The sequence below is a fragment of the Diceros bicornis genome, chromosome 32, assembly GCF_020826845.1.
Source record: "Diceros bicornis minor isolate mBicDic1 chromosome 32, mDicBic1.mat.cur, whole genome shotgun sequence".
Taxonomy (NCBI): Eukaryota; Metazoa; Chordata; class Mammalia; order Perissodactyla; family Rhinocerotidae; genus Diceros; species Diceros bicornis.
Window position 1 is genome coordinate 6,136,123 of NC_080771.1, and position 144,179 is coordinate 6,280,301.

The window sequence follows — 144,179 nt, forward strand, 5'->3', positions numbered from 1 at the left end:
GGATTATATCCCCCATGATAAGAGCTGTGGAAGTCGCATGTGCAAGATATCGTGAAAGCACAAAGAAAGAGGTGAACCTTGAGCAAAATTCTAAAGGAGGAAGGGTTAGCTTAGACTAGAAGAAGCAAACTAATGGGGCACCAGTTAAATCTCATCCTCAGATGTATTTTAAAAACTTAAACTGGTTGCTAATATTTAAAAATTCAGACTCCCCATTTCTCCAAAAAATATTGGAAGATTTGTCAGCACAGAGCCCACATTCCTGTGCGACAAAAACTGGCTGAGATTGAGCAGCAGCCTCGTGTTTAGATGCAGGGAGCTCTCTCCACTTCGTCCCAAACCCCACCAATCCAGTTCATTCATTTAGCTTACCTTCCTTAACCCCATGGACATTCAAGGAATAAGTGAAGAAAAGGTATCTTGGTTAAACAAAAAAAGAGTAACAGCATGTGCAAAGGTATGAAACAACATGGTACCTTGGGGAAACTGGAGTGAAAGGTGCATGTAGGAGCGACGAGGAGGAGGCTAGGGTGGCCAGCAAGAGCCAGGTCCTACTCAAGACAGCAGTTATTACAGGCAGAATAAAATTTGTCACTCCTGTTCTTTTGCTCACGTGGTCCATTGACTCCACTTACTGGGAGAAGCTCTTAGGGTCTAATTGTTGCTGTGGTTGTAGACCTTTAATGGAGAGGCTCGACTAGGCATTTAACACACTCCTCTGTGAGAGGTTCCCTAGGAACATTAGCATTCAAAGACTTACATCTTGATCTCTTTGCTGCAACAGGGTAAGTTCCTCACTTGAATGTAACAGTCATAAATAATCCTCAAGAATCAGTGTCCTCTGGACATTTCCTCTGCATCTGGAAATCCATACTATGGTGAATCTTCCCTACTCTTCTCTGTAGACCCAAGGCTCAGTGCAAAGATTGCCACCTACGTGAAGCCATCTGCTTTTCATCCACTTGAAATCCTTTGAATCCCTTGTGGCCCTTGTGGGGAAGAATACCAAAAATACTTCCAGAATGAGATCGTGTGTCTTCTGTTTGACATTCTTCTGCATCCTGTACCCTTGTATCTCAGCCCCCATTCAGTCTCCAAATCATGATTGACCAGGCACTGAAGAACCACATTCCAAAAGACAGAAAATAGTCCTGATCTCAAGGAATTTACATGCTAGAAGAGAAATATATTTGCAAACAAAATCATTTCAGATGGTGATAAGGACACAAAATGCAGTAAAATAAAAGACAATGGCTATGGTAGGGACGCCCACTTGGAGATGGGGTATTAGGAAAGGCCTCTGTGAAGACATTTAAGCTGAGACCCAAATAAATCATGAGAAGGAAACCAGCCACGGGAACATCTAGGGTCAAGGTGTTCCAGGCAGAAGGACAGCAAAGGCAAAGGCCTGGAAGCAGGAATAAACTTGGCAGGTCAAAGTGGCTGGAGGGTAGTGAATGAGGGAGAGAGAAACATGAAGTGAGGCCAGAGAGGTGAGCACTTTAGTGCCCTGTGGACTACCTAGACCAGAGGTCAGCAAGCTGTGGCCCATGGATCAAATCCAGCCCACCATCTGTTTTGGTACAACCATGACCTTTTTACCATTTTTAATTAGTTGGAAAAAATCAAAATAGAAATAATATTACATGGCATGTGAAAACTAAGTAAAATTCAACTTTCAGCATTCATAAACAAAGATTCATTGGAACACAGCCACGCCCATTCACTTATGTATGGTCTGTGGCTGCTCACACCCTACAACAGCAATTGAATAGTTGCAACAAAGACCATATGGCCCTCAAAGCCTAAGATATCTACTATCTGATCCTTTACAGAAAAAGTTTCCCAACCTTTGAACTAGGCTATAAGCGTCCTAAGGTCCATTCATTTATTCAACAAATATTCCTTGAGGGCCTTCTGTGCCAGGTATTATATTGGCTTTTGGGGAAACATGGAGGATTAAGTCATAAATGGAAGATGCTGAATTCCAATAAAGTTACATGAAATACTGGGTGAAAAGGAAGACAGTTTTCTTTGAGTTCAAGGATTTACAAAACTCCTGTGACCTGCATCTTCCTCCCACTGAACAAGGGCATCTGGCCCCACTTTTCTCAACCCAAAAAGAGGAGAGAAGCTGGATCCAGAAAAATGACCAGCTTGTTATAGAATTGTAGCCAATCAGCAAAATCTTAAGGGTCTGAAATATGTTGAGTCAAACTTCTTTTTCAGAGCAAATACAAAAAAAGAAGAAAGATGAAGTCCTCAGAAACTGAATATTATTTAGCAAGCCATGGAAAGTGTTCTCACTGCACTAATGAGTCATTAAGTGAGGCGTTTGGGAACTGGGGAGGCGCTATAATTAGGTTATCTGTATTTTTAACACAAGAAAAATAATCCAAAGCGGCATTAACCAATGCAGCTGTATTGGAAGGGGGACAGCTCTCTGCAAATCTCCAAACAGAGGGGAATCATTTTTAACAACTCAGAGCTCAACTGAGCAGTTAATTTAACAAAATGCTTAAGAACAAACCCTCAGCTGTTGGTAGCCGTCCTTAACCGTCTCCTAGCTTTACCCTAACTAGAAAGCAACACGCCATTCCAAAACACCAGGCCTGTACAGATATCAGTTTAGATGGAGTGGAAACAGCAAATCTGATCATAACAAAAAGGGAATAGAAATGAAGTGAGTGACAGGTTAGGGATTTCACATAATTAAATTGTCAAAGGCCACAAAAGGAATGTGAAAATCAGGGGATATCACCATCACGGGGGAAGAGAGATGGGATTTAGTTGTAAATACATTTCTGAGGAAGATGAAGAAAAAATAGATGTCCAGATTGCTCATTTTTGGCCTAATGAATAAATCATCTTGCCCCCCCAACCCTCAATGCACCTGCTGCTTTGAAAAGTCCTTGCACACCAACCCAACAGTAAATGCCTCACAATGGCTCCAATGAGGCTGGAGTCCCGCCAACGAAAATTACCACTCTTCAACCAAGATAAACATCATATTACTTCATTACCCTTTTAAAACATATGCAAATTAAATCCATTATTCTTTTTTCACCCAGAAATGAAGTTCGTTTGGCTGGAATTCAGCAATTCCTTTTGTTGCAGTTGACCATGAATGGATGAACTTCATGTAGATGGTGCCCACTCCCCATCTTTGAATCAAACATTAATACCATTTGACAGTAATAAATAACACTTATCACAATAGGGATGGAATAATGATTTTCCCACTCAGCTGGCTCATCAGAGCCTATCAGCTGACAACTGCATAAATGAGATTAGCATAACAGCTGCCTATGACAAATGTATCTAAATCCTTCTAATGCCAGCTAGTGCTTTGATCTCCCTATCAAGTCTATGCCAAAATCTAAATCCATTTCTGCTAAATACATCTTGTTTATTATAGATACATATGTATGTCTCAGCACAGTCTGCAATCCCAAGACAGCCTTAATTAAAAGAATTTGGAATATTGATTGAAAATTGTCACCTCTGGCTTTGAACTTCCTTCCATGACTTTGCTGAATCTTTTAAGAAATTTATTTTCAAAATGGAGTTGTTGCTTGGCCTTCCCATACTTCCTCTTGAGTCGCTCACTAGAATGTAATGAGGTCCCATTCTGATGTTTTCAAATGAAAATAATTACCGTGGTTTCATTTTGATTATTGCCTTTCAGAGGTATCAGGTTCATAAAAATTTAAATCAACTCCAAGTAACATAAGCCACAGTCCTTTACTTCCTTTTATACAATCACAGTGAAACACAGGCTTCTTCTTTGTTTGGGAATGCAAATGGGGTTTGAGATCAAACCTGAACTATAATGTCTTCATTTATCCTCCTCCACAATCCACGTTGCTGATGAGGGTAACACGAGGAGCAGTAAATATACATTTTTGGTGTCCAGGTGCCTGCAAGCCTCAATTTGTTTCTCCTACTGAACTTGAAGTTGAAGCAAGACAGAGATCAGTGTCCAGGGAATAACACATTGGATGCTGGAGAGATTAGAATGTAAAGAAGTAGAAATTCCCTTAAGAAAAAGGAGGCAGTTTGGAAAGCAAGGCTAACACGTGAATTGAATGTGGGTCTTGTTATTCCATCTTGGTACATACTAAAGGCGATGGGTAGTAGCAGCTGGTTTACTTCCCACTCCTCTGTATGGAGCATTTTAATCTTATCCACATCACAACACTCCTCCAAACTATTAAATTAGTCAGTCAACAGCCGTTCATTCATACAATAAATATTTATCAGGGGCCTGCCATGTACTGTTGTAGGTGCTGGGAATACCACAGAAGCCAGATAAACAAGCTCCTTGCCCTCATGGGACTTGCCTTCTAGGAGACAGAGATCAAGAGCTCTGGAAAAATAACTGCATAGCAGTGAAGGGAGACAGGACACTTTTCAGATCAGATATTAGAGAAGATGTGAATAGATTTCAACATTTGCACAAATGTGGGCAGTCATAAATAAGAACAGACATGGTGCTTGAGGCAAATACAATTGATTAAGACCACATTTTAGGTCTGACTTTTGAGCAATTTTTAGAATGAGGTTGAGATTCCTCTGCAATTAATTCATCAGCCCAATATATAGAGCTTAATGTGAAACAGCAGGGGACATTCATTAATTTATTCAGCATATGTGTATTGATCAGCCACTGTGTGCTAAGGATATAAAAATGTTTGAGACTAAGTCTCCGCTCCCTGTGGCATACCATCCTGATGTTGGACTTATGAGCACAAGAATGATGCTACAAAAACAGATGTCTACTTGGTTGGGAGGAAGCAGGCAAGGCCTCCACGAAGATGTGGCCTTTAAACTGAGACTAAAGGATGCGGGCTGGTATAATGCACAGAGGAGGATCAGTGGGCCAAAGAAGACCTCAGGAAATAACAACAAAAGGCAAGCATGTCAGAGCAAGTGTTTTAGCAAGATCCAGTTAAGGAGGTCTTGGTTATGAACACCAGATCCCACTGTAGTTGTCATAAAGTTATTTGTAGTTGGATGAACATGTGTTTCTTTATATTAACTCTTTGTAAGCCATCTATGTTTCATTGTACAAAGTGGGCCCAACCATGAGTGATTGAAGGATTCCCACAAGTATTATGAGGGGAAGACTTCATATCCTGCCCAGAGAAGGTAGATAAGAAAAGTAAATAAACTTAGCTGAAAGGCATTGGGATGGAATCTAGTCCTTGTTGGTTTTGTTGCACAGAAGCTAGATATTTGCTAGATATCTGTTAGTCGATTGATATTTCAATGGTTCCAACGGAAAGGGCTCTGAAAATCTATGTGTACTACATGCATTATCTGTTGTTGGAATAAATATTATGTATCACACAACCAAATCCTGCTGTTTTTCAAATATATGTCAATAATGCTATGATTAACACAATATGAAAGATTTTAAAGCTTCATTAAATTTGTCATAGCACTATTAAATTGTGTATTTTTTTTTTTGGTTTTTCTGGGGAGGAATATTGGTCATGAGCTAACATCCATGCCAATCTTCCTCTATTTTGTATGTGGGACACCACCACAGCATGGCTTGATAAGTGGTGGATAGGTCTGTGCCCAGGATCCAAACCCACGAACCCCAGGCTGCTGAAGCAGAATGCGTGAACTTAATTACTACGCCACCTGGCTGGCCCCTAAATTGTGTATTTTCTCAGTCCCCAGACACAAAAGTACTATTATCATAAAATTAGCATTAAAAATTGGGGTGTTCATATTGAAAAAAATTAGAAACTTCTGGTCTATATGTTGAAAATGCCATAAGGAAAAATGATCCATTCTATGTTGTAGTCTTACGTAGCTAATGATTCAGAATAACCAAGTAGTTGCTCCACCTGACTTCACAGAGTTCCATCCTTCATATAACCCCAGGGACTTCTATTTGGTTCATATCAACATGCCATATATCCACACTTGAAAATAAAACAATGGAATCAATGGATTTAACGTTATTAAGAAGTTCATATATTTCCATTTCAGACTTGATTGAAACCTCTGACCATGTTTTTGGTTGGTTTGTTTCTTTGCGTTCCAAGCACTGGCTATGTGCCTGGCTCTTTGATGGTGCTGTGGAAGATACAGTAACATTAAAATCATGTTTCCTGACTTCAAGGAACTTACAGTATAATTGGGGAGAAAAGATTCGTACCTAAGTTCCAATACAAGACAGGGAGAGCTAAATACTCTAAGAAATGTGAGCACTCTGAACAAGGAAATTGTCCCAAATACTGGTATCAAAAATTCTGCTGGAGGGGCCGGCCCGGCAGCATAGTTGTCAAGTTCACATGCTCGGCTTCGGTGGCCTGGTGTTTGAGGGTTCAGATCCCGGGTGCGGACCTAGACACCACCCATCAAGCTATGCTGTGGCTGCGACCCACATACAAAATGGAGGAGGATTGGCACGTATGTTAGCTCAGAGACAGTCTTCAAGCAAAAAGAGGAGGATTGGCAACAGATGTTAGTCCAGAGTCAATCTTCCTCACCAAAAAAAACAAAAAGTCTGCTGGAGGAGATAATATAGAAGGTGTGTCTGGGAGACTGGGATGCACCAGGCTTCTAGAACACTAAGTGGTCCAGATTGGCTAAAACTTCTGGGGACAAAAGGACAAATGGGGACCCAAATTTTAAGACCAATTGACAAAGCGTCTTGACGACCATCATGGGAGTCAGTAGGCTTTGGGGAGCCATTATCTACTTTTTTTTAAACTACTGAGTAAGGCTTTATTTTCTTCATATAACACAAAGTCTGGAGGTGGGCAGCCCAGCTGCTCTGTGATGCTGTCAGCTTCTTTCTGTCTTTCTATCCCATCATTCTTTCTTTTTTAAATTGTGGTAAGAAACACACAACACAAACAGTTTTTAAGTGTACAGTTCAGGAGCGTTAACTATATTCACATTGTTGTGCAATCAATCTCCAGAACTTTTTCATCTTGCAAAACTGAAACTTTAGATCCATTAGACCGCAACTCCTTCATTTCCTGGTAACCACAATTCTACTTTCCAGGAATTTGACTACTTTAGATACTTCTCATAAGTGGGATCATACAATATTTGTCTTTTTGTGACTGGCTTATTTCACTTAGCATAATGTCTTCAAGTTTCATCCATGTTGTAGCATGCAACAGGATTTCCTTCCTTTTTAAGGCTGAATAATATTCCATTGTATAAACCACATTTTCTTTATCAATGGACATTTGGGCTGCTTTCACCTCTTGGCTATTGTGAGTAATGCTGCTATTGACATGGGTGTGCTATCATCCACTTTTGAAGTAGAGAAAGTGATAACTACATAGACAAGCAGCCATGGAAGTTTAAGCATTTTTACCTGGCCCAGGCTCTCCTTGCCTGTTAAATAATAAGTGAACAGAACTTATTAAAACATACAACTGGCTTTTGTTCAGACACATTTGACTGGAAATACCATAGAGAATAGCCTGTCTGACCAACCTTCCCTTCACCCTCCCATACCCCGCTGGCAAATCTTCTTTGACAGTCTCCATGCCTACTGATGTCAAAGTCTAGGCTGGCTGGATTTGCATGACTTCACTGCTTCCTTTTTCAAGGGTGAAACTCAGAGCTCATTGGTTTGTTTGCTTTGTTTTCTCCAACCAGTACTGGCATTGTCCACCATTTAATTTTGAAATATAAGGAAACATGATTTGTAGCTAGGATCTCTAATTACAGACACTTGAGATGTCTGACAAATATAAATGTTGACTTAACAGGAAAGTCCCTACTTCCTGGAAAAAGAAACTTCTGAGATGAACTTCAAAGGAAAAAAGAACATTTTAAGCTGTCATCCTATGATTTGTTGGGGGTTAATAAATATAAACTCAGAATTAAGTACCCAGTATCCACGATTTCCTCAGTTGCTTTCTTCCTGATTTTGCTCAAATAGTACCTGCTTAGCGGTGCGTTCCTGCCCAAACCCTCGAAAATTATACATCGCCAACCTCCTGACACTCCCTTTTTCCCTTTCCTGATTTATTTTTTTCGTAGTCCTTATCACCTTCTATTATATTTACTTATTTATTTTCTTCTGTCTCCCCATTCTAGAATGTTCCATGAGGTCAGGGATTGTGTCTGCTTTGTTCTTTCAGTGAATCTTTATTCTTTTCTGTATCCCCAAGCGCCTGGCACATAGTCAGCACTCAGTAAATATTTGTCGAATAAATGAATAAATGAATGCATGGGTGATAATCTGAAGATCATTGTAGTAAACACCTTTTGGTATCTACAACAACCCCTTTTCTCAGAGAACTACCCCAGTCCATAGGCTGAAGTCCTGGCAGCCATGTTTGGAGAACATGAACATTCTCCCATGACAACCGCTATGTAGACCAGGAGAGAACACGACCTTAACTCGATTTATCAGATTGCCTCTCCCAGAATTCAGAAATGGAGCTGAGAGATGCTAATCTTAAGCTCCACATGTGGCTACAACTGAAGTGCTACGAAGCGGGGGCTATAGGGCAGACACATGAAGAGAGAAGCAAGGAGAGCCCAGCTTCAGCAAGAGAGTGAGAGATTTACAAAAGAAAGGCAGAGATGAGATCACACGACCCCAGAGGGAAACCAAAAGAATCAGCCTTGGTTCTGGATGGTTTTCTTGATTCTAATCCCAGCCTCTTGTGGATTCGGTCACATATCCCGTATACTTCCAATAAATTCCCTTTCTTGTTTAAGCGAGCTTGGTATGGGTTTCTATTACTTACAGTTAAAACAGCCTTCCCTGGGATAGTGACATAAAACATCTCCTAGTGCAGATGATAAATGTGTTTGCATTCATCAAAGTGATATTTCAATGGGTCCGTGGTCAAATAAGTGCTCTCGCCTTTTTTGCACTTTGTCACTTCATTTGGAATCACTTGGAGCAGGATTCACTCTGCAGTTTGAAGACAGGGCTCTTTATATGGCTTTTTCATATGATAATGGAGAGCATATTTTCAGCCCAGCCCTCAGTCAATGGGCATCGTCTTAGGGAGACATAATTATAGCAGCTATTTTGCTGGCTCTTAACTGAAGACAAAGCAAACAGTGTGCACTCAATGATGACACTTACAACAACGCGGGGACCAGGGTCAGTCAGCCTACAGGAGCTACACATTCCCATCTGTAGCGCTTTACCCTCAGAGGAACCCCCTATACTGAAGGGACACGAGGATTGTTGGGTATTTTTTCTTGGATGGACGGATTGTGGTTACTTTAATAGGTTGTAAAATGACTGATGCTTGAATAACCAACAAATCCAGATAAAAGAAGGAAAAATAGCCTTGATTACCCGTGAATCATATTCAGTAATAACCACTTAGATCCACTGAACACAACTTAGATAAAACAGTCAATCATTTTTTGCTTTGTTTTATTTTGTTTGGGATCTTTTTTTTTAATTTAATGTCAGCCATTCAAATTCACACCAGAAATTTTTATCTTCCAGTGAAGATTCAGTATTTCAGTAACCTTGACATTTTTTCGTAGTTTAAAATTGCACAAATGATAAAACACTGTAAAAATGATTAACAATGGTAATGTATTCTCTCTTAATGCCACAGACAATCAGCGAGTGAAACATAATTAGAGAACAGTTGGTTTGTAGTCTAATTATTTATCCGCCTCTGTTCGATAAGAGAGAAATTTGACTTGGTCAATCATAAAACTGACTAAATTGCATCACACATATCTTCTGCTGTAAAATAACTGCATTTCATACCTACAGTAAATGTGTTTGAAAAGTAGGGGGGTAAGAGAAAATAATTTCAAGAAATGTAAGAGATATGTGCCAGTGTAAAGCTTTCTAATTCTATTTTTTTTTTTTTTTCATTTCAAACACTACATAAGGTTCACTCAGACAATTGGGTTTGTGTGTAAACACAGCCAACTGGTTCTCATTGAAAAGATCCTTCTCTCGCTCTTCAGCTAATATTTCCCTTTTGTTCCACCTCATTACTTCGAACTTTCCTCTACTGTTATAAGCAAAGTAATTTCTCTCCCTCTTCACAGGCCACACCTCTAAAAATATTTGCAAACGGTTATCATGCTCTATCCTGGTACTTATCACAAAGCAAAAATCTTCAGTGTCTTTAATACTTAATAACTAGGCCAGTGTCTTAGCTGTTTTTCTCCCCTGCAATTTCAGCTGCCTAACGGGTTATGGTAATTATCTAATGCAGTCCTCTGCCACACAATGTTGAATTCAAAATTCATGTTGCTCTCCCTAGCGAATGTTGTCTTGGGTGAAACCGCTCTAAGAGGTTCTCAGAGCCAAAGAGCCACCACTGAGTCCTAGACAAGAGCCTTTGGTCATGAGATCTAACTCAGAGTAGTCTTATCTCTACCACTGCGTGACTTGGGCAAGTCTACGTCTACGGATTTCACTTTCTTTTCCTATAAAGTAAGGGTTCAAATAGATTTTCTCTAAGATGCCTTCTAAACCCACAATTCTAAGGCCAGCTTACATTTTACAGTATCTTTTTTAGAACCTAAATCTAATCAAGGCACTCCCTTCTTAAGAGCCTTCGGTTGCTTCCTAACGCACTTAGAATGAAATCAAACTTCTTTACAAAGCCTGCAAAGCACTGCATGGTCTAGCTTCTGCCTGCATCTCCAACCTCAGCTTGTGTCACCCTGTCCATTGATCTTCAGCCGGGTTCCTCCAAATGAGACCTGAAAATAAGGATAAGAGTCCAAGTAGCGTATTTGGAAGGATAATGATAAGGGAATGGAGAAGGGAGGCAGTGAAGGGAAGGAAGCCCATAAAAGGTATCTTATCAAGCCTCTTACCACAGTGGGCAACTGAGGTTCAATCCCCCTGAGGACTCTTAGAAGATGGGGAGGGCACAGAATTTACCTCCCAGTAATCCCTCCCAATGGATAGGGAGGCTGGGACATTTATCCACCAACTCCCATTCATCAGAGGTTATGAACAGCTCGTGGGGCATCAACTCCCTGGCACCCCCATCCAGCCCAGTGTCTTGATCCAGCATGCCAGGGAAAGCCACCACTGTATACAGGACCACTGAGGGCTGAGGGGAAGTGGGTAGGGTATTGACACATCTGCTGCTCCATTGTTTTCTAAAATCCAGCCTAGCAGGCCTTCTTCCAGTTCCTCAGACTTGTCATCCTGTCCTGAATTAGGGCCTCTGTGTACACAACTCACTCCAACTCAGTTCCCTCCTTCTCGACGTAAGCAGCACTTTCTCAGACAAGTCTTCCCTGATCACCCTAATTAGGTCCCTCTCCCTTTTTTATTTTAACACTCCATATTTGTTTCTTTCATTGCATTCTTCATACTTTGTAATTATATTATTATTTTAATTTATTTTATGTCTGTATTCTCCACTAGGATAGGGACCATGTCTCTTTTATTCACCCATGTATAGCCAGCCTCTAGCTTAGTACCTGATAAGTGACTGGTACTCACTAAACTGTTCTTATGCAAGTAAATTTTTGAAAGCCTATAGTTGCTTGTAAAAATCATCCATTTATACTCAACAACCAAAAATGTTTTGGTGAGATAGATAACGTTTTGATGCATCCTTCTCCTACACCTTGAAAAGTGCAGATTTCAATTGTCTCCTGGAGGAGATCATATCATAGGTACTTTTAGTAACTTATTTAAGTGCGTACAGTGATAGATGTAAGCAGGGATGCAGCATACTAAAGCAATCAGAAGACAGGATTCCAGTTTCAGCCTCCTAGGCGCCTGTGCTTCAGGCAATAATTGTGACTTTCTGAGCCTCTGGTGTATTTGCTCTCCTTTTTGGAGTTTTTAATTTTTTCGATTGAAAAATAATAATGAGGAAATTGGATTCTCTTAAGTCTCCCCTTAAGCCTCAATTCTCTTGGTCTGTTAAATGAGAAACGTAAATATGGCCTTTGCGTAGTATAGATGATCAACAAATATTTGTTTTTTAAGTGCTCAAAAGAAGGACAGCTGAGCCACAAGTACAATGACATGAAATTCTGCTAACTGAATCTGTTTCTTCATCTGCAAAAAGCAGCAGTCTTATAGAAGTCAGGAATGGCAAATACTTTGAGTACCACTTTAACCTAATCCTGTGCTCATGGCAGACATCACTAATCAATTGCCACACTCTTTTCCACTGATCCAAAATGTGGCCTCGGAAACCTGACAGACACCTTACCCAACAGATCAAAGGTAACATTGCTAGTGATAAGTTATGTTGAAAGTAGGATAACATGATATGATGTGATGAAAAAGGCATATCGCGTCTGACGTTCTTCCCCAAAACCCATAACCCCAGACTAATCATGAGAAAAACATTAAGACAAACCCAAATTGAGGAACATTCTACAAAATAGCTGACTAATACACTTCAAAATTGTCAAGGTCATGAAAAACAAGGAAAGACTGAAAAACTGTCACAGCTGAGAGGAAACTAAAGAGACATGACAACTGAAAGCAATGTGGGGTCTTGATGGGATCCAGGATCAGAAAAAGGGTATTAGGGAAAAAACAAATAAAATCTGGAGTTTAGTCAATAGTAATGTACCCATGTTAATTTCTTAGTTTTGACAAATATACCATATTTATGTAAGATGGTAACAGTAGGTCACATGGGGTAACAGGTATATAGGAACTCTCTGTATTATCTTGGTGACTTTTCTGTAAATCTAAAATTATTCCAAAATAAAAATGTTATTTAAAAAACGCCAGTGAGCCAGGCCCCCTCATTAACAGTGTGTCTAACCTCTTTGAGCTTCGTCTTTCTCATCAGTGTATCTTTAATCTTTTCAGAGATTTTAATGCAGATATAGAAGATTGAAATTAAATACTTACGATGAAATATTTATAGTTAGAACACCTTGCTTGGGGCACATAGTAGGAGATAAATAAGTGATTCTGCCAAACCCAGTGTTGCTTTTTTGCCACTTTCGAGTAATTTGAGTTGCTATGCAGCCACAGACTTTCCTAAATTAATGCATTTTTAAATTTTTTAATTAATTTTCCAAAGCATCTTTGACTTACACCCAAATTTAATTGCAAAGTCTGAGATCTAAGCACAGGGAGAATTTATTGAGTACTTTGATGCTAAGGAATCGCTGACCCTAACACCAACAATCAACTAAATTGCTACAAATCTTCTCTTAATACCCTCCAGATGACATCCAGGCTGTGGCTAGTCTTTCTTAGATTCATACAGCTTTTCCCTTGAAGACACACACCAAGTGCAGGAGTCAGGCTTTCTATGTACTTATGGATCCCATAATTCATTGTCTAGGTGAAATGGGCTGCTTTTGAAAACTTGGAGACTGCAGCCTTCACTTTTCAAATTGTGTAGCTAGCAGATTTCATTTACAGTATATTGCAACAAGTCCCTGGGAGTTTCCACCGAAAGCCATAAATCAGAATCAGTTAAGAAAAATGTTCAAGACAATTTCCCATTTCTACAGATAGACAAGGCTGAGAAATATCAGAGGTAGAGTTATATAGTGTGAAATGACACTTTCTAAAGGGCTCTTTTGAGCAATTTATTACGAATTTGTCAGAGATGTGCCAAGCACTCATCAGTGAATTAGGCATGTATTATAACGTTTATTGTAGCATTTAAAGATCACGATACTTATCACTTAGATTGTACTTAACAGGCTCAAAACATTTTCAGTTCTAATTAAATATTCTCCCACGTGTATCTGTGTAGAGAAATAACCATTTATAGGAGGAAGAAATAGCCAGACTCACAAATAAAAAAATCCATCAGAGAAGGCTTGGGAACTTGAGTACAGTATTAAATATGTAGGCAAATGTCTAACACCTTGAGTTTCAGCCAGAAGTCTAAGTTGGTTCCCCAAACAACCATTTGGAGTTCAGTCTTCTCATCAAAATGAGCCTTCACGCTTTTTTTTCCCTGAAGTTTTAGCTGCCCTAGACAGAGTCTTTTGAGGTTAAGGCTAATTATATGGAGCCAAACAGGGAAACCAAGCAATTCCATTTTCCCAAATGGGGGCTTTGTCTTTTCAGAAATCAAGCTCAGCGAATATGGGTTCAACATAACCCACCTTCACAGCTTCCTTTTCTTTATTTTTTTTTTTTCAAGTTTTAAAAAGGCATCATTATTTCCCAATGGAATTGACATTTCGGTAGAGGGAAGAGCCAAAAGGAGACTCCATCTCCACAGCTGGTAATTTTACTATTTGAAAATATGGGGCAAGGATTTTTGTTGAGATATGTTTGGGATTCAAAATTCAAATTCAGCCACTCAATGAGGACCTTTAATTTTAGTGTTCAAACCATAAGCCCCAATGGTAGCCAAGATGGCAGTATTTATCCAAATGGAACAATGCATAGCCTTTGTTCCAGGCATGGGACTTCTAGGAATCTACCCCAGAGTCACCTCATGTACGAAGAGTATGTACAAGTGTGTTTACTGAAGCACTATTCTTAGTAGGAAAAAATTGGAACTCTCCAAAATGCCCCTAGACAGTGAAATGTATAGTTCATCCATCTAATACAATACAACCCTGGAAAAGCACGAGTTAGAACTAGCATCACATCAAGTGGCTAGTTGATATAGAGAATCAGCCACTACAACTTTACCCAGAAGGGTAGAGAAACAAGAGTTAGAGTTTTTCAAAAGCTAAATGACTTGGGAGGCAATAGAATGTTGTAATTAAGCATATGAGCAATAGAGCAAGATGATCTGAGTTCAAATCCCAGCTCTGCCCTCCATGTGACCTTGGTCTAGTTGGCAAAATCCATGACCCTCAGCTTCATTATCTATAAAATATGGATGACATTAACAGTATCCCCTCTGTAGAGTTCTTATGAGAATTAAATGAGATGATGCATGTATTTAGCACAATGCCTAGCACACAGGAAGTACTCACTAAGTCTCACCTACTATAACAATGTACAACTAGAAGGGATCTGAGAAACAACTCAAAATGTAGTTTGTGGAGCAGCAGCAGTACCACCTGGAGCTCACTGGAATGCAGATCTCAGGCCCCACTCCAGATCCACTCAGAGTCTGCATTTTTAACACGATCCTCAGATGACTTGTATGTACATCGTAGTTTGAACTAGTAAGTCTGTAGGTAGGCACTGAGATTCTGCATTTCCAACAACCTTCTGGTCCGTGGCCCACGCTTTGAGTAGCACAGTAAGTTTGAGAGGTACTGCCTTAAAGATTGCCCAGTACTGCCCCCTCATTTTTATAGGTGAAGAAACTGAGTTCTGAAAAGGTTAACTGACTTGTTCAAGTCACACACCAGTCCCTAGGAAGTCTGCCACTCAGATCCAGCATTCCTTACTCTGATCTTTATATTTTGAACAAAGGTTTCAGATTGCAAATTGTCAGACCAATGCAGTTCTCTAAGAGCACGGTGGATGGTTTGAAAAGGACTCACTATCGAATTCTGAGAATCTGTACACATGTCAAGGTAAGTGAGACCCTAAATGGTTGTTTTAATGAATGCAACGTTATAATTCACGCAGAGTCACTGTTGTACCTAGCAAATTCATAATTAGAGGTAATTTTGCACCTGCTGTCATGAGAAGATGGCATTTCCTTTAATTTAGTTTGATGCCTTGATTATACTGCGGGAGCGGCAGGAGACAAGGCAATCTCTCACTCGACTCCTGGAGAAAACACACAGCCTTTGGTTTGTGGTTATGATTAATAAAGCCATTTAGCATCCTTGGAATCATCAGCTGCTGCTTCTCATCATACTGATGCAGTATCTTCCATGAGGCACGAGCACTTGTCACTATCCAACCTGTTGCAGAAACCACGAGAAGCTACTGGGTTTTTTTAGGGTGAACCATCCCACGAATTCCAATCAAACTAACTTGGAAACATAATCATTGAAGCGGTTATGAATCTTGGATCACTAAATCAGGGTCGTAAGAAACATGATGTTATTTTCCTATAACTGAATTTACTTTCTAGCTCAAGACCTTGCTCCCGGCATTTAGGATTCCTCCTTTTTTCGTGGCCTGTTTTAGATTTGAAGAACTTATCTAAAGCCACGCCATTAGGGGTGCGATGGCTAATTTTGTGTGTCAATTTGACTGGTCTAAGGGATGTCCAGATAGTTGGTAAACATTATTTCTGGGTGTGTCTTTGAGGATGTTTCTGGAAGAGATTAGCATTTGAATTGGAGAACTGAGTAAAGCAAATGGCCCTCCCCAGTGTGGGTGGGCATCATCCAATCTATTGAGGGCCCAAATAGAACAAAAAGGCAGAGGAAGGGCGAATTCGCTCTCTCTCTCTCTGCTTGAACCGAGACATCTATTTTCTCCCACCCTTGCACATCATCAGCGCTCCTGGGTGTCAGGCTTTCAGACTCAGATCAGGACCTACACAATCGACCTGCTGATCCTCAGGCCCTCAGACTCAGACTGAATTAGACCACCAACTTGCCTGCTTCTCCAGCTGGCAGATGGCAGATTGTGGGACCTCTCAGCCTTCATAACCACATGAGCCAATTCTTATTATCTATCTATCTATCTATCCTTTTGGTTCTGTTTCTCTGGACAACACTGGCTAATACAAGAGGAGCGAGGCATCTAGACATGCTGATACCCACAGAGGGGTCCCCGTCTGATGCTGATCATCAGTCAGTCCCCAGTGGTCACTGCTGTGTCCAGTCACAGGACTCACCTGATCTAGCACTGTCTTGATGGCTCTCAGGCTTTCAGGCTTCTTTCTGCTGCTCTGTGCCAGCCAGAGGAAGAGGAAGGGCTAGGTGAAGTCTACCTTCTAGATCCACCACAAAGCAACCGCATCTGCTCCAGGGTCATGCTGAGAGAGTGTAGAGAGCTATAACGTCTTGCCAGCTCAGGATTTAGATCCAAGTTTTGCTGAGGCCAAGTCACTCCTTAACCACTATGCTACTCAGCCTCTCATTTTCCCCCTCAATGTTAATCACACTAGGGGGATTTCTGGGGTTCTGGCTATCTCACTGCATGACACTTGAAACCTAGAGGGCATTCTAAGGAGGAAGTAGGAAGGTTGGGATAAGACATGGTATGATCTAAAACAAGTCCCTGAACCTGTCTGACTGTCCGTCTTCAGCCCTGACATTCTTCTCAGTTGTTGTGGGGTGTTCCACTGTGGGCAGGCACCATCCTTCATTGCTCTAATCCCTTGCTGATGAAAAATTCGGTCATTTGCACTTTTTTCTATTTTGTACAAAGCTGCAATAGACGTTATTTAGAAAGTATCTGCTCAGGCTGTTGTCTGATCACCAGGGTTTGGGACAGAGAGTGAGGTCACAGAACTAAAAAGCTGGAACCACCCCTGACTCCATTCCACAGCCATACAACCCATTCCCTCTCAGCTGTCTCAATACAGTAGTTAACACATCTCAGAGCTGGAAAATTAAGTTTACATCACAGTTCTGCCACTTGCTAGGTGTGTGACGTTGAGCACGTTTCTTGACCTCTCCTAGCCTCGGTTTCCTTACCTATAAAATAAAAATAATGCCTTCTTCTCAGAGTGTTGCAAAGCCTAAGTGAGATGTCGTAAATAAAATATGTATCAAGTGTTCGGCACTGTGTTTCACTCTTGGCAAAAACTCAAAAAACTGGCTTGTTATTATTATTATTATTTTGACTTGGGTAAGGAAAAAAGAAGAGGTTGAGCAGGAAAGGAAAAAAGGGTAGCAAACCGTTTATCCTTCATGGACACACTCACCAGGGGGTGGTCTGCACCTACTCAAAGTAGCCGCCAAGTAAAGGGAATGGTCCCTGATAAAGAACAGATGAATCTCGTGCTGGCCCAGTGGCTTAGTGGTTAAGTGCGCGCGCTCCGCTACTGGCCCCCCGGGTTGGATCCCGGGCGCACCGACGGACCGCTTCTCCGGCCATGCTGAGGCCGCGTCCCACATACAGCAACTAGAAGGATGTGCAGCTATGACATACAACTATTTACTGGGGCTTTGGGGAAAAAAAAAAAAAAGGAGGAGGATTGGCAATAGATGTTAGCTCAGAGCGCGTCTTCCTCAGCAAAAAGAGGAGGATTAGCATGGACGTTAGCTCAGGGCTAATCTCCCTCACAAAAAAAAAAAAAAGAACAGATGAATCTTCACCTCCCCAGCCTGATCCCCAATTCCTGCCTGCACTCTTCACTTCCAGGAAAAAGGGAGCCCATCTAGGGTGACTCAAGGAGACTCTGCGATGCTCTGAAAAGGCAAATTACTACTCAGGTGTGTTATATTCGTGATAACTTGCTGGTATAGACACATAAAGTCAAGATGAATTCCCGATGAAGTGCAATTAACTGTAAGCTATTTGAGTAAATGTGAGATTTTGTCCTACAGGAAAAAAAATCACTGTGACTTGAAGCCCAACTACCTTCTAAAAAGTTGTATGTCATTTTGGGTTTGGGGTTTGCTTTTTAAGTTCAAATGGTAATGGGGGATGCAAAATTATGGGAAATATAATTACAGGGCAGAACTTTTTTTAGGGTATGTTTTGTTTGTTTCTATTTGTTAAAAGATTTTCTTGTTTTATTCTATTTGCCTTTTATGAGATTCAAACTACAATATCGAGAGTGGTATTAAAAGACAGTCGTTACCCCAAGCCCAGAGGATGGAAGACTCAGCGTGTTGCATGTGAGCCACTCGATTTCAAATGGTGTTAAGAGTGTTTTTAATTACTCAGCTTTGGACTCAGGTATCACCTTCCCTGACAAAACAGCAAGAGAGGAACAGCTTTCTAAGTGGATTAGATAACTTCCCTCTCCACCAGCCCCATGACTGGGAGCCATTTTGCCACATAGGAGAAGCTATTTTAAACTAGCTCATTAGAGGGGGCAGGGAGAGGTGCTATTTAGAGTTCCCCGAGGCCTCTGGGGAGACAGGAGGGGAAAGTAGACAACTCTCATCAGTAGCCAACATCTCAACATTTTCCCCACCAAAGTCTGGCTCTTTCAACGACACCACTCAAACTGCATAGAACAAAGAGAACAATACATAAGAGCAGAGGTTTCGGAGGTGATCACAAAGATTTGAGCTCCAATCGCAGCTGGGACAGATGCCAGCCTAGGCAAGTTCTTCAGGGATTTCAGACTCACTTTCCTCACCTGTGAATAGGGCATGTTAATAGTATTTGCCCCTTAGGATTTTTGTGAGAGTTAAATTTTTTTTAAGTATATAAAGGTCTTGGCACAGTGCTCAGCCATCAGTAAATGTCCTTAGGTAGCAACTATAATTAGTGTTATGATGATGGCCCTTCTCTCCTCCATCTACCAAACCAGTGTCATACAACATCATTCTAGTCACGTCCTAAATCATCCTTCAACCGAGCGTGTCTCCCATCCTACTCAGCTTCAACATTGGCATCTGGGACTCCCATTCACACAAGCCCTGATCACTCTGCTTTTCAGCTCCACTGTCTCGTACCCCACCTCAAACCCACAGTGCAAACTTCCTTTCTAACTCTTGCTCATCCTTCAAGTCCCTGTCCTGGAACACAAAAGGAAGCAGCAGTTTACAAAAAGTGAAAGTCAAGCAGGTGATGCACCCCAGAAATCCTGAAAGAGGCAAGTTCAAGGTAGGCCAGAGGGCTTGGGCTCATTTTCATGGGGGGAGAAGGGGTAGTAGTGACAAAGAGACAGGAATGCCTTCATGGGCGTGCGACCTCCGCAGTGGCACAGGACCCCATGCTCAGAAGGATCCCACACTTAGTTTAACGCTCTGCTGTAGCCATCTTCAAATTCTTAATTTTTTAACAAAGGGACTCCAATTTTTTATTTTGCAATGAGCCCCACAAATTCTATAGCTGGTCCTGCAAGGAGGAAAGAAAGTGCAGAGACGAAGGCTGAGCTGGCTCCCTATACTGGCTCTACCACATTCTAGAAATGTGACCTTGCAAAAACTCACCATTTATTCTACACACATTTTATTGATAGCCTCCTGTATGCCAGCCTCAGCGTTCTCATTTATAAAATGGGCATGATGATGATTATCTCAGGGGTTGTTTTGAGGAACAAAAGTGTGCGTTAAGGCACTTGGCACTATGGCGGCACATAGTAAGTGTCTGATAAATACCAAATATTATTATTAATAAGAAAATAAGTCTAGGGGTTGGGGTAGGAAGGAAAAATCGAGCTGGCAGCAGACTCTGAGAATGAAGGATTCCTCTTCTTTTTAAATCAGTGTATATATTTTGAGGCACCTCATAGGTGCAAAACAAAATAAAGAGGGATGTGATGGGCACAAACACAAGGAATGAATGAATCCTTTCCTCCTGAGAGTTGCAGGTTTTTGCGGGGGGAGGAGAGGGAATCACTTACACATATCATGATGCTACAAGTTAGAAGGTGGTAAAACCGTGACCAAGGTACCAAAAGTCTAAGGATGAGAGGATAAGGAGGGAGAGACAGGTTCACCTTTGGAGTAGCTAAGGACTCTTGAGACGTGAGCAGGCTCTGGAAAGAATGGCTTGGACTTTGAAAGGAGAAAAGGCACAGAGGGCAGCTCTGTGGAGGGAACAGCATACACAAAACCCCAGAGATGGAGGAATGAAAACAGCACTCAGGAAATGGCAAATGGGCTACATATAATGGGTATTAATCTCCCACAGGATGTTGGCATGCTAGAGAAATGGCTTCTCCTTTGTTTTCCTTAAATCAACTTAAATTTGACTCTAAGACCCCAACCCACCAAAGTGGTAGGAAAGTCCATCTCAGTCATTATTGGGGCTCTCTGTTCAGCCACCCCCGAGTGTTCCAAAGCCCTGGAAGTTTCCACAGCACTTCTGGTCGTGGGTCCTTGTCTACACCGGTTTCTGCTGAGAACCCCCTGCCCCTTCAGGCCCTTGTTTTGGGGTGGGGTCTAAGCAATGCGTGACCCAGAAAGCATGGAGAAGCTAGTGGCTCCAGGAAAAGCCAAGTTCATCTAGTCATCCTTCAGTTGGCCACTGATGTTCAGTCAATCCTGACTTCAACTTAATGTGTATATTAAGCGGGGTCATAGTATTGCTGAAACTGATGAGCTGCCTAGGAGGCCACAAAACATAGTGGTTAAGAGGCTCGTTCTGGTCCCGGTTTTACTTCTCACCAGCTGTATTACTTTGGGTAAGTTACTTAATGTCTCTGAGCTTCCGCTTTCTTATCTGAAAAATGGGAATGTTAATTATATTACCTTCTTAGGGTTGCTGTTAAGATTACATGAGATAATACATGCAAAGGACAAATCTCCTGGCATATATAAATCCATCACAAACGGAAGCTGCTATCATCATCCTCACCATCTCCATCCTGCACCCAGGATCAATATACACTGAATAATAAAATTCCCTTAAAGAGAGCACATCTTCTCAACTATGATAAAAAGTTCTAGGGCTTAATTACCTAGGTTCAAATCTCAGTTCAGCCACTTCCTAGCTGTGTGACCTTGGGCAACTTACTCATGTATCCTCTCTGGCCCTCAGGGTCTTTATCTGTAAATTGAGGTTCATATCAGAACCTACCTAAAAGTTCTGGTCTCCAAGTCCAATGTGGGGGGAGGGGTGGGTTTTCCCCACCACCAAACAATTCTCAGACACTAGGCAGGGGTCCTACAATTTAGCTCAATTCTGACACTATCTACCCAGAGATAGCATCAGATTCCACAGGTTGAGGGCTCAGTCCCAGCAGGTCGCCCTCTACTTCAGACGCCAATTGCAAGCCCAGGTTGCTACCTGTGCTTCTGACGAGTTGGCTATAAATCAGAGGTGCCCACAACCCCCTCCTTGGGTTCAATTAATTTGCTAGAGTGGCTCACAGAACTCAGGAAACTAGTTTACTCACTAGATTACGGATTTATTACAAAGGACATTAAAGGATATGAATCAATAGCCGGATGAAGAGATACCTAAGGTGAGGTCTCAAACAAAGGAACTTCTGTCCTCAGGGAGTTTGGCACGTGGCACGGTGGCATGTGGAAGTGTTCTGGTTCCCTAACCTGGAAGATCTCTAAACCCCATCCTTTTGGGTTTTTATGGAGGCTTCCTTACGTAGGCAGGATTGATTAAATCATTGGCCATCGGTGATTGAACTCAATCTTCAGCTCCTCTCCCCTCCCCAGAGGTCGAGGGACGGGACTGAAAGTTCCAATCCTCCAATCACATGATTGGCTCAACTGGCTACCAGCCCCCATCCTTAGGTGAGGTCCAAAAGTCTCCTGATTAATATAACAAAAGACACCTTCATCCTCTCATCACGTAGGAAATTCCAAGGGTTTTAGGAGCTGTAAGCCAGAAACAAGGACAAAGACCAAATATATATATATATATATATATATCTTATTATAAATGAAATATCACACTATGTCATGGGGCTGTCAGGAGAACTGAATGAGTTATTTTATGTGAAGCACATAGACAGCATTCAGTCAGTGTTGGCTATTTGTGCTTTGTTTCATTGTCCCAAACACATGTGCATTCCTTCAATTCTCAGAACCATTCCTCCAAGGAGAGTAGAACATGGTTTACTGATGAGGTTTAGAAAGCTGTCCCTTCTATCAGAGTCCATCTTTCTTCTTCCAAACTTGCATCAAGTAGAAAGTCAAATTCCTCCTATATGGTCACCTACCCAGAGAAATGTACTGTTAACAGTGTGTGTCCTTCTAGAAGTTTAATAAATGTAAATACATATAAATGGAATCCTCCTATACAACCTGCCTTTTTTTTAATTTCACAATATATTGTAGACATCTTTCACATCAATACTGTTGGATCTACCTTGTCCTTTTCAGTGGCCCATTATATTCCCTGGCATCAACGTACTTATACACTGTTGAACCAATCCTATACCCGTGGAAATGTAGATAGATTCCAATTTTCTGTATCCTGCATTCATCATCATTTTAAATACATCCACACAAATTTATCTGTTTATTTAGGATAAACTTCTAAATGTGGAACATCTGGTCGAAGGATATGAATATTTACAATTTTGGTACAAACTGCCCAAACGCTTACCCCCAAAGTAGTTTTTATTGTATTTTATTGATTTTATTTGCCTTTCTTCTAGCTCTGATCACATTTTCCCTTGGGTTACATTTCATTTCTATCTGTATTAGTTTGCTAGGACTACAGTAACAAAGTACCACAGACTGGGGGCTTAAGCAACAGGAATTTATTTCTCACAGTTCTGGAGGCTAGAAGCCCAAGATCAAGGTATTGGCAAGTTAATCCCTCTGAAGCCTCTCCTCTTGGCTTAGAGATGACCATGTTCTTTCTGTGTCATCACATGGTCTTCACTCTGTACCTGTCTGTGTCCTAATTTCCTCTTTTTATAAGGACACCAGTCATATTAGATTAGGGCCCATCCTAATTTCCTCATTTTAACTTAATTACCTCTTTAGAGACCCTATCTCCAAATACAGTCACATTCCGAGGTACTCTGGTTAGGACTTCAACATATGAATTGGGCAGGGACCGGGGGGCACACAGTTCAGCCCATAACATTGTCTGTAATCTAATGATTTCTCTTTGTATTTCTGGAAAGCCTAGTATAAAAAAAAAAAGTGTTCAGTGATTTCCTATTAATCAAATGGGTGCATTTGCCTAGCACCATAGTTGTCACTCATGGTCCAGGGTTCTGCCCACAGAACAAGGCAGACACTAGTCCAAAATCCTAAGTTGCAATGCCAGCTCTGCCACTCAATTGCTCTGTAAACTCACGCCAGTTGCCTAACCTCTCTGAGCCTGTTTTATCATCTATAGTAGTAATAACAGCCATCATTCACTTCAAAGAATTATTAAAGAGCTCAAATGAAAAATCCACGTGAATGTCCTTAGTAGAGAGCAAGGTATGATTTAAAGACCAGTGGCAATTACTACCCTGCCTCTTTTGCTTCTGCTTCTCCCATCACTACATTCGTGCGCCCCCACCCCTCTTGGCCTCTTCAGAATTTACTTTCCGCAAGAAGAGGCCTGCGTCCTGTGCAAATAGTCTCCAAAGGCAATTAGGACTCACCCTCCCTCCCCAGGGTTTGTGAAACTCTATGCGTTCCACGCTTCTAGGAACATTAACCATGACTTGGTGACATCGTCCCAAAAGGGACCAATTGGCTTTAGGAGAGTAGACGATGACTTCATTGAGAAGGCCATTAATCATAATTATGAAATAATGAAATGGCTGTCAATTTGCCCATGCCTAATAACACCTAGTTAATAAGAGAGTCTTTTTTATTTCTCACAGTGGAAATGGATGGCAGAGGATACTGTTTCTGGGAGAACATTACACGTCTTGGATGGCTGAAACGCCTTGGCCAGTGGAAGTCACTCGACTCTTGGCTGGATGCCTCAGCGGCACTCTATGAGCCGTGCAATAACCTCTCCGAAATGCACTGCTGCTCCTGTCTTATTGCTTAATTAATCCACTTCTAATTGATATGGCCATGCAGTACCACGGCTGCTTCCCTGCCGTGAGAGCCCATAAAAACATATTTGGCTTTTTTAACAGGACTCTTGAAACAATGTCAAGAACATGAACTTCTAAATGACGTCATACTTTGTCAAGAAATGTAAGTCCTATGACTTTGGCCAAATATGATCCTAACATCTAATAAAAACATACAGGTCCACGGAAAGCCTTATTATATTTCAAAGGATTTATATTGTAGGGAAGTTTGGGCAAGGGGACACAGAGGAGGATAGGAACTAATTGGAGAGTGGGGGCTGTTATCACCTGTTGTACCTTCCCCTAGAAGGTGTCTTTCTTATTCTTTCCTCCTAACTGTATCATTATAATCACCAAAAAGCCTCTGTCAGGTTCCTAATTGAGTATAGACTGTGTGAAGCACTGTCCTGAAAGATAAGTCATTTCTAGATCAATCAATTCTAGATGTTTGTGAAAAGGTGTTCCAAAAATAGACTGCGTTCAAATCCCAGCCCCGTCACTCCCTCGCTGGGTGGCCTTGGTCAAGTTACCTTGTCTCCCTGGTTCCCAACTCTCCTCTCAGACATAACAGAAAAAAAAAATCACATATAACAGTATGTTAGGCTAGGGTTGGGAACAAAGTCTTTGCAAAATTACATATAATCAAAATCATCTTTGGAAAACCCTTTAAACCACTGTTATCCTTATAAATCTATCCACAGCAATCCTCAGCCATGTTCAACTTGGAGACCGCCAAAAGGAAAGTCTAGATCAAGGGTTGACAAACTATGGCCCCTGGGCCAAATCCAGCCCGTCACCTGTTCTCGTAAATAAAGCTTTATTGGATCACAGACATGCTCATTCATTTACATGTTGTCTATGGCTGCTTTCACGCTACTACAGCAGAACTGAGCAGTGCAACAGAGAACGTATGGCCCACAAAGCCTAAAAAACTTACCATCTGTCCTTCTACAGAAGTTTGCTGAGCCTGGTCTAGATGCAGATGTCTGTCCATCCCACCCCCTCTGCTTTCACACTATCAAATCCCTCACAATGTATGGGGAGAGGGAGAATTCTAAAGCACACTGCTTGCCTGTAGGGTAACCTCCATTCAGTTGTAATATTAAATCTCTACAACGTTACTTTGAGTTAATGGAATTGTTCCTTGACTTAAAAAGAAGTCTTGGTATTCATCCTGGGTAGGAGTTAGGTTCTAAAATCAGCTGTAACTGCACTTGAGACTTGATTTCTCCAAACACAGCACCCTCTTTCCCAAACGGGAAGTAAAAGTGAGGCATGAGGGACGTCAGCACAGAAGCAAGACGTTTGGGGAGAGTTCTAGGGCTCGGCTCCGCTCCCCTGGGAGCTGACAGGGTGAGCAACTGAAGAACTCTTGGTGAAGGAGTAAATCGGGCCGTCTAGTCTACTGGATTCACAGGAGCCTGTGACAAACTGGCTTTGCTATTCAGGTCAATATTTCACTGTCAGTTCCCAGTTTCATCTCACCACTTGGCCTGCCTTCTGTTGCAGAGCCTCCTTAAAGCCCAAGCGGATTCTAGCTCCTTCTTTCTTGCGCAGCTTCGAGACACTTCACAGGAGATATTAATCATGCTGATTAGGCATGACCTCCCCTTTTGTAAACTCATGTTGATGGCCTCAAACCAATCAGTACCTGTCGCAATGTTTATGGTCCCTAAATGAGGGTGGAAGACAGCGTGAGGAGAGAGTGCTTCATGTGAGAATGAAGAGTCCCTCCAGGCCCAGGCTGCTGGTGGCAGCTAATGCTGCTAGAAGGAAGTGGTTTTCAGAAATTTCCTCATTGCTGTGGCCTCTTTTTTTGTTTTGTTGTGTTTTTTCCAGCTTTATTGAGGTATAATTGACAAATAAAAACTATATATATTTAGGCTGTACAATGTAATTTTTTAAGGTGTACAACCTGATGATTTAATAAATATGTACATTATGAAATGATTACCACAATTAAGTTCATTAACACATCCATCACTTCACATAGTTAACTTTTTTGGATATGTGCGTGGTGAGAACACTCAAGATCTACTCTCTTAACAAATTTCAATTATATGGTGCAATATTATTAACTATAATCACCATGCTGTACATTAGATCCCCAGAACTTATTCATCCTATGACTCTTTTATGGCCTTCATTCAGTAGGCTGCCTCTGTTGGTGAAAAAAAAATAACGCTCTACATTTATGTAGCACTTTTTTCTGCATGCATTGTCTCCCTAGAAAGGTGTTAGAGACCAGTGGCAACAGACCTGGGCTCTTGATTCAAACTGCCAAGATATGAATCCCAAGTGCCTCTTAGTAGCCAGTGACCTTGTAGGAGTGTTTCTTTATACCTCAGTTAAATCATCTGCAAATGGGGGACAGTAGGCAGGGCCACCTACTGGAGGGGTGACATCTGCAGTTGCACAGGACCCCATGCTTAGTGGGCTTCGCACTGGGTTTAGTGCTCTGCTGTTACCCCCTTGAAATTTTTAGTAATTTTTCAATAAAGAGCCTTGCATTTTCATTTTGCACAGGGCCATGCAAATTTTATAGTTGTCCTGAAGTGGGTACTTCCCTCATAGGGATAATTGGGATAGATAAATGCATGGAAGTTCTTGGTACAGCACCTGGCAAATAGTAAGCACTCAAAAAATAAGCATTATTATCAATACTACTTATTTGCTCTCATAACAGCCTTATGAGGCAAACCGAATTGAGTGTGTGATTTAGCCAACAGCATGGTTCTACTTTACGAATGAGAATATTGGGGTTCAGAGAGGTGAAATACCTTCTCAAGATCATCTAACTCAGCTTAGTTCAACAAATGTTCACTCATCACTAACTCGGAAAATGCTAACTGGGCACCGACTATGCACCCATAGGCTTGGGGAGACTGGTGAGCAAGACAAGCCAGTGTCTGCCCTCACGCAGCTGACCATCCAGCACCTGCTCTTCAAAGCCACGAGCTCATCCCTGAGGGGATCAAGTTCTGAAAAACCCACGGTCGCTACCCTCTTAGATCAGCCAAGCCAGCTCATGTGCCCTCCTGACCATAGCTGAGGCCAAGACACCCTATAAACACCTTTGGTCACATCCCAAGGCCTTTGGAGAATTTGCCAGTCCTGGTCTTGGAGGCGTGTTCACTGCCCCACATCTGGCCCCAGTGTTAACCTCCAATGTCGTCTGCCATTCCCAAGCTCCTCTTCCAGAAGGACACCCTGGAGGATGGTCTGCTGATGCTTAATTCTAGGTTCCTTGCCCCTGGGGCAGAAGTCTATAACAAACACTGCTCTGCCCAGTCCTGTGCTCTGGACTCTCGCTTATCAGAGAGGGGGATGAAACAACGGGCACCTAGGACCTTGTCAGCTGCTTGCCAGTCATAATGGAGCCACAGTGACAACTGGGGTCTCACCCTCTAGTCCATCTGGTCCCCTTGATGAATCAGTCCCCTTCCTATGCCTTCCAGTTGTTCCCAGCAACCATCATTAGTCAGTAAGTCAATTAGCACCAAGAACTCACAACCTTGCTTCTGCCCCACCCACCCCCATTACACGGCCTTTCCATCTATTCGTGAAGTTAGATATGCTGTTAAACCAGTGTTTCCCAAACTTGGAGTCATTCAGGGTCATTTCCACGTCCATGTACACCTATCTTATAATGTCCTTAATATTTTTCTTCAAGTTGCCTTTTTAAAAATTAAATAGATTTATTTAAAAGAAATTTTATATCTTTAATATTAATCAACAGGCCCACTTGCCTTAAATAGAAAGTGACTGCACAAATAAAAATATAAAATAAAAAAGAATACTGGATTAGATGGTGTGGGTACCACCTACAGCCATATTCTGTACCACAAGGGGTGTGCAGAGCCTCCTTGGGGCAAGTCAGGGTTAAACTAATTCCCCACACTGCATTAATAGCTAACAACACCTGAGTGTACTACCTGTCTGTGGATATTTGCATTTTTGTAGGGGACTCTTGGAAACCTAATGCTTAACCCACAGAAATAACGTGGGGATTCTAGGCAACTGATAACAGAGAGAAGATATTTTTGCTGAGAGCAGGGCTTTCCAGTAAGGTTGAAAGCTTAATGCATGGGCAGCCACCTTCTCCATCTCTGAGTAACGCAGGTCCTGGACGTTTAAGGGTGGGGTCTGGACTCCCTACGGAGGAAGAAAGGTGACCTGCTTTTCCAGTGAGCTCCGTTTGCTTTGTGCTTCGTTCCTTTCCCAAGTGAAACCAGATAAGGAGCTGCTGCCAGGTTCTCCTGTCATTACGAATGACTGGTGGAGGAGTGAGTTATGAACAAATAATCTAACGGGTATCTACTGAACAGATGCTCAAGCGCTTATCTGCTGATTGCCAGGGCTGGCCTGCGGGGAAATGGAGAAGACGGTCCTGTTTGTCAGCCATGCCTTTCTTGTCTATCTTGCCTTCCCTCTAGGGGTCATGATTCGCCTCAACTTCTCAGGGTTCCACCCTCTCACGACGCACCAGCTGACTTTCTCCTCCTCTCGCTCCATCTAAATTTGCCTGCCTTGATCCGTTTCCCTTAGGACCTGCTCCAGGTAACACAGTCAGAACATTAACACCCATGATGAGCACTGTAACTTTACATCCTGCCTTACTAACTTGGCATACAATGCTTCCTCACTTTCTGCCCCTGATTAATCAATTCCCTAGATGGTTGACAGTGGCAACACTCATTTCCTTCCGAGAAAAACATTACTTCCACCCACTGGGTGTCAGCTTGTCACCAGGGTCTCAAAAGACAGCCACAAAAGAGTCAGCCATTGGTACATTTCACAATGTCTGGGCTGTCCAGTCTAATCCGTGACTAATTTGATAGCAGATACATTGACCCTTCCAGAGACTGTAGATTCCTACTGTTGAAATGAGATGAGCTCAAGGAGAGAAGATGTGTGAGTTCTGGAACTGCTAAAAGCCTCGGGAGAAGGGTAGAAGGACCTGATACTGGCCAAATTATATTTCTTTTAGTATTCAAATTACAGTGAGTCCAAGTCCCCTATGCTTAGATTATCTGAAGTCCAGCCTTTTCCTGGGAGTTTCTCCTCAAATATTATGAGGGATCGCCAAGTGTGCTTACCTGACCTGTGAATCAGCACCCACAATGTTACCCACTGCCACCTTGCAGCTGAGACAAACTCGGTTGTAACCCTGAAGATGTGACAGCCTCATCTTCTGCTCTTGGTTGCCCAAGAGCACTTCTCCCTCCATGGCTAAGCTAGCCCTACAGCTAGAACCCAAACAGCTCAAGAAATCCAAAGAAATGCCCTGGAGATTGCCTACCACCTCCAATGCCCTGCTTATGCCCCAACCATGGCTAGAGGGCTGGTCTCTGCTGATTGGCTCAGGCCTCAGTGGTTCATCAACTATGACAAAGGACAGTCATATTCAAGGAAGTCATGCAGCAAAACTGCCACAACACTTCAAAACAGCTTTGTGTGAAGTAAGAGATGAACTAGATGTTAGACACAGGCTGGGACATTTTTACATTATTCCCAGGCATTTTGTAAATGGAAGCTGTTGCTCCAACAAAGACAATATAAGTAAGCAGTGGCTTGTGCATCTTTCTGGGTCAGTATAGGCTCAGGTTTTAGATCTTTTCTTCTGCTAATGCAACAACACACCAGGGCATAAGGACCTGCCTGGATTAGGGAGTTTGATTTGCACCACCTGGTCTACCAAAGTGTGCATTTCCCACTACTACAGTTGCTATAGGGCCAATAAACTGAAATTTGCGAATCCATGTTGCCTCTGTCTTCCCTGAGGTGTTATTGCAAGGAAGGGGAAGCCACCCACAATAGACAGAACAGCCAGAAATTAAATGTGCCCCAGCCCCCAACATCTGTCTCAGACAAATGAAAACATGGATAAAGCAAGAGACTTTTAAAGAGTAATTTTCAATGCCTTGAATTCTTAACAAAACCTCCAAACAAGAGTCTCCTAGGAGAGGATAGAAAAATGCAACTGAAATGAAGCCTTTTGGAAAAGAAAAAGAAATGGCACATTTGACAAGGGTCAGCTGGCCAGGCTCCTGTGATGACAGCGTTCTGGACGTATTAAAACGTACCAAGAGCTGTAAATGGTTGCAAAAATGTACATGGATTCCTTGACATAATGTGCTAGCTCACACCATCTGCCACTTTCAGCAGTCATGGGCTGCATGCTTGAAATCCTTTTTAATCACATTCACTTAACAAGGAGTTGAGCTCCAAGCTAATTTTTGAAAATCTGCCACTAGAGTTGTTCCTTAGGGTTGTTGCTCTGGTGACCTTTAGGGATATCTGAGATGGACAGAAGTCCACTAAAAAAATGCTGAGAATTTCAAAACTTCATGTGCTAGTCTACACCGGTACTAAATTGAGCTTCTCTTTTGCTAATGTTGGCCGTACATAGCAGCAGGGCAGTGGAAGCCCCACATATGAACACGTAGTTTCCACAAAGTCAACTGAATGTGCTCAGGGGGCAAAAAAGAATTTTTAACATAGTATGGTCCCTACACATAAGCCTACTACTCTTTCTTAAGAAACTCAAGATCTATTCAACTCAAGAAACCATGATTCCAACACTCAAGGAGAATATGGCAGTGCTGGACTTATTAAGGTCTGATACTATATACCCTAAACCATGTTTGCTATATTTCCTAGTGAATATAAAATATTTTTGATTATACATAGTTTTTGCCTTATATAAGGCAAAATCGTTAGAGCCTAACCCCAATCTTAATAATTAAGCCTTTTTTTGACACTCTTTCCAAGACCACAGAAAGCCAGCCTCTCTTTGGAGACTGGTGGGAATAAGTGTAAGGAAACTAAGAATAACCATAGTTAGTGCGTGTAGGGGTCTCTGGGGTAGATTCTCCAACTTACAGTGGGTTTTTTTTTGTTTTCCCAGGGAAGTGCCCTCTTGGCAACATTTTGCCAAAAAGTCAACTTTTAGGCTGAATAACAGGATTTTCTAAGAGTGAGATAAAGATTTTTCCCTCAGTCAAAAAGAGCATGAGAGAGAACAAAGCCAAGATCAGGGCTATATGCACCCTGAGTACCCCGGATAGACATGAGCTGGGCCACACGTTGACACCTAAACAGGGGCAGTTATGCAATGAGACTTTTATGTAGAAGCTGCAGATATTTGCCCCTCCCTCAGTGGGGAGGACATCTGACCATTAGGGAAATGGGAAATGCAATACTACCACGTGCTGGGAAGGCACGTGGAATCCCTCGGTGGAATGGTCTTGGGGGTCTCATTGGCCAAATGGACTGATTTTTATGCCAGATTCCATTACTCTCTATTGGCTCCTAGATTTGTTCACCATAGAATGAAACTGTTTCCCATCATGCCTCAAATGCATCTCATGATGGTTAATCTTAGGTCTCAACTAGACTGGGCCACAGTGTGCCCAGATATTTGGTCAAACATTATTTTGAGTGTGTTTGTAAGGGTGTTTTTGGATAAGACTAACATTTGAATCAGTAGACTGCGTGAAACACATTGCCTTCCCTAATGTAGGTGGGCCTCATCCAATCACTTGAAAGCCTGAATAGAACAAAAGGGCTGAATAAGAGGGAACACCTTCTGCCTGAGAGCTTGAGCGGACATGGGTCTTCTCCCGCCTTCAGACTCAAACTGAAACATTGGCTCTTCTTGGGTCTTCAGCCTTTTGGTTTTAGACTGGAACTTATGCCATTGTCATTCCTGGTTCTCAGGCCTTTGGACTCAGACTGGACCTACACCATTGGATTTCCAGGGTCTCCAGCTTGCTGACTGCAGATTTGGGGGACTTAGCCTCCACAGTTATGTGAGTCAATTCCTTATAATAAGTGTCTTTACACACACACACACAAACACACACACACACACACACACATCCTATTGATCGGTTTCTTTAGAGAACCATGACTAAGACATGCACCTGTAGCCGGAACAATCTCTGTGGTTTCTGCATCAAACTAGGTCTCAGACTGACTGTATGCATCAGAATAGTCTAGAATATGCTCTGGTAACAAACAATTCCAAAAGCTCAGAGACTTATAGCAACAGTGGTCATAACTCACAGTACACTCCCCTCCTAGGTCAGTAGAGGAACTCATGTCATTGCAGTCACTCAGAGATGCAGGCAGATGGAGCAGCCCCCCGCCCCTGAATCCCCCTAGATCTTGCTGGGCACTGTGCCAGGGCAAAAGGAAGCTCTGGACCGCCTTGCACCAGAAATGTAACATTCCAGCCTAGAAAAGACACACATTACTTTCTCTTACAACTCATCGACCTGGGCAGATGCATGGCCCCATCTGACCATTAGGGAAATGGGAAATGCAATACTACCACGTGCTGGGAAGGCAGAGAGTTGGAAATATTTGGTAAGGACTGCTAAGGACTGCTATCTTCATTTAAGACGTGACTCTCACTTCCTCTGCTATCTCCTCTGGTTGTCTTAAAAATCACAAAGCGGTCTATGTGACCTGATCCTGTGACGTCATTGCCAGAACAGTACAAAACCCTTGGACCGAGAGGTTGTCCAGGTAGTAAATTTTCATTGAAATAAGTTAAGTAAACAAATAAACAAACAAATGTAAGACCCTCAGAGTGGCGGCCCGAGACTTTTCTTGGATGCTCCCGTTCTGCCATGTGGTAGCAGAGAAGGGTTAGTGGCCAAAATGAAATGTGGCTCCTTGCTGGTGTCTTTTTATCCTCTGTCCCACTTTGTGGGCAATGAGCTTTCCAGAGTTCTTATCTTATCGTCTCCGTTCTTGACTTTAATTCTCGTACATTTCCCCAAAACTTCTCTATCTTCCTTCCATTCAAGAATTGATGTTTTATTCAGGTGGAACATAACATTTATGTCAAGAGCATTAGTACATAAATCATAGAGCAAAGTAGTGGGGACGGTAGCCTTAAAAAGCAGTGCAAATAATTCCTTCCTTTTGCAGATAAGAAAACTGAGGCCGAGGAAAGAAAAGCTGCTTTTCAAGGTCAGAGTCAAGGCTCCTCCCTATTAGCCCTGTTCACTTTTTACCCAACCACGTGCTGCCCTGGAGGGCCCAAAAAGGGGGTTTATTTTGCCCAAGAAACACAGAAAAAAATTCTACAAAGGGGCTAGTACTGTGAAACACAGGGAGAGAAAGGAAGTTAGAAATTGAGAATCAGTGATGTTTAAGAAAAGGCTTGGGGATGCTGTTCCATATCCAAGATTTCCAAAAGCCACCTTTTATGATGCTGATGATTTCCCCCCCATTCATCCCTCTTTACTCTCTCTTTACTCACACGCAAAAAGACAAGAGCAAAACAACAACACGATGGGAAACCGTTTCATTGAGCCTTCGAGTCCAGCTGGGTCATAAAAGAAAATCGCCACCGGCTCATTCCTTCTGAAGGTGCAAAAAGAAACAAGGGTTCCTACAGCATCAAGCACATGCTTCTTATGGACTTTCCCCCCACTAATAACGTTTCCCTGGGGAGCTGTATTCTTATTTATATTCCTAAAGACTGGTGCAGAAATCAAAAGATAAATAATATCTCCGGCCTTAGCCACCCACTTCTTCATAAGCACAAATTGCATTCTAACCTCTTTTCCAGGTCTTTGATACTTGACATATATTTAGAGTAAATATCAGTCATCTAGAACATCTGCGTAATCTTGGAGAGAGTTATAGTCATGCAAATACTACTAGATTAGGGACTAGGGAATAAAGGCAGTGTTAACTCCAGGTCTTAATTTGAAACGCTAGATCTGTAATCTGTCACTCTAAGGACACTGGTCTTCTGTCCTCTGCAGGTTCCCTGATTACACGTACATGTGTTGTGGCTTTCAATGGAAGGGACAAAGCATTTTAGAGAAGCAACAGAAGTGTTCTTGTCAATTACAGCAGCTATTAATACTAATTGCGCTTGAGAATTCTCACTAACAACAGCGTTAAAGACCCTAATTAATATACCACAGTTTGTAGAGATATGATGAGACCTGAGGTGTTACTGACAACAGTCTAATAACTAGTCTGGTTGTGATGTGAACTGGCTCAGAGTAAGAATTTTAAGTACCATGCAGAAAAGAAATTAGCATTCTTTAGTCTGTTGTTGTAATGGTGGTGGAAGGAGCTGGCCTAGGCTGCAGAGCTGTGTTGGAAGCACGTAAAGCCCCTGAAAGGGGAGTCTTGCTTTCCAAGCCTTTTGAAAAGTGGAAGGGCCTTCTCAGCGTTGTCAGTCTGGGTGAACGTGCACAATTAAGTTGAACAGAGCAGGGGGCTTAGCCTGGGAATGTTCACCTTCACGATCAAACACCAAAAAGAGAAAGAGAGTTACAGGGTGGCTTCAAAGACCAGCTTCTACTTCTCATCTAGAAGATAAATCTGAGCACAGACATCCAGAAAAGAGGAAGAAAAGTATCTCTCCTCTTGTTGATAGAATTAAGAGTTTGCCTTGGTGGCGGAGGGGGTTGCACTTGTAAATAGATGAAATAACCTGTGAAAGAACACACACACACACACACACACACACACACACATGCACACACGCACACACACTTTTTCTTAGCTGTGCAGAGTGGCATGACCCAGTTTTACAGGATTTCCTCTCCATCCCATTGGTAGAATTCTTCTTCTCACACATTTCAGAGGGCCAAGAGATCATTCCAGATGGTAAAACAGACTCCCTTCATTTAACCTGAATTTATATCAAGATTTTTGTACAATAGATTTGGACACAGAGGCGGTTGAGTAAGGGGATTTTGTTTACCTACAGTGTACTATTTTTAGATCCCTGTTCTTTGGCCTCTTCCCTCTGCATCCTACCACCCAGCATTTCCCTGCGCAGACATTACAATCAGGACCTTGTCATAGAACTCTATTAATACACGCAACCATGCTCTTAACAGGTAAGACGGATTTCTTCTTGGGCAGAGAGCAGTCTTGGCCAGTGACAAAGCACAGGCAGGAGATCTTGTCAAACAGTTCCTGTTCTCAGTGGCGTGGACCAGACATTTGACAGCTCTGGGCCACTGTTTCCTCAGCTGCTAAAAGAGAGTGCTAATTACTCCCCCCAATTCCTCCTAAGGATGTTACAGAGGGGAAAGGATAGGAATGCCCTTGGGGGAAAAGGTGTTATACAAAACTTGGATGTTATTAATGTACTAAGAGAAAGGTTTTAAAGAAAAGAGTTGAGAAGGGAAAATGAAAGGAAAAGAAAGTATAAGCATATTGACGAATAAAACCATTCACCTTCAGGAGAGCTGTTGGAAATGTTGCCTCGTCCGTGGGATGTTAATAGGTGTTATGTAATAAAACATTCTAGCAATCCCATCCTTGAGCCCGTGCAAGAGAGGGCCCTGACCTGAGTCATATAGTTACAGAGGCCTAGCTCTGACCCTGCCCCAGCTGTGCCCTTCAGGACAAGGAGTCCAAGTCCAAGGGGACATGTTTACTCAGAACCCATACCCCTTCTTCTAGCCCACACTCAGCATACCCAAGCAGCCCCCGATCTCTTATGGGAAGAAGCTCAGATGTGGGTGTGCAACTGGAGTGTCCATACACATATATCAGAGGCTTCTTGTAGTTTGGGATACAACCCACACCACATGGGTGGTACAGGAGAAAGAATAGACCGTGAGCCAGGGGCCAAGGAATAGCTCTCCCAGTGAAGCAGTCTAAGGAGTCCAGAAATTCTAAAATCAAACCTGGATTTCCTGGTAATTACAAAGGTATCTCTGTCAAGATAGCAGGATGTAGTATATTTTACATAACAGTTTGTTAGCTTACTTTATAACTTTCAAATATTTAGATATATAGTAAATCGGCCTCCATTTACACTCTTGTCAGGGCCCTGAAAATATTAGGAGTGGGCCTAGATTCCAGGATCAATTAAGTTTGGGAAACATTGGAATAAATACAGTTAAACAGACTTTTTCTAGCATAGGGTATCTCAGAGCCTTAAATATGCACCATGCTTTATGCATATCCGAGAAGGGATTGTACCATATCTCTTTCATTCCAAAATGCACATTTTTTTTCACATTTTAACATTTCCAAACTCAGAATGCATCTTGCAATTGTAGTCAGCCAGAAAACAGCTGTGCCTAAACATATGCATTAAAAATTTGCATAGCGGGTGTCAGTGGCTTGGAAGAAAATCCCAGAGACAATAGTGGAGCATGTTTTTAAGAAATGTTGCATCATCCAGACTCTTGATGACATAGAAGAAGATACCTTGTGGGAAAACACAAACATCCATGACTCAAAGTAAAAAAGTGATCCAGAAAAGTCAAATGACGTGAAGCTTGAGGAAACCTAAGCAATTTAATTTGCTTAAACTTTCTTCTGTAGGTCTACATAAGAGTGATTGCGATAAAAATCTCTATCTACATAATTATTACACATCTCTTTCAATAACCATAAAATAAAAATTCTAAGCACTAAGAAAGAGTTGTTTTGCAGTTCAATTGGTAGCAGTTTGTCTTTCTTAGTTGAACATAAACTACAGTTATGTGTCAGTTAACGACAGGGATACGTTTTGAGAAAATGTGTCATTAAGCAAATTCGTTGTGGTGTGAACATCACAGAGTGTACTTACACAAACCTAGATGGTATAGCCTACTACACACCTACGCTATATGGTAGTAATCTTATGGGACCGCCGTTGTATACGCGGTCCGTCGTTGACCGAAACATTGTTATGCGGCCCGTGAATGTAATGTAAGCATTTATTTAACTGCATTTTAGATTCTATGAAATACAAGGGTATGCAACATTTCCCAGATGTCTTTGCACAGGGAGGCCCTTGTTTTTCTAATCATTACATGAGATTTGTGTTTTCTGGAGCATGATTTGAAAAGGCTGCATTAAATCATGGAATACTAAAATGTAGAGGTTGAAAGGAGCTCAGAAGACCCAAATTCCTCATTTTCAAGATGGGAAACCTGAGGCAGTGAAGGGGAAGTGACTTGCCCAAGTTTACACAGCACATAAATGGCAGCTGTAGAACAAGAGGTAGCTATCTTGACTCCTGATAGGAAATTTTTAATCCCCACATGAATTGACTCTTCCTGGATTACACTAAACTGGTTGTTTCTGACCCAACCAGAATTAGTCAATCAATATTCTGGTCTTTGTGTCTTAGCAAATTCAAAGCTTGTTTATGATTTCTCTGTCAATCATCAATTAAAAAACTAAAATGGTTGACAAAGGAAGAAAATTATTCCAGAGATCTATAAGCCCACAGATTCAAGATGCTCAAGGAACCAGAATGAACTTAAAGAAAACCAAACCAAGATATCATAATCAAATTGCTGAAAGCCAATTATTTTTTTTAAAAAAGGGCCTGAAAGCAGCCAGAGAAAATGAATATAGATAGGTTAAAACTTAAATAGCAACAAGATATTATGCAAACACTAATCGAATGAAAGCTGGAGTGACTTTATTAATATTAAACAAACTAGACTTCAGAACAGGAATATTACCTGGAATCTTCTAATGATATTTCTAATATTATTACAGATATTAAATATCTAATGAAAAAAGGTAAATCATCAAGAAGGTCTAACACTCCTAAATGTATATGCCCAATAACAGAGCTTCAAAATATACGAAGCAAAAATTGACAGAACTAAAAAGAGAAATAGACAAATCCACAATTATAGTTCGAGATTTCAACAACTCTCTCTCAGTAATCAGTAAAGTGAGAAAATCTGTAAGAATACACCGGATGCATAGAAATGTATATGCATAACTCTTTGGAGAAGCCCAGCTTGAATCTGGGTTCTGCCACTATGAAGTAAGGACATAGACTGTCAAGTGAAATGGGTATTACAAGCATCTCAGCTTACCACGAGAATTAAACAATTCATGAGTCGTTAACCATGAGCTCTCCACCTCTGCCCAAAGCATTTGAGAAGCTAACAGGAAATTTTACAGGGAGCTTGTTGTTGAATGAATGAAATATGCATGGTCTCTTTCTTGGGGAAACAACCCTATTGGACACAGAGGAGGTAAAACATTCTTACTCCATTTCCTGTATCTTTTATCTCTGGAAAATGCTAAATGCATGTCAGATCATTCCCCACGTGGTAGGTGGATACAGTCACTGCCCCCAGTGAATCATGCCTCCTTGTGTCTATGCCCATGTGTATTTCCCTGCCACAGCGACTGTTGTGTTGGTCATGTGACTTCCTTTGGCCAATAGGACTTTAGCAAACATGCCACAGGCAGAGAAGCTTGAAAAGCACTTGCAAATTGGGAATTTCTCTCTCCCTGTTTTTGGAAGCCAGCCACCATGTAAAAAAGCCTAGGCTGGCCTCCTGGAGACATGTGACCCAGTTGACAGCCAAGCACAAACCACCAGACATGTGAGGTGGGCCACCTTAGACAGCCAGCTCCAGTCAAGCAACCAGAAGTGACCCCAGATAGACCAGTGGACACCCAGCCCAAATTGCTAACCCACAGAACCGTGCACAATAAGATGGTTGTTTTAAGTTTTGGGGTGATTTACCAGGCAGTAAGCAATAAGTTGTTACACCCCAAGCAACAGCCAGCTCTGCACCAAGAAAGACAAGAGTAGTAACTACTCCTCTGGTTACTCAAAGGAGAAACAGAAAATGTCTCATTAATATTGCCTAGGAATTCAGGCTTAACCTCTTCTGACGTAGCCTTTCTCGCAGCCCAGCAAATCAATGTTAATAAAACACATGTGCTGGAAATCCCCCAATGCCATTCTAGGCAGAGCTTTTTGGTTAGGAAAGGAAAAAGGAACTTAATTTGAAGCTTTAATAACCTCCCAATTAGGTTGTTTCTGTTAGCATTAATATTTAATCATGACATTACTGTGACTATTTTAGAATTGAACTGAAATTAAGTAAAAAGTTTGATCATAAATAATTTCATTATTAAAGATAATTTTTGTTATGTATGTTCCTGTGCCTATCTTTTATTAAGTTTACTTTTCATGTTGACATTTTTAAGGGCATAATTGTATGTTTTTGTTCTTAGCAATATTGTTACTATATATTAATTATGGCATCATGCCAGGAACACTAGTAATGAAATTCGTTGGTTTTTCTACTTTAAGAACCAGCAATAGGCTCTCTCTCCTTTACAACTAACAAACAGATGATCAGCTTGGAGCCCTACACTGATTCCCAGAATTATTGTCTCTTCTTCTTAATTTGTGCATAAGCACCATTGGTCTTTATTTATGGAAAAGTCAGTGTTCAGGTGTTTATTGAAGGCCACATATAGCACCAGAGGAAGGGTGATGTGGTAGGCAGAATAACGGTCCCCCAAAGATGTCCACATCCTAATCCTCGGAACCCACGAATATGCTACCTCACACGACAGTAGGGGTTTTGCAAATGTAATTAAGGAGACAGAGAGATTATCCTGGATTATCTGGGTAGTCTCAACGTAATCACAGGAGTCTTTAAAAGTGCAAGAGGGAGGCAGGAGAGTCAGAGAAGGAGATATGACAGTGGAAGCAATGTCGGAGTGATATGATGTAAGAAGGACTCAACCCACCATTGCTAACTTTGAAGACGGAGGAAGGGGCAATGCATCAAGGAATGTGGGCAGCCTCTAGAAGCTGGAAAACGGATTCTCCCCTAGATCCTCCAAAAGGAATGCAGTCCTGCTGACACCTTGATTTTAGCCTAGTGAGACCCAGGTCAGACTTCCGAGCTACAGAACTATAAAAGCTTTGTATTGTCTTAAGCCACTAAGTTTGTAGTCATTTGTCACAGCAGCCACAGGGAACTGATCCTGGCAGTATTTCCTGGAGCACCTCGGGTTGAATCTGGGCAGTCCCACTTACGGGCTGTGTAACGGGGGCAAGTTGTTTAACCTCTCTAAGCTTCCATTTTCTCAGATGTAAAGTAAGGATAATAGTGGCGATTTCATAAGGTAATTGAGACAATTAAATGAGGTAATTTGCATAAAGCTCTTAGCACAGAGTCTAGCACATTTTATGCACTTGCTCAAGGTCAATTATTGTTGCGATTATTAAAACCTGTTGCGGCCAACTGTGTTATTGTTCACATTCACTTGCACCCTGCCTGGTAGAGGATCCCACTGCCTACCCATGGCAAGTGACTTCCAAAACCTTTCTGGAGATGGTGTGCACTCCTCGCCCCACTGTCAGGCTTAGCCATGGGACTTCTTTGCCAATGAACTGTAAGCAGATCTGAGCCAAACCACATCCAAGGAGAGAAGCTGTCAGAGCATGTACACAGTTTGGCTTGGCCTCTTGTTCTTTTCTCTTTGTCACAAGAAAGACATTTCCCAAATAAGGGCTGCTCCTTCCACCTGAGTCCTGGCTGAGAAGACACACGGCCTAGAGCCACAGCACATGGAAAGTGAGATATAAGCGTTTGTTGTTGTAAGTCATTGAGATTTGGGGGTTATTTGTTCTCCTAGTAAAGTTGACAAACACATCTCTTATAGTGCTTAGAGAGTCTGTCAGCTCACACACACGTGCACACAGCTCCCCCCCAGACTATCTACAGAGACTACACTTTGCTCACAACTACACTGACATTCACATCAGTATTCTGTGACCCTGGGGTCCTTAACCACAGTTAATTCAAGCACAGATGGACCCTTGGCCCTACTGGGGCCAAATACATTCCCTTTCCAAGAAATTTGGAATTGTGACCTGGAGACAGCTAGAGACAAGCTCTGCCTATGCCTAGAACTAAGGGATTTGGGAAGAGGAGGAAATCCTAGGAATTATGGCCTGATCAGCTCAACCTTGGAGAAGCAGAGAAGGCATATCTGCAGGGAAAAAAGAACAGAGATGCAAGATGAGGAGAAATGGCTGCCTGAGTCCCAAATGGTTTTCTAATTCCTGGACTTGGTCCACCCTGAAGCCCTTGGACTCCATGAGATATGCCAGTCTCCTTTCAATAAATCCCCCTTCCTACTTAAGTAAGCTCAAGTTGGTTTCTATAACCTTAAACCAAAAGCATCTTGGCCAAGATGAAGTTCTAGGCAGAGGTCTTGCTAGAAAGAGGTAGCAAGGAAACGTTTCCATCAATGAGAATCTCAAAAGCCCTGAGGAATCAGTCTGCATGTAACAGAGCACACAACCTCCCCTTTTCCCCATCTGACCGAGCCCCCATCGGGGCAGAGCACATAACTCTCCGCTTACCACAAAACTCAGCTCTTCTGGGCACATGAGTCAGAGAGGTAGAAGATGGTTTCAGTACAGTTTGTTCAACATCAAACACTTATATCAAAGTCCTACTCTGTTCTGGACACTATGCTGGCAAGAGAAATACAACAAAGATAGTCCCACCCTGCCATGTGTGAGCACATCACTTAGCAGAGGATAAGAGGGTGGAAAAGAAGCTCAAAGGAAAGGTTCCAGGTGGGAGTTTTAGCTCCATCTCTGCCACTAACTAACTGTGCAACTTCAGTAAGTCATTCAACCTCTCCAGCCTCCAGTTCCTGTCTACAAAATGAGAGGCTAGATTAAATGATCCTCAGAGGTTTTTCCACGAGGTCTGGCCCATTGCCGCTACAGCTAAGAGCTGATAAGCAAAAACTAGCCATTGCCCTCGGACTGTCAAGAATTTCTAAATACAGCGTGAGGCTGGCTTCATCAGAATCCTGTGGGGAACAGTCTAAAAACGCAGATTTGGGAGCCTCAATTCCAGAGTTCTGACTCAGCAGGGCTGTGCATCACCTTGGCTTGTGTTGATTTTAATCCACGGCCAAATTTGGGAACAACTATCCCAGGCTATCGTAGATTGCGTAGAAATGTCTCAGCCCTCCCCTAAGCAGATTAACAATTAGCAGCATGATAGACTGATAAACTTCACATTAATTGTTAACACTTACACAGCATTACTACATGCCTGGCACTGTACTAAGTCTTTTACATGTATTAACTCATTTAATCCTCATAATAACCCTGAGAGGTAAGTACTTTACTACCCTCCAAATGATTTGCATCATTTTATTCATCTCTTCCCTCCTGATTCAGCTATGATCTTGATCAAGTCTTTCCTGTAGGAGAGTTATTTGAATAAACAAATAATTAAAATTAAATAAAACATAAAAGAGAAGAATTTTAAATTTTAAAATTTTAAAATTTAAAATCCTAATTTTAAAGCGAGCTGCCCTGTGAGCCTGTCTCATGCCCACACTGCGTGCATGACTTCATGCTGGTATGCACGTTTCCTCCAGTAAACTGTGAGAACAATGGCAAAGAAATGGATTGCACTTCCCAGGGGTGGGGCGATCTAACGCAACAGGGATGGAGTTGTGGGTTTATTCTGCCACTGACCCAGTTGTCATGAGGAATTTGTGCATCAGATGAGGTAGAAGAAGTGGTGCACTTGGATGATCTTGAAATTTCATCATCAGATGTGATATCAGATATTTACACTATGGAGAAGTTAAAAATCTGTGAGTGTGGGGGAAATGAGGAAAGGTGTGAGGGCATAACCACTGAGGATTATATTGGATCTGGGAGAATTCTATCTCAAGGAGGAATGGCAATAAGTAACAGTAGTTTAAACAACAAAGCATTCAATTATCTCACTGGAGGTAGGTGCTCACTGCAGATAGCTCTCATTGGAGCTGAGTGTTCCTGAGTTGGTTCAGCACTGCACCAGGGATCCATGGTCTTTTCATTTCTTTCAACCTTTTACTTCACCATTCTCCACATGTAGATTTTCAACCTCCAGCTTATTACCTCATGATCATAAGATGGCTGCCATAACCCTGGGTTTTACATCCTAACACTACAGCATCGAAAGCAGGAAGGGGGAGAACAGGCCTTTTCTTTATATATCTCTCTCTCTGCAAAGAGGTGGAAAAACACCTTCCATAAATAGCATTCCACTTATGCCTCATTGGCTAGAACTGGGTGACTTGGCCACTGTTCAGGGTTGAATTGTGCCTCCCCAAAATTTATGTGTTGAAGTCCTAACCCCAGTACCTCAGAGTGCTACCTTACTTGGAGATAACGTCTTTACAGAGGTAATCCAGTTAAAGTGAGGTCATTAAGGTGAGTCTTAAACCAATATGACTGGTGTCCTTATAAGAAGAGGACATTTGGCCACAGACACCAACAGAGGGAAGACAATGTGAAAACACAGCAAGAAGATGGCCCTCTACAAGCCAAGGAGAGAACTCTGGAACAGATCCTTCCCTCGTGGCCCTCAGAAGGAACCAACCCTTCTCGATTCTGGACTTCCAGCCTCCAGAACTGTGAGACAAATTTTAAGCCACCCAGCTTGTGGCACTTTGTTACAGCAGCCCTAGCAAACAAATACAGCCGCCTCTGCCTAACTTCAAGAGACACCATGAAAGTGAATGTATAGTCAGACCCTTTTGTGCAAGGCAGACCCATAAGCATAGACCATAGAGAGGAGAACGTCTGTTGGCTGGGCAACCAGTTGTGACAGTGCCATCCTTGTTCACAAGTCACAGAAATAGAATTTGACTTAGTCAGAAAAGGAAAGCATTCGAATAGTATGAGGAAGAGGTTAAGCTTAGGGAGTTGATGGGAAGGCTAGAGAACCAAGCTCAGAAAAATATGGGAAGCAGAGCAGGACTGGGGGTCTGGATGGCAGGAATGACATAATCTTCTTCTCATAGCTCCCCACTAAGATGAATGAGCTCCTAAGACATTTTCTGCCCTTAAAATGCTGAAGATTCCTGGCCCCAGGAGGGCAGGGATCCACCTTTTGACCAAGGAAGAATAGAGAAGGGTAAGCTGATTGAAGTCCAACAAGGCAAGCCTATACTAGGCTGGAGACAGATAATTCTCCAAAAGGAAATTATAGAATTACATCTTAGAGAATTAGGAATAAATAGTGGGGGGCCAGAGAAATTAAATTTCCACTACACTTGTGGAAGAAAGGCAACAGATACGGAAATGGCAGACAAACTGGGCTTCCTTACAGCTACTGCAGGGTGTCCCAAGTCCTGGGGATGGGTCCTCAGGGCCAAGCTCCAAGCTATTTTTAAGCTGACCACACTTTCCATTCTAAAACCCCCAACCCCGAGCACGACAATTAATTACCAGTATCCATTCAGGAATCACTTTCCAATCTCTTCTTCTAGATCCTCCCTATCCCCTTTGGATCTTAAGCCCTCCAAGGACCAAATTAAAAAGCAAACACAAAAGCAATGATTTAAATTCACCAGGATCACTCAATTTCTTCGGATTCAGTACCTTTTCCCATGCAGATAACAAAGGAAAAAACATCACTTGAGTCCATGTCGACAAGGTACCAAAACATTTAGTCAATTAAATCAAGTTGGCAAACACCTGTCACTCTGGTTGAGAGAAGGGAGAACCTGCCAAATTAGTTGTTTGAATTGACGAGCTGTCTTGGTCCAAATAAGTCTTTTTTATTAAATGTTGAGAGATCATAGTATATCAAAAAGAAAATCTACAACAGCCACTTTTCATCTGCGTAAACAGTAAAATCAAGGTGGCATATTGGAAATCTCTAAATAACACTTTGTCTGCATAAAAGGATGTAATTCCTTAGGTAGGAATTAATTAGGAAAGAAAGCCTCCTTTTCTAGTAGAAAAGGATTGAGCGTCTAAATTACCCGGAGACGGTGTGTCACCAACATCAATATGAGTTCTCACCACCTCTACAATTTCACACGGCTTGCATAGTGATGGCCCCGTGTACAGAGTGAGCACCATGCTGTTTCCTATTTATTATCTTATTTAATCTGACCAACTCTACAAGGTAAGGACTGCTATCCCCATTGTAGAAAGAAGAAGCCGTGGTTTATGTGGTCTCTGTAGCTTCCTCAATTTACACAGGTGTTAAATTTCAGAGTAGGGATTTAAACTTATGTCTGACTTCAAAGCTCTTGGTTTTAACCACTGCACTGGTGCTGCCTTCTAAGAGTATTTAACTATTCTTTTCTAGCCACATCACTGGCATCTTTCTCCTTGGGCTGACTCAAATATTCTAGAACATTCTTTTCTAATTGTTCTGGGTCAAAGAGTACCCCTTTTCATCAGCTCCCATAAATGCAAAGATGTCCTCTCGACAGCCCTGACTTCAAAATTCCTTAACCCAATGTGTCCTTGCCTTTCTTTCAGGCTCAAGTCCATGGAGTCCAGTAGGGTCTACCTTGCCCTTTCTAACACTCTGCTTTCCATGTGCTATGTGGGTTTCTGGCTTCTGCTGCACAGTCTGTGTTTTTGGAGACAAGAATTTTCACATAATAGTCTCTGACCCAGGATGTCCACTAGTGCCTTATTTTGTTTAGCTCAGACACAAGGGGGCTCTTTCTATGAGCACAATGGTAAGATTTTCATTGCATTGTCATTGACTTTTGTCTTGTATTTATGACCATGTCTTCAATTTCTCCTTTAATTTACAAAACAAGAGCTGCTTGAGAGGCACCAAGGCCAGCTACTGGGGACTGTCTCCTGCCACTTCTTGATTACTTCTTGCCTTTTATTCATCCCAACTTCAATTTCTTCTTTGTGCAGTGTGACCAAAGCCCAAAGGGAATCACAGAACATGAAGCAATGGTTTCTAGTTAACCCTTTTCTTCAGGGATAATGGCTCCAGGGGTACAGACCCTTTACAGCACATGGACTTTTTTTAATTCTTTGCCTTAAGGGGTGACATGGAAATTAATAAGAAGAAGGAGTGAGCTTCCCATAATCCATTCTAGTAAAACACGAGATTATTTGAACAATGGCTTCAACAGTCTGCATCAATTTCTTTAAATTCAATACCACTATTTTTCAACGCTTATCTCTTAGACAATTGTTGTATATAATTGAACTGAGCTCTAGGATCAGACCCAGAAGTAAAAGGAGTCAGAGGAAAAATGGAAACATGGACTCCTCCTCTTAAAAAAAGGAAGAAACCTTCACAAGAGTGGTCAAACTTCTTGCCGTTAATCTCACCCATCTCCACTCTTAAAACTTGAAAGAATATTTCATATTTTCTACAAGTCTTTTTCCCCAAAATTTATATCCACATTCCAGGACAGAGGACAAGTGGTGAAATGAAACACGCCCATAGGATCATCTGTCCCAAAAGCGGGTTGGCTCCTCACCGCGTTGCTCTTAGGTTCATATCACGTTAGCAAATGTTGGGAGTCTAGTCTCTAGAAAGAGAGCCATTAAATCTAATTTCTTGATTCTAAACAGCATTTCTTCCCCCTCTCTCCCAAAAGCTTTTATTAAATAGATGATACGTTTTACAATTCATGGGGTTTAAAATTAAACAAATAACCAATCTGCTGACTCCCAGTCCAGGGAAGTTCTATTAGTCTATTACATAGTATTCAACATATATCACATGTATTATTTTGTATGTAAATCATGGGACATATAACAAAATGAAGACCTGTGGGCCCATTACCCAATGTGTACCACTGTTGTGTTCACCTCTGGGCTTCTTCCCTATCCCAGCTCCCTGCCGCCTCCAGAGGCAAGGTTTTTCATTGTTTTTTTTCTTTTTTTTTTCACATGTTTTTACATCCGTGTCTCCCTAAACATGTTGCTTAATTTTACTAGTCTTTGAACTTTATAAAAATGGCATCATACTATATGATGTCTCCAATGACCTGCTTTTTCATTAAATTTTACGTTTATAAGATTCATTCATAGTTGGTCTACATAACTGTGATCCATTTATTTTCTTTGCTGTATAATATTCCATTGTGTAACTATATCCTAATTGATTTAACTATTCTCATATAATGAATATTTGGATTGTTTCCAGTTTGGTTTGCTCCAAATATTCTTCTACGTGTCTCCTGGTACACACATCCAAGGATATCTCTGAGACACATACCAAGGAGTGGAATGCTAAATCACAGAGTATGCAAATGTTCAATTCTACAAGACAGTGCCAAATTCTTTTCCAAAGTGGTTGTAAAAATTTACATTCCCACCATCCTCTGCTGCAACTTCTGTTTGAGTCTCACAGAAAACCGAGAACAGGACTGAAAGAATGAAACAGACGATGAGCAGTGTTTGATACAAGTTGGGAAGGGGTGCAAAAAAGAGAATCGTGTGTGGGGCACACTGGGCAAAGCAGACTAGAATCCTCTTCCTGGCTGTGTCTAATCACTCTGACCCAGCACAGCCCACAGCCACAGGCAACCTATAAAAATCCACCAGGGCTGCCTGGTCCTCAGAGCCCTTCCCACCCTTTGTCTCACACCTGATCTTGGCAGGGTCTCATAGTATCTGCCTTTGTTCCTGAATATAGTCAGTCTACAAGGACTTCTTGAGCACCTATCTTAAGCCAGACACTGGAGGTATAAGAGGGACATAATAGGCAAGGGGCTTGCCTGTACATTCCATTAGAGGGAAACAGATAATAAGTAACAAAAAGATGAGTCTGGATTGTAATTATTGTCATTTGTCCTATTTATTTCCTGATAACAGATGAAGAACTTGGGAAAATCATTCCAGGCAGAGAGCAAATACAAAAGCCTTCAAGTAGGAAAGAACTGGTATGTCCAGAGGTCAGAAAGGAAGCCACGTGGCCAAAGCATTCCCAACAAGCAGAGTGCTGAAAGAGGAGACTGCAGAAGTGGACAAAAGCCAGACCATGCACGGGGCTTTGTAGGCCAGGATAGTGACTTAGTAGCACAAGGTCGGCTGGAGGGAAGCAGACAGATCCAAGACAGATCCATTCATAGGACAGAGAGAGAGAGAGTTTGGCAAGGGAGGATAGAGAAAAGGAAGAAATGGAGGGTGACATCTAGTTTTTTGGCTTCATCAACTGAAATACTCCCTTCCTGCCTTTCACTTCTTGGACAATTGATTAATGCTGATGGTCCATGCGATTTAGTTCTGCATTTCCCTGGGGCACTGCTTCCAGGATGGCTGAAGGGGAACAAAAAACAGCAAAAAGATGGTTTCTTCATATTTCCACAGACCCACCCCCAAGTTCGAGATCTTCTCTCGGTGTTGTCAAATGAAGCCGTGGTGTCAAGGGGAGAGCCCTAAAATGTGAATCATGGCCCCAAACCTGCTACTTCTTAACAATGTGACATAGGGACAGGTGGCTTGACCTGAGCCTCAGTTTCTTCAGAGGTAAAATAGGATGGGTGGGGGAGACTTCGAATATGGATCGCACACCAGGCACTGTACACACTTCATCTCTTGTAATCCTGAGAGTAACACCATTCTTTGGATGAAAAGCTGAGGCTAAGAGATGTTCAGAGTAACTTTCCCAAGGCCACAATGCTGGGATTCTAACCAAGGTTCTCCAAGACTCCACAGAGCACTGCCGCAGGGATATCACGAGCACTGAATAAGAGATTGATGCAAAAATGTTCATTAAGCTGAAGCATTCTTTGCAAATGTAAGGTGTAATTACTATCTTTTAAAAACTCATTTCAAGTTGCTCTCCCGCAAACCTTCTACCCAATGAGCTATTCGCCCCTTCCCAGCTGCTTCTTGCCCTTGAATGAAGGCCTCTGCTCACAGAATTTCTTTTGCCCAAATACTCTCCCCATCTTATCAACCAGGTAATCTTTTATTTAGTTTTCAAAAAGACTTACTCAGTAATTACTTCCTCTCAAACCTTTCTTACCCTTGTCCTGAAAACAAGATTGACTACCACTTCTTCTGGAATCTAATGGTACCTAACACATACAGACTATATACACAGTATTAGCTGTTGACACAATAATGCATTAACATCCACCCCAACACTACATAACTTCAAGCAATAACTTTTTCTTGCTCAAAAATCTGAGGGTTGGCTGAAGGTTGGCTGATCTAGGCTGGGCTCAGCTCTGAATTGCATGTTGAGTCCAGATCTGCTCACGTAAGTACTTTGAGCTACTCCACAGAAGTAAACTCTTCCTCTAGTGGAAAGAGCTGTAGAGTTAAATGTCAAAGGATGTAGAATCAGGGAGCGGTGAAGATTTGAGGTGCGTGACTCAATCTGTCATGCACACCTGTTAAAATGTTCATATAGTCATTCACTCAACAACTTCTTATTGAGCACCTACTATGTGGCAGGCACTCTTCCAAGCTCTGTGGACCCAGCAGTAAGCAAAACCAGATAAGGTCCTATCTGCATGGAGCTAACATTCTGGTGGGTGGGTGCAGACAAACAGGCAAGGAAGATCATTTCAAACAGTGTTCAGTACTGTAAAGAAAATAAAACCTAGACATACGCTAGACCAATGAGAGCAACAGTGGGAAGCAAGGTGGTCGGGAATGGCCTTCCAAAGAAATGACTTCTGAACAGACGTGCACAATGAAGCAGAGCGGGTCCCACAAATCATGCAGAGATCTGGGAAAGAGCATTTGAGGCAGAGAGATGTCTACAGCATCTGAGAAAGAGAAAGACTTCAGTGCGGCATCAAAATCACCTACAAGCCTTGTTAAAACACAGATTGCCAGCCTCAGCTCGAAAGTTCCTTATAATATAGATCTGGTGTGGGCCCACAGATTGCGTCTCTAAGTTCCTGATGATGCTAATAGCGCAGGGACCACACTTTTGGATGCTAATAGCGCGGGGACCACACTTTTGAAACTAGTGTTCCTGTATGATCAAGAGTGTGTGGCACAAGACAAGGCCTTTTAGGCCATGATAAAGAGTTTGAGTGTTACAGTGTGTGCAACGAGGAGCCGCTGGAGGACATTAGCAGGGAGTGACATGACCTGATTTAAGTTTAATAGATCACTCTGGCTTCTATTTGGCAAGAGGGTCACAAGGAAACGAAGTGGAAGAAGGAAGTTGAGATCCTTATTATGTCCAACCATCAGTTCCCCAAGGCTCCTACGTGTAGTGCTGGGGCACACGGCACTGCCACCAACAGAGAGGAGAATCACGGTGGAGAGAAGGTTTGGGAGGGGGTAAGGTCAATATTGAATTCAACTTGAGGTCCCTTTGGGATATCCAAGACCACCATGTTGCACAGCTCCAGGAGCACCATGTACACTCCATTTAGACTGAATAGCAGCCCTGCAGCACAGAAGCGTAATATGACAATGGGAACAGCAACTCCTGGAATTGTGTAACGTGTCAGCTCTGGAATATCCTCCCTCCTCTGAGCTTACATTCTAGTGAGAAGAAGCAGACAATAGGCAAACAAGATACTTTCGTGTGGTGTTCAGTGCTATAAAGAAAAGAAACTCTCAACTCTATAGATCTGGACCGCTCGTTTGCTGCTACTCCCTGACTACATGGCTGGCCATCCTGGTGCTGCATTCCTAGAACTTCCTTAGTTAAAGAAGATACACAAAGAGTGGTAACCTGCAGGTAATAATAGTAGCTAACATTTATTGGCACCTATGATGTGCCAAGCATGATAAGCTCTTGTCATGTATTAGTTCAAACAATGATTCTATGAGATGTATACAACGATTATCCCCATTTTACAAATGGGAAAATTGAGGCACAGAGTGGTTTAGTAACTTTCCAGAGGATACACAGCTAGGAAGGGACAAAGCTGGGATTCATGACCAGGGAGGCTAATTGCAGAGCTGGCTTTTGTACCCACTGAGCTACGCTGGTTCTCAGTTACTTGCTGGCAGAGTCTTTCTGAAAGGGTCTACATCACCTTTTTCCCCTGGCCAGGCTCCAGTATCACCAAAGAGAAAATTCTAGCCTTGCCAAGGCCTATGTTCTTTGCCAATAAGCAGCTAGAACTGTCAGAGTGTCTGTAGCATTAAGAAAACTCCATGCCTGAATCTATGTGCCAGACCTTCTACATGGAGAAAATATGGACATTTTCTTTTAATAATGCTACAGAGAAATAATGAAATGGTAGCATTACAAAAACATAATTAGGCCTTCAAAGAAAAAAATCTCCACTGGAGTCCTATAAAAAGACCACAGGTGTTCGTCGTTATTTTTTATTTAGCAGACAGTTTTAGCCATTGTTTGTTTTTCCCCCATTTATTAAGTTCTGGTATTTTAAGATGATTTGTGTATAATAATAACAATAATTTCCTGTTTTCCTGTCAGTTGTGAGCCGCTTTAATTACAGATATTCATTTTCACAAGTTAACTTGGTAAACACGCTCATTTGTTACGTTCCCTGTTCATTAAATCAGTTAGCACAGCTAGTAACTACGTTAAGTATCTCGCTGTCGGGTTCCAGCAATGGATCTTCATTGGTTTCCAATACTCTTTCTCACAGAGACAGACACAGGCTTCCTGAGAGTCCCTTCCAGTTGGATTGGAGATGCCAAGTCTTTCATCTCCACAAGGCCAGGTGCGTCAGGCCCAACAGAGTCATCCACTCAAGGCTTTGTGTATCAGAGTCAAAATCATTAATTCAGACTAGAGTGAAGTAGTTGGTAACAAGAGGCAAGAGCTGGGATAAAGAGGGACGCCCTGTGTCTGACCATAGCCCTGTCTTGGACAGCCACCCACCACCCGGCCTGCAGAAGGGGAGGGCCTACGTGACCATAGTTGGACCAGATCACCTTGACCCCTGGCAGCAGCTAGTTATCCCAGGGGTGGACATCAGAGATCATCAGTTGTCTCACTCCAGCATTTGAAGGAGAGATGTCAAGTTGGACATGTAAAATTCTGATAGAATCAGGGCTGAGTCTCTGAGCCATAACAGCCCCAAACCACACATGAGCTGCTGTTACGGAAAGGTATGAAGAGATTAATGGAGCAGACGTTCCTCAGCAATGAGAGAGCAACCAGTAAAGAAAAAGCAGACAGAGAAAAGGTCATCTGAAGACTTACCAGTTCCCAAGAAGCCCAGCTATTTGTTTTTTTGAGACTTCTGTGCATCTTTACAATAAACTGGTTACTTAGCTAATTTAGTGGGTCTCTCTTACTTACAACAAAACACCCTGTGATCAATAAGTTTTTAATCATGGTGATCGGGATAACGGTGGTTCCACTAAAAGTGTCACATCTGGTAAATTCCAATTTTTCTAGGAAGGAGCCATGGATACCAGTAGCTAGGTCATCAGACACCTGCTGATTAGATGTTTCATTCAAAATTTTCCATTAAGTAAATGGAGACTACAACTATGCTGACATGTCCAATCAGAGCTAAGGGAAACAAAAGGTTATAAGCTCCCAATAGCTAAGTCACAAGGCTCAAGAGGAAGTAGCGCATCTGAGGCATGAGTCAGGATAGGGGAATTTGTGTCAAGGTGTTCAAGAGTGGGTATTTAAAACATAATAAAAGTTCTATAGTTGATCATGGTCAATTCTTTTAATTGCTCTACCTTGTTTCTTTTGTGGCTTCACTGAGCTTTCCTAACAGAGAAAGATCTAGTGGTTTCTGCTGGAGAAGCAATGATGAGAACGAGAAGAAGGTTTGATGTAAGCATGGGGCAATTAGGGAAGATGAAATTTAGTCATGCTGAGTTTAATGGGGGTCAGCTAGGTGGAGGCGTCAGAGGCTGAGAGGCACCATGAAATCAGCATAAGGCAAAAGCCACCGTATTTAATAAATCCAAACCAATCTGGTAAGGATTCTTCAAAAGGCCCCAAAACTAGTTCCATGCTATTTTCTCCATGACACATGATAGCAGTCTACATTTCCTTTCCTCGTTTGCAATTTCAATTCCTCCTTAATTGGCTCTCCTACGTTCTCATCATATGCCCATCTTTTGGCTTCTCCTATGGGTCTCAGTTATTCCTGGATTCTCTCTTCTCCCAGAGAGAAATCCCCAGGTCAGTGCTGGAAATACATGCTAGAATTCAGGAGAGAGCCAAGCATCTCATGTTCCACTGTCAAAGGTAAGGATGGAACACCACCTAAACCACAGGGTCATGGGGGTGCAGAGTAGACAGAGAAGGAATTTTTGCAGCAAGTCCCCCCAAAATGGGTGGATGATGATATGACCTAGAGTTTAGGTGAAGGATTATAATCTTGGAAGAGAAAGAAACTAGAAAGAGAACTGTTAAGGTAGGGCAGAGGAGTAATAAAGGATCTCCCTTTAGAGACCTTCATCTTCCTTGTAAAGTAGAAGTGTGCTGGGTGTACTTGGCTCAGAGATAGAATTACAGGCATGAACAGAGTGGTAAATATTTGGAGAAGACAATGCCTGCGTACATGAAAGACTTGCTTTCATGAGCAAATTGAGTCATTTGAGTGCTGAAGCTCTGCGGGTTTTGCCTACCCTGCATCCATTTTCCCTCCTCTGATAAGAGCATCTTGTTTTGATTTGGAACCCCCCATGGATACAGACTTATTGAGACTGTCAGTCAAAGTGTCCTACCCTCCCTTGACTAAGGGGCCAGCAGGTGACCCAAGCTAGACCAATCAGAGGTCTCTCCCTGGAATTTGAATCTTGAGTGCAGTAACACACAGACTGAAGACTCTTGGTGCTGATTCATTCTGATGGTGATGCCCAGAAGGGACTGCCCTTTAAAGCCTGCCCTCCAAATGCATACAGCAACTCTGATTCCAGTCTTTTCAGAGGTCTGGTTCTTCAAGTCTTCCTTTAATTTTGTGAACCACCCACTACTTTCCAAGAGTGTAGTGGTTAAGTTCGGCACACTCCACTTCAGCGGCCCAGGTTCACGGGTTGAGATCCCAGGCTCGGACCTACACCACTTGCCAGCTGTGCTGTGGAGGCATCCCACATACAAAACAGAGGAAGACTGGCACAGATGTTAGCTCAGGGCAAATCTTCCTCACAAAAAAAAAAAAAAAAAGTTCCTTTTGCTTAAATTGGTCAGAGCCAAGTTCTGTTGCTTATAACTTAAAAACCCCAACCAAGGCATAAGTAGCATTACCAGTGTTAAATAAAAAGTAAGACTTGGCAGAAAGAATTAAGAATTCCAAAACCACAGTCCCATTCCCAGCATTGCCACTACCGCTAAGATATTGGGCAAGTTTGAGCAAGTCCTTCAAGCTCCCTAAGCTTCATTTCTGACATCTATAGAAGAGCTTGAACTAGAAGCTGCTAAGATCCTTTTCTATCTTCACAGAAATACTTTTTCCCACATCTCAAGTACTTTAAACAGTCTGTAAAAGTCTCTACTCTCTGTCATCCACTATCATTAGCCTCAGCCTCTGGGCTGAAGGGACTTTAAACAAAGGAAGGAACAGAAATATCATATCCCATTCCAACAGCCTTCATAAAAAGAATTCCAAATCCCGTAGATAAGCCAATTTTGTTAACAATATAAGTTTAATCTGATTTCATTATTTTTTCATTCTTTCATTTAGCATCAGCTAAGTACTTCTTGCATAGACTTTACTTTCTTCAAGGCCTATAAAAGGAAGTCAGGACATGATCTCTGCCCCTTAAGCAGCGTGAAATTGAATTGAGGAGGCACGTGAAATCCATAGAGAACACTTACAGGATAGCAGGAGTCACAGACCCAGTATCTACCAGGTGCCAAATATACATTAGGTGCTTAATAAATATTTGTTGATTGAATGAGGGACAACACACATGCACATACTGTTGTGTAGACTATAACCTTAAGAATTCAGAGTGAGGAAAAGAAGATGAATATTTATTTTGCAAATTACATAAAAGTTTAATATAGGTCTCAATTCTGAAAATGTTACTCAAAATAGACCAATTGAAGGATGATTATTTGCATTTCAAAAAAGAATATTCCTAACAAGAAAAATTATTTAAAGAGTCTAATATGTTTAAAATAGGTTTTTCTTTGTGTGAGAGTTTAAGAACATTTTTATAGTAAATGAGGCTAAACCTGAACTTGACATGCCGGAACATAACTCCATCCAAAAACTTTGGCCTGCTCCTTAGATGCCAGTGTAATATAATTTGACATGCAGCAGGGTTAAGCAAATGGAGTTGTTAAGGCCTGCGGCCCCTTGCCAGGACTGTCAACACTTAGAAGTCTGAGTAACACAGGGGACTCTTGTTTCAAGAGACAAAGTTCACCCTGAAGATCACGATCCATTAGGGAGTAACGAGAGCCTTCTGGCATGGCCAAGTGGACGAGACTCGGGAAAACCTGAACAGTGAATGCAGTAAAATTAAAATGCAATGGGGGTGAACTGCCATGGCAGCAAGCATAACCTTCTTGGTGTCTTTAGCAGTGTTAATGGATCTACTTATGGCACAGATGGTGGTTTTCAGAAAAGTCATTTTTTCTCTAACAAATTCATGACTAAACTAAAAAGACCACTATCAACTTCATTATGCTTTCCAATTGACTTGCTTTAAGGGTTATTCTTTTATTATAGCTCTTAAGCTCTCATTTCTTTTTTAAAGTACTTCTTTTAATACCAATTTTCACAGCACTAAGAAATTTAACACTCTTCAGTGGTTATATTATGGCAAGGAACTGTTGCAGGCTGGAGAGAAGCATGAAAGACACTGCTATTGGGCTGGTCATTTCTTATCTCTTCTACCACAAGTTAGGGACCCAGATCCTAGGGGGTGACAATCAGATTGCCACTGGGGATGGTGGTAATGAGAGAAAGTTGGTGCCATACCTCCGCGGGGAAAATATTCTTCCTCCCTACTACATGAGAGTTACAGCAGACAGCATATTCCATATTACTTTTTTCAAACAGGATTCAACTACAAGCCTCTCCTATCCAACTGTGCCCAGTTAGCTTTTTCAAGTGACCAGTGGATCTAATTTGGGGTTGGTTGCCCAAACAAATCCATAAGCACTTTACAAACATCATCTTGAGTAACTGTAAACACAAAGATAAAACAGAGTTCGTACCACACAGGATCAGCCAGAGTTCTGTATTACGAGCCAACCAAACGATTTTATTTTTTTTGAAGTGAGATTGACTTGGAGGGAGACCAGATTTCATAGGAATGAGGATATTTATGGTAATAGTATTTTTCAAGAGTAAAAATTGGAATGAATTTCCCAGCAATAGGGAAATAATTAAATATATCTGCTCAGCTATTAAAAAGATTAGGAAGAATATGCATAAATAAGGAAAATCATTACAAAGTTAAGAGAAAACCCAAGATATAAAATATCTATAAACTAGATAATACAACTATATAAAACACGTGACATATAGGAAAAGTACTGCTAGAAATATATTAAGATGCCACCAGTAGTTGTTCTCTTGTGGTGGAATTACTCACTTCCATTCTTCTATTTTCCAATCTTGCCACAGTGTGTTTATTTAAATTCATAATGAGGAAATGTTCATATTTTATCTCACGTGTAAAAAGGACAGTAATCATTCACACAGAGATTTTAGTGATAGAAAACTCATTTTTAATGATTTGACTTCTGTGTGAAAGCCCCCGACCCTATGGCTTTTGAACTGTTCAAAACATTACGTTGAGAAATGACATTTCACAACAAAGCTGGTCAAAGCAAGGGTCACGTGCTCCAACCCCTCCATTTCACAGGTGGAGAAACTGACGTTCAGAAGTCCCTTACCCGAGATCTAGAAAGACATTCCTTCCTTCAGCTTCCTCATCTCTCAACCAGGTCTTTCCTTTCAAGGCAAATCCTCGCCCGTGATAGAAATCTGCCCGACTCAAAGGAAAAAATTAAACTTTAGACTCCACTTAATCAGGCAATTAACCAAATTTTTCACTATATTTTGCTGTTAGGTTCCAAAACAGTCTCAAACTCAGTTGCTAGATTGGCTTCAAGGAGACAATGTTGACAGTGTTTCGTAATTCTTAATTTGTAAGAGAACTAACGCGGCCTCCAAAGCCCTTTTATCTTGAGGCTTACTCCTGGGTATAGGGATTGTGTGACGATGTGTGCAAGTGGCTGCGGCTATGAGCCCTGTATCCCTACCTGGCTGAGAAAACTCTGGAATCTGCCTTTGCCATATTTCACCATGACATGGCCTGTGCACGGTAAAGGTGTTCCAGGCCTATGGAGAAACCCTGAGGGGGCTGTGCTATCTGGAAAACAAGACCTGGAGTGGAACACCATGGAACACTAAAAAAATTGCTTCTTTAAACTAACCCTATCCTGGGCAGGGAAATAACATGTTGGAATGTCTGAGGAAAATTAAAGTGCTTTTCAATGAAAGTTTAAATTTTTTGAGAAAGTTTTCTTCCCTCTTTTCCTCAGAGCCATTTCCCCTTTGAAAATGCAGAGCAATTATTTTTTATTCAACTTGTCTTTAATTTTTGTCTCATGTGAAGAAAGAACAGTGATCACACACAAAGAGGTTTTAATGACAGTAAAAATGGTTTTATAATTGATCATTTCATGTTGCGGGTTCCCCCCTGAGCACCTACAGATAGCCAGCATGGGACAGCCTCTCTCAGCCCCAGCCAGGGGCAGGCCTCCAGCGCTTGGTGTATGGGGGTTATTCCTTGAACAAAAACTCGGGAACAAAGGGCCACATTTAGATGCACCTTTAGAGATAGAGAGAAATAAAGGCTCAGAATGTGAAATATTTGAGCACTTTTGAATGTAACTCTAAACTTTTAAACTCTCCTTTCGTTTCTCATATCCTGATTTTTAATGAGGAACACTGCAGATAAAGAGACATATAAAAAAATCTGAGTGAACAATCAGGAGCATCCTTAAAAATCGGAGACATTTGAAAGAAGCTACATATATCTGTAATTCAACCTTTTAGTTAACATAAAAGAAGAAAATTGTTCTTTGTCTCGGGTGCAAAGTTTCTCACTAAGTTAGGCAAATACAGTATTTATCTCATTTCAAATCCAATTTCCCAGCACGGTTTTCTCTGCAGTAGGGCCTGAGAGAGAATGGAGCATCACGTACCCTCTTGCAAGGTTTTACTTTCTTTCCGTGGACTTCCAGGTTGGCATGGGGGTTAACAGATAGTCATACTCCAAACCTCCCAATAAAATGCCCAACAGGTACACAAAGGGCCTAGAGTGTCTACCACACCGTAAACCAAAGATTGTGGCGGGAGACAATAGACCCAAAGAGACAGGGAATTGATTCTTGCTGTATCATTAAGTGAGACTGATTTAGAAACACATACATACTCTCTGCATCAAAAGAGGATAGTCAGCTCCAAAGAAGGTAAGAGAAATTAACTCTCCTTCACCACCTATGGCCCAACTCTATGGCCCAAGGGTTGAACTGACAGAAAAACAATCACCCATTCTTCACCCCCACAACTCCTAAACTAGGGCCCCAACCTTGCCTCTTCAGCTTCTCTCTCCCCATCCATTCAGAGACATCTAAGCCCAACATAGAAAACTGCATGGCAGAGAGTAGAGGAGGCTGAGCAGAGGTGTTTTTGCAGCTTGAGATACATTGTCTTCACACGAGTAACATCAGAAACAGGCATGGAGAACCAAAAAGCGCTGGGAGCCATGGAAGTTGATGGGGAGAGGGTAATTTCTACTTTATACACTACTCAAAATATTGAAAATGATCTGTGACTTAAATTAGATGGCAACACAATTTGTAAAACATATAGCTCAGTGGGCAATAGGCAACTGGTTTGGTTAAAAAATTCATATAAAATACATGCAAGCACACATATGCATGCGTGCACAAACACACACACATATACACCGCTCTGCCCACCAAATCTTTATCACAGTGAAGGTGAAGGCAAAGTCTTAGATATGGAAGTGTGAGATATGATGTTGAATTCTTAGGAAATACAATAGCTCAAAGAAACAGCACAAGCATTAGTCAAGACTCAGCGCTTGGAAATGATTTGAATCATTCCTCTAAATTGAACTGATAAAAATTAAATCCTGGATAGTGTTGGGGGATTTCAGTTCTTAGCTTTAAACAATTGTTTAGTAACTCACTTTGGCTACCTCCACAAGAGTTTCCCAAAAGTGACAAATTGCTCTTAACAATTAGCTTTCCATTTGGCTCCACTTCCTCATCCTAAGACAGGAATATGATAATGACATTTCTTGAAAGACTACAATATAGAGAAGACATTAAAATTGCTCAGATGTTCTGCCTGGAACATTCCCTAAGGCCAAAAGGAAGGCATAAGGATTTATTATACAGCCAAAGTGGCAAACTTGAGAGGGCTTGGGGAAGGTCTTGTTCAATGAACCCCTTCACTTCTACGATGTTAACATTTCCCTACATGACCTAAACCAACTCTCAGGCTTAGGGAAAGAAGTCCTTCCTCAAATCTCATTTTGCAGGTAGACATCTAAAGAAAGGCAAGCTAATGTACATTCCTAGATACTGTGGAGTCTCAAATGCCTGATATTTCCGACTGTGCTTTTAAAATGTGAGAGTATAAAAGTTCTTAGGAGGAACACCGCCTTGATGCAAGAGTACTGTTTAAGAAACCCAAGTCACTTTATTCTTTCAGAGACTTTTACATAAGAACCATCTTGGTAATACAAGTTCTAGAATAGCCATTGTTATGAGTACTACATAGAAAGATATGGTTTTCCAGAACTGAGCTGCTGCAAGAAATCTCAAATATATAAAGTAGATATTTTACTGAGACATCTTCTATTCCCACTGTCCAGAAATTTCCTGCTACAAGAAACACCCTGATTCTGAAGGAAAGATTCATCAAAAGACATTCAACAAGATTTTTCGAGCCTCTACTAGGAATTCAAGGGAATGGATTCTACAGTTTCCAAGAACACAATATGGAGATCTTGTTTCATAAGCTTCCAAAAGGCAGCTCAAAAGAAAAAAATAATCTGAATGTGATCTTTGAAGATCTAATAGTCATAATAATAACCTTAGTACTGAGTGTCTCCTGTAAGTGACACCAGGAGCCAGATCATCCAATGTTCTTCTTCTCCACAGCTTCTCTACCCTTAGAGGAATCTGACCCGGTTGATCACTCCCAGTACATTGAAAACCTTCTCTTCGCTCCAATGACACCACATTCTGCTGATTTTCCTCCAACCTCAATGACTACTCTTTCTTAATTTTTTTCCTTGAGGTCATCTCTAAATGTTGGGGCGTCATGGACTTTAAGCTCTAGGGCTTTCTCTCCTCCATCCACAAACTCTCTGTAGGTGATTTTTCTTCTAGTCCCATGGCTTTAAATACTCGCTATACACAGAGAAGTCCTGACCTCCTCCTGAGCTACAGACTTGGGCCCATCTACCTATTTGGCATTGTAGCAGGTTTCGCTCATGTCCCTACCTTGACACACCTCCAGCTGCCAGCACCGGCATCTCTTTACCTAAGGGCCTTCTCTGACGGCCAGAGGCTGCTCCACCAGCACACGCAGCAGGCCAGAGGTGCCGGGAAACTCTTCTTCCCCCCAGGAGCAGCCTTCAATTAATGGCTGCAGGGAGTTGACAGATTAAGTAACCCAGCTTCCTCGCCACTCGCCACTCAGGTGGAATAACACTGAGGTGCATGTTCTACACGGACCTCCAGAGTTCTCCAAGGGGAACTTGCCCACAGTGGTAACCTACTTGATCACATATCCTCGATTGGCTGCCCTCCCCTCCCTGCCTCACTTCCTCCCTCCCATACCAACGTTTCCTGGGATCATCTCCCAAACAATCTAACTGCACTCCAATCCTTATCTCAGGATCTTCTTCTAGGGAAGCTCTAACTAAGACAGCATCTCTACACGTATATTTTAAACCCCTCCCAAACTACTCCTTTCTCCGTGTCTCTCTCATCTCAGAAAATGGCACCACTATTGACCTAGTTTCTCAAACAAAAAAAACATAGGAACTCTCCTTGCTTTTCCTCTTTCCATCCATTTTCATATCCAAGTCCTGTCTCTTGATCTACCTCTAAAATACACTCCCTGTTCTTTCACTTTTCTTCTCTAGTCCTATCACCCATCCACGTCTGTCTGAACTATTGTAACAGCCTTCCATCTGGCCTCCCCGCCTCTAGTGCCCACCCAGATTCTATTCTCCACAAAGCATCCAGAGAGGTCTTAGAAAAACTTAAGTCAGATCAAGTCACTCCCTTGCTTAAAATATTATGATAGCATCCCATCACACTTTGAGCAGAATCTAAACCAACATTTTCCAGGTCCTTCACAGTCTAGCCCCCATCTCACTTTACGTCATGCCACCCTCTCCCTTGCTCACTACACTCCTTGCTCTCCTCCAGAGATGCCAAGCTCATGCCTAACTTAGGATCTCGGGTTGGTGTTCCCTCTACCCATAGACATTTCCAGGACAGACCCTTTGTCATTCAGGTCTCTGCTCAAATGTCCCCTTTGCAGAGAGACTTCTCTGGATATTCAGTCTCAGAGGTTATACCCAGTCCCTGTCTATAACACTGCCTGAAATCTTTATTTCTTTACTAGCTTTTGTCTGTCTTCCTACACCAGAATGTAAGCTTTTGTCTGCCACGGGCACCACGGTAACCTCAGCCTCTGGAACAATGCCAGACACACAGCAGATGCTCAAAAATGCTTCTTGAATGAGTGCACCCTACATGCAGAGCACCATGCTCGCTGCTGTACAGCTACAGTGTAAGCATTGCTATCGATGTTTTCCACTCTGCCCTTCAATTTTCCATCTATAAAGTGGCTTGCCAAAGATCACTCAGCTAATTAGGGGAGATAACTGCTCACTCAGGGATGCTGAAGAGTCGAGGATGAAGACTGGTGGTTAACAGTTTCAGTTGAAACAGCTACAGTCATAAACAGCTGCCGCATCCAGAAACTCAAATAATTGTCACATGTTTGGCCTAAATTCCTACCTTCCTATATTCACCTTCAGAGATACCAAACTTGAGGATGGCAGGACCTTGTGTTATAAAGAGGCAAACACAGAATTGCCAATGGAAGCATTCTCATTTAAATCCCAAAAATGCAAACATACTATTCTTATGCTAGAGAAACAAACTTAATCAGAGAATGTAAAAATTAGATTTCACTGACATAGGAATTACCAAATTACAGGTGAGTCGTATGACAGTGTTTTTATCAGAAGTCACACTTCACAATGTCTTTGTGGATGAGACTATTTTTAGCATCCTTTTGATAGGTTAGGCTTGCTAGATGATCAAGGCCCTGTAGGATCCATATATATATATATATATATATTTATAAAATTCTATATTACTTTTAACGTGTTTTACTATGACAAAGTGCACATTATCAAACCCTCAAAGGACTTTCAGAATTTAGAATTCCAGGCACAGTCCACATAAAGCCACTGTATTGTTTCCTACTTAATAAGGGAATTATTTGAACTCAAAAATTGTTTGGATATCTAATCATAGTTTGGTTACGGAAGATTCCATCTTGATTACTAATGTATTTCTCGGCCAGACCAACACTCTATGGGAATGTTCAGTGATGCGAAAGATCTGTCTCAAAAGAAGCACATCAAAACTAAGGGGAGAAAAAGCCTTTTAACAAATTTGGGCACTAATTTGTGGGGCTTTTACCCAGCAGGCATTCTGCTAATAAGAGAGGAGAAAAAATGAGACAGAGTATGTCCCTACAACTATGAGGCATACTAGAGCTAAAAGCTGGAAACTGAACCAGATATCCGAACACTATAGACATCCCCTAGGTAACTGTGTCTTTTGACCCTTGTAATCCAGACACAGGCACTTAAGTAAAAGGATAGGAATCAATGGGTAAACACCCCCCACCTCCCATCCTTTGGGTGGACTTTTCTAGGAGGCCTTCTCTTTGCTTCTTAGGAGGTCCTGGTAGAAGGGAACCTCCACTGGCCAAGCAGGAGCCTCAGTTGTACACTCTTAGGTTGACTTTTCTTCCTTCCCCGTTGCATTCTCCCTGTTCCCTTACTCCAGCTTCCTGGGACCACCTGTCCCCAAGTCTTTGTCTCAGGCTTTCGTGGGAACCTAATTTAGACACCATTCATTGGGGTTTATATACAGGACTTAAAATGATCACTTATCCTATTTTATATAATACTTTACTCCTTCCAATTTCCAAAGAAATTTCACATACTTACCTCATTTGGACCTCTCAAAAGCCTTCAGGGTTGTTAATGGAGAAGAGGTTTTTTTCTCATTTGGGCAGTTGAGGAAGTTGAAATTCAGAGGTGGAAAGAGGATTGGCCAAGATTACAGGGTTGTAAATGGCATAGCTGGACATCGTGACCGACCCAGGCCTGACACCAAGGCCTCAGTCCTACCCAGTGCACGGGAGTTTTCCTCGGGCTGCCTGCACACCATGCCCTTCCTTGTCTGCCCAGCACTCTCCTCCTACTTGTCCTGCAAGAGTTGGTTCCCACCTCATCGACTCCGGGAAGTCTGCCCTGAGCTCTTTTAGGGGAGAGGGCAAGTCTTACTACTCTTGTCATTCTGTTACCACCACCACATCAGTGCCTAGGTCATAACCAGTATTACGCATCTGTTCCTTAAATGAATGAAAAAAAACAGTGAATTAATGACTCACTCTTTCAGGTCATTTCTCACCCTGCTCTGATGAACTGCCTACCTGTCTGCCTCCTCAGGAGTCTGTGAGCCCCTTGAGAAACCATGTTAGTCATCTTCATATCTCTGTGTCTAGAACAGTGTCACATACAAGTTGAAACTTCAGAGCGTTTCCTGAATGAATGAATGAATGAATGGGCAGAACTTCACTTTTCTAACATTAATATGGCACTAGGCACAGGATAAACCAGCTAAAGAGTCATCTTAAAGAAAACTCTGGAATCAGGTTACAGATAAATCAAATCCACAGAAAAACAAAAATCTAGTCTAAGCTTTTACTAGGTAGTTATTGGTTTTCTTAATCCAACAATAGAAATCTAATATTAAGTATACCAGAATTGTTGATAACAAAGTACGCCTAGTAGTTATTGCCACATGATGATGGTTTTTCACAGAAAGTATATAATCATAGACAGGTTTCATAACATTTTTGTGTCTTGGGTTTCTCAACCACATCAACAATAATAATAATAATAATAGCTTAACATATCAAGCACTAACTTTGTGCCAGAGCTGCCACGTTGAATTGTAGTCTATGTGACTGGCACTCCCTGGAGTTGTGCAGTTCACAACCTACACGGTTGTACTTGGCAGCCCTACATTGTGCTAAGCACTTGATGTGTATTATCTCATTTAATACTCCCCAACAACTCTGAAAAATATAGAATTACAGGTTCCATATTAAAAATGAAGCAACAAGTCTACAAAGATTAAATGACTTACCCAACATCTCACAGCCATAAGCTATGAAACCAGGATTTGCACCTGTGGAGACTGGCTCTGAGGCCCTGTATTAATCTCATGCAATACTTTGCAGTCTTATTGAAAAGTTATAATAAACTCATAGATAGGAAGGAAACACTTTTGCAAAGGGCAAAGTCAAGATATCTTTTAAAATTTTTTATTTTTATTTTTCCTTGATAGTCAACCCCTCCTGCTCAAAACCTGAGAGGTTTTAGAAATAACCTGGGAAAATTTCAAAGCCTGTACATATTTATATCTTATAATATGAATATAAACTATATCTAAGAGAGAAATAGAATGAATCCCAGCCATCATTGATGTTCCTTATCAATAATGACAAACATAGAATGGATCAGAGTGAAGAGGAGAAAGAGCTAGAATCTGTTGAAGGGAGAGTCACAGAATTTCCTTCCTTTAAAAAAGTCCTGAAGAAAGTATTGGAAAAATCCTGAGAGGCATCAACCCATGATCCCGGGGTCCTCAGCTGGAAACAACCAATTTCCCCTCAAGTTTAGCCAGAGTGGTCCAAGATACTCTTTTTCCTAGGAGAATGTTTTTTTTTTCAGCAGTCAGCATGAACTGTGAGTACACAAAGTATATTTTATCATTCTGCATAGATTGCTTTAAAAAAGGGGGTTATGTAGGGGCCAGCCCGGTGGTGCAAGCAGTTAAGTGAGCGCGCTCCGCTGCAGTGGCCCGGGGTTCACCGGTTCAGATCCCGGGCGCGCACCGATGCACCACTTGTCAAGCCATGCTGTGGCGGCGTTCCATATAAAGTGGAGGAAGACGGGCAAGGATGTTAGCCCAGGGCCAGTCTTCCTCAGCAAAAAAAACAGGAGGATTGGCAGATGTTAGCTCAGGGCTGATCTCTCTCACCAAAAAAAAAAAGAAAACAAAGGGAGCAATGTAGATGTTGAATGTTCTTGTGAGCCCCACAGAGACTCTGTTCAAAGATCCGTATAGAAAGTTGGTTTCATTAGCTAGTCTCAAGCTTAAAGAGCAAAAGATAAAAAATACAATAGCACTATTTTTAATTCTTAAGGATCCTCTACACTGTTTTCCATTGTGGCTGTATCAATTTACAATCCCACCAATAGAGCACAAGGGTTCCCTTTTCTTCACATCCATACCAGCATTTGTTATCTCTTGTCTTTTTGATGATGACCATTCTAACAGGTGTGAGGTGACATCTCATTGTGCTTTTAATTTGCATTTCCCTCATGACTAGTGGTGTTGAGTATCTTTCCATTTACCTGTTGGCCTTTCATATATCTTCTGTGGAGAAATGTCTATTCAGGTCCTTTTCCATTTTTTAATTAGGTTATTTGTTTTTTTGCCGTTGAGTTGTATGGGTTCTTTATATATTTTGGATATTAACCTTTTATCAGATATATAACTACCTTATGATCCAGCAATTCCACTTTTGAGAACATATCCAAAGGAAATGAAAACATGTCTTGAAAAGATATCTGCGCCCCGATGTTCATAGCAGCATTATTTACAACAGCCAAGACATGGAAACAATCTAAGCATCCATTGATGGATAAATGGATAGAGAACTATACAAATATATACTATACATACAAGCGCACACACACACACACAAGAATATTATTCGGCTATAAAAAAGAAAGAAATCTTACCATTTGTGACAACATGGATGGACCTTGAAGGCATTATGCTAAGTGAAATAAGTCAGACAGAGAAAGGCAAACACATATGATATCACTTATATGTGGAATCTAAAAAAACAAACAAACAAACTTACAGAAAAAGAGATCAGACTTGTGGTTACCAGAGGTGAAGGGTAGGGAGAGGGGGAATTGGACGAAGATGTTCAAAAGGTATAAATTTCCAGTTATAAAATAAATAAGTACAAGGGATGTAATGTACAACATGATAACTATAGCTAACACCAATGTGTGCTATATAGGAAAGTTGTTAAGAGAGTAAATCCTAAGAGTTCTCATCACAAGGAGAAAATTTTTTTCCTTTTTCTTTTTCTCCTTTCTTTTCTTTTTATTGTATCTAAATGAAAAGATGGATGTTAGCTAAACCTATTGTGGTAATCATTTCACAATATATGTAAATCAAACCACCATGCTGTACGTCTTAAACTTATACAGTGAGGTATGTCAATTATTTCTCAATAAAACTGGAAAAAAATACAGTAGTACTTCAAAAGCCACAGATTTCAGAAAATGGAGAATTCCATCAGTTTTCAAATAACTGATGCTTACCACCTTAAGTACCAAAATTCCTTTTTTATTTTCATCTATTTGGTGTAACTCTCTCAAATATGTTCCCTAATTCTCTGTCTTTGTAATCAGAATATACAGAATATATTTTAATAGTTCCTGGAGGATGTGGGGTTGTCATTGTGAATCTCAGTGATCACATCTGAAATCATATCATCAGTCATGTTGTTATGCTCCCAGTACTGTTTCTCCCCACATGGAAGGGCCCTAGGTGGGTATACTTTCTATAACCTCTGTCTACCTTGAAGGTTTTGACCTTGCTTCCGTTAAACAGCTCTTCCTTCTAGCTTCCCTCCCTTTGCTCTGCTGCTTCCAATCTGCCACTATACTTTAGATCAGGAGTGCGCAAACTGCAGCCCAAGGGCCAAATCCAGCCCATTCCTTGTTTTGTAAATAAAGTTTTATTGGAACACGGCCATGCTCATTCCTATCCACATTGTCTGTGGCGGCTTTCGCTCTACACCAGGCCAAGTTAAATAGCTGTGATCGAGACTGCGTGGCCTGCAAAGCCTAAAATATTTATGATCTACTCTTTACAAAAAAAGTTTGCCAGCCCCCGTTTTAGATTCATTTATAAGTCAATGTCTTTTGGAAAAATCTTGCCCTCTCCTTCTGGATAAAGCACTATGCTTGGCAACAACTGTGTTCTTAGCAGCTGAAAGGACTTTTTCGCTTACCCTTATGTTTCCAGATGTGTCCTGGGTGGCTGAGAAGGCTAAAAATCTGACCTTCAAATAAGAGAGCATTTCCCAGACTTTTAAAAGTTATAAAACTCCGTTATGTTTGATAGTAGTTAACAACGTCCTAAAAACAGCGTTTATATATGATAGAGCTGTATCTACAGCCTTGAGCCAGGTGGATAAACATCACTGTCATTCAGAGTTCCGATGCCTCCAAGTAATTGAGCACATAACTATTCCCAACCCTCAAAGCACAGCTGGAGTCACTGACTTAAATAATAATAGAAAAATGAGATGGAAAAGAGAGAATTAGGAAGTCACCCAATTAAAAAATAAAATTATAAGGAACAACAACTGAATCAAACTTCTCCCTGAGATTTACAGAGAAGTCAACCAGAGACATTGTTTAAAAAACGAACATGGCATTGTAACCCGGAGCAGATTTCCAGCTAGAGGAATTACAGCATATGGTATTTCACACACAAAAGGTAATTAAGAACTGCCTTGGAAAAGAGCATTTGTAGGCACCTCATCAGTGACCTAGCAGGCTGGTTCGTATCAGTTACTATTCATTACTGTCAGTAAGAACAAAACAGGGTATGATTAATGCAGTCCGGTGCAATGAATTGCAACAGAGGATGACACCTCAGAAAAATGAAGCTCAGAAAAAAATACCATCATTTACTAAGCCTAGGGATTCTATTTGCATTTTATACCAATAGTATTATTATAATTATTATCATTACTAACAAAGTAATGAGCATTTAAATATTGCTTAATACTAGTCTACGTACTATATGTGCATAAGCTTATTGAATCCTCATAAAATTCAATGAAATAGATGTTAACAATACCCCTAATCTAGATGTAAGGAGGCCAGCTCCAAAAGGGCAAGTAACTTGCCCAGTTAGTAGGTACTAGAGCCAGAATACACACCCACGCCTGAGTGAGGCCCAAGGCCATGCTCTGAATTCTAGTCCTACGCTATCCCGCCACCCATGTTACTCGGGTTTAGAATTTTGCTGCTAGACGCTAGTGTTCGGTACACTCCAGTATGGTCTATATCAGTGCTGTCCAACAGAAATACAGTGCAAGCCATATATGTAACTTCATATTTTCTAAGTAGCTACATCCAAAAAAGGAAAAAGAAATGGCTGGAATTAATTTTAATAATATATTTTTGCTTAACCCAATCTATCCATAATATTTCCAATTCAACATATAATTAATATGAGAACATTACTGAGGTACTTTACATTCTTTTCTCATGCTACATCTTCTAAATCTGATGAGTATTTTACACTTATAGCACATCTCAATTCAGACACTAAGACTTCAGAAAAGACATGATCTAGGTTTAGATATCGTAAAATTTATATTGGAAAAAGTAGATTCACATACTCATGTTATTTTAAACATTCTTAAACGTTTTCCAATACTTAAATTGAGTATTAGTCTTTAAACTTAAATTAATTAAAATTAAATAAATTCAAATTTCAGTGCCTTAGCTGCAGTAGCCACATTTCAAGTGCTCAATAGCCACATATGTCTAGTGGCTACTGTATATTGACAACAAAAGTCTCTATCTCACCTTTCACATCCTAGATACTGGAGCAAATTGAGCAGATGACAAATGGCACTGGTGAGTAGAAAAAGAATTCCAGAACTGGGTCCCAAGTCTGATTTTGAATATTTGAAATTACGCAGCCTTGGGTGGTCCATTTAAGATCTCTAGACCTCTCTCACCCCCTATGCAAATGGAGGTAAAAATAGCTGCTCTAGCTCTCTCCTTAAGTTTTGTTATGGTTAAATAAGGTGACATCTTATCAAAATTTAAAATGTTATATCAATGTAAGGTCCTATAATCACGCTATCTACTTTTCATGATGAGTAACTCAAATTTTGTCTGGGGGTACAGGTTTGTGTCAGCCCAAGTCAGATCAGCATAAAGGGTCATTAGGGTTAGAGAAGGACAAAAGGAATAACTGGAGTATTGCGAGTTGGATTCACACATGAAGATCTCTAGATTATTACCTCCTTGACAGCAGGGGCTGTAACAAAGTAGTTGCTCAATAAACATTTGTTGAGTTCATGAATAAATTATGGAATGGATGAATGAACATCTAAGCCAGTCTGTTTGGTTTAAATATGGGGTCTATCCTAATTCGGTTACCTAGCAATCTAAATGTGTGTCTGAAACACATTTTCCCTGTCAGATATATAATGTCTCTTTAAATATATGTCTCCTCATGGATGATCCTTTAAAACATGGAGGTACATAAACATCTCCAGGGGTACCACAATTGGAGGTAGCCCCAGCTTGATCACCTGAAACATGGAAGAATTCCTTCCTTCCTGGAACAGAAGCTGGAAAAGCGTGTTCCATTGTAGAGTAGTAGGTGTTAGCCACAAAACGGGGCCATGGCCAAGTAAATCTTGGAAATACAGAGCTAATCAAATTTCTTAACTTGAGAAATTTTAAGAGTTTTTAATGTACTAAAGTGTAGTAAGAATCACCAAGTGGAGAAATCTGGTCTACAGAATTTATCAAATTCATTTGACCCTGGAAACACTTTTTCTTTAAAGCGATCTTACAGGACTATTAACCTGAGAAATCGACGCTGGGAAATGTTATAGAGGAAGACGAACGTATCAAAATGGAAAAAAAATGACTAAACACTTATGAACACAAAATAGTGGTGCCAAAAGAAAGAAACTTGGGAGATTTACTCTTGTCAGGAGTAGATCTCTGGTTTCCAGCACAGCTGAATTCTGGAGCTGAAACACAGTCATCAGGATTCAGTTCCTCTCCATGTCTCCGCATCTCTATCCACAGAGTGGGCTTCATTCCCAGGCTTCATAGGGTAGCCCTGGCCACTCTAGGATCAATCACATCCTTGTAGGTTCAAGCCCAGGGAAATGAGTGCATCTTCTCACTCGTTCAAGCAAAAACCTCAAGATGTCTCTGATTGAGCCTAATTGTCTTGGCTTAAGTGTACGCACTCCTGGGCCAATCCCTGTGGCCAGAAGACCAAAATTCTCTGGCCACACCAGGTCAGGCATGCCACCACTGCAGTTCAGCATAGAATTAACACTTCCCAAAGCCCAGGGCTGAGCGAGGAGGACAGGCTGAGTCTTCAGGGAGAAATAGGGGTACCTTTACTAGAAGAAGGGAAAATGGATTTTGGGAGGCTAAAATGATGAATTCCCAGGACAAAGATTAATTTCCCTGGATTTCTAAAATGCAAGTAGCTTTCTGACTGCTTTGGGTAAAGTCCCCTCATGTTAACAGTTGATTAAAAATCCTAAACTAACACAGCACCTGAGGAGGAGATCAGGGCCCCAGATCTGTTCAAAACGTGACCCAACTAGTTAACCGTGATCCTTGCGACTTATTTCCCTTTGTCATTTCTGTGGCCATAGTCTTATCAAACTGGATGGCAAAGTGCCATCTCTCCCATATTCTTCCTTTAAATGTTAATCCCTATTCCCCAAAGAAAGAATAATCAATCCAAGAAAGAGTCAAACACGTGTGCATTTGCTTCTTGACAAATTCCACGCCTAAATCTCCTGGTCCTGTAATCTACATGAGGAACATCTGATTTCACCACAGCTATTTCACTAGTGTTCACTATTATACATTTTAGCGCTGTATCGAGAAAACTGTTTAAATAGGTTATCATGTTCTTAATCTGCATAAAAGCTAAATATTCATCTGCCATTATAGGAAGCCTCTAGGGCTGTGCTATCCAATACAGTGGCCTCTAGTCTTCATAGTGGCACTTGAAATGTGGCTAGGGAGGCTGGAGAAATGCTCTAGGTGTAAAATTCACAACGTATTTCAAAGACTTAGTACAAATAAAGTATGTAAAATATCTCATTAACAGTTTTTATATTGATAATATGTTGATATGATAGTATTTTGGATATATTGGGCTAAATAAAATATATTATTAAAATTAATTTCACCTGTTTCTTTTTACTCTTTTTAAGTGTGGCTACTAGACAAGTTAAAATTACATATGTAGGCTTCACTGTATTTCTATTGGATAGCACTGCTCTAGGTCATCTCTACATGTGGCAAATAAAGAAGAACCAGTATGAGCACTTTACAGAAATGGCAGAAAGTGCCAGCAGAAATGGATAAAAGAGTTAAACATGAGTGCCTCTAGGAAGCCAGGATGACAATTTTCATCTTAAGGCTTTTCAGTACAATGTAAATTATCTTGAACTATGTTCATTCATCACTTTAATTTTTAAAATTTAGGCGGCAGACAAATAAGAATTAAGCATTTCGGGGGACTTCATTGAGACATTTTAGAGGTGGACTTGTTTATAACTCCTTCAATTTTTTTCCACCCCGGTGTCTGTGCTTCCTAACCGGGAGGGTGCTTCAGAATCACCTGTGCAGCTTTAATAAAAAATACATAAACCCAGGAGCCAGCCTCGATTTTCCAAGTATGTTATTATTTTCCAAAGATTCAAAGTGATTCTGTGTCTCACAACTAGTTAAGAACCTCTGGTCTATGGGCTAGAAATCTGGGAACTTATGGCAAGTATGGTAACAGAGCCAAACCATTGATTGAGGAAAATCTTGGCTCAACCTATAGGCACTCTGTAGGTAATGGGTCCACCTTCACTTGTAAGGGGAGCCATCTTAAGAGCAGGAATGTCCTTATTAGGCTTCTCAGCCCTACCCTCAATATCTCGTGACTGTTAATCCTATTATGGCTTAGTACTTACTGTTTCCACAGAAGAGCTACTAGGCAAGTATTTGTCAGTGTTACCTCAAATGCATCACCACTCAGCACAATTCAAGGAAATATTTATGGAAGATTTCCTGAAGGATATGCAATCTGGCCCTTTCTCTAGATCAGTGCTTCTCAAAATATAGTCCAGAAACCATCTGCATTGGAAGCAGCTGGGGTTCCATGCAAAATACAGATTCTCTCCTTCCAGGCCCAAGGTGGGGTTGCATTCTCTTGCCTCCTTCGAAGTTTAGCATGACCACGTGATTTGCTTTGACCGATGAAATGGACTTGGGAAGTAACATGCTTGTCTTCCAGATGGAAGCTTTAGGAGCCAGTATGCATTTGCCCTAATCTATTTTCTGCCTCAGTGATCATGGAAGCACGGAGATGGAGCCTCCCTTAGCCTAGATCCCTGAGGGCAAAAGCCACAGAGCAGAGATACCCGCACACCCCACCCCACTCCCCGACTTCCCCAGCTGACCTGCAACGGTTACGCAGCATGAGCAAGAAACAAATCTTGGTGGTTTTAAGCCCCTGAGATTTTGGAGCTGTTTGTTTCTGTAGCATAACCTGGTTTATCCTCACATATGGGAAATTTAACAAACTTGGGTGGATCCTATGCCAAGTGAAGTTTGAGAACCACTGCATTGGTGTGCTATGATCTCTTCTTGGCTTAGGCAAGGGCAAGAGAGAACTGCCTGTCTAAGCTACACGCTTGGCCCCCATAGAAATGCTTCTACTGCTTGGTGCTGTGCCATTGGCCTTCAGGGAGGTACAAGTATAAGGAAAAGCCCAATTAGTTAATTGTATTTCTTAAGGATGTTGTTGAAGACTCTCGTTCCTCAGTTAGAGTCCTCTTGGTGAGGACCCAGAAGGGAAAAGTCTCTCTGGTGCCAATAGTAAGCACAGTTTGTCTTCTCTTGAGTCATTAGTGTGTTTCTAATCTAATGGTTGCTGGGAATTGCAGCATTAATCCTACTAGGAGTCTCCAAGCCAAATGCATAACTCTTCTCTAGCAATGTGCCAGACTTCACAGCACTCATTGTGTGGGTCAGTCCCATGCCTTCATTTTATTCTTCTGAACCAATTTCCCCCTTTCCACCAATTTTTCTGACTCACTCATTTTTATTTTATTCTGAATTATGTATTTTTGCAAGGTGCCTTAATTCTTTTCAGGAAAAAGGTAGGACGTGAATAAAAATATATATGACATGCAAGCATACATGCATAAATAACAGGCCCTTATTTCCAGAGCCACACTAATGAACCTCCACTTGTTTTTCAATGATGCAAGGAAGAGAGGAAAGAAAAGAAAAGGAAGAGAATTGCAATGGGGCGGGGAGAGGAGGTAATGCCGCGAACACTCCACAGTATTCGAATTCTGGCTCCTAGTTAACAGGCAGCAGAGGAAGGCAACTTTATCTTCAAGATAAATGTTATAAATTGCACATAATGAAATAAGGTCTTATTTTCCCAACTTCTGGTTTCTTATTTTTAAGATATACAGTCCTGTGTCAACGAAAATATCTAGACTTATAGCATACAATTCTGTTCAGCTTGTAGAACAAATCCACTGGCACAGTCAATTTTTATTTTAATTATTTGTATAGAGTGGAAAGGAATGGCCTGATTTATTACTGAGTTGGACTCCAATGGCAATATTATTATAGTTGCAACAGATGAATAAGCCAATATATTTCTTAAAGTCATAAAGCAACCAGCTACGTGTCAGAGAAAATTGTTTTCCAAAACAACTGCAAAAAAAAAAATAATAAAAAATCAAGGGAAATAGCGGCCTCCTTAGCCTCCCAAAGCTATTCCAAAGAAAACAGGACTCCCATAGACCAGGAAAAACTCATTTCAACAAACGTAACTTTCCATCTACCCACCGAAATTAAAAGTTCGCTGAAATAATTTATAATATCGTCTCTGGCATTGATGTGTTTATTCCATTTGAATGTGCTTAAAAAAAAATCAGTGGCCACAGAAAATCATTGTTCTCCCATAACTCACTTCAGCAGCAAGCAGCAGAATTAAGTTGATCAAAACTCTGTGCTGTGATGACATTTTAATGCGTGATCAGAACAGAACTGTTCTTTGCAATTTGCTTTGAAAGAGGAATGAACGGGGGCGGGGGGGGGCGGCAGAAATGGGAGGACGGTTTTTACAGCGCATCGTTGCTTGTCTGCAGCATGCATGCCCTCCCTGCATAGGCTGAGGACAACGAGAAGAGGGCTGCAGAGGGTGGCTAACTCAAGTCAAGCACAGCCCTGAATGCCCCTCCTGGAAGGCTCCATTGGATTGGGTGAACTCAGACTGCGCCGATCGCCAGGCCACAGGGTAACCAGGGCTTCTCAAAGCTCTGTTATGCACGGAGATGCTGATGTTAATTTTCTAGTGTGTTCTCCATTTGTACCTATTTCAAGGAATGCCTCCAGGTGGGCCACACACCTCACAATGTGCAGAACTACCCTGTGAATGTGAAATATGTGTTTTCAAGAAACGTGTAGCAGTTAAGACCTCGGGCTCTAGAATCAGAAACATATGAATGAAATTCTGGTTCCACATGTTTCTTGCCATGTGTCGTTGAGCAAGTTCCTTGACCTCTTTGAGCCACACTTTTCTCATCTGCTGAGTGGGGATATTAACGCCTACCTCATACGGCTGTTGAAGAGACCAAATGCAAGACACTAGTGCAATGCCTGGCTCGTGGTAGCAGCAGCAGCAGCAGCTCCCAATAAACTCGATTATATTTAAATTGCCTGTGCTACTTAACGCGCCCATCGCCAGTTCCAAATTCCTCATGGGGTCTCAGACTTGATTATAAGGGAATTCTCTGCAGGTACTTGTAGCTTGTTGGAATGTCCTATTTGAAAGTATGTCTTTCCAAGTGACTGGTACAGATCTTAATTCAGAGAAGTTAAAACACTTGGCTAGGAAACAAGGAATGTAAATGCCCTGGGCTTAAAGATACTAGCATGCCCATGAGGCCTCCCAGAGCTGTCAAAATATCAAGGCTTTTTCTCTTCTGGCAGCAAATTTTAAAATAATAACAATAACAACAACCACCACTGCTAACATTACAAGGCGCGTAACTGTGTGCCCTGCACTGTACTAAGCCCTCTCCGTGCAACAGCTCATCTCATCCTCACAGCATCCTATAAGGCAGTCACTAGCTACATCCCCATTTGCAGATGAAGAAATTGACTCAGACAAGTCAAGCAACTTGCCCAACGAGGAAGTGACTGAGCAAGAATTTAAACCCAAGTTAGCCTAATTCCACAGCACAAGGTTTTAACCAGTCTTTAGTGAAAATCGCAGATGGTGGTCACTCACATTCTGTTCCTTCCCCTCTATACCCCTTCTGCTCCTGCTGGTGGTGGAGAGTAAATGCGCATCTCTCACCCCTCACACAATTCCACTGTAAAGAGCTCGTTCTAAAGGAAGCATCATTATGCAAAGGAAGGACTCCAATGGTGGAAGTTCTGGCTTTGGAGGAAGACATTCTCTTCTCCATCACCGAGAATTCAACACACATGGTTCAGGCACTGTGGAGCTATGCCAACTTATTAAAACCTCTGCTCTCAAGGAGTTCCCATTTCAAAGCAAATGCACGCACAAAAAAGTCCACCATTCACAAATGTCCCCCGACTTAGAGGGAAACATACCACAAGGATCAGAGTGAAGAAGACCTTTTTGTCTTAATGTCAATCTTCCCTCTGCACAAGTAATTAATTTCATAGCCAGAAAATCTCCAGCCTATCCAGCCTGAAGACCTCGTCTGTAGCTCAAACTAGACAACAACCAAGGGATAATCAAAAGATCAAAAATGCATGATTTAAACCGCTCTCCACTGTCAAAGAACATTCATATTTTTTATTCCTTATTCAAAAAAAAAAAGATTTCATTTCTAACTCTAAAAGAATTCATAGTTTCTTTAGGCCATTGTTCTGATTTGGAGCAATTCATCACAGAGCGATAACACGCCGATGATGTGTTACACTAATACATCCTTACATTGGTAAAGCTCTAATGATCTGGCAGACTCCTAAATCACCAGAGAGCTGTCACTCCCATGATGTGTTACTCAGAGATACAGCTCTGATCAGAGGAAGGCATCCAGGAACTCAACAATGGGAGAATTAGATTTTTTGACTTCAGAATTTCTTGCCTATAAATAATAACCTCTTTCATAGAAAATAGAAAACTCAGCCCGCAATCAAGAGAAGCAGCAAAGTTTCTTATATTTTTGAATACGCCAGAGATACAAAGATAAGCATATATGTTAGTGGGAGCCTTGGCTGTGTGATGGAGGAGGTCACTGATAAGAAAATGATTTCTGAACTATCAACGGGGCTGCTGAATCTGTTTCTGAAAGGTAATCAGTTGGGTGCTTATGGATCTGTTTATCACTGATGTGGATTTCATCAATGCCCTAAAATAAATAATGTTAAAACCTGAGTGAAGAGAAAAGTGTCAGAGTAGGGAGAGAGGTACCCTCTTTAACACAGTTGGCAGGAGAGTAAATTGATGTAACCTTTCAGAGGGCAATTTGGCAATATTTATCAAAATTTAAAGCACACGTACTCTGGGCCCAGCAATTTTATTTCTAAAAATCTATCCCGCAGACATTCACACACGTACAGAAGGATATATGTGTGGAAGAATACTGCAGCAACTGTTGCAATGGGGAAAAAAAAAATGGAAACAACCTAAATATCCGTCAATAGTGGAGTGCTTAAATACATCAGTGTGTATTCATTCTATGAAGTTTATGTGGCCATTAAAAATTATGATGTGGATCAATGGCTTTGAAAGTGTTGCAGAGAATTGTAGAGCTTGGTTGTCAATTTTCTCTGTGCACTAGAATCACTTGGGGACCTAATAAAGTACATGGAGGCCCAGGCTCATTGAAGTAGCAAAAGACCTGGGCCTCTGTGTTTTCATCAAGTTCTCCAGGTGGTGGCAAGATAAACTACAGTCTGAGAACCACTTTTCTAGAATACCTAGGAGGGGCATCAGAGAATTGGGATTCTCATCCAGAGAAGCTTCATTGTGTGTGTGCGTGTGTGTGTGTGTGTGTGTGTGTGTGTGTGTTTCTTTACTTAGGGCTCTGCAAGATATTTTTTTTACAAGGGTCAACTGCTGTAAACTAGTTTGAAAACAATTGATATAGAAAGATAGCTAACATGATTGAGTTCTTCTGTGCTTTACAGTCATTCTCATTTAATCCTTATGGCAACACAATGAAGTAGGTCATATTATTATTCCTTACTTGGCAGATTAATAAATTGAGGCATAGGGGCCGGCCTGGTGGCGCAGCGGTTAAGTGCAAGCGCTCCACTTCGGCGGCCCAGGGTTCGCAGGTTCAGATCCCGGGCGCACACCAACGCGCCGCTTGTCAAGTCATGCTGTGGCAGCGTCCCACATGGAGTGGAGAAAGATGGACACAGATGTTAGCCCAGGGCCAATCTTCCTCAGGAAAAAGAGGAGGGTTGGCAATGGATATTAGCTCATGGCTGATCTTCCCCACACAAAATAAATAAATAAATAAATAGAGGCATAAAGAGGGTAAGTAAATTTCTCAAGATCAACACAGCTAGTAATTCTGGAGCTGGGATGTGAACCCAGGCAGTGTGACTTTAGAGCCTGAGAGCACTCTCTGCTTTCTGACTCCAATGTGTACGTAAACCCACATATTTGTTGACTTGGAAACAGGTCCCCCATACGTCAGGTTTTTAAAAAGCAGGTTAATAAACAGCATGTGCAATTGGATACCATTTTATTATATATTCATAGAAATGAACGGATGCATTATTTTTATGAACAGAAAAAAAATGAAGCCATATCGAAAATGAAGAGAATGAGCAGCACAGGTAAGCCAGCTGGAGAATGTGTTCTAAAGAGTCTGGAATCGGTATTTTCTATTGTCCCAGGCACAATCATGACCCTTTCTCAAGTCGTACATGGAGGGGTTTCCCATTGGGAGCCTATATGTACTGGAGCCATTTGTGTGTGACCAGCCCACATTTTCAAGACTGACATGTGTTGGGTGTTAGGGTACCATCAAGGAAAGGGATCCTATGTAAGCTCCGTGTAGTCAATGACCCCATCTGTCTCGCTTCCCTCGTATTCCCAGAGGCTACTCACAGCAGGCACATAGCATATGGTCCATAAATAGTTACTGAATGAATAAGTGAATATTACAAATATAGAATGTTTTTCTTGAAGGATATGTGTCTGTATCAGCAAGATTTTTTTTTTGCATTTTGAGACTTTACTTCTTTTAGAGCAGTTTTAGGTTCACAGCAAAATTGAGAAGAAGGTACAGATATTTCCCATATACCCTCTGCCCCTACACAGGCATAGCCTCCTCAGTTATCAACATCCTCCACCAGTCTTAGAGTTCACTTTTGGTGCTGTACATTCTGTGGGTCTGGACAAATGTATAATGGCATGTATCCACCATTAAAGTATTTTCACTGCCCTAAAAATCCTCTATGCTCTGCCTACTCATCTCCTCCTCCTCCCTAAACCCTGGCAACCACTGATCTTTTTACTGTCTCCATAGTTTTGCCTTTTCCAGAATGTCGTATAGTTGAAATCATACAATAAGTGGCCTTTTCAGATTGGCTTCTTTAGCTTAATAATATGCATTACGTTTTCTCCAACTCTTTTCATGGCTTGATAGCTCATTTTTTTAGAACTGAACAATATTCCATTGTCTGGATATATCAGTTTATTTATCCACCCACCTACTGAAGGACATCTTGGTTGCTTCCACGTTTTGGCAATTATGAATAAAGCTGCTATAAACACTATGTTCCAGTTTTTGTGTGGACAAAATTTTTAACTCCTTTGGGTAAATACCAAGGAGCGAGATTGCTGGATCATATGGTAAGAGTATGTTCAGCTTTATAAGAAACTTCCAAAGTGGCTTTATCATTTTGCATTTCAGATAGCAATGAATGAGAGTTTCCGTACGTCCTCACCAGTGTTTGGCGTTGTCAGTGTTTTGGATTTTGGCCATTCTAATAGGTGTGTAGTGGCATCTCATTGTCATTTTAATTTGCATTTCCCTGATGACATATGATGTGGAGCATCTTTTCATATGTTTATTTGCCATCTGTATATCTTCTTTGGTGAAGTGTCTGTTAAGGTCTTTGCCCCATCTTTTAATCTGGTTGTTTGTTTTCTTATTGTTGAGTTGTAAGAGTTCTCTGAATATTTTGGATAACAGTCCTTTATCACATGTGTCTTTTGCAAACATTTTCTCCTCGCCTGTGGCTTGTCTTTTTATTCTCTTGACAGTGTCTTTTGCGCAGCAGTTGGCAAAAATTTTCAACCACAATTCGACACAGGCGTGAGTCAAGTTTTCTCGCCTTTGTTTAAATCATCTAATCTAGAGAAATCAACCTAATGGTTATTTTTAGAATTTACAGACAAGAATGGAATTGAACTCACTCAGGAGCCGAGGGGGAGGTGACACAAAAGAAGCAGCAGATGGTTCTCCTGTCTTCATGGAACTTACAAGTTCTTACTAGAATGAGAAAACATACATGTAAAGAATTACAGAATGACACAAGAGCTCACATGTTAGAATACATGGTGCAGGCTGAGTACAAAGAAAAAGAAGAAGGTCAGCAGAGTCTGAAATGTCCAAAAAAGACATAGAGTTTTAATTGGGCTCTAGAAAAACAATTTGCATTAGCCAAGAACATAAGTAGATTTTCCATCTATGATATCTGGATCGTGGTTCTCAACCATTGACTTGTTTCACGCTAATGAACCATCAGCCTGGCACAGGGGCACAACCAAATTTTGCCCAACGTGCCATTTTTTGAAGGAGGGCACAATGGAAAATACGTACAATTGCAGCAGCATCTGTCTGATGGACAGTTTAGTTGAGCAGGCAGGAAAACATAAAGGATGGTCCAACCTGCTATGAACAAGAGTAAAGCATGAGGTCAAACGGGCAAGAGCTTTTGAGTACGTAAGAGAGTACAGTCAAGGCAGTAAACAGTTCTACTCAAGTAGCAGGGTGGTGTGAAAGGGTGACCACTAACTGCTTTGTAAACACTGGGAGACTTTGTTACGCTGCGGTAATGATTGCATTGTAATTATTCCTAATTTGTTTAAATGTTGTTTTTAGTCTCCTAGTCACTCCAAGAGGGCTGCCAAAACTCTAATATTCAAAAGTGTGCCCTGAATCCACAAAGTCCAGGAACCACTGGTTTGTGTCCTCTCCCACCCACATGTTTTGCCCCTAGGACAGAGCATTTTAATAATACTAAGCAAAAGCATTTGTGGGCTATGGAATTTTGTGATTACCTAAAATTAAGTTGAGAAAATGCTTTTTCAAAATAAGTTTTTGCTTTGCAATAGTTGAAAACTCACCTGAAGTTGCAAAAATAGTATAATGTTCCCATGTACCCTTCACCCAGTTTCCCCCAATGAATCTATTTTTGTATAACCATAGTAGGTTGTCAAACCAGAAACCTGATGTTGGCACAATACTATTGACTCAGGTTGTACTGTTTATTTTTAAATAGTATTCTCCAAGTACATAGGTAGTAGGCAGATTATGAGTCAACAGTTTTTATTAAATAAATCAACTGGATTTTGGTTTTTAACTTTGAAAAATTTGAGACGTTTGACTCCATACGTTAGTCAGAAAAATAAGTATAAAAGTTTGGTTTTGTATCTGAAAATCAGGAAGTAATGCCTTATTGAGATACCAGATGTATTAGGCATTGGACTAACGAGTCGGAGATACCAACAGTCCCTTCATACAGCTCACAGTCCGGAGGGAACAACAAAACAGCAACACAGCAGGAACCATGCTGTGATGCTTCTTAAGAAACACGTGGGAACATATAGAAAGACACCTTACCTGGATTTGGAAAGTCACGGAAGGTTTTCTGGAGGAAGCTAACACCTGAAAATTATACAGGAGCCAGCCAGGTACAGGAAGGGTGGAGAAGATATTTCAGGCAGAGGAAATAACCCATGCTGAGTCCCAGAGGTGAGAAAGAGCATGACCCACTTAACAGACAGACAGAAGTTCTGTGACTAGAGCACAGCACAGGCCATGAGAGACAAGCCCCACAGGAGGGCAGTCAACTTATTCCACAGCTGTGATGTTCAATATGGAAGCCCCCAGCCACATGTGGCTATTGAGACCTGAAATGTGGCTATAGGCTTAATTGAGATATGCTGCAAGTGCAAAAAAATGCACCAAATTTCAAAGATTTATACCAAAAGATACAGTATATGTTTATATTATATGTAAAATATATAAAGATATTTTATTACTTATTTATATTTTTTCTATTATTAAATATACATATAATGTACTTTAAATGTGGCTCACATTATATTTCTATTGGACAGTGCAGTTCTAGAGGGTCAGGGATGACTTCCTTGGGAAAATGTTATTTAAACTGAGGCCTGAAGGAGAAGAATAAGTTATCCTGCAAAACAGAGGGAAGAAGAGCATAGGGGAAGACCCAGAGTGGAGACTGGAGAGGTAAATGAGATCCCAAAACTTCAGTGTCTTCTAGGTTAGGTTGAGAGGGTAGGTTAAAGTGTAAATGTTAATCTCACGGCAAGAGAACCATTGAAGAATTTTACACAGGGGAGTGATATGAGAGATTTTCAGCAAAGAGGATCATGCCAATCCATGGGATGGAGAAAGAGTGGAGCAGGGGAGACAAGTTAGGTGGTGTTGAAGTATTCCTGGGCTAAAGGTCTTTCCGCCTGCCTTGCTCCTCAAGTCCTCACGTCTACCCTGATGCAAACTGTCCAAGCACATGCCCTACAGAGGGCATCAAAGTGAGGTCAGAGCACACTGAGAAACCTTCTAAGAAAGGCTTTTCTCTGTAGCTCAATTTCCAAGCTAAAGTAATTAGTGATAAAGTCATTCCTGGACATACTGGATGAAATTCAAAGCTAATTATAGATTCCTCTCCATTCTCTGCTTTCCTTTGCCCTGTGTACATCAAAATGAAGTGCTCTCCAAAAGGACCATTAAATCAACTTCCTTTCTTTCCAACTTTTCAATTTCCCATGAGCATCTCAATTTTCCACTTAGGGGACTTACCTCAGAGATCAGAACATAAGGATTGAGTGTGCCTTCCCAATCCTGTCCAGCCACTGGCCAACAGGATGACAAGCAAGGGATCCTGCTGTCAACCAATCAAATAGATCAGATGGGATGTGGGAGTGGGGAAAGAATCAAAGCAATAGACTGTAGCGATATGCCTACGTTGACCATTGTTATTGACATCTTTTGGGGACGATTTTAAACAAGTCCTCAATTACACTTTTCTTTAAGGTTGACTTTGTTGCTGTTGTTTATTCTTATTGTTTTATTTCTGGCTCCTATGTTTGGGTTTAGGTTTTGTTCTTGCTTTTTTCATTAGTTTCCATTTTGATGGGGAGATCGTCTTGGGGACATTGTGGAGACGGAAACTGCAGTTTGGAATTAGGTGTATTGTTTGTCTACTGGGATCCTATGGAATGGATACAAAAGCAGTAAGGAAAGTGGTTTGCCTTTTAAAAAAATAATTAGCCTAGAAAGATAATGCAAATAGCACATTCGATAGTATAGATAATGCAATAGTATGCAAATAGTGAGGGAGGCTGTAAATTAAAGGGCACAAATCAGATGTTGTGTAGCCACATCGAGTCAGCAGATATGTTTTAACTTGAATTATGCCTATAAAATATTTGAATTAGCTGCCAGCATTTAAAAATTAGGAACTTTTACTTCAAAATCTACATTTCAGTCTTCTCTTGAAAATAGGAAGTTTTTGCCACACTGGACCTCTCTTTCCACATGGCAATAGCTGGCAGGAGCAGCTTAGTAGCTGCAGCCCATGCATTTCCAGTTCTCCACAGTCTCCACTCTGCCCCATTGTCTTCTATCCAGCCTCACTCACTCATTGATATTGATATTATCTGCCAGTAGACAGCTGGGTTAGCAATCCTTAACATAAACGCATAGAAAAAAGGCATGAAGGATATTCTCCATACTTTAAGAGTGCTTACCTATAAAAAGAGTCATGGAATTGGGAAACACTCTCTGTTTTCCCATTGAGATCCATATTTTTGAAGATTTTAAGACAAGAATATATTCATGTTTTATTATTATTACGTTTATTAAGAAATTACAATCATGTATGTAAAAAACTAAAAATATCATAAGAGCAGAACAAGTAGAGAACTATGGATTCTTAGAAGAGAGAGAAATTATCTTCAAGTGGGCAAATTCTCCTGGACTGAGTTGTGAGATCAGGCTGGAATCTCAACTGTGTCCATTATTTGGCATATATGATGCTACGTGGGAAGAGTCAACATATTTTCTGCGAGTAGATTCTGCATAAAGGCAAAATGCCAAATTGGAAGATCAAACAGGACTAGAATATATGAAACCTTGGACATAGTAGGTCATATTGAAAGAAAAAATCAGCTTTGGGCCAGTCTATTGTTCTCTTTTTGCTTTTACTAATACAAAAAATAGGCTAACCAGGACTCATATCTATTTAAGATGGGACCATCTGGGTCAATTGTGCTCTCACCCGCCCCATTCAGAGGCTCCAAAAAGCATATCCATCAACTGGGCAAACCCCAGAGAAACCTCATTCTTCTTGTTACATGCTGTAGGCCTAGAGTATGGTCAAAGGAATAAACACTATTTAAGCAGAACGACCTGCCACAATTGATGGCCCTCATTACTTTGATCTTAGCTTATTTTCTACAAGATAGCTTTGTCCCTCACATCATGAAAGAATTCTTTAATCAAATTTCATTTTTAATTTTCCATGAAAACCTGAAATAAGAAATTCTCTAGCATGTTTCAAAATTCTACAGAAAGCAGTGAAAGTAAACTTATCAGTCAGCCAGAATACAAAAAATGAAAAGAAATCGCTCTTCCTCTCACTGATTTGTAAGGAAAGAGGCAACGTATAAATTACAATTTTTGAATCAAGGAGGAACTGCAATTATTTACCCATACTTTCAATTTGTGGCTCTGCAGACAAACCAGTTTTTCTTTAAAGATTTTGAAAAGAATTCTCTTCGTCTTAAAAGAAGTTTGGATGAGATGAATCTGTTAGTCCTCCCAGCTCTAGGATCCTATGTTTTATGACAGTCAATTCACTCAAACAGCTGTTGTTTTTTAAAGAACTAATTAGCGCTATCATAGCTGGCTACTAAAGTTAATTTGGGAAAAAAAGGCTCAGCAATGAATTATTTCAACCCATGTGATGATTTCTTTAGAATGTGTTATCTCTAAATTTTTGATGTGATTGTTTTGTTATAAAAATAACAATATCCTTTAAGTATTGAGTTTTTTTATGTGCCAGACACTTTACCTGTGTTGTATTCTTAACCTTGACATCAACCTGATTATGTAGATAACATAAGGTGCCTCATTTTTTATATCAGAAAACTAAGGTTCAAGGGATTAAATAACTTTCCCAAGATTACGGAGATGGGAAATGGTAGAGCCAGGATTCACTTCCAGATTGATTTTATGCCCAAACTTTTGCTCTTATTCATTACACCATGCAGTCTCCAGACTTAAGGATAAGCTTTTTCATCAGAACAAACCAGTGTTAATCTATCCCTTTGATAGACCAAATAGTCTCTATAACAAGACTCCAACAGTGTAACAGGAGCCAATTTTTCCCATAATTGTCCATTCTGCACATTTTAATATATCTTTATATTTCCTGTAGTTACAATGCTCATGTAAAAGGAATCAGAGATCTATAATTATTTTCATCAAGTCTCAAACACAATCCACACTTTTAAGAGAATCTTATAAATATGTGTCTGAAGCCTCCCACACTCCCCATACATTGCTTTGTTACTCAGCCGTCTGCATGATTCCTTTGACAAAGAGTGTGTCACTTTCATACCTAATAGCTAAATAGAATTGATATGATACCAGACAAATGTCTTTCCTTTAGGGAGAATTTATACTTGAGAAAACATGTTTCCCCCAGGAAGCCTCCATTTATCCTTCAGGATGAATCACAGGGATGGGTTACAAGACAGTCCCCAAAGAGAGGATTTGCTCTCCTGTTTGATTTGTTGGGCTTTCGGTTCTGAGAAGTATACCTACAAACTAAGCGTGGAGATTATCTTCTCAATGTCTCCTTGGTTTTGTTCACTTCACTGGGAGAAGATAAAGGCAGCGTTTAGACCCAAAGCATTTTCTGAATGGAACACGCAAGTCGGATCCTAAATGTTTACCTAGAAAGCATACCCTAAGTCCAATCATATTATTTTAAACAGAAACATCGTTTGGCCAGAAATTACTTCAGGACAGAGCTGAGTCCAACATCCACCGTGGCTACAAAAAGGATTCTATTTTGGCCAGCAAATACTTCCAAAAAAACATTTCTAGCCATCCATGGGAAAGGAGTGAGTGCCCCCTGGTGAAAATGTGGGAAACGTTTCCATATGTTATTTTTGGCTGGCAAGAAGGTGCAGATGTCTTCCCAATAAAAATATTCTTGCGATGAGTGCTCGTCTCCTTGAGGAGAGTTGGCACCATTTGGAGCACTGGATCCACAGTGTGGCAAAGACACACAAAGAGAGGAGGAGAGCCAAAGCAATGGCCAAGACAAAGTGAAGTGGGCGGGCACGGGAGTTATACAAGCTGAGATCATGGGTGACTTCTGTTTTATTTTTTATACCTGTGTTGGATTGTCTCTTTCTGCCCCCACCAAACCCACTCTCCACCCATCTCCACCCTGTTCTGTGTCCTGGGAGGCTGACTTTTAGTGACTATATTAACACTTTCCCTTGCCCTCTGCCTCCTAGTTGGGTTCAACTAAGGGAAGACGGCAGCAGGTGATCAGAGGGTGGGAGGAGAGAGACATGGGGGTATTTATTCCCAGGGCTCACTCCTTGGGGTTGAAACAGCACAGGTTGGAAGGAATTCTATCCCTCGACCTATAGTCTCAGCTCTCTGCTATACCTATGACTCTCTTTAGTGTCTGGTGAACTCTGCCTTCCGCAGCCCCTACAGGCACAGTGGTGGTAACAGCTCCTCACTGTTGCTGGCCTGGGGTGCTTTATCACTCTTTGTTGGGTTGCCTTAATCCTACCCACACTGTTGTAAAAAGTCCATGCAGTAAACGTACCCTCTTAGCCTTTGTGAGTGTGCCATCTCTTTCCCACACGGAGTCTGACCGACACGGTACTTTTCTGTATAGTCCACATTTTCTGCAATAAGCATCTATCCCTCTGCAGCGCCAGCGATGCCTAAGGTTACAGGTAGTCCCCAATTCCAATACCACCAGTTCTGACCACTTGGACTTGGGTGAAGCCAGAAGAATCACAATGTGGGACCCTTGCTTATAGGGTCTCACTTCACCACCCCATGCTCTAGTGGTTTAATTAGCCCCCTGCCACCCTTTAACTCAAGGTGCTGGCTTCAAGTGCATCTCTCCACTTTGAACAGGAAAAAGAAAGGCTCTGTGTACATTCAGCCTTCACCTACCTTACTGAGAGGGAAGGAGAACAAGTTGTTCCGTCAGGAAGAATCTAAAAGATTAAACAAACAGCAGACTGGTTCTGTGGGTCTAGCGTTGGCAAGACTGGGCACTGCAAACCACAAGAAAAGAAGGGCAGTGCTGATCAGCACCCAGGGCATCCAGCCCAGGGGTCTGTTTTTGACAAGAGAGCACAGGCGTGGTTGGACCTTGCCGGTTCCACCTGTCCTCCAAACATCCGGACTTCCTTTGTTATTCTATTATGAAACTGTCATCCAAGACTTCGTCTGTATACTTTTCTTTGTTTTGAGGAAGACTGGCCCTGAGCTAACACATTGCCAATCTTCCTCTTTCTTCTTTTTTCTTTCTTTCTTCCCAAAGCTCCAGTACACAGTTGTATATCCTAGTTGTAGGTCGTTGTAGTTCTTCTAAGTGGGACACTGCCTCCGCAGGGCTTGATGAGTGGTGAGTAGGTCCGCACCTGGGATCCGAACCGGCGAACCCCAGGCCACCAAAGCGGAACACAAGAACTTAACCACTATACCACCGGCCAGCCCCTGTCTATATACTTTTTAATGCTGTGAATGGCGATGATGAGGGAGGAGCATGGACTTAGGCCCCAAAGCTGGACTCAACTCCCAGAGCCACTCCTCTCTTACTGTATGACAAGGTCCAATTTTACTTAACCTTTCTGAGGCCAGCTGTCCTCAACTATCAAATGGAGTTGACAATACTTATAGCATAGGGGGATCTTAAGGGTAAATGAAATCATGAACCTCATATAGGTGCACCATCCCAGACACAGAGTTGGCACTCAATGAATATGATTTTTCTTCTTCCCTTTTACTTCCTGAGGTATCACAGGGTTCCATATCTTCCTTGAAATTCAACAATTAGATCCTAATGAAGAAAACTGCCTAGAACAAACACAGAGATTGAATTGTTCTGCATCAAGGAAGGTTTTCCTTGCTTCCTTTCACGTCTGCCCAGGATTCAGTACACTAGGGATAATAAAATTAATGATAAGAGTGAATTATTGCAGACTCATTACACAACAGGCACTCTGCTGAGACTTTTTTTAATTTTATGTTTATCAAAGATATAAACGTAAAGAGTTGAAGAGTTATACCAGTTTATACAAAATTCAGCAACTCTCTACCCTTCACCCCACTTCTGTCTTCCCAGAGGCCACCACTTTCAACTCTCCAAAGAGATTATTTGGGTATTTACTGTCATATCTCTAAACAATACACTTATCATCAAGTCTTTATTTTTTAGTTTTAGACATTGTATATTGACCTCCTTATATGGAAAATGATGATTCCCCTACCCCTCACCACGCTCTTTCCAGTATAACTTTGCATTCTCCCAATTTCCCAGTATAATTATTTTGTAATTTGGCAAGATCAATGTTCAGTGTTGACATTATGACTATGTTAACGCTGTTCACACCTGAGTCATGAGCAAACGAATGATTATTTTTCTTTCCTGTACAAATTTTAGTTTCCCTAGAGATAATTGTCTTGTGTTCTTACTTGTTTTGTTTTGTGTGAACTTATCACTAATTCCACTCCAAACACTCTGTCTTTTATCTAAATCTCTTTTCAAACTATTTAGATGATGAGATATTCTATCAATTTCCTATTCTTGGAGAGATCTTTCCTGGAGGCCTCTGATATGCTCCAACCTGAATCGGTTGCCATCTAGGCCTGATGAGCAGCATCTTCCTGTGGATTCCCTTTGCCTCTCTCTTGTGTTGGATAGCCTCTTTCCTGAATCCTGAGTCCTGAATCTCCTTATTGGTTTATTCCCTCTTTTGGGTAGAGCACATCCTTCAGTAGCTTCCTGAGAAAGGATATGTGGGAGATAAAAAATGTTTAAACATTGATTCCCCCCAAATTTTTTTTTCTACTCTCATTCTTGATGGATAGTTTGGCTGTGTATAGAATTCCAACTGGAAATAAATTTTTTTCAAGTTCTGAAGGCATTTCTCCATTGTCTTCCAGCATCCAGTATGGCTGTTGAAAAGTTTGAAATCATTCTGATGCTGGATCTTTGTGTGTGACTAGTTTCTCTCTCTCTTTTTTTGTCCCCAGTATTCTGAGATATAAGTGTCTGGTGCAGAGCTATTTCCATCCATTGGGCTGATAACTGAGTGGCTCTCCATATCTGGGAATTCACTTCTCACTTCTGAGAAATGTTCTTCAGTTATTTCTCCCTCCATGTTGTCTTTTGGAACTCCCATGGTTCAGATATTGGACTTCACGGACTGTTTCTCTAAATCTTTTTGCTTTCTATCACTTCATCTTTTTACTCTACTTTCTAGGAGATTTTCTTGGCTTTATCTTTTCTTCAGCTTAATCCTCAACCCCTTCTCCTGAATTTCTCATTTCTGCGCTCACTTATAATTATTGATAGTTCTATTTTGTTTTCTAAGTGTTCCTTTTTTAAAGCATCCTGTTCTTGATTTATAGATGCAATAATAATAGGGATGTTTTTCTTAATTTCTTTTCCCTGCATAGTCTCTATTTTTTACCATATTGTTTTGCTGTTGAGCTATTCATTTTTATTTCTATCTTTTGATGTTTAAACTTTCTCTTGTGTCTGGTAGTTCAGTTAATCTGCTATATTAAGAGTGTAGGGAGAAAAAAAACAGATTAGAAGCTCTGTGTGGGACATACTGACTATGAACTTCATCAGGTGATCTGGCTGGGCTGTTTCCTTGCAAAACATCCACAAACCAGATCAGATTCCCCAGAAAAGATGCTTTCCATCTCCTAGGAAGGAAAAAGGCCTGAATGTCACTTCCAGAAGTTGACTGAAGGGAGAGTTAGGGGTCTTAGCAGCCAGAATCCATTCATTCACTTAAACTTTGTATTTTCAGTAGGGTAACCTCACTTTCAGATGTGACTGGGGTTCCCCAATCCAGACACCCTCTGTTTTAACTCTCCAAAGAATAAACTTCTGGTCTTTTGTTGGGGTAAGGACGGGCAGTTGTCCAGCTGTAGGCCATGGGAGAGGGCATTTGAGGCTCGAATTTTTCTTAAACGGGCTTTCAACCATTCCTCCTGGACTCTGATCACCTGCTTCAATCCATCTTGTGTTCCTGATTCTAGGCCTTAGGGTCTGTGATTTAAATCAGGCTGATTTTTGGCTTTCTGCATTGCAGGCTTGGGATTCCGTTTTCTCAAGTGTGCGAAGTCACTTACGTTCTATTTATCTGTTAAAGGTTTCCAAAAATTTGCTGCTGCTGGCTCCTCTCCCATTCATTTATCCAAAACAAAAGCAAACACTTTTTTTTAGCATCATTTTAGTGTTGATTAGGAGAGAATGAAAGTAAATAAGTAAAATGCATGGATTCCAAATGACATCTTTACTCAGATGTCCCACTAAGCACTTTACATATATTATTTCATTCACTCCTCACAGTTATCAACCCCATTTCACAGATGTAGAAACAAAATCTCAGAGAAATTAATTTACCCGAGGACACACAACCTATAGGAGACATAAAAGGGATTTAAAATCAGAGCCTCACTTTTAATCACCCTACTGATGTGCAATGCATAGAAATAACGTAGACCTAGGGAGAAAAACATGGATGCGACTCTAGACCCGGTAATCCCAAGTTTCCTATGGGCAGTAGTCATTACACGAAAACCACACTGGTTCTGAATTAAAACGCATTGCTACAAATACTTATTTGTAGGATGATGTCTTGGGCTTAGTTAAATAATTGTTTGAAATTTTGGATTGCAATTGGCATCTTATTGGATTGTAATATAATAGGTAACATTCTAAATAGAATACTATAGAGGGAAGGAAGAAGACTTTGAAATTTGAGCTCCTTCAGTGAGCATTTTGATCCAAGGCGATAATTTCATCAGAGATGGCAGATCTAATATTCAAACTTTTTATAATTTGAGTATGTAAAATTAAATTTTCTCTCACAGTTCCTCGTCATCTTCGCTTTTCATCAAGTGTTTGAGGGCATAAGAGAAGACTCGTAATGTTTTCCTTTATGAGGAGGAGTCTACTTGAGTGTAGCACTCTTGGCCTCTCTCTGGCCCTCTGTCACCCAGCCCAGATGAGGGACAGGAGGGAGAAGAAACTGGAAATGCATGGTTCTCACTCTTTCTCTCTCTTTCCTTTTTGTATGCTGGTTGTCTACTGGAAGTATCTTTCCTCTTTGCTTTAAGGGCCAGGGCTGCCTGTGACTAGTATGGAAGTGTGTGTATCAACCAGAATTCTACCAGAAAGAGTGTTATTACAAGGAATTGGCGTACACAATTGTGGGAGCTGGCTAGGCAATTCCAAAATTCACAGAGCAGGCTATCTTAGCGTGCTGGAAACTCTCGAACAGGAGCTGATGTTCGAGGCTTAATTGCTTCTTCCTCAAGGAAGCCTCCGTTTTGCTCTTAAGGTCTTCTGACTGATTAGATCAGGCCCATCCAGATTATCCAGGATAATCTCCTTTACATAAAGTCCACTGATTGTAGATGTTAATCATACCTGCTAAATACCTTCACAGCAACACCTAGATTAGAGTTTGACTGAATAATTATGTACTAAAGCCTAGCCAAGTTGATACATAAAACTGACCTCACAGTGTGTAAGCTCGTTGTGGACTCAGACCTAAGTCACATTCTCAGATATCAGCTTTGTCACATTCTCAGATATCAGCTTTCCTTGGTACATAGTAGGTGCTCAAGAAGTACTTATTTTAATAAATGCATGAATGATGTTCTCCATCTTCTTACCCTTCTCAATGTGTTTGGAACTCAGGATGCAAGAAAAAATACTGTATAGTCCCTCAAAATCACCCCTCCCTTCCCCCATTTCCCAGGCTGAGTCCAGTAGGTTCAAGAAATGACAGATGCCAAGAGAGGTGGTCAACAAGTTGACAAGAAGTGTCCCATGGGACAAAGAGGGGTCCCAAGTGGGGTTGCCTCCAGCCAAAGCAATGTGGGAATAAAAGAAGTGTCTACCGGATGAAGGGCCTTAGACAATCCCAGAAAGTTGCCCTTGGCCTCAGAGTGGAACAGAAGAGTAATTAAATCCTTTTCATGATCCCAAACGAGGTGCAGAAATAGCTGACAGAGATCAAAGCTGGAAAGGCCAGGCTTCCAGAAGTGAAGGACAACACAGCAGCTTGGATCAACAACCCAGGCCAGATGGGACCAGGTTAGCAAATGCCAGCAGTGAGATTTGAGGGTCCAGGCCTTGATACCCCTGCTCTACAAAGCTGTAACATGAGTTGGGAACGCAGACATTAGATACAGCCCCAGGAGGAATGTGCAGGGCTGAGTGGAATAGACCTTGAATGACTGAGATTCTGTCCCATCCCCTCCATCCCTCTCAGAATGGAAGTTCAACAGGTAAATTAGGTTTGATTATGGAAAACTAACTTTACATTTCCCATGCATGAGTGTTTGTGGACTAATATTCATGTCTAGCTACACACAGAGACTGATGAGAGGACTGCAAGTGCTTTAGTCTGAAAGCCCTTTTTCTTTCTTTTTTTAATTTTTTTTTTACAAAATAGAGACTTTTGGATCGTCCATAGATTAGACATAGGCTAAAAGAGTGTCCTAAGGTGTCTAGGATCTTCCCAGGGACTGAAGAGTCAATAATGCCTATCATTGGAACAGAAGAATAGAGCAGAGAAGTATATAGGTGCTTTGATGTATCCAGAAGAGGATGGAGAGTTTGGGGGAGGTTTTTTTATTTTTAGTTGCATACAAAATACATTTTGAAAATGAAGTTTAAATTTGTATATGAGGGTAGCTGACTATTTGGAAGTACCTTCACATTGATTCCATTAGAAAAGAATCTTTATAAAATAAAATGGCCTTCCAAAACACCAAGTATTGGCAGAGATGTGGAGAAACCCAAGCTCTTATATGTGTTAGAGGGGATAGAAATTGGGCAACTATTTTGGAAAACTGTTTGGCAATATCTCCCAACCTATGACTCAGCAACAAAAGAAATGTGTAAAATAGTCACCAAAAGATATGGTGATAGATTTAAAAGCATGGTCACAATTTTTAGCAGCCCCTCCCACTCAAAAGTGGAGTCTATTTCCCAACCTCTTGAATTGGGTTGACCATGTGGCAGACGTGACGGTGTGTGAGTCCCAGAGCCTAGATATCAAGATGTCTTGTAGCTTTTACTTTCACACTTTTGGAACACCACTGTGAAACTGCCCTAAGAAAGCCAGTCTAGCCTACTAGAGGATGATAGCCCATGTGGAGGAGATGCAAGATGCCTCAGCTGACAGCCAGCACCAACTGCTAGATGTGAGTGAGGCCATCTTGAACCTTCCATTCTAGCTGAATACAGTTGCATGATGAGACCAGAAAGAACCTGCAGAGGAACCACCAAGCCAACCCACAGAATCATAACAAATAATACATCATTGCTGGTTTGTTGCTGTGATTTTGTACACAGCAATACATAATGGATACAAGCATGTTCTAGAATGTTCATAGCAGCACTCTTCTAATAGCCCAAAACTAGAAACTACTCAAATGCCCATTAACGACTAAATGGATAAATAACTTGTGGTATAGTCACTCAATAGAAGGAGAGTGAACAATCTACAACCACACATAAGAATTTGGATGAATCTCACAAGCATAGAGTTGAGTGAAAGACAGAAACAAAAGATTCTTTTGCACACACTGATTCTTTTATATAAAGCATAAAATTAGGTGAAATTATCCAGTGCTGTTAGAAGTCATAAGAGTGGCTTCCCTAGGGGGATGGTGACTGGAAAGGAACGAGAATGGGGATTTGGGGTGCTAGAAATTTTCAGCTTCTCAATTTAGGTAGTAGAGTCATGGGGATGTTCAGCTCGTAAAAGTTCAACAAACTGTATGGTCGAAGAGTATAACCTTCCAGGTATAAGATGAACAAGTCCTGGAATCTAATACTCAGCATGGTGAATACAGTTAACAACACTGTACTATATACCTGAAAGTTGCTAAGAGAGTAGATTTTAAGCATTATCATCACCAAAAAAATTATAATTATGTGAGGTGATGGATGTGTTAACTAACCTTATTGTGGTAATCATTTTGCAATATATACGTGCATCAAATCATCACATTGTACACCTTAAACTTACACAGCGTTATAGGTCAATGATAAATCAATAAAGCTAGAAAAGATAAAATTAAATAAATAAGTTCGACAAACTGCAGACCTGTCTCATGTACATGTCTGTTTGTATGTAATACTTCAATAAAAAGCTAAAAATATATATCCTTTAGATTATCACTATGTTGGAGTTGTTGGAAGTGGGACACCCTTTCATGTCACTCATGGTTATATATGGATTCAGAGTCTCCGAAAATGAATTCCCCAAATGTAACTTAAAATTATTCTATTGAGTTCCGCTAATTCTCAGTTCTGTTTACTGTTCCTTAAAATTTAGATAATACATTTCCTAAGGGCTGGCTAGAAATATGAGGCCACACCAAAAATAAAAATTGGAGTCTTTCTGTCCTTGAGTGTCCTCTACTATACCTTTGATGAGTAATAGTTGTTCGTTTATTAGGTGTCTGCTACATCTCGACTCTGTGCCAGTCCCTGGCGGATACAGTGCTGAGGAAGATGAGCACCTGTGGCTAATCTCAGGGAGCTTCCGTTGTAAGGGAACAGTACTAGTGGGGTCTGCTTCATCTTAACCACTAACAGGGAACTCCATGTTTCACAAGGACGCTCATTCTACTCCTGGTAACATTGATTGTTTGAAGTGACTTCCTTATGTGAAGCCAAAATCTCTCTCCCCGTGGCTTTCAATTCAGTCTCTGAAGTAATAGAACAAACCTCCATGTCTTCTGAGCCTCCTTTCCTCTGGACTAAACAACCTTAGTCCCCTTTACCTCATCTCATTTGATACTGTTTCAAGTCCCCCCACCTTCTGGCCACCCACCTGAGGCAAGCTCCAGATCGGCAAGATTTTTATGAAAATATTGGACTCACAACCAGACACAATATTCCAGGTGATGCATGATCTAGAGCAGGGTTTCTCAACAGCTGCTCTATTGACAGTTGGGGCAGGATAATTCTCTGTTGTGGGGTCTGTCCTGTGCATAGTAGGATGTGTAAAAGCATCCCTGGTTTCTACCCGCTGGATGCAACGGGCAAATCCGCCCCAGTTGTGACAATCAAAAATGTCTCCAGACGTTGCCAAATGTCTCCTGGGGGGCAAAATTGCCACCAGTTGGAAACCGCTGACCCAACAGCATGATTGCCAGGTTTTCCGTCTGGACAGTCTATGTCTACACTTAAGCCACCAAATTGCCAATCTTGCGTGGATTTCTCGAGCACTAACTGTAAGTTTGCTCTTGCTTGCTCTTAACTACATCACCCAAATCAAATACATACATAAATAAAATAAAGTGGAATAAAAAAGGCAATCCCCTAGAGAAAAACGAAGGTTGCTTTGTGCTCCCACAAAGTAGAAACCCCCTCTCTCTCTGCTGTCTGTAAAATAAAATTAATAGCTTTATTTTACATCCATGTCTCTTTCAGAAAAGAACTGTCAGAGTAGAATTAAACAGACAAAACTTCAGTTTCTATAACCAGATGGAAGAGAACCAGGGTGCAGAAACAACGTTTGTACGTCTGTATGAATTTAATTCCCCATCCCCCAACCCATTATGGTGGGGTGGGAAAAAAAATAGTTTATGGGAAGAAGAGGGATCCAGTAGATCATGAGGTTCTTAGAATCCTCGGGAGTCATACAAGTCAAAATCTAAAACCCAGTCTTTGTCCTATGCTTAGTAAGCAGATCTTGTAAAAGAGTGAATAACAGTCTAGTGTGCAAAAAGCAGACACTGAGAAATTAGGCAGGCGGTGTGGTTTTACCCTAGAATCAAAGGAATATCTAAATCAGGCTGAATTTAGTTTAGCAGTGGACTTTTGAAGTGGACAATAGATTGGATCTTGGTTACTTTGTAAACTGTAAACTGTAGTTTACAAACTTCTATAGAAGTTCAAGTTTGTTGCTATCGGTAGCTTAACAATCTCTGTCGGTACATACTAGAATTCTCTTTATAGAAAGAGATCACCTTGCCGCCAAATTACACTTCTGGAATAGGGCGATGTTAGCACAAGAAGGTAAACAAAGTGATCTGCTCTTTTTTTTTTTTTCTTGTCTATAGTGAATGCTCTTTGAGTTTTCCTACTTACTTAGGGGTGGGAGACGCACATTATTTTGGTTTTGGTGTGCATAACCAGAGGAATTCCTTAAAGCTTGGGGTGGGAAGCGGGCAGTGAAAGGCCAATGGTTGATTCTTTTGTTTGGTTTTTATTGTGCATGACTAAATGTGTTAGACATGTTGGATCACAGAGAATATGCATCTGTGAATCACGGTGCTGTTGAATCTGTATGTGTTTTGCCTACTAATATCAGCTGCCCTTTCCAGCTACAAAACGCCTGCCTACTAACATATCTGAATTACTTTAATAAAATTAGAGACAGAGCATGCTATGTGAGTCTTCTGTATGAAACAAGAGCTCCTTCTCAAAGCCTTTATATATAACGATTTTCTGTGATTTGTGTTTTCTTCAAAAACGAAATAGGAAAAGACTGGTGATGGGGCAGTAGGAGGCATGGCACAGGGAAGGGGAGTGAGAAACGTAACAGGTTTTAGAAATGACTCTTTATAGCCTACAAGAAACTACAAATAAAAGCACATTTTTGTATTTAACCTTTTCAACAAAAATGTTTTGAACCTCTACTATGTGAAAGGGGTTTGGCTTGGCTGGGTCATGCTCCATATGGTCGCTGGAAAGCTACTGATTCAACAGACAGACCATTCTTTAAATATATGGGTTGGTTTTTATTCTTTGGTGGATGGAGGAGTGAGAAAGGATTGCACTAGGCTACCACTAGACACCAGGGGGAGAAATGTGAACATGGTAAGGTTTTCATCAGCTTTATTGTCATCCCTTGGAAGAAGAAAAATGAGATTTACTTAACCGCAGAAGTATGACAAATTTCTTTCTTCAAATCTCAAAATGTTTTTCATGAAGATTTTCAATTGAAAGAGATTATTATTTAGGGGGGAAATCCTTGAAAATGTCTTCGCTCCATGTTTGAAAATCTCTCGCCAAGAGGATTACTGCTAGCTTTATTGCTATGTCTCAAAGTCAGGTGCTTTGTGTTTAAAACAAAGGTAATGTGATATTCTGGAAAGAGCACCAGGCCAGGAGTGTGGAGTTGGATTGTGTTCCTGACTCTCCCTCTACTATGTGACCTTGAATAAGTCATTTTATTTCTCTCTGCCTTGATTTCCCCTTTTGTAAAAGGAGGGCTGTGGTTTAGATTATCTTTAAGGCCTCAACAGCTCAAAGAAATCTTAAGATTAAATTTGTTCCTGCCTGCCAGTCAGATATCACTCTGAGCAAACATATTTGCTCCACTGAATGGCTGTGTTTCCCCGTACACATAATTGAAGGTATTTTATACCTGAAGTCACAATCTCATCACTGACCTACCCCATATCATTTAAGGTCTCCTCATTTTGCTTTGAAGTTCAAAGAAAGAGAAGACTCTGTATAATGAGAATGGCCGCTTTGAAATGCTCCCCTCACAGCTGCAAGCTCGGGGGATCTTGCACTGTACAAGGCGAGGAGGCTATTGTGATGCAGATGTGTTCCAAAGTGCGTCGACAGCAGGAACATTTCCAGGGGTCTTTACTGTATTTCTTCTATTATTCATAGAACACAATGTAAATGAAGCCATAAATTTTACCCCCCACACTAGATGTAGAAAGAAGATAATGGAAATTGTGAATTATGAATGAATCACTGTTATTGTAATTCCTTAAGGATTCTGATGGAGATGATTAAATTCATGCAAAGACACAGATTCTAAACTTTTTGGCCTGAGTCCTTAGTAATGCTGCCTGGAATTTCACAAGGAATGGAATAAAGATAATCTTGGTTTGGCATTTACCTGCCAAATTATCTCACAGATAATCTACCTAGGCCTGGACAGATCACCTTATTATTAAAGATGAAGAATTCACTCCTGGGTGTGGGGAAAGTGTTGCAAAATGTGTGTCTTCCAGCTATCCAGACATATTACTTAGGATCCTAAATACAAAACAGTTGAAACTTTCAACACTGAGTTCTTGGAATTTATTCCTTCTTTTAGAAAACTGGAGGGTGAAAGAGCAAAATAATTAGAAGTCACTATCCTTGAAAATATGATCTGGCGATCTAATAAGGTTAAGGATGCAGATTTTTTTCCCCTCTAAATTTGTTTTGATAACAAGAATTCTGGTCAGCAATTATTCTCTCAACTATGGTACACAATTCTTCTAAGTAATGACGGTGAACCATGAGATTCAGAAGCCGTTCTGGTTTTGATAATGAAAGAAAGTGATTAGAAGTACTTCATTGATTTGAGACAAAGCCTCTGGAAAATTTCAACTGTAATCCACTTTAGTCTTGTGCCAGGCTTTTAGAAGGTTATAGACCCCAAAATGAGATTTGAGATGATATTTAACAGTTCAAGTGTCATTCCGGAAAGAGTTCTCTTTTGCAGAATCCCAAAATAGACTTTTGACATTTTTATACTACCAAATATGCATGAATAGATAAAGATATAGGCACATGCAAACTTCTGTTCAGTAGTTGCTTTCTATTCTCAAACATAAAATAATTTAAAATTTAGAATATACGTGATTATGCAGGGTATAAAAGGTACGAGTGGAGATTCTCCATAAAAGATGCTAATATTCACCAAAATGTAGCTGATGCAAGATAAGCTAGAAGTTTTTGAGCAGCTGAAATCCCTTCCCTGATCCTCAACACCCTTATCTGCAAAATGAAAAATTTGCATTAGATGGTCTCTAAGGTAGTTTCCAGCTCTAACTTTCTCAGTTCTTGAATAGAAGGCAACATGAGATGCAAATGTTCTTATTTTATGGGACCTGGGCTATGAGGCATATTAGAGGCTAGGACCCCATCCTCTGTCTTGAGGACTTAGGAGTGTTTTGGAAGTCTTGAATGGGGGTTGTCTATATTGGGCTATGTTTGGGGCCACCAACAAGGTCACTGCAGCTACTGGCCAAGAGGAATCTTTGCCAGTTGCCAAAGGTAAGAACAACTGATGGTCTAAGGGTTCAATTCCCTCAGCTCCTAGATGCTGTGATCCATGATGCTTGCTTGAATGGGTGCTGAAATGGAGGCCAGGCGGTATCTTAGAGGAACTCCTGTCTGGTCCAAACAGCCCTGCAGGTGTGCTTTTTCGGCCCAGAACCCATCCATGTCTCTCCTTGCTCGTGGGCCCTCTTGACAACTTCAGGGTTATCAGTCAGCATCCAGGCAGCAAAACACGCATTAGGCCACTTGGAGGGCATTTAATGTGGAGAACCAGTTACAAAGGTGTCAGAAAAACTGGCGAGGGCATCAGGAGACAATGAGGCACCCAGAGAGCCACAGGGACATAGAGACAAAGGGAGGAGGTGGTGTTCCCAGAGCCCAGATGCTCCCTGCAGGCTGGAACCAGAGAGGGAGGTGCTGCCTGCTGGGAGCTAGAACCACAGAGGTGGTGCACCTGCTGTCAGAGACGCCAGTGCAAGCAGAGAGAAAAGAGGGAGAAATTTCCTGAAGTCTCCCTCCTCTCTTCCTCCGACACCACATCTGTGCCTCACCTTAGATAAACCTACTCAGAGGCCAGATGGGCAAGAGACTGGGAATGGAGTCTACAGGGGTCAACCCTGAGATGCAAAGCAGAGCAGTGGAGGGGTAAGAAACGGGTCTCAGAGCAAGTGGGCAAGGACCCGCACACCTGGGAATCTTTTCTAGCATTAGGAGCCAGAAGATCTCCTCTTACACAACTCAAATCCTTCCTGCTCTTCTGAAGCCCAGGCTTTTGAAACTCAAAACCGAGACTCTTTTCTCTGAATTTCTTCTAAGACAAATGGAGAAGTACCAAGAGCTGGAGAGAAATTCAAGAAACTAAAAACATGTGGTTAATACTTGTAAAACGTTACACTGTCACATGTTCTTCTCCGTGCTCACTGTCTCTTTTCAAGGATCAGGGCCCTGCTGTCTGTTACAATAGCTTCCTAACTGAGCTTCCCATCACTGCCTCCTAGGATTAAAATTTACTTTCTACAGGTGAAAAAGTCACATCAAATTTACACACACATTGGTTATATTTCACGAACGTCAAAACTGACAAATCAGTTATTTCTTACCAAACGAATAATATTCTTAACCTAGTAGTGTTAGTATCACAGACATAGTGTATATTAATTTTTCATATATTCCAATTTGATAACGCCAAGAGACAAATGCCAATGACTCATCCCTCAAGACGATCCAAGTGGAAGTCCTTTCTCGCCCTCATTTCTTACTCATGGTGTTGGGTCATGCTTCCATGACACCCATCGTTTCTTTTTTCGTAGCATGATTCACACTTGTAATTACCCATACAAAGTGTGTCTTTCCCTGCAATATTAAGCTCTAACTTTGTAGGGATTGTCTCAGTGTGATTCACCAATCCATCCCTAGTTCCATAGTGCCTGGCACACAGCAGGCATTTCATAAATATTCGTGGAATGAATGGATGAATGATTGAATAAAGCCAACTCACAGGACTGCCTTCAAGCATGCTGGAGAGATATTTGCCTCTTTGGAAAGAGAGGCTTTCATATAGACAAAGAAGGAACTGCAATTTCTTGGGCCCCCAAATTATCTGCCTGCTGGCCTGCCGTGATTACCAAATTCTCTGCAAAGATTCACCACCCAGGGCTCACATACATAGTCCCCAAGCAGCAGCTGTTAAGTAGTTCTTACTTAAGTGGTATATTTAGGCCATATCAGAGGAGAAAGTCAGTGACAAGGATGAACTGAACATTCTGAGGTTATAGGAGTGTTTGGGATTTACACTTGGGAACAGCTCCTTCAATTAAAATGATTCTTTCCAAGTACAATTTGCAAAATGTAATTTTTATGTCTGACTCTCCTTGAAAAACGTTTACCTTTTTATGACATTTCCATAATTACTTTTTGAGAGGAAAATTTCCTTTTCCAAAAACAACAGGTTTCTGAAAAACAGCCATGCCTTCCTCAGTCCCACGGTTCTTAATCTAAGGTAAAGCCACGATCCAGTTTATACAGAAGCCTTAAATCAATGGATGGGTACGTAGGTGTTTAAAAATCACCTAACGGATTAAATAGGAGTGGACAAGGAAGAGGTTCCCAACATGACAGCTCCTTGAAATCGTCTCAGATATTTTTTTTTAATGTGTATTTCCAAGTCTCATCCTAGAGATTCAGATTCACTAGGGCTGGAGGGGAGCCCATGAATCTGCATCATAAAGTTCCCCAGGTGACACCACTGATCAGACGTTGGGGTCCCACTAAGCTTCCTTCCTGCTCTGACATTCTGAGCGTCTCAGCCTTTTCATCAGCAAGGAGCATTGGCCCCAGCAGCCCCTACTTCGTAAAGGGACCATCAAAGGGCAAGAATTCTCCCCCTATAGCGCTCTGCTTGGTGGTTCTCATCAGCAATGACAACGGCCACTGACCACTGAGTGCTTTCTATGCAGTCGATCTCTCAGCACACTCCCTACTGAGCTAAGGGCTTTTCAAACACTACCTTAATTCTTGCACTAACTCTCCCAGGGAGGTGTAATAACCTCCCTCCCTCAAATGAGGCAACCAAGGCTTAGGGAGTTTGAGAAGCTTGCCAAATGTCCCCTAGCTTGGGAGTGGTGGAAGCAGGATTTGAACTCACAGCTGTCTGATTCCAAAACCATAGGTTTAACCATGGTACTAGCCATCTGCTAGGACAAAGGGCACAGGATTGCCGTTTAGACAGAGGCACTGGGGACAGGGACAAGAGTCAAATCCCAGCCACTCCTCTCGACAAAAAATCAACCACAAAGTAAGCGAAAACATGCAGAAAGGCAAGCACACCTATTTCTTTTCCCAGCGCAAATCCTCCTGCTGGCGTTATTCACAATAGCCAAAAGATGGAAACAACCCAAAAGTCCATAAACAGATGAATGGAAAAACAAATTGTGGTATATGCATACAATAGAATATTATTCAGCCTTAAAAAAGAATGAAAATTCTGATACATGCTACAACATGGGTAAACTTTGAAAACATGCTAAGCGAAATAAGCCAGACACAAAAGGACAAATATTGTAGGGGTTCAGCTACACGCGGTACTTAGAATTGGCAAATTTGTATAAAGCCAGAAAAAAGAACATACATTACTAGGGGCTCAGGGAGGGGAGAATGGAGAGCTATTGTTTAATAGATACAGAGTTTCTGTTTGGGATGATGAAACAGTTCTGGAAATGGTTGCAGGACATTGTGAATGTACTGAATGCCGCTGAATTTTACACTTAAATGTGGTTAAAATTTAAAAAATTAAAAAAATAAACACACAACCATAATCAAACTGGATTCATGCCAGAAGTACCAGAATGGTTTAATATTAGAAGATCCATAAATGTAACTCACTCTAATAGACTAAAAGAGATAAAACATTTTTTTTAAATCCTGCTACTGTCACCAAGCCCAAAGTTATTTCCTATAGTAATAATTCCCAGTCAAGTCTGATGGAAATTTTTAACCAGGCTATAAAGTGAGGTGTCAACAGGACACCATTGTAAAAACAGCACCAGATGAGAGTCATTTGTAGAGTTTTCTATTCTTTTATTTTACATTTTTCTTCCATTTGTCCAGAAAAATCAATCAGTAAATATATGGACTGTCTTTTAAAATGTGATTTATGGGGCTACTTAAGTACTCATTGCTGGAGGTCTTTTTTCCCCTGAGCCCTTCTAGTTTCTCTATTCCCCAAGACTTTAAATAGCAAATGTTTCAGCCAAGTAAACTTTATAATGTACACGAATTTCAATTTTCTTCCCATTGCAAATAGTGTGGAGTCCCCTACTCACCTGTAAAGAGACTTTAACAGAACAGTTCTCTACAGCTTTGAAAGAAGAGAGATGAAACGGTAGTAAACCATAAATTCACAACCTGTATTAGTCTGCAGAGGGATATTCGCCGAATTCTAGAAGGCCAAGGTCTAGGGAACTCTTGCTTTTAAGTATCATAGAGGTAGGAAAAGAACAAACAAGAATAAAATGGTTTCCTCAATATGTCGTGGTATAAGGAACTTACAAACATTGTTCAGACTCTATATGTAAATCCCACCAAGGCTTTGGGTAAGTTTGGGATGGTATCTTCATTCTGGATTCTTTTTATTTATTTTTTTTATTTTTATTTTTTGTGTGTGAGGAAGATCAGCCCTGAGCTAAGATCCGATGCCAATCCTCCTCTTCTTGCTGAGGAAGATTGGCCCTGGGCTAACATCTGTGCCCATCTTCCTCTACTTTATATAGGATGCTGCCACAGCATGGTTTGACAAGCGGTGCATTAGTGTGCGTGCGGGATCCTAACCCACGAACCCCAGGCCACCAAAGCAGAGCGCACGCACTTAGCCGCTGTGCCACCAGGCAGGCCCCTGGATTCTTTTTATTTCTTATTGTTATTTTGTTTTTTGCTGAGGAAGAGTAGCCCTAAGCTAACATCTGTTGCCAATCTTCCTTGTTTTTTTCTCAAGGAAGATTGTCCCTGAGCTAACATCTGCACCAATCTTCCTCTGTTTTGTATATGGGTCATGCCACAGCACGGCAGACGAGTGGTGTAGGTCTGCACCCGGGATCTGAACCTGCAAACCCGGGGCCGCCGAAGTGTTTGCGCCAAACTTAACCACTACACCACAGGCCAGCCCATGGATTCTTAAATAAATACTCAATAATTATTATTTATATATCATTTAAGTAACTTAGAATGAAGAATGTTTTGGGAGCCCAAGGCATTTGTGAGCTACCCACCCACTTCCAAAGAACTGTAATAATAAGGGAGGCTGGGTTAACTCATAGATCAGACAGCAATAATGGGACACCAACAGAAAGCAGTCTATGGGTCACCTCAAATTACCAACTGGGAAAATCTATAAATCTGACCACGGTACATCCAGATCTGAGTGTCCTGGCCAAAGAGAGAATCCTGTCCTACTCCAGTGTTCACTAGGCTTTGCTCTCACTGGCCCCTCTCTGGTTCTCACAGGCCAAGCTCCTTCCTGCCTGGGGGCCTTTGCACATGCTATTCCCTCCACCAGAATGATCTCCCTAGAGAAGCTCTGTGTGTCTTCAGAACCTATCTTTCAGACGGCTGCTTAAATGGCTCTTCTTCTGGGTGCCTTCACTGACTCCAGACTGCTAGGTTCCTCTGTCACATACCCTGTAAGACCCCTGTCCCTGTCCCTTAGCAGTCATCATCACATTTGGAGTTAGTAACTTATGTAATTAGTTCATGTCTGTCTCCCGTGCTAAACTCGAAGCTCCGTGAGAGCAGAAATGACAGTGTATTTATCAGAACCAGCTATATATTTTGCATGGCCCAGCGCAAGATGAAAATGTGGAGTCTCTTGTTTGAAAATCATTAAGAGTTGCAAGACAGTGACAACAGAAAATTAAATCAAGCATGGAGCCCTCCTAAGCGTGTAGCTTTGGGCAATTGCACAGGTCACATGCTCAGGAAGCTGGCTCTGGTCTTTATTGCTCACCACTGTATCCCCAGCTCCTGGCACAGGGCTTGGTACACAGTAGGTGCCCAATAAATATTTATTTATTTATTGCTAGATGGAGTGCAGGAATTCCCTGACTTTCTCCTCTTCCTTTATGCCTTCCATCTCCCATCACTTCAAGCCAAGAAATGTGATTCCTGCTGCGGTCATTCCTTTGCAACCAGCTTTGCACCGCTTTCTTTAAAGGTTAGAAACTTCCTCAGAGGTCTCATCCAGAGCCCCGAAGATTGAGATTTCTCAGAAGTTGTGTCTGAGAAATGTATCTTTATGTTTTCTTAAAGGAGACTCCAGTGCATCCTTCAGTGAACTCTTCTTGAAGAGGAGGGAAAAATCAATGCTTTCAGATAGCATTACCTTGCCCTGAATAATCCTGAAGCTGCCATGACTTACTGTAGAGGGTATAATTGAAGTGAGGATAAACTGCACACCATTTCAAAGTCTACTAAATTGAAACCGTTCTTTTTGTTGACACTTGCTTGGGAAGCTGTAGATAATGTGATTTAAAATAAATACACTGGCCCAGTCTACTTATATAATTGAAATAAATATGGAAAACCCATCGAGTCCACAGGCAGTTGAGTAAATTAACCCCTTCCATGCCAGGTAACAGGGCATCTGCGCAAGAAGGAGAACCAGTCACCGAGTAAACTGGGGGGAGAAGAGGGCACACACCCTCAAACGAGATGGACACTTTCAAATGTTGAGATTTTAGAGACTTGGCCTGAGTTTGTATAGAAAAATCCTGCCGTATGATGAATCCTCTCTTGATTCTCCCACCATGCAATTCTGTTGAGTCACTATTAAGGGCCCCTGATGCCCCAGGGCAACAGCTGCAGTGGATTTAGAAAGAGAGAGCAAAGAATCAGTTTTCCCTCCTCTGTGGATTCCCCAAGAACAATAAAGAGCAAGACACCAAAAGCTGCATTAAATGGTTTCATCGGAGCCCTTCTGAGCAATCTTTGAAGGTGTAATTTCTCAGTCAGGTTGTACCTGAAGACCCAAGGGAGTGTGTATCTATCAGTTAGGTTTCCATCAGAGAAGCAGAGCCCCCATGAGTGAAAAGATGGGTCTGTTACAGAGTTTAGGTTGTAGTGATGACAGGAGCCAGTTAGTCTCTGAAGGTCTGTTGCCCTCTGTCTGGTCCTGAAGTCAGCAGGTTTGGCCATGCAAAAGGAAGACAGGCGTGACACGAGAGTGAATAAGGCCAAAATGGAACCAGAAGAACATTCTAGAACCATGAAGAGGAATCAGAATGGGTGTCTGGCTCTCATGGGAACCCATGATGGTCTCTCACCACTTCCAAGTCTACTTCATTGTTGATACAGGTGACCAGCATGAACGCTGCACATGAGCCTGACCCCGGATCCAGAGAAGCTGAAGAAGGAGCCAGAGGGAGCAGGAAGAGCCGTGAGCCTCACCACTGGTCCACACCAACAATGTCACCAGCAGATCCACAACTTCCAGCGTGAGCTGCAGCAGCACCAACCCTACACCACCTTCCGTAGAAACAGGGCAGCCACTTCCCTTCCACCTCCCAAATCTTACATAGGTCTCTCTCACAGCCAAGCCTAATCCAGGACCATCCAAGGAAAGGAATTCTGGGAAACGTAGCTCCAACTTAGCTAAACGTGATACACATCCCCAAGGGACAATAATTAGCAGAATGCCAAAAGCATGTTTCATCAGAGCTCTTTTGAACAAACTTTGTGCAACTTTTCAGTTAGGATGTACCCTGACACCCAAGATGGTGTGAGTGAAATTGGACACAGCCCTAGACTTGGGTAGAACTTTGCATATAGCAGTGGGCCTTAACTGGGGGCCATTTTCCCCCCAAGGGGCATTTGACAATTCTAAAGACATTTTTGGATGTCATGTCTGGGAAAGTACCACAGGTATCTAGAAGGTAGAGACCAGAGATGCTGCTAAACATCCCACAATGCACGGGACAGCCACCTACAACAAAGAAATATACAGACCAAAATGTCAATAGTGCTAAGACCGAGACACCCAGACATAGAGGAGGGGGTACATGATGGGCTACAGTCATTGTGAGCTCCAGGAAAAACAGAAGAAAATTATAACATATCATTTAATACTAATTTAGAAGTAAGAGAATCTTATTATGAAAAGAAATGAGGTAGATCAGTATGTGTAAGTATGGTTATTGATGGCTGAACAAAACAAATAGCACAACAGAATAGCATGTATGGTATCATGCCTTTTCAGTAATGGGCAACACACAGATAATTATAACGCTATCTTATGTGGGTTCCCCCAGGAACAAACTCTCAGACAAGGATTCAAGGTCAAGTTGTTATATAGTAGATGATCGCAGGAAACACAGATAGGGGAGTGGGAGGTGAGACAGGGAAGTGATGACAGCCTATATAAGATGCGCAACTGAGTCAGTAACCACCGTGGGAAAATGGAGCTCCGTCCTGCCAGGGGTCTGAAAGGCAGAGGGGAACACACCTCAGAGTTATCCCAGCTGAATGGTGAGGGAGCTGGGGTATTGATCCACCAATTCCCATCAGCCTTTGGTTGCAGGCTGCTCCTGGAGGGAGAAGCATTAATTCCCTGGTATGTCAGTATGCAATGTGGGCTTCAGTGACCAATGAAAGTCCAAAGCCAGAGAAAGTTTTCAGTAAAGAAATGCAAGGGCTGGGAGTTGTAAGTCAGGCTGGCATGGATTGGAGGGGAAGGATGAGAGGACAGGGCACGACCAGCACAAGTATCTTAATAACCATTGTTCTTATTATAGAAAGGACTGTATGACCAAATCCTTAGACTGATACTTCCCCTTTTCACTCGAGATTTTGGACAGAAATATGGTTGCAGGCATTTTGATCTAATCTAACTCTGGAAGACATATATCTGAAAGACAGCACAGCATTTGTCCAGAAAACCATTTTGGATCTACAAAGGAAGACAGTATTTGTCCAGGGGAAAATAACATTAAGGATCTTTTTGTTGGTTGCAATTTTTAACTTTTAGGATATGTGACGTGAAGTTATACTGATTTACCAAAAAGCTGATCGCCTCGTCAGAAGGTGTCTGCTCTTGCTGACCTTATATTCTGGGTGTGTGGGGACATGGGGATAAAGGTGTGGGGGAGGAGACCGTAAAGTCAAAAGTAACAAAAATAAACTCGAGTTAAGCAGTAGAAAACAAATGGGGGCTGGGGAGGCCCCTTGAGCTGGGTGGTCGGGAAAGAAGGTTACATTTGAGCTGTGACCTGGATGATGAAGAAACTGCCACATTCCCTAGGGAAAGAGAGTTCCCAGCAGAGGGAAGCGTAAACACAAAGGCCTCACGTCAGGAAGCCAGCTTGGCTCCTGCAGGTGTGGCTGCAACTTAGAGATCAAGGGGCAGTGGGTAAAAGATGTGGCTGGAGAAACAGGTGGGCGCCGGCAGGCATGGAACCTTGCTGTGTGGTTCTACATCCGATAAGGAGTTGGAGTTTTACTCCCATTGCTGTGGGGTGACCTAGGAGAATTTTTAAGCAGGGGATTGAGTCAAACAAACTTACGTTTTTAAAAGACCACTCCTAGAGACTGTAGAGAATGGGCACAGCGTAGGAGTTGAGGGGGGCAAGAATGGATGCAGGGAGACCAGTTACAGATGGGGAAACTGAAGACCAGGGAAAAGAAGGGAATGTGTTCCAGGTCAGGTGGTGAGACAGTGGCGACTCTGAACAGACCCACTTCCCTCCTTTCAGGCGAGAGCTTCTTGCTCCAGCTGGGGAGAGGATACCAACAGGAGCCCTCATCCGTGGCAAATAAACAGCCCTTCTGCAGTGCCACATAGCCTCTGGGATGCCAGCAAACATTCTTTGTTGGATTTTTAAATGTTTTGCTAAATGCGTCAAAAAAAAGAGACTCATTTTATTCAAAGCAGCATTTGCAATCACTTTACAGCTGGTGGCTGCTAATTGTCATCTGTTAGGTTGGGCATCAGGATGTGGCATTAGAAAGTCTGTCCATCTGTCCTGGGCTCTATCAGCCTTCTTTACGCTTCCCATCCACAACCTGCCCTCTTACCACTCTCTCCAGAGCCAGCCCCCACGTCTCTTGGCACTTAAGCCAGCCGTCCCTGGGAGGGGAAGGTAAATTCTTATTCCTGAGGTTTCATTGGCTGGAGAAGCGGAAACAGCCACAAATTCAAAATAAGAGTCTGAAGATGTGGGTCCCTTAGGAGTCAGTCGCTCACTGGCTGTGTCAGCCCGACACTCCAAATCCTTTTTGTACAGAGGTTGTTACAAAGAAATAGTTACATGAATAAAAAAAGACATAGACACACAAACCCTCATCCTCCCTGAGCCTCACCTTCACCTGTAAAATGAGAATACTAAATATACAGGGGGAAAGATCAAGAAAGATGTACATCAACATGTTAACAGTTTCTACCTCTGGGTGATAAGATTTTTTTCTTCTTTTTGTTTTTTTATGTTTGGTAATGTTTCTATAGGAAACGTGTATCATTTTTGCAGTAAGAAATAAACACAATCAAAGCTATTTTTAAATGAAGGTAATAAGTGCTATCTTGCCTACCTCAAAGGGCTGTAGAAAGGAGAAAATGAAGTGACATCTGTGAACACGCTTCCTGAACAGTGAAAGCCAGACAAATGTACAGAATGGTCATTGTCGTGGTTAACCAGCATAAAGACATTAGCTACTACGCACGGAACCTCATCATACACCTTGTTCTTTTCTTTCCTCATCTCTCCTTCTCCTTTTCCTTTCTTTCTCCCCATTCTTCTCACTTTTCTCCTTGCCAAGTACTTGGCCAAGGAAAACAGAGCATCAAAGACCTTTCTTGGCCCAGCTGGGATTCGGAACTGAAGAGCTTCCAGGCAGAGAGGGCTCCCAGTTAAAATCTCAAATAGTAGTTGCTGTCTTTGGCTCTTCTCCCCCAGCTTGAACCCATCACCCCTGAGAATCCAGCATCAGGACACTCATAAACACACCTAGAATCTACCCCAGTTTCTTAAAACCAAGAAACTTTCAACCCAAATATGCTATTACACCACCCTCCCACGTGCTTCTTTCACTCATGGACCCATTTGGTATTGTTTGAGGGTCTTCTTTGTGTCAAGCACTGTGCTGGGGGCTGGGGGTCCTAAGATGACAGAGGGAGTGTGTTTCTGGTCCTCATTGGGGTGATGTGGGGCAGGGGAAGACAATATCAATCAGTCACATGATTACTCAAGTTCATTAAAAGATAGAAAAATGAGCTACAGGGTGCTGTGAGAGTGTTTGTTGGGATTTGTGACCTAATCTTGGGGTCTGTGAAGGCTTCCCTGAAAAGAGTGACAACTGAGCGGAGAAACGAAGAGTAATCAGGAATTAATAAGTCAAGCGAAAGGGAGGGAAGATTGTTCTGAGCAGAGAGAACAGCCCATGATGTATTTTTAAAAATGCAGCCCTTGTAACAAAGGAACAAAAGGCCAGGGTGATTGAGAGGGCCAGTAGATTGGAGAGGTGGGCAGAGCACAGCACACAGGCCTGAGAAGCTGTGTGAAGGTTGTGGTCTTAATCCAACCACAGTGGGAAGCCATGGAAGGGTTTTAAGCAGGAAGATGACATGTTTAGATGTGCAGGGTGTGTGTGTGTGTGTGTGTAACACCACTCTCTCCTTTGTGTGCAGAATGGATCTGAATGATGGCATGTGACAAACCCCCATTTGTCCCCAAATCCTTCTTCCTGGGCACATGTTCATCCAGCTAGAGCCTCCATTTCTCAACCTCCCTTCCAGCCAGGTGTGAAATGAAATGAAGACTTGCCATATGATGCAAGCATAAGCTGAGTAAGCAACTTCTGCTCACTTGTTGAAGAGGAAAGTGTTTGCCATGAGGTTCCTCTCACATTTTCTGTGGGCTAGAATGTTGACGTGGCAGTGACACAGCATCAGTCAGGAGAATAAGGACAGCAGCCTAGGAATTGGCAGGGCAATAAGGTGGAAGCTACATGGGTCCGAGTGACCTCACGGCACAGACCCGCTTACCCACTCTGAACGGTTAAATGAGAGAGAAGGAAATTTAGATCTTATTTGAGCCACTGTATTTTGGAGTCTCCATTACAGCAGCTTAGGCTTTATCCTAACTGATACAGCAAATATTAGGTAAAAATCTTTGGTTGTAAGCAATAGGAACTTACTCAGGGTAACGTAAGCAAAAAAAAAAAAAAAAGCTGTTTATTGGAAGGCTATGAGCTAGGGCCCAGAATCAAAGAAAAATCTAAAGGACCTGGCTTGGAAGGAAGAATTAAGAGATAGCCTCTTCGGGCACTGCTAATGGGAGAAATAACTCCAGTCATTTTCAATCTTTATTACCTTCCGCTCAAAGTTAAAATTCCTAGGAAAGAGAATCTGAGTGCCTAGCATGGGTCGCATGCCCACCCCGGGCCAGATGAGTGCGCTGGAAGGACCAGGGAGCACCTTGTCTGATACTCCCACTAAGATTGTATCTAATGGAACTGGATGGTTCTGCCAAGAAAAATCATGGTGCCGTGACTAAGAAAATGGGAATGGACATCCACCCCCAGACCACGAGTGAATACAGGGCAACCAGTTAGGGTGCTACTGCAGAAGTCCAGGTAAGCATTGATGCTGTCCTGGATGATGATGGTAGTAATGATGATGGAAAGGAATGGATAAATGTAAGATATATTTTGGAAGTAGAATCAAAAGAATTTAATGCATATTTACTCTATACTGAGTATCTGGCTTATAATAGAAGTAACTTTTGAACTATAAAACCCCAAATCAAGATTATAGTTAATTGAATTTCCAATTGCAGATATGATGGAATAGCTTATATCAGACTAACCCTCTGGCATATAACAAATATAAACTTTGAACAAAATACAAAAAAAAAAAATTATTTGCATGCGATGATGTTCATTATATTTACTGAGAAAAATCTAATTACAATTGAGCAATATGAATAGTATGATAGCACTTGGGTGTGTGTGTGAGAGAGAGAGAGAATGCACCAATACCAGACAGCAAAAAGCATATTGGTCAGGCAGGCAGGAAGGAAAAGTACAGCTGCTAATTATTGTCAACTGAGGAAAAATAAAGGTTAAAATATCTTATTTTTAAAAAATCTGTGTCATACACTGTGTCTAGAAGTCTTCTTACTAACTTGAAGAAGAATTATAGCCACAGGAAAAATTGTTATCAGAACATTTGTGGGACAACAGGTTGAAACTCAATCTACCTACCGCTCAGATTGCCTTCTTCCCAGCTCATCCCCTCCAGCCTTTCCCATATGCCGTCCTTCAGCAAATAACTAGTGCAGGAAGAAGCCACCAGCCCTAATTCAAAGATGAGTGATAATTTTTAAAAGAGCCACCATCAGATATATGCAAGGAAAAAAGGAAAGGAAAATGTCAAGTGAAAGACAGATGAACACACACACACACAAACCACCCAGAAGCAAGTAAAAATTATGAACATCATTTCTCCATGAGATCAAAAATTTAAAGAAAATGTAATCTCTATGAAATAAGATCCCAAAGAAAAGATACAAGAGTTGAAGGCAAAAATAAAAAAATAATAAAACAACAAAAGAAGTAAAAAAAATGATTTGGCAAAGCTCAGAAGAAAAGCATAAGAGAAAAACAAAATTACCACAAAATAAAAGTCACATTAGAAGCACCAAAAAAAGAGAATATTATTGAAAATTGGTATTTCCAGACATGTAGAACTGGCTTAAGAAAATTGAACACAATGAAACGGAAGAGAAAAAAATATCAAATGTTAGATAGAAAATAGTAGATGGGGAAGCAATGAGAGCTAATGGTGCTGTCTCTGAAGAAACAAGTAAAACAGTAAAAAAAATAATAACAATAAAAGAAAAAATTCAAGAAAAATTTTCTAAGGGAAATCTACAGATTGGCAGAGCATAGTGTCCCAGGAAAAGTTTACGTAGATTGGGAAAAATAAGACATATTCTAGTAAAAATTACTGAACTTTAACACTAATGAAAAAATCCTATGGACAAGGAGGCAGAAAAAATTCAAATCACATCTATGGGGGAGAAATGTCATTATGTTCTCAGACCCCCACAGCAATAGTTAATGCTAAAAGACAGTGTTATGAGGTCTACAAATTCCTCAAGGAAGCATAAAAGCAACAGACATTTTCTAACACATACAAACTCAAGAATATTACTCTCATTAACACTTTTTGAAGAAACTTCCCAAATAAAATTCTAGTCAACCAAGAAAATAATTGACAAACAATAGTCAATTACTGGGGATGAGCAACAAAGAAGATTAAACACTTGTGAGAATCATGGTTATAGATTAGTATATAAATGTTATAAATAATATAAATCATAATATTATAGAAATCACAATATAACTAACAAAAATTAGGATGGCAGAGAGAGGAGAGAAGTTGTGAGGGATAAATATATATTTTTTAAAGGTATAAAAATAACCCCATTGAGGTTAATCTTGAATTCATTGAAGATGAACCTTAAATGCATATTGTTAAGTGAAAGAAACCAATCTGAAAAGACTACACAGTACTGTATGATTCCAACTATATAACATTCTAGAAAGGGAAAAACTATGAGGACAGTAAAAAGATCAGCAGTTGCCAGAGGGTTCCAGGGTAGGAAGGAGGAATGAACAGGTGGAGCACAGGGGATTTTTAGGGCAGTGAAACTATTATTCTGTTTGATAATATAATGGTGGGTACATGTCATTATACATTTGTCAAAACCCATAGAATGTACAACACAAAGAGTGAATCCTAATGTAAACTATGGACTTTAGTTAATAACAATGTATCAATATTGACTTATCAATTATAACAAACATACCACACTAATGCAAAATGTTAAAAATAGGGGAAATGGTGGGGGGGAGTTGAGGGATATGAGAACTCTGTACTTTTCACTCAATTTTTTCTGTAAATCTAAAACTGCTCAAAGCAAATAATAAAGTCCATTAATTTTAAAAATTAGCCCCATTGAAAAATTATGAATAAAAATATATATACCAGTCTCTTGGGGGATGGCATTTAAGGAGAGCTAAGTGCACTAACGATCTGCTAGAAAAACTACAAACTCAGACAAAAGACCTGAAAGATATGCTAATGGCCTATACGCCAATGAAAAGATGTTCATCATCGTTAATCATCAGGATAGGGCAAAATTAAAATCACAGCAAGGTACCACTGCACACACACTGAAATGGCTTGAGTTAAAACGACTAACAATACCAAGTATTAATGAGGAATGTGGAGCAACTGGAACTCTCATACATTGTTGGTGGGAGTGTAAAATGGTACAACCACTTTGGAAAACAGTTCTATTAAAAAATTAAACATATCCCCTACTGCATGACCCAGCCATTCTACTCCTAGGTATTCACCTTTAGAGTAATGAGAACCCACAACCACAGAAAGATTTGCACATGAATGTCTGTAGCAGGTTTGTTCATTATAGCCCCAAACTAGAAATAATTCAAATATCCACCAGCAGGTTTAATGGATAAAAAAATTTTGGTATATCCAGTCAATGGAATTCTACTCAGAAATAAAAAGGGACAAATTATTGATGGACACTACAACATGAACGAATCTCAAAACGCAAGGCTGAGTGAAAGAAGCAGACACAAAAAAGTAATATTGCATTTGTATAAATTTCTAGAACAAGCAAAAGTGATCTATCCTACAGAAAGCAGGTCAGTGGTACCCGAGGCTGGCGTGGACAAGGGACTGACTCTAAAGGGGCATAAGGTAACTTTTGGGTGGTGATGAAATGATCTTTATCTCATTGGAGTGGTGGTTACACAGGCGTACCCATTTGTCAAACCTCATCAAATTCTACACTGAAAAGGAATTCGTCATATGGCATGTAAATTATTATTTTAAAATAATTTTTTAAAAGAGTGTAAGCTTTCCAAATTATCAGAAGAAACATGACAACACACACAAATACACAAACATAAAACAAACCAAAGAAAATACCATAAAGCAAATTATAGAAGAAGGAGGAGGAGGAAGAAGAGGAAGACAGAAGGCAGAGGAGGAAGAGAAAAATAGGCAGTGGCAGTGACAGAATTAAAAACAGAAAGCATAACATAAAATAAGGCCAATCTAAGACGCACCTGTCTTCCCAGTCGTGTAAATGGAATAGCGGCATTCATTCAGGTAAGCTTTATATTGAAAGATTCATGCACTCATCGTAAGATTAATTCCTGATTTGTTTAGCCAAAAATACAGAAAATTAACAGATGTGGAATGGTCATGTAGGCTATGACTGGCTTGTCTTGGCCCCCGGAGACCCCAGTGAGGCTCCAGCTTCTTGTGATGTTGCCCATCACGCTAAGGCCCTGCCAGAAATGAGAAGTTCAATTTTTGCTGCCACACATGAGACTTACAGGAGGAATGCACATAAGCCATCGGTAGCCTTAATAAAAAATATTAACAGATATCCCAGGCACTCTAAATCTAGACCCAGACTCGGGGTTGGCAAGGTTGCATTCTACTCCAGTAAAAAAAAAAAAAAGCAAGTCAGTGCCTAGGTGCCTCTGAGCAATATTCCTGGCCCAGCTTCCCAGCATCCCAAAAATCCTATCACGCTGCAAAGCTGACTTCACCTCTTGTAGAGGATGCTGTCAGTGCCCTGCTCATAACCCCTAAGCCCTCACCATTTCCCGATAAGCCAATGGTTTCTGATTGCAAGGACCTGTGACTGGGTCCGGAGACTTTGGCTGCAGGAGCGTGCTCAGTCCACACAAGGGTTAGGGCAGGGGGCAGCCCACTGTCAACGAAGAACGGGAGTGGAGGGTAAATATCCCAGGTCCTTAGCCCTTGGGTAGATAATGCAGAGGCGGGTGCCACACTGCCTTCCGGAGGTCTCCAGTGTGATTCAGCAGTTACCTGCTAATTCCCACCCCCCGTATTGGCTGTCTTCCCTTCCCTGCCTCACTTCCCCACTTCCCTTCTAGCATCTCCTGAGATGGCCTCCCAAATACGTTGTTTGCTCTGGAATCTTTCTGTTGGGATCTTAGAGTGGGAATCCCCACACTAAGACACCTGCTAAAAAAAAAACTAAATAACTTTAAGATTGAGTCACAATGTAAAGGTCAACTCTATGTTATCCATAGGACATACATTTAAAGTAAAATTCCTCAAATCCTGAGAAAAAAGAATAAAGCTGGAGATATCACACTCCCTGATTTCAAAATATACTACAAAGCTATAATAACTAAAACAGCATGGTACTGACACAAAAACAGACACACAGATCAATGGAATAGAATCAAGAGCCCAGAAATAAACCCACACATCTATGGACAGCTAATTTTCGACAAAGGATCCAAGAACATACAATGGAGAAAGGAAAGTCTCTTCAACAAATGGTGTTGGGAAACTGGATAGCCACATGCAAAAAAATGAAAGTAGACCATTATCTTTCACCATACACAAAAATTAACTCAAAATGGATTAAAGACTTGAATGTAAGACCTGAAACCATGAAACTTCTAGAAGAAAACATGGGAAGCATGCTCTTCGACACTGGTCTTAGCAACATATTTTCAAGTACCAAGTCTGACCAGGCAAGAGAAACAATAGAAAAAATAAACAAATGGGACTACATCAAACTAACAAGCTTCTGCACAGCAAAAGAAACCATCAACAAAACGAAAAGACAACCTAACAATTGGGAGAAGATATCTGCAAACCAGGTATCTGATAAGGGGGTAATCTCCAAAATATATAAAGAACTCATGCATCTCAACCACAAAAAATATTAACAGCCCAATTAAAAAATGTGCAAAAGACCTGAACAGACACTTCTCCAAAGAAGATATACAGATGGCCAAGAGGTACATGAAAAGATGTTCAGCATCATTAACAATCAGGGAAATGCAAATCAAAACTGCAATGAGACATCACCTCTTGCCCATCAGAATGGCTATAATTAATAAGACAGGAAACAAGTATTGGAGAGGGTGTGGAGAGAAGGGAACTCTCATACACTGCTGGTGGGAGTGCAAACTGGTGCAGCCACTATGGAAAACAGTATGGAGTTTCCTCAAAAAATCAAGGATAGAACTACCATATGATCCAGCTATTCCACTGTTGGGTATTTATCCAAAGAACATAAAAACACCAATGCGTAAAGATACATGCACCCCTGTGTTCATCGCAGCGTTATTCACAATAGCCAAGACTTGGAAGCAACCTAAGTGCCCATCAAGGGACGAATGGATAAAGAAGATGTGGTATATACACACAATGGAATACTACTCAGCCATAAGAAATGATGAAATCCAGCCATTTGTGACAACATGGATGGACATTGAGGGTACTATCCTAAGCGAAATAACTCAGAGGGAGAAGGTCAAATACCATATGATCTCACTTATAAGTAGAAGATAAAAACAACAATGAACAAACACATAGAGACAGAGACTGGATTGGTGGTTACCAGAGGGGAAGGGGGGAGGGAGGAGGGCAAAAGGGATGATTAGGCACACATGTGTGGTGATGGATTGTAACTGGTCTTTGGGTGGTGAATATGATGTCATCTTTGCAGAAATAGAAATATAATGACGTACACCTGAAATTTATATACTGTTATAAACCAATGTGACCACAATAAAAAAAAAGAAAACTTACTGACCTACAAAAAAATAAATAAATAAAACTGGGAAAAATAAAAAAAGCAAAATTCCTCAGAAAGATTGGAAGTAAAAGGATGGACAAGACATTCCAGGAAAAAACAAACCAAAAATGACCATGTGTGACTGAGGCCACAAATAAAACCTCAACAAATTCTCAACATTAGAAACATCTCAGAGGGGGAAGGGGAGGGTAGTTATTGTCTAGTGGGTACAGAGTTTCACTTGGCGAAGATGAAAATGTTCTGTGGATGGATAGCGGTGAAGGTTGCACAATAACGTGAATGTACCTAACGCCACAGAACTGTACACTTAAAATGGTTAAAATGGTAAGTTCTATGTTATACATATTTTACCACAAGAACAAAAAACACCCTCAGATAGCGTACTCTAATTACAAAGCAATAAAGCTAGAAATTGATAAGAATGCACTAAATAATGAATACACTGTACCTGAAAAAGTGTTAAACCTCATCTTAAATAGTTTTTGGATCAAAAAAGAAATCCAAATTAAAACTTCAGACTATGTACAGAGGTGAAAACACTGTGCATCGAACCTATAGAATAAAACAAAAGCAGTGTGCAGGGGGAAACTCAAAGTTTAAAATATGCATATTATTAAACAAAAAAGAATAAAAATAAGTTAGAAAAACTTCCAAAAATTTTAAAAAGCATAATAAAATAAATCTGAGGAAATCAAAGATAAGGAATAAGTAGATATAAAAGCAGAAATTAATGATTTAAAAACATAAAAAGTCGTGACTAGGGAATAAATTTAAGAACTGTTTCTTTAGGGGAAAAAAATAAAATGTATATAGCATTAACCAATCTAATAAAGAAACAAAGAAGAAAAGAGAATAAGAACAAAATAGTAAGTGGTGATGGAGAAATTATAAGACACGATTCAAAGAATCATAATAAAGATTTTAATTTCATGTAAAGTTGAAGACTGGGATGAAATAGATAATTTCCTAGAAAAATATAATCACAGCTGACCCAGGAAGAGGTAAGAGTCTAAATAATCTAATTTTTTTATAGACATTAATTTTATTGTGATGCTTTTATGTCACAAGTGGAACCACATACAGCTACACTCTTCCTCTTATTGTTTTAAATACACTAATTTTATAAGTAATTCAGAAAGGAATCAAAGAGCTAGCCACCCAAAACGTAGAAGACCCAAATGGTTTCCCAAAGGAAAATTACCAAACCTTCACAGAACTGATAACTCTAGTGCTATTTCAACTGTTCAGAGTCTTAAAAGCTTATTTCCAACTTCTTTTTACAAAGCTAGCAAAACTTTGATACCAAAATCTGACAAAGATAGCATAATAAAAAAAAATACAGAGTAAATCTCACTTACGAATAGTAACGCAAAAATGCTGAATAAAATATCAGCACTTAGGATCTGGCAGCACACTAAAAGAACAATATACGATGATTTAAAATGCAAAGATAGTTCAACATTAGTGACTGCCTAGTCACATGTCAATGGAGAAAAATGATACAATCATCTTCAAAGATGCTGGTAAAGGAATTGGGTAGAAAACAACATTCAATCTTCGTTGAAAAAAACACTCTTTATTAAAATATAGAAAAATAGGTACATCTTCAACATGATTCTTAAAACAAATATAGAAAGAAAAAGTCATCATCATGTATAATAGTGAATTACCAAATCATTCCTGTTAAAGTGTGGAAGAAAATAAGAAACCAACCACCACTACCACTGTTTAACATTGTTCTGGATGCTTTAGCAAGCCACAAAAATGTGGTAGTTAAAACTAGAAAGGGGAAGGCAAAATAATGATTATTTGTACATTGTATGATTGTATACCTACGAAAGCCAAGAGGATCAACTAAAAAGCTATTAGAAAAAGAGAGAACTCAGTAAAGTGAGTATTTAAATTTTATATACAGATAAGAATAGCTTTCTATATACAAATATCCCAGTTAGAACACATAATGGAAGAAAAAAATCTCATTTATAAATATGAATTTAAAAAGATAAAATACATAGGAATAAACTTTAAAAGGTGCAGAATCTATAAAAAGAAAACTTTAAGGCACTACTAAGAGACATGAAAGAAAACTCCAATGGAAAGACAACCCTGTTCTTGGAAGGAGGGTTGAGTATTTTGAGATGTCACTTCACCCTAAATCAACTTATAAATTTTATATAATCTCAATAATGTACCAATAGAAAATTTCTCGAATGAGTAAAACTCATCCTAGGGAACTATAAAGCTGCAGTAATTGAAATAATTTTGTCCAGATGCATGAAACAGACAGCAAAGAATAGCGATGCTAGGAATGGATCCAAAGACTAAGGAAACCTATTATATGACAAAGGTAGCATTTCGATCAGTGGAGAAAAATAGAATCTTTTCAATACAAGATATTATGACAACCAGCTAGACATCTGCGAAAGAAAAAGCTAGATCCTAATTCACTTCTCACCCCAAAGTAAATGTTAAACAGATCAAACACTTGGATATGAAAAATAAAGTAAAAACACTAGGAGAAAACACAAGATAATTTATTTTTTTAAATGTTGGAATAGAACAGGGCACTTGAAGCATGATATAAAACCCAAAAGCCACAATGAAAAAATAAAAAATAGGGGGCCAGCCCGGTGGCGCAAGCGGTTAAGTGCGCACGTTCCGCTGCGGCGGCCCGGGGTTCGCCGGTTCAGATCCCGGGTGCGCAGCGACGCACCGCTTGTTAAGCCATGCTGTGGCGGCGTCCCATATAAAGTAGAGGAAGATGGGCATGGATGTTAGCCCAGGGCCAGTCTTCCTCAACAAAAGAGGGGAGGATTGGCATTGGATGTTAGCTCAGGGCTGGTCCTCCTCACAAAAAAAAAAAAAAAAAAGAAAAAATATTTTAAATTTAAAAATTGATTCCATAAAAATATAAAATGTCTGTACAATAAAATGGTAAAGTAAAACCAACAAAAACTGGAAAAAACTATTTATGACACTTATGACAAAGGGCTAATTTTGTCAAATATAAGACGTTTTTTACAAGGTAATGAGAAAAGTTCAACAACCTAATAAATAAACGAGCATGAAATATGCCATGTGGTTCACAGGGTAAAAACAAAAACAGAAAACAAAAAAGAAAAAAGAAAACGCCTTTTAAAAATATACTGAACATGACTCATAATTGTGGAAATGTAAATTAAACCATTGAAAATGTGCCATTATTTTAACCTGTCAGATTGGCAAAAACCAAAATGTTGCTAGCGATATGGGGAAAACCTCCATCCTCAAATACTATCAGCTGAATATAAATTGGTAGAAACTTCATTCCGTCTCCCAAAAAGTCCCATGTAATCTCGACCCACCAGCTGCCATTCTGGAAACACAGTCAAGAATTTATCCTAACACTACATGTGCTCAAAGACACATGTACAAAGACGTCCATTGAAGCATTCTTTCTGATAGCAAAAACTGGAAACAATCTAAATGTCTCTCACTATGGAAATGGTTCTAAAAAAAAAAGGTAAAGGATACAACTACAGTGTAGGTAGCCTTTACAAAGAATGAGGTATTTCCTGGTGTGCTGATATAGAACTATCGCCAAGATATACTGAGTTTAAAAGAAAAAAAGCAAGGTTCAGAACAGTGTGTATTGTACATGGCATCTGTTCATGAAATGACTGTATCAATACAGTATTTCTCTGGAAGGCGTCACAAGCAACTAGCAAGGATAATGGATTCTGGAAAGGGGAGCTTGGATCTAGAGATCAGGAATGGAGGGAGACATTTTTCACTGTATACGCTCTTATGCTGTGTGAACTTTTCACTGCATGCCACATGATTTTGAAAAACTAAACACTGTTCAAGAAAATAAGTAACAAAAAGGAAGTCTCCTTGAACAACCCAAAAAAGAAATGAAGAAAACAATTCTATTTATGATAGCATCAGGAAAAGTAAAATACCCAGAAATAAATTTAACCAAAGAGGCAAAAGACTTGTACACTGAAAAGAACAAAACATTGCTGAAAGAAATTAAAGAAGACACAAATAAATGGAAAGACATTCTGCGTTCATGGGTTGGAAAACTTAAGACGTCAAAATTACCCAACGCAATCTACAGATTCAATGCAATCTCTATCAAAACCCAATGATGTTTTTTGCAGAAATAGAAAAACCTATCCTAAAATTTGTATGGAATTTGAAGAGACCCTGAATAGACAAAACAATCCTGACAAAGAGCAAAGTCGGAGGCCTTACATTTCCTGATTTCAAAACTTATTACAAAGCTACAGTAATCAAAACCTTGTGGTACTGATATAAAGACAGACATATAGACCAATGAGAGAGAATAGAAAGTCTAGAAATAAACTCTCACATATATGGCCAAATGACATTTGAAAAGGGTGCCGAGACTATTAAATGAGCAAAAGACAGTCTTTTCAATAGATTGTGTTGGCAAAACTGGATATCCACATGTAAAAAGTTGAAGTTGGACCTTTACCTTACACCATATACAAAAATTACCTAAAATGAATCAAAGACCTAAATGTTAAGAACCAAAACTATAAAACTCTCAGAATAAAACATAGGAGAAAAGCTTCATGACATTAGATTTAGCAAGGATTTCCTGGATATGACATCAAAAGCACAGGCAAAAAAAAAGCAAAAATAGACAAGTTGGGACAAAATTAGAACAAAATTAAAATTTCTGTGCATCAAATGATAAAATCAACAAAGGCAACCTACAGAATGGGAGAAAATGTTTGCAAATCATTTATCTGATAACGGGTTAACATTCAGAAAATATAAAGAACTCCTACAACTCAACAACACAAAAGCAAATAACTCAATTTTTAAAAATGAGCACAGGACTTGAACAGACATTTCTCCAAAGATGATATACGAATGACCAACAAGCATCTGAAAAGATGCTCAACATCACTAATCATTAGGGAAATGCAAATCAAAACCACAATGAGATATCACGTCACACCCGTTAGGACGGCTACTATCAGAAAAAAAGATAAAAATAACAGAAAACAACAAGTGTTGGTGAGGATATAGAGAAATTGGAACTTTTGTGTACTGTTGAGAAGGAAATGTAAGATAGTACAGCAGCTACAGAAAACAGTATATTGGTTCTTCAAAGAATTAAAAATAGAATTACCGCACAACCTAGCAATTTCACTTCTTAGTATATCCAAAAGAATTAAGAGCAGGGTCTCAAAGAGGTATCTGTACATTCGTGTTCATAGTAACACTATTCACAGTAGCCAAGAAAAAGAAGCAACCCAAATGTCCATGAGCAGATGAACTGATTAACAAAACATAGTATATATATATATATATATATATATATACACACACACACACATATATATATATATATATATATATATATATATATATATACACACACACACAATGGAATACTATTCTGCCTTTAAAAAAAAAAAAGGAAATTCTGATACAGGCTACAGCATGGATGACCTTGAGGACATCATGCTAAGTAAAAGAAGCCAGTCACAAAAAGACTAATACAGTATAATTCCACTTATATGAGGCACCTAGAGTAGTCAAATCTATAGGGACAGAAAGTAGAATGGTGGTTGCCAGGGGCTGGGGGAAAGGGGAAATGAGAGTTCTTATTTAACGGGTATAGAGTTGCCGTTTTGCGACATGAAAAAGTTCTGGAGATCTGTTGCACAACAATGGAAGTATACTTCACACTACTGAATGTACACCCAGAAGTGGTTAAGATGGTAAATTTTACGTATGCATTTTTTGCTGCAATAAAAAGAAATGTTTTAAAGTAAATCTCTAGATCCAAGGGTTTTCCAAGTAATTTCCTCGGTTTGTAGGCAGAGTGAGATACCATTTTTGTCTTCATCTCCATCATCATCATTTTTGAATACTTCCTATGTATGCATTGTCTTATTTAATCTCGAAATTGCCCCGTGAGGTTATTGTGTTATTTTTTACAAGAAAGCGAAACTCAAGAGTTAAGCCGCTTACCCAAGATCAATATTTTTCAGAGCTTAGACCTGAATCCAGGTCTGTCTTAACCCAAAACTAAATGCATTCAACCAACACTCCTCCTCTTGGACCCCTCCTCTTTATTCAGCCTCCCAGGAATTGGGATGTGGAGGTGGAAAGGGGAGCAGCAAATGCAGCCAGGGAATATCCAGTCGTTTTTGTTTTTTCAGGAATTTCCACTTTCAATGGTCCTTCTGCGCCTTAACCCCGCCCATCCACAGGAGGTTTCATGTGAATTAAATCAGACACGTGTGGCTGCCCTAGAGAAGTAGTCGAAGGTCTTATTGTATTAGTCATTTTTCCTGTCATCTTGAATTAGTGTCACATTAGCTTAATGCAATACTAACATGATACAGAAATGTTAGCATATTACAGACTACTCAGTGTGTCAAGTAAGAACTTTATCATATTACCCTGCCACTGATATTTCAAAAGGGGGGAAATGTGGGTGTGCCCATAAAACAGAGCCACTTAATGCCAAATCCAAGCAAAACCCCCCATTGGACCTTGAATTGGAGAAAAAGGTGGGAGAATGTTTTAGGATATCTGATTCCCAAGACCTTTAATCACATAGGTATAAAGAGAAAAACTAACATAGGTGCCTTCTGATAATGTAACAAAGAAGATGAATCCCTTGTTTTTGATATATTCAACCTGGTTCCTTTTTTCCCTAATTATTGACAAATACCAGACTTGAATGGAACTGATGGGCAGAGGAATCTCTACTTAGCATCAGAAAAGTTGGATCTTCAGTTCTCATGTGAAGTCTAAACCTCTGCTGGGTGGATAGTACCTTGTTGCTGTATAAATGGCCAGGCTTCTTATCTTGGGATAAATAGACCCTTAGGGGTCCACCATTGACTTTCAGGGGCTGATGAAACCCCCTAAACTGTACACAAAATTGAGTGTGCAAATGGCTTTTTTTCTTGGAAAAGGTGTGCAGATTCTTAAAGGAGAGCCCCAAATAATTAGGCACCTCTATATTAAACGATGATCAAGAAACATCAAGGTGGAGTGAGACCAGGAATACCTGCAAGACCTGGGGGCCAGTCCAACTCTGTCCTTGACTTGTTGGATGACATTCAATCACGTCTGCCTCAATTACTTCATCCAGGTAATTGGGACGATCATATCTGTGTCATGTACTCATAGGTTTTTGGTGAGGATTAATAAGATGATGTATTGGAAGGAACTTCAAAAAGGCTAAATCCCTGGGAACTGGCCGCGTGGGGCAGTGGTTAAGTTCGTGCGCTCTGCTTTGGCAGCCCCAGGGTTTGTGGGTTCGGATCCTGGGCGTGGACCTATACCATTCATCAAGCTGTGCTATAGTGGCGTCCCAAATACAAAACAGAGGAAGATGGGCGCAGATTTTCGCTCAGCGCCAATCTTCTTCACCAAAAAAAAAAAAGGCAGAGGAAGATTGGGACAGTGCCAATCTTCCTCAAGGAAAAAGAGGAAGAGAGGCAACAGATGTCAGCTCAGGGTGACTCTTCCTCAGCAAAAAAAAAAAAAAAAAAAAAGATAAATCTCTAAAAAAAAAAGAGTAAGCTATTAATACTTCCTTGAAAAATTATCATCAGCGTTCAATGGGGGAGAAGCTCACATAGACACCTGTGCCCATCACTGTGATAGGACCCCTGCATTCACTACTTGGTCCTCCGACAACAGCATCAATTATATTTCTATAAGGACCTTGTTTCTCCCATGGTAACAAGTCTTTGGGCTCCTCCGCCTGTGGGGACATAGAGACTTCACTGAATTAGCTCCTAATAGAATAATCTAATCCAGGATCCAAAAAACTATCGGCAGATAGAGAGATCAAGCCAATTTCTCAAAGCGAGTGCAAGTTTCTGCATCCAAACCAGAGGAAGGATGTCGAACTCAAGACAGTACAGCTCTACAATAAATGTGCAGTTCCCCTTAATTAAAAATCTATTAGCAAACTTCCTGATAGGCCGATGGTATTTACAAATATAAACTAATAGCTATTTATTAGCGTGTTTATTCTAAGGCCCTAAAATGAGTTTTTCCTTGTAGTGTGATAATTGTTCAGATGGCTTCCTGCTGATTTAATTACTTCAATTAACAAGGATTCTCTGAGACAAGTTTCCCTTGGCTTTGGATTTTCTATGTTATTTTCACTGAGGTCTCATTTTCTGTAGCTTGACGGCCAAGCTTGTGTCTGTACTACCCACCACCAAATACCAATGCTGGAAGAAGCAAAGTCGGTATGGAGAAGAGGAAAGAAAATCAAGCCTGTGTGTGTGTTTCCTGGACTCTCCTTCACAGACAAAGAGTGATCCCACATCACTAGATTGAGTCTCTTTTGGTTCAGAAAGTGGGGCTAGTTGTCTTAACCATTCATGCTTTCCCCTTGTGCCACCTTGTCACCAATGACATAGTTTAAAGGGTTAGATGAAGCCTGGTGGAGAGGTATTTTGGGTCATGAAAGAGCACTAGGCCTAGTGTCTGATGACCTGGGTGTGGTGGTCTTAAAATATGTCCACCAATTCTTCAACACAGTCCCCTCCAAAAGTCAGCCTCTAATTACCCTCCCCTTGAGTGCGGGCTGGGCTTAGCGACTCTCTTCTAACAAGTAGAATGTGGCAAAAGTGACAATGGGTAATGAAGTCATAAATGACCTTACAACTTCCCCCTTGCTCTCTCTTAGATTGCTTGTTCTGGGTGAAGTTAACTTCAATGTCATGAGCAACTCTATGGAGAGGCCGTGTGGCAAGGACCTGAGGCCGCCTGCCAATAGCCATGTAGGTGAGCCACCCTGGAAGGACATCCTCCAGCCCCAGTCAAGTCTTCAGATGGCTGAGCCTCGACTGCAGCCCCATGAGGAATCTTGAGCCAGAACCACCCTTTTGTTCATCAGCAAACATTTACTAAGCTCTAGCCATGTGTTAGGCAGTGTTCTAGACTCTAGGAATACAGCAGTGAGAAATCAGAGAAAGTGCCTGCTTTCATGGCAATAACATTCTAAGAAACTAATAAACAGATAAAAACAAACAGGATCATTTCAGAGGGTGATAGGCATTGTAAAAGAAATTAAACAGGAGAATAGGATAGAAAATGCCTAGTGGGACTGGTCTACATCGGGAGGCCAGCAGAAGGCTCTCTGAGGGGGGACAACTGAACTGAGATCTGAAGAAACAAAAGATTTAGAAAGAGTGTTCTGGATAGAGGGAACAGCAAGGGCAAAATCTCTGAGGCAGGAAAGAGTTTGGTATTTAGGAAATCAGAAAGAACGTCAGTATACTGTGAGGAGCACAGAGACAGTACCAAGTGACAAGGTCCAAAAAGCTATTAGAAGAGACCAGAGCATGCATGGCCTTGTAAGCCAGTGGAAGGACTGGCTCTACTTCCAAGGAAAGTGAGAAGTCAACGGAGGGATTTAAGCTGGGAGGTGACACAATCTGCTGCGCATCTTTAAAAGCTCACTCTAGCTGCTGGGTAGAAGAATGTCGCAGAGGGGACAAGAGTAGAAGCCCTGAGGCCAGTTAGCTTCAGCATTCATTCAGGAGGTCAAAGGTCACAGCTGGCCTGGGGTGGGAGTAGGAAAGATGAAGAGAAGAGACAGATTTGAGCTAAGTGTCTAATGTAGAAAGATACGAATGCTGAGAGATTGGACTTAGGGGGTGAAAGAAAAGAAGGCATCAAAGATGGTTCTGATTTGAGGCTGGAAGGAGGGTGGATCTAGTCACTGAGTTGTTGAAGACTCAGGGAGGAACAGGTTGAGTCCTACCTGTGTGACTCAAGCCTCAGCTGGTTACAGCTCCGCGGCCAATGAGGCCAGGCTTAGGGCTGAAACTTCCCTATGGACAAAGGAAGGTACGTCACATAATGTTTTATAATTTGTAAAAGTAATGTTATTTGAAAACACAATTCTATCAGGTAATCCAGATTAATTTTTATATCTCCATTTTACAGATGAGGAAAACTGAGGCTCAGAGAAGTTACGTGGCTTGCGTAACATCGCCAGCTAGAGAGAAGCCATACCAGACTTCTGAGAAGGGGCACAAATGGCATTTTGGACAAGACAATTCTTTGCGCTAAAGTGTTTCCTGCATGTTCAGCATCTTTGGACCCTGCCCACTAAATGCCAGTGGGGTCCCCTCTCATTCATCCACCCACCCAATCATTGTGACGACCAGATGCATTTCCAAACTCTCCTCAGGGGGGCAGTACCACACCCACATGAAGTTAATTGATGATTATCATTAACTGATACCCGCTCCCCTCTACACACATGTGCATGCACGCGCGCACACACACACACACACACACACACACACGCCTTCAAAATAGAAAAGTAAGCTTATCTAACTGCCCCCACCCTGAATTCAGTTGTTTGTACATGAAGCCCTTCCTCTCTGCCACACACTTGCTGGCGCTGAGGATACAGAGATGGATTAGATTTGTGCCTCACCTGGATGACTTCTCATCAGGTAAGGAGCTCACGACCCCTGCAATATCTAGAGAAAAATTTAGGAAGGTTTCCCAGGCCCAGTCTCATGCAGAATCTCCAAAATGTAACATGAATTCCTTCTTGCTGGTGACAAACGAATATCAGGAGTCTCAATATACAAACACACCATACAGAAGAGGATTCTGGAACCTCGGGCAAAATATTATAATATTTTCATGGGCTGCCCAAATTCCAAGCATTAGATTTGATGAACAGCTTTATTGAATTTTGTGGATAAATATTTAAAGCCTTCAAGGGCTTGTGTAAATCACACCTAGGCAGACGCACTTGCTCACAGCGCCATCTGCGGGTAGATTCTGGTGTTGTGCAGGGAAATAAACGGGCAGCGAGGACTCCACTGAGCGCTCAAAAGCAGGTCCAGGAGACGCCCGCCATCTGCCTCTGGCCCCAGAACCCAGACCCTGTGCAGACCAACTCCAAGGCACCAATTCTCAGGAGCCTCAAGGTGTCCAAGAGCAAAAATTCTCAAAAGCAACATAAAATAAAGGAAGTAGATGGAAGGAGGATATAAAGGAGATGCAAGAATGCCTTGTTTTCAGAAGAATTTTGGAAACACAGTGCCCTCCAGAGGTCATACAGCCCTTCCCCTTGCTCCAGGCAGACATGTACCTGGAATCGCTGGGAGGGGCGGGAGAGTTCACAATCCCGCAGGGTCCTCTGTTCCATTGCTTCCCTGACATTTACCATATAGAGGGATACTGCACAGCTCTTAAAAATCATGCCCCGGAAGCACATTTAATAGCATAGGAAGTGTTCACGCAGTCAGATTGTGTAGGGAAAAATTTACAAAATAGAATATGTGTGTATGTGAACAGAAGGATATGCACCAAAGTATTGGCAATGATTATCTGTAATGGTGAGAATAAGGGTGATTTTTTATTTTCTTCTTCGTGCTTTTCTGTATTTTCCAGATTTTCTCTAATGAACATGTATCACTTTTGTTAAAAAGAAAAAGAAATCTGAGGACAAAAAATACTAAGCAAAGAGGAATCAATTCTTTTCCTCTCTCCAGCTGTATTGCAAGTTCATTTCCTCTGGTTTCACCCTCAGGGTAAGTAGGTTAAGCTAATGATTAATAATGATGATGATGATAACAACTCACGATGGAGCATTTACTACTAAACAAGGTGCACGTACAGCACCTCGCCCTATGTCTGGCACGTAGTAAAAGCTGAGTTAACGTGAGCCGTTGCTATTATTACTGTCACTATTATCATTAGCCTTCTCTAAAATATGCAGAACACTAACCTCAAAGAGCTCACGGTTTAAATGGAGAGATGAAAACAATACATAGAGAGTATCTAATAACACAAGAAAGAAAGTGACATGATAGATCAAACAGGAAGAGATGCTCCTCAAGTTTCAATTCTAGGCAGGTTGTTTCGGCTGTGAGAAAGAGAGATCTGCTCAATGGAGCTCAGCTGAGGAATATTCTCAGCAGTAGCTCATGGAACCGGAAGATAAGAACCAAAACACAGCCAGGACCCACAGGAACTGAAAATGGGGATCCGGGAAGAATCAAGGCTCCTCTCCCTCTCCTCAACTCAACTTCTTTCCATTCTATATCCTGCTGTCTTACCAAGCTGTGTCCTCTTGCACAGAGCTGGTAACATCCACTCCCAAACTGTCCCTATCGCCCCTGTGATCCCCTGTGCACAGTAGCTAACCAGCTCAGTTTCCATCTCCCCATTCCAAATTCCTGAGTGGAGGATTTGACTGACCTGGCTCATCCTGTTTCTTTCCACACTAGACCACCCAAATCACTCATCACTGGCCAGCCAATGGATGGATTACCTTGGATCAGGTTCTCACCGCTAGTGCATTCGACTTGGTAAGAGGAATTGGGTCACATGGTACAAAATGTGCCACTGCCAGCATTCAGCTGGGGTTACAGGTGAGGGTATGGGCAGAGAAAGCAATGACTGACATTTCTAGAATAGCACTCATTTGTTGTGCAAGGCTTCTTTCCTACCTGTCCTCATAGATCTATTCCTCTGTGAGTGTTTGATGCTTACAGAATAATGAAGGAGAAGTCTGTGTCACAGGTTGGGTGTCCCAGGAAGCAGATTCTGAGGTGGAGATCAGGGTAAAAGAGGATGATTAGACAGTACTCTTGCGATCAACACTGGAGAAGGGAAAGGAAGGAAGCCGGTTTGGTAGAGGGAGACATCAAGCTGTGATGAGATGGCAAAAGAAATTTTGGCAACCCTGTGGGGAGTCCTAAAGATGGGTGTACCCGACAAAGCTGTCCCTAATTGGGGCTGGAGAGCCTTCTTACCCCCAACTTTGAACAGTCACACCTCAGACAAGTTGGCACATAAGAAAAGCTATTGATATGACAGGCCCCTAGATAGATCTTCATAGATTTTTCTCTCTCACCCTCTGGAGTTCATTTGTTCTATCAAAGCTGCCAACAGGCTAGCCACTTCTTGCTTATCTAGTCTGATTAGCACAATGTTGTCAATAGAGTGGACCAATCTGATATTCTGTGCAATGTCCAACAGCCTAGATCTATTCAGAGTTTATTATGATAGTTAAGAGTTGATATGATATTATGAGAGTTACGATAGTCCTGGAGCAAAATGGTAAATGTGTACTATTGACCCTTCTGTGGGAATGCAGAGTGTTTCTGATCCTCTTCTGATAGGGCATGAAAAGGACACATTTGCCAGATAAATGGCCACATGCTATGTGTCCATGTGTATTAACCATGTCTTTTATTTTTCTGTATTCTGATGCTTTGACATTTGAAGCCTTGCTGACCCTGGAGGAACCCAGGGAGGAACCCCTCCCAGGGTTAGCCATTGCTAGAGGTAGGAATCAACTCACCCACTAGCACAATTTCAAATGCTAACCAACCCACCCAGAGCCCACACCCTCAACCACCTCCTTTATTGGGCTCTCACACTCTGGGCCTCTATCATTCTTCCCTAATCACTCTAGGGCCAGGTGCCAGACAGCCAAGGCAGCCCCGGTGCCCTGAGCCTGCTGAAATTATTCAAACTAGTCAATCCTAAGCCGGCTTACCCTGCCTAGCCCATTCCTTCCCGAGGAAACGGCAATGAAGATCTTGCCCACATTTCCCCCTCTCCCTCTGCCTCCTGACTAACCCTGGTGCTTCCCCGTGTGGCCCCCCAAGGTGTGGCATGCCCCCTCCTCTTGGGAACTGTGAATAACAGTCTTTTTGATGGTAATCATTTCCTGATCTGTTGGCCTTACTGACCCTCAAATTTTCTATTAATACACTATATTTTAGAACACTGTGGCCTTGTTAATCTACTGTAGCAAAGAGACCACATCTGACGTAGTAGCTACAGTGGGCATTACCACTTGGTTGAGGATGCAGAAGTCCACTGTCATCTTCCAGAATCTATCTGGTTTTTTCAGGGGCCAGACTAATGATTGAATGGAGATATGATGGGGACCACCAACTCTGCATTCTTTAGGTCTTTAGAGTGGCACTAATTTCTGTCATTCCCCTTGGAATGAGGCGTTATCTTTAATTGACTATCTTTGCCAGGGTTGGGAAGTGGGAGGCAGTTTCAGAGCCTTCCACTTGCCGTTTCCCACTGTGATAACTCCTACCGCATAGGCCAAGGACTGATGTGTGGGTTAAACCAACTATGAAGCAGGTCTACCCAAAGTATGCATTTGAAAACTTGGGACATGATGACTGGATGAGTCCACAGACCTCGTGGATTGTGAGCTAGACTATAGCCAGGACTTTAGACCTGGTCCCCTCTGCCCTCTAATATGGGGGTCATGAAGACACTTTGGCTCCTAGATGTCAATGTCATTTGGGATCCTGTCTCCAACATTCCTTGACATGTTTGGGCATTCCCCTTTCCCCGGTGTACAGTTACTTGAGTAAATATACGTCCCTTTGGGGAACCCTGGAGCAATCACTACTGTGTATACTTGCCATTATGTTGCAAGGTTCTTCCTCCTGGGGAACTGGCCTTTCACTAGGTTTCAGGATCCAAAACTGGCTTAGGTCTTACAAAAATGGGCAAAGCATTGTGCCTTTTTATTGGGAGTGATTGCTCTCGGGCTCCTGATCATCCATCCTTGATTTCTTTGGATTGTACAGATTCAAGAGTATTTTTACTGGCTGCTCATCTCTTGTACCCCTGGAGATGCCATTTTCCATTAAGCATCTTCATAACCGTCTGCAGGAAGGGCCTTCCTGGTTGCCCCTCTGACTTTTTATTTCATTACGATAATTGTGTCCAGCTGATGTTTAATGTCACCATCTGGCCTCCATTTTCCCAGAGAGCTAGCGTCCCCACTGCTGTCAATAAGCTCCGTTCTGTTGTAGTGTCTCCTACAGTTAGCCCTGGCCTGCCAAGGAGCCACTACCAGACCTCTAAGGAATGCTGATGTCCCTCTCACCAGCACGTTTCTTATTTCCTTACTAAATGGTATATCTTCCAAGCCTTTCCATGGCACACAATCATCTGGTGGATTTTCTGGCCTTACTCTGATCCTTTCAATCCTATTTCCACCACCTTCCATGGAAATGCTGGCATTTCCACCTCACTTGCCATGGGCCGTTTCTTGTTCCACATCTCTAAAAACCATCCTAGTAGCAGATCTGCATCATCCTCTGTTGGCTTCTCAACAATGCCATCATCTGTGTAACCACTTTCTGCACTAAATTCCCTCATTTTAAATACTTAGAGGTGTTTCTGTTTTCCTGGTTAGACCTAAATGATTCTCTGTTCAACATCTCCAGATTAAAACCCCCTGAGGGAAGGAACCATCTGTTCTCCATCTTTGAGGCATCTAACTAAGCACCTGATATTTAATCAGTTCTCAGTAGAAGTTTGGTTAATCTACTGGGCAATATTTACATAGAGGATAATTTCTCCAGTTGCAAATGTCTGCCATGTGTGTAGCGAAAGGTAAGCTTCTTAACATATTGCGAAGCATCATCCTTTGAAAAAAGAATTAGAAATAGTCCTGCCTTCAATTGAAAGGAACGTTTTCAATTCCTTTCAAATAGATAATGAACTGGCAAGCCCTCCTTCCATTATAGCTGTGATTATATATCTGTTTTAGTCATTAGCATTTCTTCAGAAAGCCAAACTCCTGCAAGTGAATTTTCAAAGTCACCCCACAATATAGGCACAATTTCCCCTTCTCTTCTACTCCTATCATTGTTTAATGTTTTCCTTTCTACCATTAAATCTTGAACTATGGAAAACTTTAACCATTTCCTAATCCAATCCCTTTATTTTATAAGTGAAGAAGCAAAAACAGCCAAGGAAGACAAATGACTTGTCCAAAGTCACAAAGCCATGACAAAGCCAGAACTAAAACTTCCTGACTCCTTGCACAGTTTTCTTTCTACCACACATCCCACCCACTTTCTTGGAACCATCTAGCATTGCGGCTCAGTGAAACACCAAAGAGGACAATGTCCTTTTCTTCCAAGCCTCTGGAGGTCCAATCTTGTCAGTGGGACTTTGAGAAATAGCTTTTATCTACTCAATATATGTTTATTGAATGACTTCAATTACCAGACATTGTGCTGGACACTGGATATAGAGCAATGAAAAGAGGGCATGGTAAATAGTAGTAGCAATAGAAAGAAAAAGAAGAAGAAGAGGAACAAGAAGAAGGAGGAGGAGGAGGAGGAGGGGGAGGGGTGGAGGGGAGAAGGGAAGGAGGGGGAGGGCCGGCCCGGTGGCGCAGCGTTAAGTGCCCACACTCCGCTTTGCTGGCCCGAGGTTTGCAAGTTCGGATCCCGGGCGCGCACCGACGCACCACTAGTCAGGCCATGCTGTGGGGCGTCCCATATAAAGTGGAGGAAGATGGGCACGGATGTTAGCGCAGGGCCAGTCTTCCTCAGCAAAAAGAGGAGGATTGGCAGATGTTAGCTCAGGGCCGATATTCCTCACAAAAAAAAAAAAAGGAGGGAGAGAAGAAGAAGAAAGAGGAGGAGGAGGAGAGGAAGGAAAGGAAGAGGACAGAGGGGGAGGAAAAGGAAGTAGAAGAGGAAGGAGGAGAAGGAGAAGGGGCTGAGGGGGAGGAGGAGGGAGAGGAGACAGAAGAGGAGGGGGAGGAGGAAAGAAGAAGGAGAGAAGACCCAGCCCCTGCTCTCATGGAGCTTCTGGATTAGAGCTTGTCTATAGAAGCATTTTGGAAAGTAAACCTTATAAAAAGTCATCCTGGGACACGAAAGAGAGGCGTTAATCTAATTCAAAGATCAGCACGCTATAGCCCATGGACCAAATCCAGCTCACACACAGAAACAGAGAGAGAGAGAGAGAGGTGTGGCACAGACCCTAAGTGGCCTACAAATCATAAAATATTTACTCTCTTACCCTGTAAAGAAAAAATTTGCTGACCCCTGGTCTAATTTCAAAGAAGTAGTATTTGTTGGATTTGGCTTCCCGGCATGCACTTCCCTCCCCGACTCTCAGACGTGTCTTCTGGGTGGGGCTGGCCTCACCCCTACCTCCAGTGTGGAGCCTGAATCCGTACTTAAATTCTCCTTGCCTGTGGTAAGGGTTCAGGGATGGGAACGTGACTCCGTCGTGGCCAATGATGGGCTCCAAGTACTGAGAATCCACTGGGGGAAAGAAGCTGTCTTGCTCTCTTTGCCTCAGGAATTGAAACTGGGAGGATGTGAGCCTGAAGCCACTGGAGTCCGTGCTGTGGAGACAGCCGGTCTGAAAAGAGGAAGGCAGACCAGTCCTGGTAACACTGTGTCGCTTTTTTGCTTATTAGGTTTCTGTCACTTGCAACCTAAACAGTCTTCATAAGGTCAGGAAGAAATCATGATAAATAATATCTATTCCCTTCCATTGATCAAGAGGGAATCTTCAAGGCGACTTCCTAAATCATTTGTTATTCTGGAAACTGCTAAATAAGCCACAGACCAATGTAACTATAAGTTCGGGGAATTCTTGCCTTTGCGTTACCTTTGTACACCATGCACAGCACAGCTCCAAAGCCTGCTGACGCCACGGAAGCTGCAACATTAAAAACACCCATCAACCAACCCCTGGTTCCGGTGAGCTTCGCCTGGACCATCGCCAGTGCTTAAGTAACGCTTGCAAAGTTCTGTGAAATGGGAACAATTCTGAAGATTTGATTTAATCCTCCAAGGCTTATCTCTTATAGCAGCAGCAACATTTTAGCGTTTTAGCAATCAGGCCCTATTTCTTCTCCTGGAAATCCATTCTGTTACCTGGTGCTTTTACTACCAGGAAATTTTCCTCGTTCGCAACAAGATTTTGCCTTTCTTAATTTCATGCAATTTCAGAAAATGAAAGCTGGAAAAGACCTTAGCAACCTTGAACTCCCGTGTTTCCTAAAGTGTGGTGCACACAACACTGATGGGACTCAAGATAATCTCAAGCATTGCACTAAATGGTAACTAATGGCATTAAATGTTTCTGAACTGCAGTGTATAAAAGTTATATTCCCTTCTCAATTTTCTTTTCCTCCTCTGATGACAAAGAGAAGGAATGTTGCAGGCTGGTGTTAATATATCTTCAGTGACTCTCTAGACTAGCTGATCACACTTTTTCCCAGAAAGCCAACCTCAGACTCAGACTTTCACAGGCCACAGTATCTAGCTGGACCTTCAGGGCATTGCTTTGTTTCCATGTAATGACTTTTACACTTACCTTCTATTTACTAGGAAATCGTACTAGTTTTCCATTTACAGTTGTAATAAAAACCTTCCTTTTCAAATAAAATATTTATGCTTTAAATGAAGCTATTTAAAGAATATATTAAGTACACTGTCTAGGTGTTCTGCAAATATGGCAAAAATTGTAACATGAGTGATTTGGGTTCTAGAATCACTGATATAATGCAACTCCCTTCTCCAGTTGAGTTACTCACTCTATCCTTGGTATCACTCTATCTTCAGAGGCCCATACACACCCTTGTCTTGTTTAATTTCACTTCAATATAGTTTGCCTTTCATTGTGATCCCTCCTCCACTCCCTTCCACCCCATGGGGGCAACCAGTCTAACGTGTTTGGTAAATGTGCTCAGATTTGTATGTGTCTTTGAAAAATAATGTAGCAATAATATAAAATATTATAGCAGATAATAATATAGCAAATCTTTTTGCTATAGATCCAATTTTGTTTCTTACTTCTTTCATTCAATACTGTTCTTATGATTTATTTACTTTCATTGCTTCTAACTGCTGCATGATATTCTACAGTATACATCTACCATGTTTTTTTAATCTAGTCCCCTGTTGATGGACATCTAGGTTGCTTCCACTTCCTTCCTGCCTGTAAACAATGCTACGATGAGCATCCTCATGCCTGTCCCCTGCTACATCTACATACCAGTATCTCTGAGGTTTTTTACCCAAGAGTAGGATTGATGAATTATATGATGCTTAATTTTACTGAATACTGCTGATTTGTGCTTAAGAATAGCTGAACAAGTCTAAATAATCGTGAGTACTACATACACTTTGCCAATTCTCCACATTCTTGCTAACATTTGGTATTATCCAAATATAGTCACGCGCTGCATAATGACAGTTCAGTCAACCCAACAGACCACATATATGATGGTGGTCCCGTAAGATTAGTACCACGTAGCCCAGGTGTGTAGTAGGCTTTACCATCTAGGTTTGTGTAAGAACACTCTATGTTCACACAGTGATGAAATCGCCTTACAACGCATTTCTCAGAAAATATCCCCGTCATTAAGCAAAGGATGACTGTAAAAGTTCTAATGTTTACAAGTCTTATGGATGTAAAGTGGTATCTCCTTGTTATCTTAAGAGGATATTATGAACAACTTTATGCCAATAAGTTTGAAATAAATTTAGTTGAATGGACAAATTCCAACAAAAACTGACTTAGAAGAGATGCAAATAGAAAATTTGAATAGTCTTATAACATTCATTTACAAAAAATGACCAATTGCAACCAGAGACTTCAGCCCAGATTATAGATAAGGCAAACTGGTGGCCTCTGGGCCAGCCTCTGTTGCAGACATTTTTTCAGTTCTTACAGTGTTTTACAATTTTAACTCTGAATGCCTTTAAATGAAACATGTTTCTCAGTTCACCACAGATCTCATCTAGCACTTCACTTATTTAGGTTACCTGCCTGGGCCCTTAAGATATTTTAAGTTACATCTGAAATCATTCAAAATCATTAAGACTGTTCTAATTTCAAGCGCTTACAGAAAAAGAGGTCTATCCAATGCTGTTTTTCTAAATTTATCAAATTTAGACTATTTTACAAGTACCTCCAAGTGAACTTTCTTGTTTGGGGGAGTTTTGAGGCGTGGTATCACATGCTATGGACACATTTGCATGTCAATGGACCCCTTTCAGCTGGTACTAACTCTAGTTAGCCAAACTGCAATGACAAACAAAAACAGGCCCCAAGACTCCCTCACTTCTGACACTAATTACAAATTTGAGGGATTCCCAAAACCACTCTCTATTTTGACAATTCACTAAAAGGACTTACAGAACTCACTGAAAGCTATTATACTCGCAATTATGGTTTATTACAGGGAAAGGATACAGGTTTAAATCAGAAAAAGGAATAGATTCATAGGGTAGAATCTGAGATGGTTACAAACGTGAAGCTTCTGTTGTCCTCTCTCCCATGGAGTCAGGATGCATTACCCTCCTGGTGTTGATATGTGACAAGACCCACAGAGTAATGCCAACCAGGGAAGCTCACCAGAGCTTCAGTTGTTCAGTTTTTATTGGGGCTGCAGTACATAGTCATGATCTCCCAAGTTGCTGAGCTCAGTCTCCAAGTCAACTGACATTACATGTCCCAAACCTCCACCACAAACCACGTGGGTGGTTTTTCTGGCATGGCCAGCCCCCACCCTAGGATGATCAGGTATGGCTTGTCCCTCCCTAAGATCCAATGTGGCCAGCCCCCACCCTAAACAAAGACACTGCAATCATATATGACAACGATTACCTCCCAGAAGCTGAGGGCAAAGCCAGACCTCTCTCTGGGCAATGCCAAATTCTTTACTACACAGTACTGACATATAAATGATGGTCCTCAATTCAATCTCTCTGGACTCAGGTCCATCAACCTATTTATATAGAGACAACCTATTTATATATATACAGGGACAGCAAAGGGACTAGTTTCAATAAAGGGGCTGTAAAAAAGAGTAACAAAATGCAAAGTAACATCATCTCTCTATATTCTTTCTACAGGAGATATTGTCTCATGATTCTTAATGTTATACCCCTGGATAACTCACTTGAGATCCCAGCTGGTTTTCTAAGGCAATTTCACCAAAATAAAAGGTTAAGACACACTGAAAACTCACCCTGCCTCTTCCTATTAAATATAGTTTTAGTATCCCTTTTCTTCCCCAACAATCTATGTTGAAAACTAAAGAGATCTTTACCACAGAATAAGAATCTCTATACCTTTGCTTTGTGGCTAACATCTTGCAGAAGAAAAAAAAAAAATAGTTTAACGCGTCTCTTCTATTTAAGTTGCTTGACAACCAGACTACCCAACCACAAAGAGATCATGGCTGTCATAGAAACAAGCCCTGGGATTTTTCATAGTACTAGTCACATAATATCCCTCAATAAAGTGGTCATTCGCCTTTTAAAACATCTAACAAAAATCCTTATCTGTCAGTGATTATATATTCTCCAGAAACATTATTATAAAATTCTTTGAACAGCAAGCTCTCCCTGTGCATTTAAAATCTGATTTACACACAAGTTTTCAGGAGCATAGCATAATATGTAGTGAAATATACCTTGCTGATTTGCTTAGCAGACTCTTTTTTTTCTCATAAATGGTATAATGGCAACATTTAGCCCAGGCTGCGTTTGAATTATCACAGATTGTGAATTAATGGCATCTCTATTTGGCACAGTGTCTCATGCACAGTGCGTGCTAAATAAATATTTGTTGTATGGAATTGAATTTGTGCGTGTTTTATTATACATCCCTGTTAAAGCGCTAAGAACTCCAGATAAGAGGCTAATAGGGCTGAGGGTAAAATGAGTTCAATTGTTTAATATCCAGGAATCTACATGAAAGGATACCAGTGCCTCTGCACGTGTTTTCTTGAGGGAAAGCACATTTGATCGGTACTGATAAGACAATAGAACAAATCACAGAGCCTGTGTCACTTTGTTTCCAAATCCACAGTAACATATATATTCATCTTGTCAGATTGCTATATAAATAGATGAGGCAAAACAACACGGCATTTGTTGTACTTCAATTACTTTCTTGTATAATGTCAAGAAGTAAAAGCTAACAAACTATAACTTTTCTTGACATTTCCTCCCTCAAGTGACCAATGATGGATTTGCCTTAAAAAAACATTCATCATTTTAAAGAAGGGTAGAGACAGTAGATTTCTTTGTGTTATTTTTTTTCCTATTTTTTAAGCCAGTGGTTAAATTGAAAAGCCCAGCTCTCCTGCAGATGGGAACCAAACCTGGTTGATAAGATTACATGTTTCTAATCCTGGGGGATGTTTGAAGTCATCTAAGTAGAGAGGGCATTTGCTGTCATAAATAGTCCAGAGATGGAACTGAATTCCCAGAGGCCAAGAGGCCACCTTCACCATCACAGCCCCCTCCTCCCTTCGCCTCCAGCCTACATTCCCATTCAACAGTGTATACTTTGCCAGGCAAATCTTTTTATGTGGCCAGATCTGACAGCCCAGCATGGTTGTTAAGAAAATGCTAACACTTGAGTTTGAGGGACATAGTTTCAAATACCATCTCTACCATTTACCAGCTCTGCAACCTTGCTCAAATTATTCAAGTTCTCTAAACCTCTTACCTTGTCTGCAAAATAAAGGCAATAATATCTAACTAATTTCAGAGTTATTGCAAAGGATAAAATTAGATACCACGTTAAAAGTGCTCACTGCAGGGACTGCTGGAAAAGAAAATATCTATTAGCAAACTCATTGTAAGCTCCGTGAAGACAGGAACCATGTCAGGCTTACTCACCATTTATATTCTCAGAGCCTAGCACAGAATTTGGCCCACAGGTGTTCAATATTTGCTGAATGAATTAACATATGCATACTATTATAATGATGATTTTTATTATATTAGTATTTCCCTTGGATACCAGGGATCAACGTATCAAAATAATAATTATAGATACAGTTTATTGGGTGTTATTAAGTCCAGGCACCTATGATTTCATATGCATTGAATTATTTAGTCATCACAATAACCTTAGGGGATAGGTACTGTTATTGTCATAATTTTATAGATGAAAAAATTGAGGCACAGAGGTTAAATAATTTGTCAAAGATTAAAAAGCTGGTAAGCAGTGGAGCAGAGATCCTGGCCCAGCAGCAAAGCATTAAATTATACTCCACCAGGAAGTGGGGTAAGTCATCGTTCAAATAATAATGATAATACCTACTACTTATTGAACTCTTATGTAACATTCACAATGACCCAAGAAGTCATAATTACCCTCATTTTCCAGTTGAGGAAACTGAGACACAGATTAGTTAAACAAATTACCCAAGAGTACGTAGCTAGAGAGAGGCCAAGCTAGGACTGAAACCCAATCTCTCTGATTACAAAGCCTTGTTTTTTGAGCCCTATGTTTGAGAACATGGTAGGATATTTTGAGAATGGACCTTGAATTCCATAGCCAGATTTTCTATCATGCTGCATGTGGCAAAGATAGCCAGCTATTCACTAATGTGTTTCCTCTTCTTCCTGGGCACACAGCTAGATGTTTCCCAACCTCCCTGGCAATTCAGTGTTATCATAAGCTTGATTTCTAGGCAATGGAACATGAGAAGAAATGATGTGTTTTACTTCCAGGCCTGGCCTGTGGAAACCTCCCAGAATGGCTTCTCCATGCTCCTTCCCCTTTTTTGCTGGATACAGAAGACAATGGCTAGGCTTTGAGCCAGGGATCAGCAAACTATGCCCCAAAAGCCAAATCCAGTCAGCCACCTCTTTTTGTAAATAATGTTTTATTGGAACACAGCCACACCCACTAATTTACTTATTGTCTATGGTTGCTTTCATGGTACATTGAGTAATTGTGACAGAGACCATAGAGCATGCAAAGCCTAGAATATTTACTATCTCATTCTTTACCAAAAAAATTTTTAAAAACTGCTACCCCCTGCTCTAGGGAATGGCAGAGCCACAAGATGGAAGGAGCCTGGGTTCATGAGTGAATTAGTCAAAGAGAGCCACTCTGCCAACATGAGCTCCCATCCCAGAGAGTGATTGAGCAAGAAATAATCTTCTGTGATGAGTCATTACATTTTCAGGTCTATTTGTTATAGCAGCTATCCTGTCCTAAATTATTCATAGGACACTCTAGTTAGGGAAAATAAAAACTTACTTCCACATTCAGAAAGAATAACTTCCCTGAGTTTTTCAAAATGATCCACATACCTTCTCATTGCTTCTCCATATCACTCAGCCATTACATTCAGCCACCACACTCAGCAATGGAAGCACCTCCTTCTTTGTGAGAAACACCCCCTAAGCATCCCTATCGCCCCCAGGAGAGACCTACGAACAACAGAGTTCTACCTAGTGTTCCTACTTATTGGCAATTTTAGGTTGTTTTTTTTTAATTTGAAGTTTCAGCATTCCAAAGAGAAACAGAATTACAGCACTTATCCAATAATTCCGTCTATGTTGATAAATAGAATTCTGGCAAGCATAGAAAAAATATACTTTTTTATTAGTATGTTCAAAACTAGAATGTAATAAAACACAGACATTTCAGAAAAGGAGGGAAAAAACCCTCACTAAAGGGAAGGCAAGCCAAGAGCAGATTACTTACTGCTACAGAAGCCAATATTGTGGAGTGCTTTTTTCCCTTTCCTATGCCACATTTTTAATGTCTCGGTGAGCTCCCTGTGCTGTGACTATCAATCATGGGAAACTACTGATATTATGAAACTGCTTTTAAGATATACAGAGTTTTCAGAGCCAAAGTTGTCTAAAGAATAAAAATCTTCAAAGATTGTATATTTTCAAAAATATCTATTTGATACATCAAGCGTAATGGCCAGCTGTCTCTACTCTGTAACTGCTTGACAGAATGCATGAATATTGTTTTGTGGAGAACATTAAATATGGGAAACAAAAACTTTTTATGAGGATTCCCAGTCCTGCTATGGTTAACCTCTTCCATCTGTGGGCAGCAGAGGTCACATCAATGCCTGGGTGCTGAGAGTAGGCAGATCACAATCAAATTAATTTGGAAGTAAACATAGTCCTCTAAGTTCTACTTGTTTTATGACAAATGAAAATTAAATATATTTAAGTTGTACTATGTGATGCTTTGATATATGTATACATCGTGAAATGATTACCATAATCAAGCTAGTTAACATATCCATTATCTCCCATAGTTATTTTTTGTGTATGTGGTCAGAATAGTTGAGATCTACTGTCTTCGCAAATTTGAAGTATACAATAGGGTATTATTAACTATAGTCACTATGTTGTACATTAGGTCTCCAGAACTTTGATACTCAGGAAATTTTGATGTTTTTCAGATACCTATGGACGTAAGTCATGGAGCCAAGTCTACCGGTGTGGACTGCAGCCTATGGGAATTTGCATCCTCTTCTTAGAGGCCAAGAATGACCACCTAGAAGAAATAGACTCTGATCACCCAGCATTACTATCAGCATCAATCATTCTTTCATTCAACTAATGCTGAGTTGCCACTCTGTGCCAAACACATTCTAGATGCTGGGACATGATAGAGAACTAAACAGAGTAAATGCCTTTCTTCCTGGGGATCATATTCCAGAGGAGGATTATAGGAAATAAATAAATGTGTTATGGATATTGAAACAGAGTGATATTATACAGAGCACAGTTTCTGATGACAGAACAATACAATTAAAATTCAATAACAAAAAGAGAACCATAGAAAATTGATATGTTTGGAAATGTTTAATTTATAAATATAATTAATTCATAGGTCAAGTAAGAAATTACAAAGAAAATTGGAAAATATTTAAAGCTCAGTAACAATGAAAAACACTACTAATCAGGACCTGGGGAGTGTAATTATAGCAAATATATATATATATGAAAGTGTAATTATAGCAAATATATATATATATATATGAAAAGAAATATAAAATTTAATGATCTAAGCATTCAACACCCCCAAAAAATGATATTAGGAATGAAAAGGGAGCCATAAATACAGATAAGGCAATAACTAAACATTAATAAGTATACTATAAATTTTGAAAATTTAGATGAAATGGACAAACTACTATAAAAATATAACTTGACAATTCAAGTTAGCAATTCAAAAAGCAATTCAAGAAGAAAAAAATGAAATAAATGAAAAAGTCAAAATATACCCACAAAAAGAAAAATGTTAGATGATTTTTCAGATTGGTGTTACCCAACCTTGAACACATTATCCCTTTCTTATATAAACTTTTAGGAAGTAGAATAATAGCAATAATACCTAAAACTGAAAGGTTGCTTGCTATGTTATGGGTTGTGTTCTAAGTGCTTTATTTTAACTGTTTTAATCCTCAAAACATACTTATGAGGTCAGTGTTTCCATTTTCCAAATTAGGAAACTGAGGCAAAAAGAGATTCAGGTCTAATTACTATAAGCAGCTGGGATGGAAAAGAAAAAAAGGAGGAAGCATTCTTTCATGAGATTAATATAACTTTGATATGAAAACCAGACTAAGGCAGTACAAGAAAAGAAAATTATATGTCACTCACTTATAAGGGTACAAAAGTCCTAAATAAGATATTAACAAACCAAATCCAAGAATGCATAAAATATTTCATATTAGAACCAAGTAGGGCTCATTCCAGGAATGCAAGGTTGGTTTAACATTAGAAAATCTACTGGGACGGCCTGGTGGCATGGTGGTTAAGTGCGCACGCTCCGCTGCGGAGGCCTGAGGGTTTGCAGGGTCAGATCCCAGGCTCGCGCTGATGCACCACTTGTCAAGCCATGCTGTGGTGGTGTCCCATATAACGTAGAGGAAGATGGGCACGGATATTAGCCCAGGGCCAATATTCCTTGGAAAAAAGAGGAGGATTGACAGCAGATGTTAGCTCAGGGCTGATCTTCCTCAGAAAAAAAAAAAGAAAGAAAATATACTAACATAATTCATCATATTACAGACAAAAATATGTCATAATCTCAATAAATGCAGGGGAGAAAGAACTTTTAGCAAACTTGGAATAAAAAGAGAACATCCTTAAATTGTAAAAGGCATCGCTCAAAAACCTACATAAACATCATATCTAAAGCTAAAACATTACATATATGTGGGCTCTTTAAAGAAAAAAACAAAGATACCTGTTACTCCCCTATAATACTTAACATTCTGCTGAAGGTCCTAGCCAATGCAATATGAAAGAAAAGAAATGAAATATATATATAATATATAAGAAATTAAATATATATCTCTCTCTCAAGAGAATGAGAAATCAAGCCACAGACTGGGAGAAAATATTTGCAAAAAAACCTATCTGGTAAAGGACTGCTGTCCAAAAGTTACAAAGAATTCTTAGATGCTTTACATCGTATGTTATTAGGGAATTACAGATTAAAACAACAATGTGATACCACTACACACCTATTAGAATGGCCAAAATATGGAACTTTGACAACACCAAATGCTGGTGAGGGTATGGAGCAATAGGAAGTCTCCATTGTTGAGGGAATGTTGAAGCCACTTTGGAAGACAATTGACAGTTTTTTACAACACTAAACGTGCTCTTACCATACAATCCAGCAATCACACACCTTGGTACTTACTCAAAGGAGTTGAAAACTTATGGCCACACAAAAACCTGCACATGGATGTTTATAGCAGCTTTATTCACAATTGCCAAAACTTGGAAGCCACCA